The following is a 144,179-nucleotide window of genomic DNA, read 5'->3' as shown; positions in this document are numbered from 1 at the left end:
ACAACTCTATCATCCTCACAGATCTCACTGTGCCCTCACGCTCAGTGTTACAGCCACAACGCTATAAACCTCACTGATCTCACTGTGCCCTCACTCTCAGTGTTACACTCACAACTCTCATCCCCACTGATCTCACTGTGCCCTCACTCTCAGTGTTAGACCCACAATGCTATAATCCTCACTGATCTCACAGTGCTCTCACTCTCAGTGTAACAGCCACAACTCTATAATCCTCACTGATCTCACTGTGCTCTCACTCTCAGTGTAACAGCCACAACTCTATCATCCTCACAGATCTCACTGTGCCCTCACGCTCAGTGTTACCCCCACAACTCTATAATCCTCACTTTCTCACCGTGCCCTCACTCTCAGTGTTACAGCCACGACTACATAATCATCACTGTGCCCTCACTCTCAGTGTTATACGCAGAACTCTACAATCCACACTGCTCTCACTGTGCTCTCACTCTTAGCGGCACAACCACAACTCTATACTCCTCACTTATCTCACTGTGCCCTCACTCTCAGTGTTACACCGACAACTCTGTAATCCTCACTGATCTCACTGTGCTCTCACTCTCAGTGTTACACCCAGAACTCTATAATCCTCACTGATCTCACTGTGCCCTCACTCTCAGTGTTACACCTACAACTCTATGATCCTCACTGATCTCACTGTGCCCTCACTCTCAGTGTTACACCCACAACTCTATAATCCTCACTGACATCACTGTGCCCTCACTCTCAGTGTTACAGCCACAGCTCTATAATCCTCTCTGTGCTCTGACTCTCAGTGTTACAGCCACAGCTCTATAATCAACACAGATCACTGTGCTCTCACTCTCAGTGTTCCAGCCACCACTCTATAATCCTCACTGACCTCACTGTGCTCTCACTCCCAGTGTTACAGCCACAACTCTATAATCCTCACTGATATCACTGTGCTCTCACTCTCAGTGTTACACCCACAACTCTATAACCCTCACTGATCTCACTGTGCCCTCACTCTCAGTGTTACACCCACAACTCTATAATCCTCACTGATCTCACTGTTCCCTCACTCAGTGTTACAGCCACAACTCTATAATCCACACTGATCTTACTGTGCTCTCACTCTCAGTGTTACAGCCACAACTGTATAATCCTCACTGATCTCACTGTGCCCTCTCTCTCAGTGTTACAGCCACAACTCTATAATCCTCACTGATCTTACTGTGCTCTCACTCTCAGTGTTACACCCACATCTCTATAATCCTCACTGATCTCACTGTGCTCTCACTCTCAGTGTTGCACTCACAACTCTCATCCTCACTGATCTCATTTTCAGTGTTACAGCCACAACTCTATAATCCTCACTGATCTCACTGTGCTCTCACTCTCAGCGTTACGCCCACAACTCTATAATCCTCACTGATCTCACTGTGCCCTCTCTCTCAGTCTTACAGCCACAACTCTATAATCCTCACTGTTCTCACTGTGCTCTCACTCTCAGTGTTACAGCCACAGCTCTATAATCAACACTGATCTCACTGTGCTCTCACTCTCAGTGTTACAGCCACAACTCTATAATCCTCACTGATATCACTGTGCTCTCACTCTTAGTGTTACCCCCACAACAATAATAATCCTCACTGATCTCATTGTGCCCTCACTCTCAGTGTTACACCCACAACTCTATAATCCTCACTGATCTCGCTGTGCCCTCACTCTCAGTGTTACACCCACATCTCTATAATCCTCACTGATCTCACTGTGCTCTCACTCTCAGTGTTACAGCCACAACTCTATAATCCTCACTGATATCACTGTGCTCTCACTCTTAGTGTTACCCCCACAACAATAATAATCCTCACTGATCTCATTGTGCCCTCACTCTCAGTGTTACACCCACAACTCTATAATCCTCACTGATCTCGCTGTGCCCTCACTCTCAGTGTTACACCCACATCTCTATAATCCTCACTGATCTCACTGTGCTCTCACTCTCAGCGTTACGCCCTTCAACTCTATCATCCTCACAGATCTCACTGTGCCCTCACGCTCAGTGTTACAGCCACAACACTATAATCCTCACTGATCTCACTGCGCCCTCACTCTCAGTGTTACACTCACAACTCGCATCCTCACTGATCTCACTGTGCCCTCACTCTCAGTGTTAGACCCACAATGCTATAATCCTCACTGATCTCACTGTGCTCTCACTCTCAGTGTAACAGCCACAACTGCATCATCCTCACAGATCTGACTGTGCCCTCACGCTCAGTGTTACACCCACAACTCTATAATCCTCACTGTTCTCACTGTGCCCTCACTCTCAGTCTTACAGCCACAACTCTATAATCCACACTGGTCTCACTGTGCCCTCACTCTCAGTGTTACAGCCACGACTATATAATCCTCACTGTGCCCTCACTCTCAGTGTTATACCCAGAACTCTACAATCCACACTGCTCTCACTGTGCTCTCACTCTTAGCGTTACAACCACAACTCTATAAGCCTCACTGATCTCACTGTGCTCTCACTCTCAGCGTTACGCCCACAACTCTATCATCCTCACAGATCTCACTGTGCCCTCACGCTCAGTGTTACAGCAACAACGCTATAAACCTCACTGATCTCACTGTGCCCTCACTCTCAGTGTTACACTCACAACTCTCATCCTCACTGATCTCACTGTGCCCTCACTCTCAGTGTTAGACCCACAATGCTATAATCCTCACTGATCTCACAGTGCTCTCACTCTCAGTGTAACAGCCACAACTCTATCATCCTCACAGATCTCACTGTGCCCTCACGCTCAGTGTTACCCCCACAACTCTATAATCCTCACTTTCTCACCGTGCCCTCACTCTCAGTGTTACAGCCACGACTATATAATCATCACTGTGCCCTCACTCTCAGTGTTATACGCAGAACTCTACAATCCACACTGCTCTCACTGTGCTCTCACTCTTAGCGGCACAACCACAACTCTATACTCCTCACTTATCTCACTGTGCCCTCACTCTCAGTGTTACACCGACAACTCTGTAATCCTCACTGATCTCACTGTGCTCTCACTCTCAGTGTTACACCCAGAACTCTATAATCCTCACTGATCTCACTGTGCCCTCACTCTCAGTGTTACACCTACAACTCTATGATCCTCACTGATCTCACTGTGCCCTCACTCTCAGTGTTACCCCCACAACAATAATAATCCTCACTGATCTCATTGTGCCCTCACTCTCAGTGTTACACCCACAACTCTATAATCCTCACTGATCTCGCTGTGCCCTCACTCTCAGTGTTACAGCCACAACTCTATAATCCTCACTGATCACACTGTGCTCTCACTCTCAGTGTTACAGCCACAACTCTATAATCCTCACTGATCTCACTGTGCCCTCACTCTCAGGGTTACACTCACAACTCTCATCCTCACTGATCTCACTGTGCCCTCACTCTCAGTGTTACACCCAGAACTCTATAATCCTCACTGATCTCACTGTGCCCTCACTCTCAGTGTTACACCCACAACTCTATAATCCTCACTGACCTCACTGTGCCCTCACTCTCAGTGTTACAGCCGCAACTATATAATCCTCACTGTGTCCTCACTCTCAGTGTTATACCCAGAATTCTATAATCCACACTGCTCTCACTGTGCTCTCACTCTCAGTGTTACAGCCACAAATCTATAATCCTCACTGATCTCACCGTGCTCTCACTCTCAGTGTTACAACCACAACTCGATAATCCTCACTTATCTCACTGTGCACTCACTCTCAGTGTTACACCCAGAACTCTATAATCCTCACTGATCTCACTGTGCCCTCACTGTCAGTGTTACACCTAGAACTCTATAATCCTCACTGACCTCACTGTGCCCTCACTCTCAGTGTTACAGCCACAGCTCTATAATCCTCACTGTGCCCTCACTCTCAGTGTTACACCCAGAACTCTATAATCCTCACTGATCTCATGTGCCCTCACTCTCAGTGTTACAGCCACAACTCTATAATCCACTCTGATCTCACTGTGCCCTCATTCTCAGTCTTACAGCCACAACTCTATAATCCACACTGGTCTCATTGTGCCCTCACGCTCAGTGTTACAGCCACGACTATATAATCCTCACTGTGCCCTCACTCTCAGTGTTATACCCAGAACTCTACAATCCACACTGCTCTCACTGTGCTCTCACTCTTAGCGTTACAACCACAACTCTATACTCCTCACTTATCTCACTGTGCCCTCACTCTCAGTGTTACACCCAGAACTCTATAATCCTCACTGATCTCACTGTGCCCTCACTGTCAGTGTTACACCTAGAACTCTATGATCCTCACTGATCTCACTGTGCCCTCACTCTCAGTGTTACACCCACAATTCTATAATCCTCACTGATCTCACTGTGCCCTCACTCTCAGTGTTACAGCCACAGCTCTATAATCCTCACTGTGCCCTCACTCTCAGTGTTACACCCACAACTCTATAATCCTCACTGATCTCATGTGCCCTCACTCTCAGTGTTACAGCCACTACTCTATAATCCTCAGTGAGATCACAGTGCTCTCACTCTCAGTGTTACACCCAGAACTCTATAATCCTCACTGACCTCACTGTGCCCTCACTCTCAGTGTTACACCCACAACTCTATAATCCTGACTGATCTCACTGTGCCCTCGCTATCAGTGTTACAGCCACAGCTCTATAATCCTCACTCATCTCACTGTGCCCTCACTCTCAGTGCTGCACCCACAACTCTATAATCTTCACTGATCGCACTGTGCCCTCACTCTCAGTGTTACAGCCACAACTCTATAATCCTCACTGATCTCACTGTGCCCTCACACTCAGTGTTACAATTTCAACTCGATAATCCTCACTGATCTCACTGTACCCTCCCTCTCAGTGTTACAGCCGCAACTACATAATCCTCACTGTGCCCTCACTCTCAGTGTTATACCCAGAACTCTATAATCCACACTGCTCTCACTGTGCTCTCACTCTCAGTGTTACAGCCACAACTCTATAATCCTCACTGATCTCACTGTGCTCTCACTCTCAGTGTTACAACCACAACTCGATAATCCTCACATATCTCACTGTGCCCTCACTCTCAGTGTTACACCCAGAACTCTATAATCCTCACTGATCTCACTGTGCCCTCACTGTCAGTGTTACACCTAGAACTCTATAATCCTCACTGACCTCACTGTGCCCTCACTCTCAGTGTTACACCCACAACTCTATAATCCTCACTGACCTCACTGTGCCCTCACTCTCAGTGTTACAGCAACAGCTCTATAATCCTCACTGTGCCCTCACTCTCAGTGTTACACCCAGAACTCTATAATCCTCACTGATCTCATGTGCCCTCACTCTCAGTGTTACAGCCACAACTCTATAATCCACTCTGATCTCACTGTGCCCTCATTCTCAGTGTTACAGCCACAGCTCTATAATCCTCACTGATCTCACTGTGCTCTCACTCTCAGTGTTACACTCACAACTCTCATCCTCACTGATCTCACTGTGCCCACACTCTCAGTGTTACACCCAGAACTCTATAATCCACACTGATCTCACTGTGCCCTCACTCTCAATGTTACAGCCACAACTCTATAATCCTCACTGATATCACTGTGCTCTCACTCTTAGTGTTACCCCCACAACAATAATAATCCTCACTGATCTCATTGTGCCCTCACTCTCAGTGTTACACCCACAACTCTATAATCCTCACTGATCTCGCTGTGCCCTCACTCTCAGTGTTACAGCCACAGCTCTATAATCCTCACTGTGCCCTCACTCTCAGTGTTACAGCCACAACTCTATAATCCTCACTGATCTCACTGTGCCCTCACTCTCAGGGTTACACTCACAACTCTCATCCTCACTGATCTCACTGTGCCCTCACTCTCAGTGTTACACCCAGAACTCTATAATCCTCACTGATCTCACTGTGCTCTCACTCTCAGTGTTACACCCACAACTCTATAATCCTCACTGATCTCACTGTGCTCTCACTCTCAGTGTTACAGCCACAACTCTATAATCCTCACTGTGTCCTCACTCTCAGTGTTATACCCAGAATTCTATAATCCACACTGCTCTCACTGTGCTCTCACTCTCAGTGTTACAGCCACAAATCTATAATCCTCACTGATCTCACCGTGCTTTCACTCTCAGTGTTACACCCACATCTCTATAATCCTCACTGATCTCACTGTGCTCTCACTCTCAGTGTTACAGCCACAACTCTATAATCCTCACTGATCTCACTGTGCTCTCACTCTCAGCGTTACGCCCTTCAACTCTATCATCCTCACAGATCTCACTGTGCCCTCACGCTCAGTGTTACAGCCACAACACTATAATCCTCACTGATCTCACTGCGCCCTCACTCTCAGTGTTACACTCACAACTCTCATCCTCACTGATCTCACTGTGCACTCACTCTCAGTGTTAGACCCACAATGCTATAATCCTCACTGATCTCACTGTGCTCTCACTCTCAGTGTAACAGCCACAACTCCATCATCCTCACAGATCTCACTGTGCCCTCACGCTCAGTGTTACACCCACAACTCTATAATCCTCACTGTTCTCACTGTGCCCTCACTCTCAGTCTTACAGCCACAACTCTATAATCCACACTGGTCTCACTGTGCCCTCACTCTCAGTGTTACAGCCACGACTATATAATCCTCACTGTGGCCTCACTCTCAGTGTTATACCCACAACTCTATAATCCTCACTGACCTCACTGTGCCCTCACTCTCAGTGTTACAGCCACAGCTCTATAATCCTCACTGTGCCCTCACTCTCAGTGTTACACCCAGAACTCTATAATCCTCACTGATCTCATGTGCCCTCACTCTCAGTGTTACAGCCACAACTCTATAATCCACTCTGATCTCACTGTGCCCTCATTCTCAGTGTTACAGCCACAGCTCTATAATCCTCACTGATCTCACTGTGCTCTCACTCTCAGTGTTACAGCCACAACTCTATAATCCTCACTGATCTCACTGTGCTCTCACTCTCAGTGTTACAGCCACAACTCTATAATCAACACTGATATCACTGTGCTCTCACTCTTAGTGTTACCCCCACAACAATAATAATCCTCACTGATCTCATTGTGCCCTCACTCTCAGTGTTACACCCACAACTCTATAATCCACTCTGATCTCACTGTGCCCTCATTCTCAGTGTTACAGCCACAGCTCTATAATCCTCACTGATCTCACTGTGCTCTCACTCTCAGTGTAACAGCCACAACTCTATCATCCTCACAGATCTCACTGTGCCCTCACGCTCAGTGTTACCCCCACAACTCTACAATCCTCACTTTCTCACCGTGCCCTCACTCTCAGTGTTACAGCCACGACTATATAATCATCACTGTGCCCTCACTCTCAGTGTTATACGCAGAACTCTACAATCCACACTGCTCTCACTGTGCTCTCACTCTTAGCGGCACAACCACAACTCTATACTCCTCACTTATCTCACTGTGCCCTCACTCTCAGTGTTACACCGACAACTCTGTAATCCTCACTGATCTCACTGTGCTCTCACTCTCAGTGTTACACCCAGAACTCTATAATCCTCACTGATCTCACTGTGCCCTCACTCTCAGTGTTACACCTACAACTCTATGATCCTCACTGATCTCACTGTGCCCTCACTCTCAGTGTTACCCCCACAACAATAATAATCCTCACTGATCTCATTGTGCCCTCACTCTCAGTGTTACACCCACAACTCTATAATCCTCACTGATCTCGCTGTGCCCTCACTCTCAGTGTTACAGCCACAACTCTATAATCCTCACTGATCACACTGTGCTCTCACTCTCAGTGTTACAGCCACAACTCTATAATCCTCACTGATCTCACTGTGCCCTCACTCTCAGGGTTACACTCACAACTCTCATCCTCACTGATCTCACTGTGCCCTCACTCTCAGTGTTACACCCAGAACTCTATAATCCTCACTGATCTCACTGTGCCCTCACTCTCAGTGTTACACCCACAACTCTATAATCCTCACTGACCTCACTGTGCCCTCACTCTCAGTGTTACAGCCGCAACTATATAATCCTCACTGTGTCCTCACTCTCAGTGTTATACCCAGAATTCTATAATCCACACTGCTCTCACTGTGCTCTCACTCTCAGTGTTACAGCCACAAATCTATAATCCTCACTGATCTCACCGTGCTCTCACTCTCAGTGTTACAACCACAACTCGATAATCCTCACTTATCTCACTGTGCACTCACTCTCAGTGTTACACCCAGAACTCTATAATCCTCACTGATCTCACTGTGCCCTCACTGTCAGTGTTACACCTAGAACTCTATAATCCTCACTGACCTCACTGTGCCCTCACTCTCAGTGTTACAGCCACAGCTCTATAATCCTCACTGTGCCCTCACTCTCAGTGTTACACCCAGAACTCTATAATCCTCACTGATCTCATGTGCCCTCACTCTCAGTGTTACAGCCACAACTCTATAATCCACTCTGATCTCACTGTGCCCTCATTCTCAGTCTTACAGCCACAACTCTATAATCCACACTGGTCTCATTGTGCCCTCACGCTCAGTGTTACAGCCACGACTATATAATCCTCACTGTGCCCTCACTCTCAGTGTTATACCCAGAACTCTACAATCCACACTGCTCTCACTGTGCTCTCACTCTTAGCGTTACAACCACAACTCTATACTCCTCACTTATCTCACTGTGCCCTCACTCTCAGTGTTACACCCAGAACTCTATAATCCTCACTGATCTCACTGTGCCCTCACTGTCAGTGTTACACCTAGAACTCTATGATCCTCACTGATCTCACTGTGCCCTCACTCTCAGTGTTACACCCACAATTCTATAATCCTCACTGATCTCACTGTGCCCTCACTCTCAGTGTTACAGCCACAGCTCTATAATCCTCACTGTGCCCTCACTCTCAGTGTTACACCCACAACTCTATAATCCTCACTGATCTCATGTGCCCTCACTCTCAGTGTTACAGCCACTACTCTATAATCCTCAGTGAGATCACAGTGCTCTCACTCTCAGTGTTACACCCAGAACTCTATAATCCTCACTGACCTCACTGTGCCCTCACTCTCAGTGTTACACCCACAACTCTATAATCCTGACTGATCTCACTGTGCCCTCGCTATCAGTGTTACAGCCACAGCTCTATAATCCTCACTCATCTCACTGTGCCCTCACTCTCAGTGCTGCACCCACAACTCTATAATCTTCACTGATCGCACTGTGCCCTCACTCTCAGTGTTACAGCCACAACTCTATAATCCTCACTGATCTCACTGTGCCCTCACACTCAGTGTTACAATTTCAACTCGATAATCCTCACTGATCTCACTGTACCCTCCCTCTCAGTGTTACAGCCGCAACTACATAATCCTCACTGTGCCCTCACTCTCAGTGTTATACCCAGAACTCTATAATCCACACTGCTCTCACTGTGCTCTCACTCTCAGTGTTACAGCCACAACTCTATAATCCTCACTGATCTCACTGTGCTCTCACTCTCAGTGTTACAACCACAACTCGATAATCCTCACATATCTCACTGTGCCCTCACTCTCAGTGTTACACCCAGAACTCTATAATCCTCACTGATCTCACTGTGCCCTCACTGTCAGTGTTACACCTAGAACTCTATAATCCTCACTGACCTCACTGTGCCCTCACTCTCAGTGTTACACCCACAACTCTATAATCCTCACTGACCTCACTGTGCCCTCACTCTCAGTGTTACAGCAACAGCTCTATAATCCTCACTGTGCCCTCACTCTCAGTGTTACACCCAGAACTCTATAATCCTCACTGATCTCATGTGCCCTCACTCTCAGTGTTACAGCCACAACTCTATAATCCACTCTGATCTCACTGTGCCCTCATTCTCAGTGTTACAGCCACAGCTCTATAATCCTCACTGATCTCACTGTGCTCTCACTCTCAGTGTTACACTCACAACTCTCATCCTCACTGATCTCACTGTGCCCACACTCTCAGTGTTACACCCAGAACTCTATAATCCACACTGATCTCACTGTGCCCTCACTCTCAATGTTACAGCCACAACTCTATAATCCTCACTGATATCACTGTGCTCTCACTCTTAGTGTTACCCCCACAACAATAATAATCCTCACTGATCTCATTGTGCCCTCACTCTCAGTGTTACACCCACAACTCTATAATCCTCACTGATCTCGCTGTGCCCTCACTCTCAGTGTTACAGCCACAGCTCTATAATCCTCACTGTGCCCTCACTCTCAGTGTTACAGCCACAACTCTATAATCCTCACTGATCTCACTGTGCCCTCACTCTCAGGGTTACACTCACAACTCTCATCCTCACTGATCTCACTGTGCCCTCACTCTCAGTGTTACACCCAGAACTCTATAATCCTCACTGATCTCACTGTGCTCTCACTCTCAGTGTTACACACACAACTCTATAATCCTCACTGATCTCACTGTGCTCTCACTCTCAGTGTTACAGCCACAACTCTATAATCCTCACTGTGTCCTCACTCTCAGTGTTATACCCAGAATTCTATAATCCACACTGCTCTCACTGTGCTCTCACTCTCAGTGTTACAGCCACAAATCTATAATCCTCACTGATCTCACCGTGCTTTCACTCTCAGTGTTACACCCACATCTCTATAATCCTCACTGATCTCACTGTGCTCTCACTCTCAGTGTTACAGCCACAACTCTATAATCCTCACTGATCTCACTGTGCTCTCACTCTCAGCGTTACGCCCTTCAACTCTATCATCCTCACAGATCTCACTGTGCCCTCACGCTCAGTGTTACAGCCACAACACTATAATCCTCACTGATCTCACTGCGCCCTCACTCTCAGTGTTACACTCACAACTCTCATCCTCACTGATCTCACTGTGCACTCACTCTCAGTGTTAGACCCACAATGCTATAATCCTCACTGATCTCACTGTGCTCTCACTCTCAGTGTAACAGCCACAACTCCATCATCCTCACAGATCTCACTGTGCCCTCACGCTCAGTGTTACACCCACAACTCTATAATCCTCACTGTTCTCACTGTGCCCTCACTCTCAGTCTTACAGCCACAACTCTATAATCCACACTGGTCTCACTGTGCCCTCACTCTCAGTGTTACAGCCACGACTATATAATCCTCACTGTGGCCTCACTCTCAGTGTTATACCCACAACTCTATAATCCTCACTGACCTCACTGTGCCCTCACTCTCAGTGTTACAGCCACAGCTCTATAATCCTCACTGTGCCCTCACTCTCAGTGTTACACCCAGAACTCTATAATCCTCACTGATCTCATGTGCCCTCACTCTCAGTGTTACAGCCACAACTCTATAATCCACTCTGATCTCACTGTGCCCTCATTCTCAGTGTTACAGCCACAGCTCTATAATCCTCACTGATCTCACTGTGCTCTCACTCTCAGTGTTACAGCCACAACTCTATAATCCTCACTGATCTCACTGTGCTCTCACTCTCAGTGTTACAGCCACAACTCTATAATCAACACTGATATCACTGTGCTCTCACTCTTAGTGTTACCCCCACAACAATAATAATCCTCACTGATCTCATTGTGCCCTCACTCTCAGTGTTACACCCACAACTCTATAATCCTCACTGATCTCGCTGTGCCCTCACTCTCAGTGTTACAGCCACAGCTCTATAATCCTCACTGTGCCCTCACTCTCAGTGTTACACCCACAACTCTATAATCCTCACTGATCTCATGTGCCCTCACTCTCAGTGTTACAGCCACAACTCTATAATCCTCAGTGAGATCACAGTGCTCTCACTCTCAGTGTTACACCCAGAACTCTATAATCCTCACTGACCTCACTGTGCCCTCACTCTCAGTGTTACACCCACAACTCTATAATCCTGACTGATCTCACTGTGCCCTCGCTATCAGTGTTACAGCCACAGCTCTATAATCCTCACTCATCTCACTGTGCCCTCACTCTCAGTGCTGCACCCACAACTCTATAATCTTCACTGATCGCACTGTGCCCTCACTCTCAGTGTTACAGCCACAACTCTATAATCCTCACTGATCTCACTGTGCCCTCACACTCAGTGTTACAATTTCAACTCGATAATCCTCACTGATCTCACTGTACCCTCCCTCTCAGTGTTACAGCCGCAACTACATAATCCTCACTGTGCCCTCACTCTCAGTGTTATACCCAGAACTCTATAATCCACACTGCTCTCACTGTGCTCTCACTCTCAGTGTTACAGCCACAACTCTATAATCCTCACTGATCTCACTGTGCTCTCACTCTCAGTGTTACAACCACAACTCGATAATCCTCACATATCTCACTGTGCCCTCACTCTCAGTGTTACACCCAGAACTCTATAATCCTCACTGATCTCACTGTGCCCTCACTGTCAGTGTTACACCTAGAACTCTATAATCCTCACTGACCTCACTGTGCCCTCACTCTCAGTGTTACACCCACAACTCTATAATCCTCACTGACCTCACTGTGCCCTCACTCTCAGTGTTACAGCAACAGCTCTATAATCCTCACTGTGCCCTCACTCTCAGTGTTACACCCAGAACTCTATAATCCTCACTGATCTCATGTGCCCTCACTCTCAGTGTTACAGCCACAACTCTATAATCCACTCTGATCTCACTGTGCCCTCATTCTCAGTGTTACAGCCACAGCTCTATAATCCTCACTGATCTCACTGTGCTCTCACTCTCAGTGTTACACTCACAACTCTCATCCTCACTGATCTCACTGTGCCCACACTCTCAGTGTTACACCCAGAACTCTATAATCCACACTGATCTCACTGTGCCCTCACTCTCAATGTTACAGCCACAACTCTATAATCCTCACTGATATCACTGTGCTCTCACTCTTAGTGTTACCCCCACAACAATAATAATCCTCACTGATCTCATTGTGCCCTCACTCTCAGTGTTACACCCACAACTCTATAATCCTCACTGATCTCGCTGTGCCCTCACTCTCAGTGTTACAGCCACAGCTCTATAATCCTCACTGTGCCCTCACTCTCAGTGTTACAGCCACAACTCTATAATCCTCACTGATCTCACTGTGCCCTCACTCTCAGGGTTACACTCACAACTCTCATCCTCACTGATCTCACTGTGCCCTCACTCTCAGTGTTACACCCAGAACTCTATAATCCTCACTGATCTCACTGTGCTCTCACTCTCAGTGTTACACCCACAACTCTATAATCCTCACTGATCTCACTGTGCTCTCACTCTCAGTGTTACAGCCACAACTCTATAATCCTCACTGTGTCCTCACTCTCAGTGTTATACCCAGAATTCTATAATCCACACTGCTCTCACTGTGCTCTCACTCTCAGTGTTACAGCCACAAATCTATAATCTTCACTGATCTCACCGTGCTTTCACTCTCAGTGTTACACCCACATCTCTATAATCCTCACTGATCTCACTGTGCTCTCACTCTCAGTGTTACAGCCACAACTCTATAATCCTCACTGATCTCACTGTGCTCTCACTCTCAGCGTTACGCCCTTCAACTCTATCATCCTCACAGATCTCACTGTGCCCTCACGCTCAGTGTTACAGCCACAACACTATAATCCTCACTGATCTCACTGCGCCCTCACTCTCAGTGTTACACTCACAACTCTCATCCTCACTGATCTCACTGTGCACTCACTCTCAGTGTTAGACCCACAATGCTATAATCCTCACTGATCTCACTGTGCTCTCACTCTCAGTGTAACAGCCACAACTCCATCATCCTCACAGATCTCACTGTGCCCTCACGCTCAGTGTTACACCCACAACTCTATAATCCTCACTGTTCTCACTGTGCCCTCACTCTCAGTCTTACAGCCACAACTCTATAATCCACACTGGTCTCACTGTGCCCTCACTCTCAGTGTTACAGCCACGACTATATAATCCTCACTGTGGCCTCACTCTCAGTGTTATACCCACAACTCTATAATCCTCACTGACCTCACTGTGCCCTCACTCTCAGTGTTACAGCCACAGCTCTATAATCCTCACTGTGCCCTCACTCTCAGTGTTACACCCAGAACTCTATAATCCTCACTGATCTCATGTGCCCTCACTCTCAGTGTTACAGCCACAACTCTATAATCCACTCTGATCTCACTGTGCCCTCATTCTCAGTGTTACAGCCACAGCTCTATAATCCTCACTGATCTCACTGTGCTCTCACTCTCAGTGTTACAGCCACAACTCTATAATCCTCACTGATCTCACTGTGCTCTCACTCTCAGTGTTACAGCCACAACTCTATAATCAACACTGATATCACTGTGCTCTCACTCTTAGTGTTACCCCCACAACAATAATAATCCTCACTGATCTCATTGTGCCCTCACTCTCAGTGTTACACCCACAACTCTATAATCCTCACTGATCTCGCTGTGCCCTCACTCTCAGTGTTACAGCCACAACTCTATAATCCTCACTGATCACACTGTGCTCTCACTCTCAGTGTTACAGCCACAACTCTATAATCCTCACTGATCTCACTGTGCCCTCACTCTCAGGGTTACACTCACAACTCTCATCCTCACTGATCTCACTGTGCCCTCACTCTCAGTGTTACACCCAGAACTCTATAATCCTCACTGATCTCACTGTGCCCTCACTCTCAGTGTTACACCCACAACTCTATAATCCTCACTGACCTCACTGTGCCCTCACTCTCAGTGTTACAGCCGCAACTATATAATCCTCACTGTGTCCTCACTCTCAGTGTTATACCCAGAATTCTATAATCCACACTGCTCTCACTGTGCTCTCACTCTCAGTGTTACAGCCACAAATCTATAATCCTCACTGATCTCACCGTGCTCTCACTCTCAGTGTTACAACCACAACTCGATAATCCTCACTTATCTCACGGTGCACTCACTCTCAGTGTTACACCCAGAACTCTATAATCCTCACTGATCTCACTGTGCCCTCACTGTCAGTGTTACACCTAGAACTCTATAATCCTCACTGACCTCACTGTGCCCTCACTCTCGGTGTTACAGCCACAGCTCTATAATCCTCACTGTGCCCTCACTCTCAGTGTTACACCCAGAACTCTATAATCCTCACTGATCTCATGTGCCCTCACTCTCAGTGTTACAGCCACAACTCTATAATCCACTCTGATCTCACTGTGCCCTCATTCTCAGTCTTACAGCCACAACTCTATAATCCACACTGGTCTCACTGTGCCCTCACGCTCAGTGTTACAGCCACGACTATATAATCCTCAATGTGCCCTCACTCTCAGTGTTATACCCAGAACTCTACAATCCACACTGCTCTCACTGTGCTCTCACTCTTAGCGTTACAACCACAACTCTTTTCTCCTCACTTATCTCACTGTGCCCTCACTCTCAGTGTTACACCCAGAACTCTATAATCCTCACTGATCTCACTGTGCCCTCACTGTCAGTGTTACACCTAGAACTCTATGATCCTCACTGATCTCACTGTGCCCTCACTCTCAGTGTTACACCCACAATTCTATAATCCTCACTGATCTCACTGTGCCCTCACTCTCAGTGTTACAGCCACAGCTCTATAATCCTCACTGTGCCCTCACTCTCAGTGTTACACCCACAACTCTATAATCCTCACTGATCTCATGTGCCCTCACTCTCAGTGTTACAGCCACAACTCTATAATCCTCAGTGAGATCACAGTGCTCTCACTCTCAGTGTTACACCCAGAACTCTATAATCCTCACTGACCTCACTGTGCCCTCACTCTCAGTGTTACACCCACAACTCTATAATCCTGACTGATCTCACTGTGCCCTCGCTATCAGTGTTACAGCCACAGCTCTATAATCCTCACTCATCTCACTGTGCCCTCACTCTCAGTGCTGCACCCACAACTCTATAATCTTCACTGATCGCACTGTGCCCTCACTCTCAGTGTTACAGCCACAACTCTATAATCCTCACTGATCTCACTGTGCCCTCACACTCAGTGTTACAATTTCAACTCGATAATCCTCACTGATCTCACTGTACCCTCCCTCTCAGTGTTACAGCCGCAACTACATAATCCTCACTGTGCCCTCACTCTCAGTGTTATACCCAGAACTCTATAATCCACACTGCTCTCACTGTGCTCTCACTCTCAGTGTTACAGCCACAACTCTATAATCCTCACTGATCTCACTGTGCTCTCACTCTCAGTGTTACAACCACAACTCGATAATCCTCACATATCTCACTGTGCCCTCACTCTCAGTGTTACACCCAGAACTCTATAATCCTCACTGATCTCACTGTGCCCTCACTCTCAATGTTACACCTACAACTCTATGATCCTCACTGATCTCACTGTGGCCTCACTCTCAGTGTTACACCCACAACTCTATAATCCTCACTGACCTCACTGTGCCCTCACTCTCAGTGTTACAGCAACAGCTCTATAATCCTCACTGTGCCCTCACTCTCAGTGTTACACCCAGAACTCTATAATCCTCACTGATCTCATGTGCCCTCACTCTCAGTGTTACAGCCACAACTCTATAATCCACTCTGATCTCACTGTGCCCTCATTCTCAGTGTTACAGCCACAGCTCTATAATCCTCACTGATCTCACTGTGCTCTCACTCTCAGTGTTACACTCACAACTCTCATCCTCACTGATCTCACTGTGCCCACACTCTCAGTGTTACACCCAGAACTCTATAATCCACACTGATCTCACTGTGCCCTCACTCTCAATGTTACAGCCACAACTCTATAATCCACACTGATCTCACTGTGGCCTCACTCTCAGTGTTACACCCACAACTCTATAATCCTCACTGACCTCACTGTGCCCTCACTCTCAGTGTTACACCCACAACTCTATAATCCTCACTGACCTCACTGTGCCCTCACTCTCAGTGTTACAGCCACAGCTCTATAATCCTCACTGTGCCCTCACTCTCAGTGTTACACCCAGAACTCTATAATCCTCACTGATCTCACTGTGCTCTCACTCTCAGTGTTACAGCCACAACTCTATAATCCTCACTGATCTCACTGTGCTCTCACTCTCAGTGTTACAGCCACAACTCTATAATCCTAACTGATCTCACTGTGCTCTCACTCTCAGTGTTACAGCCACAGCTCTATAATCAACACTGATCTCACTGTGCTCTCACTCTCAGTGTTACAGCCACAACTCTATAATCCTCACTGATATCACTGTGCTCTCACTCTTAGTGTTACCCCCACAACAATAATAATCCTCACTGATCTCATTGTGCCCTCACTCTCAGTGTTACACCCACAACTCTATAATCCTCACTGATCTCGCTGTGCCCTCACTCTCAGTGTTACACCCACATCTCTATAATCCTCACTGATCTCACTGTGCTCTCACTCTCAGTGTTACAGCCACAACTCTATAATCCTCACTGATCTCACTGTGCTCTCACTCTCAGCGTTACGCCCTTCAACTCTATCATCCTCACAGATCTCACTGTGCCCTCACGCTCAGTGTTACAGCCACAACACTATAATCCTCACTGATCTCACTGCGCCCTCACTCTCAGTGTTACACTCACAACTCTCATCCTCACTGATCTCACTGTGCCCTCACTCTCAGTGTTAGACCCACAATGCTATAATCCTCACTGATCTCACTGTGCTCTCACTCTCAGTGTAACAGCCACAACTCCATCATCCTCACAGATCTCACTGTGCCCTCACGCTCAGTGTTACACCCACAACTCTATAATCCTCACTGTTCTCACTGTGCCCTCACTCTCAGTCTTACAGCCACAACTCTATAATCCACACTGGTCTCACTGTGCCCTCACTCTCAGTGTTACAGCCACGACTATATAATCCTCACTGTGCCCTCACTCTCAGTGTTATACCCAGAACTCTACAATCCACACTGCTCTCACTGTGCTCTCACTCTTAGCGTTACAACCACAACTCTATAAGCCTCACTGATCTCACTGTGCTCTCACTCTCAGCGTTACGCCCACAACTCTATCATCCTCACAGATCTCACTGTGCCCTCACGCTCAGTGTTACAGCCACAACGCTATAAACCTCACTGATCTCACTGTGCCCTCACTCTCAGTGTTACACTCACAACTCTCATCCTCACTGATCTCACAGTGCTCTCACTCTCAGTGTAACAGCCACAACTCTATCATCCTCACAGATCTCACTGTGCCCTCACGCTCAGTGTTACCCCCACAACTCTATAATCCTCACTTTCTCACCGTGCCCTCACTCTCAGTGTTACAGCCACGACTATATAATCATCACTGTGCCCTCACTCTCAGTGTTATACGCAGAACTCTACAATCCACACTGCTCTCACTGTGCTCTCACTCTTAGCGGTACAACCACAACTCTATACTCCTCACTTATCTCACTGTGCCCTCACTCTCAGTGTTACACCGACAACTCTGTAATCCTCACTGATCTCACTGTGCTCTCACTCTCAGTGTTACACCCAGAACTCTCTAATCCTCACTGATCTCACTGTGCCCTCACTCTCAGTGTTACACCTACAACTCTATGATCCTCACTGATCTCACTGTGCCCTCACTCTCAGTGTTACACCCACAACTCTATAATCCTCACTGACATCACTGTGCCCTCACTCTCAGTGTTACAGCCACAGCTCTATAATCCTCACTGTGCCCTCACTCTCAGTGTTACACCCACAACTCTATAACCCTCACTGATCTCATGTGTCCTCACTCTCAGTGTTACAGCCACAACTCTATAATCCACTCTGATCTCACTGTGCCCTCATTCTCAGTGTTACAGCCACAGCTCTATAATCCTCACTGATCTCACTGTGCTCTCACTCTCAGTGTTACAGCCACAACTCTATAATCCTCACTGATCTCACTGTGCTCTCACTCTCAGTGTTACAGCCACAACTCTATAATCCACACTGATCTCACTGTGCTCTCACTCTCAGTGTTCCAGCCACAACTGTATAATCCTCACTGATCTCACTGTGCCCTCTCTCTCAGTGTTACAGCCACAACTCTATAATTGTCACTGATCTCACTGTGCTCTCACTCTCAGTGTTCCAGCCACCACTCTATAATCCTCACTGACCTCACTGTGCTCTCACTCTCAGTGTTACAGCCACAACTCTATAATCCTCACTGATATCACTGTGCTCTCACTCTCAGTGTTACACCCACAACTCTATAACCCTCACTGATCTCACTGTGCCCTCACTCTCAGTGTTACACCCACAACTCTATAATCCTCACTGATCTCACTGTTCCCTCACTCAGTGTTACAGCCACAACTCTATAATCCACACTGATCTTACTGTGCTCTCACTCTCAGTGTTACAGCCACAACTGTATAATCCTCACTGATCTCACTGTGCCCTCTCTCTCAGTGTTACAGCCACAACTCTATAATCCTCACTGATCTTACTGTGCTCTCACTCTCAGTGTTACACCCACATCTCTATAATCCTTACTGATCTCACTGTGCTCTCACTCTCAGTGTTACAGCCACAACACTATAATCCTCACTGATCTCACTGTGCCCTCACTCTCAGTGTTGCACTCACAACTCTCATCCTCACTGATCTCATTTTCAGTGTTACAGCCACAACTCTATAATCCTCACTGATCTCACTGTGCTCTCACTCTCAGCGTTACGCCCACAACTCTATAATCCTCACTGATCTCACTGTGCCCTCTCTCTCAGTCTTACAGCCACAACTCTATAATCCTCACTGGTCTCACTGTGCCCTCACTCTCAGTCTTACAGCCACAACTCTATAATCGACACTGGTCTCACTGTGCCCTCACTCTCAGTGTTACAGCCACGACTATATAATCCTCACTGTGCCCTCACTCTCAGTGTTATACCCAGAACTCTACAATCCACACTGCTCTCACTGTGCTCTCACTCTTAGCGTTACAACCACAACTCTATACTCCTCACTTATCTCACTGTGCACTCACTCTCAGTGTTACACCGACAACTCTATAACCCTCACTGATCTCACTGTGCCCTCACTCTCAGTGTTACACCCAGAACTCGATAATCCTCACTTATCTCACCGTGCCCTCACTCTCAGTGTTACACCGACAACACTGTAATCCTCACTGACCTCACTGTGCCCTCGCTCTCAGTGTTACACCTACAACTCTGTAATCCTCACTGATCTCACTGTGCCCTCCCTCTCAGTGTTACAGCCGCAACTACTTAATCCTCACTGTGCCCTCACTCTCAGTGTTATACCCAGAACTCTATAATCCACACTGCTCTCACTGTGCTCTCACTCTCAGTGTTACAGCCACAACTTGATAATCCTCACTGATCTCACCGTGCTCTCACTCTCAGTGTTACAACCACAACTCGATAATCCTCACTTATCTCACTGTGCACTCACTCTCAGTGTTACACCCAGAACTCTATAATCCTCACTGATCTCACTGTGCCCTCACTGTCAGTGTTACACCTACAACTCTATGATCCTCACTGATCTCACTGTGCCCTCACTCTCAGTGTTACACCCACAATTCTATAATCCTCACTGATCTCACTGTGCCCTCACTCTCAGTGTTACAGCCACAGCTCTATAATCCTCACTGTGCCCTCACTCTCAGTGTTACACCCACAACTCTATAATCCTCACTGATCTTATGTGCCCTCACTCTCAGTGTTACAGCCACAACTCTATAATCCTCAGTGATATCACAGTGCTCTCACTCTCAGTGTTACACCCAGAACTCTATAATCCTCACTGATCTCACTGTGCCCTCACTCTCAGTGTTACACCCACAACTCTATAATCCTGACTGATCTCACTGTGCCCTCACTATCAGTGTTACAGCCACAGCTCTATAATCCTCACTGATCTCACTGTGCCCTCACTCTCAGTGCTACACCCACAACTCTATAATCCTCACTGATCGCACTGTGCCCTCACTCTCAGTGTTACAGCCACAACTCTATAATACTGACTGATCTCACTGTGCTCTCACTCTCAGTGTTACAGCCAGAACTCTATAATCCTCACTGATCTCACTGTGCTCTCACTCTCAGTGTTACACCCAGAACTCTATAATCCTCACTGATCTCACTGTGCCCTCACTCTCAGTGTTACACCCTCAACTCGATAATCCTCACTTATCTCACCGTGCCCTCACTCTCAGTGTGACACCGACAACTCTGTAATCCTCACTGACCTCACTGTGCCCTCACTCTCAGTGTTACACCTACAACTCTGTAATCCTCACTGATCTCACTGTGCCCTCCCTCTCAGTGTTACAGCCGCAACTACATAATCCTCACTGTGCCCTCGCTCTCAGTGTTATACCCAGAACTCTATAATCCACACTGCTCTCACTGTGCTCTCACTCTCAGTGTTACAGCCACAACTCTATAATCCTCACTGATCTCACTGTGCTCTCACTCTCAGTGTTACAACCACAACTCGATAATCCTCACATATCTCACTGTGCCCTCACTCTCAGTGTTACACCCAGAACTCTATAATCCTCACTGATCTCACTGTGCCCTCACTCTCAATGTTACACCTACAACTCTATGATCCTCACTGATCTCACTGTGGCCTCACTCTCAGTGTTACACCCACAACTCTATAATCCTCACTGACCTCACTGTGCCCTCACTCTTAGTGTTACACCCAGAACTCTATAATCCTCACTGATCTCATGTGCCCTCACTCTCACTGTTACAGCCACAACTCTATAATCCACTCTGATCTCACTGTGCTCTCACTCTCAGTGTTACAGCCACAGCTCTATAATCCTCACTGATCTCACTGTGCTCTCACTCTCAGTGTTACAGCCACCACTCTATAATCCTCACTGATCTCACTGTGCTCTCACTCTCAGTGTTACAGCCACAACTCTATAATCAACACTGATCTCACTGTGGTCTCACTCTCAGTGTTACAGCCACAACTCTATAATCCTCACTGATATCACTGTGCTCTCACTCTTAGTGTTACCCCCACAACAATAATAATCCTCACTGATCTCACTGTGCTCTCACTCTCAGTGTTACAGCCACAACTCTATAATCCTCACTGATCTCACTGTGCCTCACTCTCAGTGTTACACTCACAACTCTCATCCTCACTGATCTCACTGTGCCCTCACTCTCAGTGTTACACCCAGAACTCTATAATCCTCACTGATCTCACTGTGCCCTCACTCTCAATGTTACACCTACAACTCTATGATCCTCACTGATCTCACTGTGGCCTCACTCTCAGTGTTACACCCACAACTCTATAATCCTCACTGTGCCCTCACTCTCAGTGTTACAGCCACAGCTCTATAATCCTCACTGTGCCCTCACTCTCAGTGTTACACCCAGAACTCTATAATCCTCACTGATCTCATGTGCCCTCACTCTCAGTGTTACAGCCACAACTCTATAATCCACTCTGATCTCACTGTGCCCTCATTCTCAGTGTTACAGCCACAGCTCTATAATCCTCACTGATCTCACTGTGCTCTCACTCTCAGTGTTACAGCCACAACTCTATAATCCTCACTGATCTCACTGTGCTCTCACTCTCAGTGTTACAGCCACAACTCTATAATCAACACTGATCTCACTGTGCTCTCACTCTCAGTGTTACAGCCACAACTCTATAATCCTCACTGATATCACTGTGCTCTCACTCTTAGTGTTACCCCCACAACAATAATAATCCTCACTGATCTCATTGTGCTCTCACTCTCAGTGTTACACCCACAACTCTATAATCCTCACTGATCTCGCTGTGCCCTCACTCTCAGTGTTACACTCACAACTCTCATCCTCACTGATCTCACTGTGCCCTCACTTTCAGTGTTACAGCCACAACTCTATAATCCTCACTGATCTCACTGTGCTCTCACTCTCAGCGTTACGCCCTTCAACTCTATCATCCTCACAGATCTCACTGTGCCCTCACGCTCAGTATTACAGCCACAACACTATAATCCTCACTGATCTCACTGCGCCCTCACTCTCAGTGTTACACTCAGAACTCTCATCCTCACTGATCTCACTGTGCCCTCACTCTCAGTGTTAGACCCACAATGCTATAATCCTCACTGATCTCACTGTGCTCTCACTCTCAGTGTAACAGCCACAACTCCATCATCCTCACAGATCTCACTGTGCCCTCACGCTCAGTGTTACACCCACAACTCTCTAATCCTCACTGTTTTCACTGTGCCCTCACTCTCAGTCTTACAGCCACAACTCTATAATCCACACTGGTCTCACTGTGCCCTCACTCTCAGTGTTACAGCCACGACTATATAATCCTCACTGTGCCCTCACTCTCAGTGTTATACCCAGAACTCTCCAATCCACACTGCTCTCACTGTGCTCTCACTCTTAGCGTTACAACCACAACTCTATAATCCTCACTGATCTCATTGTGCCCTCACTCTCAGTGTTACACCCACAACTCTATAATCCTCACTGATCTCGCTGTGCCCTCACTCTCAGTGTTACAGCCACAACTCTATAATCCTCACTGATCACACTGTGCTCTCACTCTCAGTGTTACAGCCACAACTCTATAATCCTCACTGATCTCACTGTGCCCTCACTCTCAGGGTTACACTCACAACTCTCATCCTCACTGATCTCACTGTGCCCTCACTCTCAGTGTTACACCCAGAACTCTATAATCCTCACTGATCTCACTGTGCCCTCACTCTCAATGTTACACCTACAACTCTATGATCCTCACTGATCTCACTGTGGCCTCACTCTCAGTGTTACACCCACAACTCTATAATCCTCACTGACCTCACTGTGCCCTCACTCTCAGTGTTACAGCCACAGCTGTATAATCCTCACTGTGCCCTCACTCTCAGTGTTACACCCAGACCTCTAGAATCCTCACTGATCTCATGTGCCCTCACTCTCAGTGTTACAGCCACAACTCTATAATCCACTCTGATCTCACTGTGCCCTCATTCTCAGGGTTACAGCCACAGCTCTATAATCCTCACTGATCTCACTGTGCTCTCACTCTCAGTGTTACAGCCACGACTCTATAATCCTCACTGATCTCACTGTGCTCTCACTCTCAGTGTTACAGCCACAACTCTATAATCAACACTGATCTCACTGTGCTCTCACTCTCAGTGTTACAGCCACAACTCTATAATCCTCACTGATATCACTATGCTCTCACTCTTAGTGTTACCCCCACAACAATAATAATCCTCACTGATCTCATTGTGCCCTCACTCTCAGTGTTACACCCACAACTCTATAATCCTCACTGATCTTGCTGTGCCCTCACTCTCAGTGTTACACCCACATCTCTATAATCCTCACTGATCTCACTGTGCTCTCACTCTCAGTGTTACAGCCACAACTCTATAATCCTCACTGATCTCACTGTGCCCTCACTCTCAGTGTTACAGCCACAACTCTAGAATCCTCACTGATCTCACTGTGCTCTCACTCTCAGCGTTATGCCCTTCAACTCTATCATCCTCACAGATCTCACTGTGCCCTCACGCTCAGTGTTACAGCCACAACTCTATAATCCTCAGTGATATCACAGTGCTCTCACTCTCAGTGTTACACCCAGAACTCTATAATCCTCACTGATCTCACTGTGCCCTCACTCTCAGTGTTACACCCACAACTCTATAATCCTGACTGATCTCACTGTGCCCTCACTATCAGTGTTACAGCCACAGCTCTATAATCCTCACTGATCTCACTGTGCCCTCACTCTCAGTGCTACACCCACAACTCTATAATCCTCACTGATCGCACTGTGCCCTCACTCTCAGTGTTACAGCCACAACTCTATAATACTGACTGATCTCACTGTGCTCTCACTCTCAGTGTTACAGCCACAACTCTATAATCCTCACTGATCTCACTGTGCTCTCACTCTCAGTGTTACACCCAGAACTCTATAATCCTCACTGATCTCACTGTGCCCTCACTCTCAGTGTTACACCCTCAACTCGATAATCCTCACTTATCTCACCGTGCCCTCACTCTCAGTGTGACACCGACAACTCTGTAATCCTCACTGACCTCACTGTGCCCTCACTCTCAGTGTTACACCTACAACTCTGTAATCCTCACTGATCTCACTGTGCCCTCCCTCTCAGTGTTACAGCCGCAACTACATAATCCTCACTGTGCCCTCGCTCTCAGTGTTATACCCAGAACTCTATAATCCACACTGCTCTCACTGTGCTCTCACTCTCAGTGTTACAGCCACAACTCTATAATCCTCACTGATCTCACTGTGCTCTCACTCTCAGTGTTACAACCACAACTCGATAATCCTCACATATCTCACTGTGCCCTCACTCTCAGTGTTACACCCAGAACTCTATAATCCTCACTGATCTCACTGTGCCCTCACTCTCAATGTTACACCTACAACTCTATGATCCTCACTGATCTCACTGTGGCCTCACTCTCAGTGTTACACCCACAACTCTATAATCCTCACTGACCTCACTGTGCCCTCACTCTTAGTGTTACACCCAGAACTCTATAATCCTCACTGATCTCATGTGCCCTCACTCTCACTGTTACAGCCACAACTCTATAATCCACTCTGATCTCACTGTGCTCTCACTCTCAGTGTTACAGCCACAGCTCTATAATCCTCACTGATCTCACTGTGCTCTCACTCTCAGTGTTACAGCCACCACTCTATAATCCTCACTGATCTCACTGTGCTCTCACTCTCAGTGTTACAGCCACAACTCTATAATCCTCACTGATATCACTGTGCTCTCACTCTTAGTGTTACCCCCACAACAATAATAATCCTCACTGATCTCACTGTGCTCTCACTCTCAGTGTTACAGCCACAACTCTATAATCCTCACTGATCTCACTGTGCCTCACTCTCAGTGTTACACCCACAACTCTATAATCCTCACTGTGCCCTCACTCTCAGTGTTACAGCCACAGCTCTATAATCCTCACTGTGCCCTCACTCTCAGTGTTACACCCAGAACTCTATAATCCTCACTGATCTCATGTGCCCTCACTCTCAGTGTTACAGCCACAACTCTATAATCCACTCTGATCTCACTGTGCCCTCATTCTCAGTGTTACAGCCACAGCTCTATAATCCTCACTGATCTCACTGTGCTCTCACTCTCAGTGTTACAGCCACAACTCTATAATCCTCACTGATCTCACTGTGCTCTCACTCTCAGTGTTACAGCCACAACTCTATAATCAACACTGATCTCACTGTGCTCTCACTCTCAGTGTTACAGCCACAACTCTATAATCCTCACTGATATCACTGTGCTCTCACTCTTAGTGTTACCCCCACAACAATAATAATCCTCACTGATCTCATTGTGCTCTCACTCTCAGTGTTACACCCACAACTCTATAATCCTCACTGATCTCGCTGTGCCCTCACTCTCAGTGTTACACTCACAACTCTCATCCTCACTGATCTCACTGTGCCCTCACTTTCAGTGTTACAGCCACAACTCTATAATCCTCACTGATCTCACTGTGCTCTCACTCTCAGCGTTACGCCCTTCAACTCTATCATCCTCACAGATCTCACTGTGCCCTCACGCTCAGTATTACAGCCACAACACTATAATCCTCACTGATCTCACTGCGCCCTCACTCTCAGTGTTACACTCAGAACTCTCATCCTCACTGATCTCACTGTGCCCTCACTCTCAGTGTTAGACCCACAATGCTATAATCCTCACTGATCTCACTGTGCTCTCACTCTCAGTGTAACAGCCACAACTCCATCATCCTCACAGATCTCACTGTGCCCTCACGCTCAGTGTTACACCCACAACTCTCTAATCCTCACTGTTTTCACTGTGCCCTCACTCTCAGTCTTACAGCCACAACTCTATAATCCACACTGGTCTCACTGTGCCCTCACTCTCAGTGTTACAGCCACGACTATATAATCCTCACTGTGCCCTCACTCTCAGTGTTATACCCAGAACTCTCCAATCCACACTGCTCTCACTGTGCTCTCACTCTTAGCGTTACAACCACAACTCTATAATCCTCACTGATCTCATTGTGCCCTCACTCTCAGTGTTACACCCACAACTCTATAATCCTCACTGATCTCGCTGTGCCCTCACTCTCAGTGTTACAGCCACAACTCTATAATCCTCACTGATCACACTGTGCTCTCACTCTCAGTGTTACAGCCACAACTCTATAATCCTCACTGATCTCACTGTGCCCTCACTCTCAGGGTTACACTCACAACTCTCATCCTCACTGATCTCACTGTGCCCTCACTCTCAGTGTTACACCCAGAACTCTATAATCCTCACTGATCTCACTGTGCCCTCACTCTCAATGTTACACCTACAACTCTATGATCCTCACTGATCTCACTGTGGCCTCACTCTCAGTGTTACACCCACAACTCTATAATCCTCACTGACCTCACTGTGCCCTCACTCTCAGTGTTACAGCCACAGCTGTATAATCCTCACTGTGCCCTCACTCTCAGTGTTACACCCAGACCTCTAGAATCCTCACTGATCTCATGTGCCCTCACTCTCAGTGTTACAGCCACAACTCTATAATCCACTCTGATCTCACTGTGCCCTCATTCTCAGGGTTACAGCCACAGCTCTATAATCCTCACTGATCTCACTGTGCTCTCACTCTCAGTGTTACAGCCACGACTCTATAATCCTCACTGATCTCACTGTGCTCTCACTCTCAGTGTTACAGCCACAACTCTATAATCAACACTGATCTCACTGTGCTCTCACTCTCAGTGTTACAGCCACAACTCTATAATCCTCACTGATATCACTATGCTCTCACTCTTAGTGTTACCCCCACAACAATAATAATCCTCACTGATCTCATTGTGCCCTCACTCTCAGTGTTACACCCACAACTCTATAATCCTCACTGATCTCGCTGTGCCCTCACTCTCAGTGTTACACCCACATCTCTATAATCCTCACTGATCTCACTGTGCTCTCACTCTCAGTGTTACAGCCACAACTCTATAATCCTCACTGATCTCACTGTGCCCTCACTCTCAGTGTTACAGCCACAACTCTAGAATCCTCACTGATCTCACTGTGCTCTCACTCTCAGCGTTATGCCCTTCAACTCTATCATCCTCACAGATCTCACTGTGCCCTCACGCTCAGTGTTACAGCCACAACACTATAATCCTCACTGATCTCACTGCGCCCTCACTCACAGTGTTACACTCACAACTCTCATCCTCACTGATCTCACTGTGCACTCACTCTCAGTGTTAGACCCACAATGCGATAATCCTCACTGATCTCACTGTGCTCTCACTCTCAGTGTAACAGCCACAACTCCATCATCCTCACAGATCTCACTGTGCCCTCACGCTCAGTGTTACACCCACAACTCTATAATCCTCACTGTTCTCACTGTGCCCTCACTCTCAGTCTTACAGCCACAACTCTATAATCCACACTGGTCTCACTGTGCCCTCACTCTCACTGTTACAGCCACGACTATATAATCCTCACTGTGCCCTCACTCTCAGTGTTATACCCAGAACTCTACAATCCACACTGCTCTCACTGTGCTCTCACTCTTCGCGTTACAACCACAACTCTATAATCCTCACTGATCTCTCTGTGCTCTCACTCTCAGCGTTACGCCCACAACTCTATCATCCTCACAGATCTCACTGTGCCCTCACGCTCAGTGTTACAGCCACAACGCTATAGACCTCACTGATCTCACTGTGCCCTCACTCTCAGTGTTACACTCACAACTCTCATCCTCACTGATCTCACTGTGCCCTCACTCTCAGTGTTAGACCCACAATGCTATAATCCTCACTGATCTCACAGTGCTCTCACTCTCAGTGTAACAGCCACAACTCTATCATCCTCACAGATCTCACTGTGCCCTCACGCTCAGTGTTACACCCACAACTCTATAATCCTCACTGTTCTCACCGTGCCCTCACTCTCAGTGTTACAGCCACGACTATATAATCATCACTGTGCCCTCACTCTCAGTGTTATACCCAGAACTCTACAATCCACACTGCTCTCACTGTGCTCTCACTCTTAGCGTTACAACCACAACTCTATAATCCTCACTGATCTCTCTGTGCTCTCACTCTCAGCGTTACGCCCACAACTCTATCATCCTCACAGATCTCACTGTGCCCTCACGCTCAGTGTTACAGCCACAACGCTATAATCCTCACTGTTCTCACCGTGCCCTCACTCTCAGTGTTACACCGACAACTCTGTAATCCTCACTGATCTCACTGTGCTCTCACTCTCAGTGTTACACCCAGAACTCTATAATCCTCACTGACATCACTGTGCCCTCAATCTCAGTGTTACAGCCACAGCTCTATAATCCTCACTGTGCCCTCACTCTCAGTGTTACACCCACAACTCTATAACCCTCACTGATCTCATGTGTCCTCACTCTCAGTGTTACAGCCACAACTCTATAACCCACTCTGATCTCACTGTGCCCTCATTCTCAGTGTTACAGCCACAGCTCTATAATCCTCACTGATCTCACTGTGCTCTCACTCTCAGTGTTACAGCCACAACTCTATAATCCTCACTGATCTCACTGTGCTCTCACTCTCAGTGTTACAGCCACAACTCTATAATCCACACTGATCTCACTGTGCTCTCACTCTCAGTGTTACAGCCACAACTGTATAATCCTCACTGATCTCACTGTGCCCTCTCTCTCAGTGTTACAGCCACAACTCTATAATTGTCACTGGTCTCACTGTGCTCTCACTCTCAGTGTTACAGCCACCACTCTATAATCCTCACTGATCTCACTGTGCTCTCACTCTCAGTGTTACAGCCACAACTCTATAATCCTCACTGATATCACTGTGCTCTCACTCTCAGTGTTACACCCACAATTCTATAACCCTCACTGATCTCACTGTGCCCTCACTCTCAGTGTTACACCCACAACTCTATAATCCTCACTGATCTCACTGTTGCCTCACTCAGTGTTACAGCCACAACTCTATAATCCACACTGATCTTACTGTGCTCTCACTCTCAGTGTTACAGCCACAACTGTATAATCCTCACTGATCTCACTGTGCCCTCTCTCTCAGTGTTACAGCCACAACTCTATAATCCCCACTGATCTTACTGTGCTCTCACTCTCAGTGTTACACCCACAACTCTATAACCCTCACTGATCTCATGTGTCCTCACTCTCAGTGTTACAGCCACAACTCTATAACCCACTCTGATCTCACTGTGCCCTCATCCTCAGTGTTACAGCCACAGCTCTATAATCCTCACTGATCTCACTGTGCTCTCACTCTCAGTGTTACAGCCACAACTCTATAATCCTCACTGATCTCACTGTGCTCTCACTCTCAGTGTTACAGCCACAACTCTATAATCCACACTGATCTCACTGTGCTCTCACTCTCAGTGTTACAGCCACAACTGTATAATCCTCACTGATCTCACTGTGCCCTCTCTCTCAGTGTTACAGCCACAACTCTATAATTGTCACTGGTCTCACTGTGCTCTCACTCTCAGTGTTACAGCCACCACTCTATAATCCTCACTGATCTCACTGTGCTCTCACTCTCAGTGTTACAGCCACAACTCTATAATCCTCACTGATATCACTGTGCTCTCACTCTCAGTGTTACACCCACAATTCTATAACCCTCACTGATCTCACTGTGCCCTCACTCTCAGTGTTACACCCACAACTCTATAATCCTCACTGATCTCACTGTTGCCTCACTCAGTGTTACAGCCACAACTCTATAATCCACACTGATCTTACTGTGCTCTCACTCTCAGTGTTACAGCCACAACTGTATAATTCTCACTGATCTCACTGTGCCCTCTCTCTCAGTGTTACAGCCACAACTCTATAATCCTCACTGATCTTACTGTGCTCTCACTCTCAGTGTTACACCCACATCTCTATAATCCTCACTGATCTCACTGTGCTCTCACTCTCAGTGTTACAGCCACAACACTATAATCCTCACTGATCTCACTGTGCCCTCACTCTCTCTGTTACACTCACAACTCTCATCCTCACTGATCTCACTTTCAGTGTTACAGCCACAACTCTATAATCCTCACTGATCTCACTGTGCTCTCACTCTCAGCGTTACGCCCACAACTCTATAATCCTCACTGATCTCACTGTGCCCTCTCTCTCAGTCTTACAGCCACAACTCTATAATCCTCACTGTTCTCACTGTGCGCTCACTCTCAGTCTTACAGCCACAACTCTATAATCGACACTGGTCTCACTGTGCCCTCACTCTCAGTGTTACAGCCACGACTATATAATCCTCACTGTGCCCTCACTCTCAGTGTTATACCCAGAACTCTACAATCCACACTGCTCTCACTGTGCTCTCACTCTTAGCGTTACAACCACAACTCTATACTCCTCACTTATCTCACTGTGCCCTCACTCTCAGTGTTACACCGACAACTCTGTAATCCTCACTGATCTCACTGTGCTCTCACTCTCAGTGTTACACCCAGAACTCTATAATCCTCACTGATCTCACTGTGCCCTCACTCTCAGTGTTACACCTACAACTCTATGATCCTCACTGATCTCACTGTGCCCTCACTCTCAGTGTTTCACCCACAACTCTATAATCCCCACTGATCTCACTGTGCCCTCACTCTCAGTGTTACAGCCACAGCTCTATAATCCTCACTGATCTCACTGTGCCCTCACTCTCAGTGCTACACCCACAACTCTATAATCCTCACTGATCGCACTGTGCCCTCACTCTCAGTGTTACAGCCACAGCTCTATAATCCTCACTCATCTCACTGTGCTCTCACTCTCAGTGTTACAGCCACAACTCTATAATTCTCACTGATATCACTGTGCTCTCACTCTCAGTGTTACACCCACAACTCTATAACCCTCACTGATCTCATTGTGCCCTCACTCTCAGTGTTACACCGACAACACTGTGATTCTCACTGACCTCACTGTGCCCTCACTCTCAGTGTTACACCTACAACTCTGTAATACTCACTGATCTCACTGTGCCCTCCCTCTCAGTGTTACAGCCGCAACTATATAATCCTCACTGTGCCCTGACTCTCAGTGTTATACCCAGAACTCTATAACCCACACTGCTGTCACTGTGCTCTCACTCTCAGTGTTACAGCCACAACTCTATAATCCTCACTGATCTCACTATGCCCTCACTCTCACTGCTACACCCACAACTCTATAATCCTCACTGATCGCACTGTGCTCTCACTCTCAGTGTTACAGCCACAACTCTATAATCCTCACTGATATCACTGTGCTCTCACTCTCAGTGTTACACCCAGAACTCTATAATCCTCACTTATCTCACTGTGCCCTCACTCTCAGTGTTACACCGACAGCTCTGTAATCCTCACTGACCTCACTGTGCCCTCACTCTCCATGTTACACCTACAACTCTGTAATCCTCACTGATCTCACTGTGCCCTCCCTCTCAGTGTTACAGCCGCAACTATATAATCCTCACTGTGCCCTCACTCTCAGAGTTATACCCAGAACTCTATAATCCACACTGCTCTCACTGTGCTCTCACTCTCAGTGTTACAGCCACAACTCTATAATCCTCACTGATCTCACTGTGCTCTCACTCTCAGTGTTACAGCCACAACACTATAATCCTCACTGATCTCACTGTGCCCTCACTCTCAGTGTTACACTCACAACTCTCATCCTCACTGATCTCACTTTCAGTGTTACAGCCACAACTCTATAATCCTCACTGATCTCACTGTGCTCTCACTCTCAGCGTTACGTCCACAACTCTATAATCCTCACTGACCTCACTGTGCCCTCTCTCTCAGTCTTACAGCCACAACTCTATAATCCTCACTGTTCTCACTGTGCGCTCACTCTCAGTGTTACAGCCACAACTCTATAATCCTCACTGATCTCACTGTGCTCTCACTCTCAGTGCTACAACCACAACTCGATAATCCTCACTTATCTCACTGTGCCCTCACTCTCAGTGTTACACCCAGAACTCTATAATCCTCACTGATCTCACTGTGCCCTCACTCTCAGTGTTTCACCTACAACTCTATGATCCTCACTGATCTCACTGTGCCCTCACTCTCAGTGTTACGCCCACAACTCTATAATCCTCACTGATCTCACTGTGCCCTCACTCTCAGTGTTACAGCCACAGCTCTATAATCCTCACTGTGCCCTCACTCTCAGTGTTACATCCACAACTCTATAATCCTCACTGATCTCATGTGCCCTCACTCTCAGTGTTACAGCCACAACTCTATAATCCTCACTGATCTCACTGTGCCCTCACTGTCAGTGTTACACCCAGAACTCTATAATCCTCACTGATCTCACTGTGCCCTCACTCTCAGTGCTACACCCACAACTCTATAATCCTCACTGATCGCACTGTGCCCTCACTCTCAGTGTTACAGCCACAACTCTGTAATCCTCACTGATCTCACTGTGCTCTCACTCTCAGTTTTACAGCCACAACTCTATAATCCTCACTGATATCACTGTGCTCTCACTCTCAGTGTTACACCCACAACTCTATAACCCTCACTGATCTCACTGTGCCCTCACTCTCAGTGTTACACCCAGAACTCGATAATCCTCACTTATCTCACCGTGCCCTCACTCTCAGTGTTACACCGACAACTCTGTAATTCTCACTGACCTCACTGTGCCCTCAATCTCAGTGTTACACCTACAACTCTGTAATCCTCACTGATCTCACTGTGCCCTCCCTCTCAGTGTTACAGCCGCAACTACATAATCCTCACTGTGCCCTCACTCTCAGTGTTATACCCAGAACTCTATAATCCACACTGCTCTCACTGTGCTCTCACTCTCAGTGTTACAGCCACAACTGTATAATCCTCACTGATCTCACTGTGCTCTCACTCTCAGTGTTACAACCACAACTCGATAATCCTCACATATCTCACTGTGCCCTCACTCTCAGTGTTACACCCAGAACTCTAAAATCCTCACTGATCTCACTGTGCCCTCACTCTCAATGTTACACCTACAACTCTATGATCCTCACTGATCTCACTGTGGCCTCCCTCACAGTGTTACAGCCACAGCTCTATAATCCTCACTGTGCCCTCACTCTCAGTGTTACATCCAGAACTCTATAATCCTCACTGATCTCATGTGCCCTCACTCTCAGTGTTACAGCCACAACTCTATAATCCACTCTGATCTCACTGTGCCCTCATTCTCAGTGTTACAGCCACAGCTCTATAATCCTCACTGATCTCACTGTGCTCTCACTCTCAGTGTTACAGCCACAACTCTATAATCCTCACTGATCTCACTGTGCTCTCACTCTCAGTGTTACAGCCACAACTCTGTAATCAACACTGATCTCACTGTGCTCTCACTCTCATTGTTACAGCCACAACTCTATAATCCTCACTGATATCACTGTGCTCTCACTCTTAGTGTTACCCCCACAACAATAATAATCCTCACTGATCTCATTGAGCCCTCACTCTCAGTGTTACACCCACAACTCTATAATCCTCACTGATCTCGCTGTGCCCTCACTCTCAGTGTTACAGCCACAACTCTATAATCCTCACTGATCTCACTGTGCTCTCACTCTCAGTGTTACAGCCACAACTCTATAATCCTCACTGATCTCACTGTGCCCTCACTCTCAGTGTTACACTCACAACTCTCATCCTCACTGATCTCACTGTGCCCTCACTCTCAGTGTTACACCCAGAACTCTATAATCCTCACTGATCTCAGTGTGCCCTCACTCTCAATGTTACACCTACAACTCTCTGATCCTCACTGATCTCACTGTGGCCTCACTCTCAGTGTTACAGCCACAACTCTATAATCCTCACTGAACTCACTGTGCCCTCACTCTCAGTGTTACAGCCACAACTCTATAATCCTCACTGACCTCACTGTGCCCTCACTCTCAGTGTTACAGCCACAACTCTATACTCCTCACTGATCTCATGTGCCCTCACTCTCAGTGTTACAGCCACAACTCTATAATCCACTCTGATCTCACTGTGCCCTCATTCTCAGTGTTATAGCCACAGCTCTATAATCCTCACTGATCTCACTGTGCTCTCACTCTCAGTGTTACAGCCACAACTCTATAATCCTCACTGATCTCACTGTGCTCTCACTCTTAGTGTTACCCCCACAACAATAATAATCCTCACTGATCTCATTGTGCCCTCACTCTCAGTGTTACACCCACAACTCTATAATCCTCACTGATCTCGTTGTGCCCTCACTCTCAGTGTTACACCCACATCTCTATAATCCTCACTGATCTCACTGTGCTCTCACTCTCAGTGTTACAGCCACAACTCTATAATCCTCCCTGATCTCACTGTGCCCTCACTCTCAGTGTTACACTCACAACTCTCATCCTCACTGATCTCACTGTGCCCTCACTTTCAGTGTTACAGCCACTACTCTATAATCCTCACTGATCTCACTGTGCTCTCACTCTCAGCGTTACGCCCTTCAACTCTATCATCCTCACAGATCTCACTGTGCCCTCACGCTCAGTCTTACAGCCACAACACTATAATCCTCACTGATCTCACTGCGCCCTCACTCTCAGTGTTACACTCACAACTCTCATCCTCACTGATCTCACTGTGCCCTCACTCTCAGTGTTAGACCCACAATGCTATAATCCTCACTGATCTCACTGTGCTCTCACTCTCAGTGTAACAGCCACAACTCCATCATCCTCACAGATCTCACTGTGCCCTCACGCTCAGTGTTACACCCACAACTCTATAATCCTCACTGTTCTCACTGTGCCCTCACTCTCAGTCTTACAGCCACAACTCTATAATCCACACTGGTCTCACTGTGCCCTCACTCTCAGTGTTACAGCCACGACTATATAATCCTCACTGTGCCCTCACTCTCAGTGTTATACCCAGAACTCTACAATCCACACTGCTCTCACTGTGCTCTCACTCTTTGCGTTACAACCACAACTCTATAATCCTCACTGATCTCACTGTGCTCTCACTCTCAGCGTTACGCCCACAACTCTATCATCCTCACAGATCTCACTGTGCCCACACGCTCAGTGTTACAGCCACAACGCTATAAACCTCACTGATCTCACTGTGCCCTCACTCTCAGTGTTACACTCACAACTCTCATCCTCACTGATCTCACTGTGCCCTCACTCTCAGTGTTAGACCCACAATGCTATAATCCTCACTGATCTCACAGTGCTCTCACTCTCAGTGTTACACCCACAACTCTATAACCCTCACTGATCTCATGTGCCCTCACTCTCAGTGTTACAGCCACAACTCTATAATCCTCAGTGATATCACAGTGCTCTCACTCTCAGTGTTACACCCAGAACTCTATAATCCTCACTGATCTCACTGTGCCCTCACTCTCAGTGTTACACCTACAACTCTCTGATCCTCACTGATCTCACTGTGCTCTCACTCACAGTGTTACAGCCACAACGCTATAAACCTCACTGATCTCACTGTGCCCTCACTCTCAGTGTTAGACCCACAATGCTATAATCCTCACTGATCTCACAGTGCTCTCACTCTCAGTGTAACAGCCACAACTCTATCATCCTCACAGATCTCACTGTGCCCTCACGCTCAGTGTTACACCCACAACTCTATAATCCTCACTGTTCTCACCGTGCCCTCACTCTCAGTGTTACAGCCACGACTATATAATCATCACTGTGCCCTCACTCTCAGTGTTATACCCAGAACTCTACAATCCACACTGCTCTCACTGTGCTCTCACTCTTAGCGTTACAACCACAACTCTATACTCCTCACTTATCTCACTGTGCCCTCACTCTCAGTGTTACACCGACAACTCTGTAATCCTCACTGATCTCACTGTGCTCTCACTCTCAGTGTTACACCCAGAACTCTATAATCCTCACTGATCTCACTGTGCCCTCACTCTCAGTGTTACACCTACAACTCTATGATCCTCACTGATCTCACTGTGCCCTCACTCTCAGTGTTACACCCACAACTCTATAATCCTCACTGATCTCACTGTGCCCTCACTCTCAGTGGTACAGCCACAGCTCTATAATCCTCACTGATCTCACTGTGCCCTCACTCTCAGTGCAACACCCACAACTCTATAATCCTCACTGATCGCACTGTCCCCTCACTCTCAGTGTTACAGCCACAACTCTATAATCCTCACTGATCTCACTGTGCTCTCACTCTCAGTGTTACACCCACAACTCTATAACCCTCACTGATCTCATTGTGCCCTCACTCTCAGTGTTACACCGACAACTCTGTAATTCTCACTGACCTCACTGTGCCCTCACTCTCAGTGTTACACCTACAACTCTTTAATCTCACTGATCTCACTGTGCCCTCCCCCTCAGTGTTACAGCCGCAACTATATAATCCTCACTGTGCCCTCACTCTCAGTGTTACACCCAGAACTCTATAATCCTCACTGATCTCACTGTGCCCTCACTCTCATTGTTACACCTACAACTCTATGATCCTCACTGATCTCACTGTGCCCTCACTCTCAGTGTTACAGCCACAGCTCTATAATCCTCACTGTGCCCTCACTCTCAGTGTTACACCCACAACTCTATAATCCTCACTGATCTCATGTGCCTTCACTCTCAGTATTACAGCCACAACTCTATAATCCTCAGTGATATCACAGTGCTCTCACTCTCAGTGTTACACCCAGAACTCTATAATCCTCACTGATCTCACTGTGCCCTCACTCTCAGTGTTACAGCCACAGCTCTATAATCCTCACTGTGCCCTCACTCTCAGTGTTACACCCACAACTCTATAACCCTCACTGATCTCATGTGCCCTCACTCTCAGTGTTACAGCCACAACTCTATAATCCTCAGTGATATCACAGTGCTCTCACTCTCAGTGTTACAGCCACAACTCTATAATCTTCACTGATCTCACTGTGCTCTCACTCTCAGTGTTACAGCCACAACTCTATAATCCTCACTGATATCACTGTGCTCTCACTCTCAGTGTTACACCCAGAACTCTATAATCCTCACTGATCTCACTGTGCCCTCACTCTCAGTGTTACACTCACAACTCTCATCCTCACTGATCTCACTGTGCCCTCACTTTCAGTGTTACAGCCACTACACCATAATCCTCACTGATCTCACTGTGCTCTCACTCTCAGCGTTACGCCCTTCAACTCTATCATCCTCACAGATCTCACTGTGCCCTCACGCTCAGTGTTACAGCCACAACACTATAATCCTCACTGATCTCACTGCGCCCTCACTCTCAGTGTTACACTCACAACTCTCATCCTCACTGATCTCACTGTGCCCTCACTCTCAGTGTTAGACTGACAATGCTATAATCCTCACTGATCTCACTGTGCTCTCACTCTCAGTGTAACAGCCACAACTCCATCATCCTCACAGATCTCACTGTGCCCTCACGCTCAGTGTTACACCCACAACTCTATAATCCTCACTGTTCTCACTGTGCCCTCACTCTCAGTCTTACAGCCACAACTCTATAATCCACACTGGTCTCACTGTGCCCTCACTCTCAGTGTTACAGCCACGACTATATAATCCTCACTGTGCCCTCACTCTCAGTGTTATACCCAGAACTCTACAATCCACACTGCTCTCACTGTGCTCTCACTCTTAGCGTTACAACCACAACTCTATAATCCTCACTGATCTCACTGTGCTCTCACTCTCAGCGTTACGCCCACAACTCTATCATCCTCACAGATCTCACTGTGCCCTCACGCTCAGTGTTACAGCCACAACGCTATAAACCTCACTGATCTCACTGTGCCCTCACTCTCAGTGTTACACTCACAACTCTCATCCTCACTGATCTCACTGTGCCCTCACTCTCAGTGTAACAGCCACAACTCTATCATCCTCACAGATCTCACTGTGCCCTCACGCTCAGTGTTACACCCACAACTCTATAATCCTCACTGATCTCACTGTGCCCTCACTCTCAGTGGTACAGCCACAGCTCTATAATCCTCACTGATCTCACTGTGCCCTCACTCTCAGTGCTACACCCACAACTCTATAATCCTCACTGATCGCACTGTCCCCTCACTCTCAGTGTTACAGCCACAACTCTATAATCCTCACTGATCTCACTGTGCTCTCACTCTCAGTGTTACACCCACAACTCTATAACCCTCACTGATCTCATTGTGCCCTCACTCTCAGTGTTACACCGACAACTCTGTAATTCTCACTGCCCTCACTGTGCCCTCACTCTCAGTGTTACACCTACAACTCTATAATCCTCACTGATCTCACTGTGCTCTCACTCTCAGTGTTACAGCCACAACTCTATAATCCTCACTGATCTCACTGTGCCCTCACTCTCAGTGTTACACTCACAACTCTCATCCTCACTGATCTCACTGTGCCCTCACTCTCAGTGTTACACCCAGAACTCTATAATCCTCACTGATCTCAGTGTGCCCTCACTCTCAATGTTACACCTACAACTCTCTGATCCTCACTGATCTCACTGTGGCCTCACTCTCAGTGTTACAGCCACAACTCTATAATCCTCACTGAACTCACTGTGCCCTCACTCTCAGTGTTACAGCCACAACTCTATAATCCTCACTGACCTCACTGTGCCCTCACTCTCAGTGTTACAGCCACAACTCTATACTCCTCACTGATCTCATGTGCCCTCACTCTCAGTGTTACAGCCACAACTCTATAATCCACTCTGATCTCACTGTGCCCTCATTCTCAGTGTTATAGCCACAGCTCTATAATCCTCACTGATCTCACTGTGCTCTCACTCTCAGTGTTACAGCCACAACTCTATAATCCTCACTGATCTCACTGTGCTCTCACTCTTAGTGTTACCCCCACAACAATAATAATCCTCACTGATCTCATTGTGCCCTCACTCTCAGTGTTACACCCACAACTCTATAATCCTCACTGATCTCGTTGTGCCCTCACTCTCAGTGTTACACCCACATCTCTATAATCCTCCCTGATCTCACTGTGCCCTCACTCTCAGTGTTACACTCACAACTCTCATCCTCACTGATCTCACTGTGCCCTCACTTTCAGTGTTACAGCCACTACTCTATAATCCTCACTGATCTCACTGTGCTCTCACTCTCAGCGTTACGCCCTTAACTCTATCATCCTCACAGATCTCACTGTGCCCTCACGCTCAGTCTTACAGCCACAACACTATAATCCTCACTGATCTCACTGCGCCCTCACTCTCAGTGTTACACTCACAACTCTCATCCTCACTGATCTCACTGTGCCCTCACTCTCAGTGTTAGACCCACAATGCTATAATCCTCACTGATCTCACTGTGCTCTCACTCTCAGTGTAACAGCCACAACTCCATCATCCTCACAGATCTCACTGTGCCCTCACGCTCAGTGTTACACCCACAACTCTATAATCCTCACTGTTCTCACTGTGCCCTCACTCTCAGTCTTACAGCCACAACTCTATAATCCACACTGGTCTCACTGTGCCCTCACTCTCAGTGTTACAGCCACGACTATATAATCCTCACTGTGCCCTCACTCTCAGTGTTATACCCAGAACTCTACAATCCACACTGCTCTCACTGTGCTCTCACTCTTTGCGTTACAACCACAACTCTATAATCCTCACTGATCTCACTGTGCTCTCACTCTCAGCGTTACGCCCACAACTCTATCATCCTCACAGATCTCACTGTGCGCACACTCTCAGTGTTACAGCCACAACGCTATAAACCTCACTGATCTCACTGTGCCCTCACTCTCAGTGTTACACTCACAACTCTCATCCTCACTGATCTCACTGTGCCCTCACTCTCAGTGTTAGACCCACAATGCTATAATCCTCACTGATCTCACAGTGCTCTCACTCTCAGTGTAACAGCCACAACTCTATGATCCTCACAGATCTCACTGTGCCCTCACGCTCAGTGTTACACCCACAACTCTATAATCCTCACTGTTCTCACCGTGCCCTCACTCTCAGTGTTACAGCCACGATTATATAATCATCACTGTGCCCTCACTCTCAGTGTTATACCCAGAACTCTACAATCCACACTGCTCTCACTGTGCTCTCACTATTAGCGTTACAACCACAACTCTATACTCCTCACTTATCTCACTGTGCCCTCACTCTCAGTGTTACACCGACAACTCTGTAATCCTCACTGATCTCACTGTGCTCTCACTCTCAGTGTTACACCCAGAACTCTATAATCCTCACTGATCTCACTGTGCCCTCACTCTGTGTTCCACCTACAACTCTATGATCCTCACTGATCTCACTGTGCCCTCACTCTCAGTGTTACACCCACAACTCTATAATCCTCACTGATCTGACTGTGCCCTCACTCTCAGTGGTACAGCCACAGCTCTATAATCCTCACTGATCTCACTGTGCCCTCACTCTCAGTGCTACACCCACAACTCTATAATCCTCACTGATCGCACTGTCCCCTCACTCTCAGTGTTACAGCCACAACTCTATAATCCTCACTGATCTCACTGTGCTCTCACTCTCAGTGTTACACCCACAACTCTATAACCCTCACTGATCTCATTGTGCCCTCACTCTCAGTGTTACACCGACAACTCTGTAATTCTCACTGACCTCACTGTGCCCTCACTCTCAGTGTTATACCTACAACTCTTTAATCTCACTGATCTCACTGTGCCCTCCCTCTCAGTGTTACAGCCGCAACTATATAATCCTCACTGTGCCCTCACTCTCAGTGTTACACCCAGAACTCTATAATCCTCACTGATCTCACTGTGCCCTCACTCTCATTGTTACACCTACAACTCTATGATCCTCACTGATCTCACTGTGCCCTCACTCTCAGTGTTACAGCCACAGCTCTATAATCCTCACTGTGCCCTCACTCTCAGTGTTACACCCACAACTCTATAATCCTCACTGATCTCATGTGCCTTCACTCTCAGTATTACAGCCACAACTCTATAATCCTCAGTGATATCACAGTGCTCTCACTCTCAGTGTTACACCCAGAACTCTATAATCCTCACTGATCTCACTGTGCCCTCACTCTCAGTGTTACAGCCACAGCTCTATAATCCTCACTGTGCCCTCACTCTCAGTGTTACACCCACAACTCTATAACCCTCACTGACCTCATGTGCCCTCACTCTCAGTGTTACAGCCACAACTCTATAATCCTCAGTGATATCACAGTGCTCTCACTCTCAGTGTTACACCCAGAACTCTATAATCCTCACTGATCTCACTGTGCCCTCACTCTCAGTGTTACACCTACAACTCTCTGATCCTCACTGATCTCACTGTGCTCTCACTCACAGTGTTACAGCCACAACGCTATAAACCTCACTGATCTCACTGTGCCCTCACTCTCAGTGTTAGACCCACAATGCTATAATCCTCACTGATCTCACAGTGCTCTCACTCTCAGTGTAACAGCCACAACTCTATCATCCTCACAGATCTCATTGTGCCCTCACTCTCAGTGTTACACCGACAACTCTGTAATTCTCACTGCCCTCACTGTGCCCTCACTCTCAGTGTTACACCTACAACTCTATAATCCTCACTGATCTCACTGTGCTCTCACTCTCAGTGTTACAGCCACAACTCTATAATCCTCACTGATCTCACTGTGCCCTCACTCTCAGTGTTACACTCACAACTCTCATCCTCACTGATCTCACTGTGCCCTCACTCTCAGTGTTACACCCAGAACTCTATAATCCTCACTGATCTCAGTGTGCCCTCACTCTCAATGTTACACCTACAACTCTCTGATCCTCACTGATCTCACTGTGGCCTCACTCTCAGTGTTACAGCCACAACTCTATAATCCTCACTGAACTCACTGTGCCCTCACTCTCAGTGTTACAGCCACAACTCTATAATCCTCACTGACCTCACTGTGCCCTCACTCTCAGTGTTACAGCCACAACTCTATACTCCTCACTGATCTCATGTGCCCTCACTCTCAGTGTTACAGCCACAACTCTATAATCCACTCTGATCTCACTGTGCCCTCATTCTCAGTGTTATAGCCACAGCTCTATAATCCTCACTGATCTCACTGTGCTCTCACTCTCAGTGTTACAGCCACAACTCTATAATCCTCACTGATCTCACTGTGCTCTCACTCTTAGTGTTACCCCCACAACAATAATAATCCTCACTGATCTCATTGTGCCCTCACTCTCAGTGTTACACCCACAACTCTATAATCCTCACTGATCTCGTTGTGCCCTCACTCTCAGTGTTACACCCACATCTCTATAATCCTCCCTGATCTCACTGTGCCCTCACTCTCAGTGTTACACTCACAACTCTCATCCTCACTGATCTCACTGTGCCCTCACTTTCAGTGTTACAGCCACTACTCTATAATCCTCACTGATCTCACTGTGCTCTCACTCTCAGCGTTACGCCCTTAACTCTATCATCCTCACAGATCTCACTGTGCCCTCACGCTCAGTCTTACAGCCACAACACTATAATCCTCACTGATCTCACTGCGCCCTCACTCTCAGTGTTACACTCACAACTCTCATCCTCACTGATCTCACTGTGCCCTCACTCTCAGTGTTAGACCCACAATGCTATAATCCTCACTGATCTCACTGTGCTCTCACTCTCAGTGTAACAGCCACAACTCCATCATCCTCACAGATCTCACTGTGCCCTCACGCTCAGTGTTACACCCACAACTCTATAATCCTCACTGTTCTCACTGTGCCCTCACTCTCAGTCTTACAGCCACAACTCTATAATCCACACTGGTCTCACTGTGCCCTCACTCTCAGTGTTACAGCCACGACTATATAATCCTCACTGTGCCCTCACTCTCAGTGTTATACCCAGAACTCTACAATCCACACTGCTCTCACTGTGCTCTCACTCTTTGCGTTACAACCACAACTCTATAATCCTCACTGATCTCACTGTGCTCTCACTCTCAGCGTTACGCCCACAACTCTATCATCCTCACAGATCTCACTGTGCGCACACTCTCAGTGTTACAGCCACAACGCTATAAACCTCACTGATCTCACTGTGCCCTCACTCTCAGTGTTACACTCACAACTCTCATCCTCACTGATCTCACTGTGCCCTCACTCTCAGTGTTAGACCCACAATGCTATAATCCTCACTGATCTCACAGTGCTCTCACTCTCAGTGTAACAGCCACAACTCTATGATCCTCACAGATCTCACTGTGCCCTCACGCTCAGTGTTACACCCACAACTCTATAATCCTCACTGTTCTCACCGTGCCCTCACTCTCAGTGTTACAGCCACGATTATATAATCATCACTGTGCCCTCACTCTCAGTGTTATACCCAGAACTCTACAATCCACACTGCTCTCACTGTGCTCTCACTATTAGCGTTACAACCACAACTCTATACTCCTCACTTATCTCACTGTGCCCTCACTCTCAGTGTTACACCGACAACTCTGTAATCCTCACTGATCTCACTGTGCTCTCACTCTCAGTGTTACACCCAGAACTCTATAATCCTCACTGATCTCACTGTGCCCTCACTCTGTGTTCCACCTACAACTCTATGATCCTCACTGATCTCACTGTGCCCTCACTCTCAGTGTTACACCCACAACTCTATAATCCTCACTGATCTGACTGTGCCCTCACTCTCAGTGGTACAGCCACAGCTCTATAATCCTCACTGATCTCACTGTGCCCTCACTCTCAGTGCTACACCCACAACTCTATAATCCTCACTGATCGCACTGTCCCCTCACTCTCAGTGTTACAGCCACAACTCTATAATCCTCACTGATCTCACTGTGCTCTCACTCTCAGTGTTACACCCACAACTCTATAACCCTCACTGATCTCATTGTGCCCTCACTCTCAGTGTTACACCGACAACTCTGTAATTCTCACTGACCTCACTGTGCCCTCACTCTCAGTGTTATACCTACAACTCTTTAATCTCACTGATCTCACTGTGCCCTCCCTCTCAGTGTTACAGCCGCAACTATATAATCCTCACTGTGCCCTCACTCTCAGTGTTACACCCAGAACTCTATAATCCTCACTGATCTCACTGTGCCCTCACTCTCATTGTTACACCTACAACTCTATGATCCTCACTGATCTCACTGTGCCCTCACTCTCAGTGTTACAGCCACAGCTCTATAATCCTCACTGTGCCCTCACTCTCAGTGTTACACCCACAACTCTATAATCCTCACTGATCTCATGTGCCTTCACTCTCAGTATTACAGCCACAACTCTATAATCCTCAGTGATATCACAGTGCTCTCACTCTCAGTGTTACACCCAGAACTCTATAATCCTCACTGATCTCACTGTGCCCTCACTCTCAGTGTTACAGCCACAGCTCTATAATCCTCACTGTGCCCTCACTCTCAGTGTTACACCCACAACTCTATAACCCTCACTGACCTCATGTGCCCTCACTCTCAGTGTTACAGCCACAACTCTATAATCCTCAGTGATATCACAGTGCTCTCACTCTCAGTGTTACACCCAGAACTCTATAATCCTCACTGATCTCACTGTGCCCTCACTCTCAGTGTTACACCTACAACTCTCTGATCCTCACTGATCTCACTGTGCTCTCACTCACAGTGTTACAGCCACAACGCTATAAACCTCACTGATCTCACTGTGCCCTCACTCTCAGTGTTAGACCCACAATGCTATAATCCTCACTGATCTCACAGTGCTCTCACTCTCAGTGTAACAGCCACAACTCTATCATCCTCACAGATCTCACTGTGCCCTCACGCTCAGTGTTACACCCACAACTCTATAATCCTCACTGTTCTCACCGTGCCCTCACTCTCAGTGTTACAGCCACGACTATATAATCATCACTGTGCCCTCACTCTCAGTGTTATACCCAGAACTCTACAATCCACACTGCTCTCACTGTGCTCTCACTCTTAGCGTTACAACCACAACTCTATACTCCTCACTTATCTCACTGTGCCCTCACTCTCAGTGTTACACCGACAACTCTGTAATCCTCACTGATCTCACTGTGCTCTCACTCTCAGTGTTACACCCAGAACTCTATAATCCTCACTGATCTCACTGTGCCCTCACTCTCAGTGTTACACCTACAACTCTATGATCCTCACTGATCTCACTGTGCCCTCACTCTCAGTGTTACACCCACAACTCTATAATCCTCACTGATCTCACTGTGCCCTCACTCTCAGTGGTACAGCCACAGCTCTATAATCCTCACTGATCTCACTGTGCCCTCACTCTCAGTGCTACACCCACAACTCTATAATCCTCACTGATCGCACTGTCCCCTCACTCTCAGTGTTACAGCCACAACTCTATAATCCTCACTGATCTCACTGTGCTCTCACTCTCAGTGTTACACCCACAACTCTATAACCCTCACTGATCTCATTGTGCCCTCACTCTCAGTGTTACACCGACAACTCTGTAATTCTCACTGACCTCACTGTGCCCTCACTCTCAGTGTTACACCTACAACTCTTTAATCTCACTGATCTCACTGTGCCCTCCCCCTCAGTGTTACAGCCGCAACTATATAATCCTCACTGTGCCCTCACTCTCAGTGTTACACCCAGAACTCTATAATCCTCACTGATCTCACTGTGCCCTCACTCTCATTGTTACACCTACAACTCTATGATCCTCACTGATCTCACTGTGCCCTCACTCTCAGTGTTACAGCCACAGCTCTATAATCCTCACTGTGCCCTCACTCTCAGTGTTACACCCACAACTCTATAATCCTCACTGATCTCATGTGCCTTCACTCTCAGTATTACAGCCACAACTCTATAATCCTCAGTGATATCACAGTGCTCTCACTCTCAGTGTTACACCCAGAACTCTATAATCCTCACTGATCTCACTGTGCCCTCACTCTCAGTGTTACAGCCACAGCTCTATAATCCTCACTGTGCCCTCACTCTCAGTGTTACACCCACAACTCTATAACCCTCACTGATCTCATGTGCCCTCACTCTCAGTGTTACAGCCACAACTCTATAATCCTCAGTGATATCACAGTGCTCTCACTCTCAGTGTTACAGCCACAACTCTATAATCTTCACTGATCTCACTGTGCTCTCACTCTCAGTGTTACAGCCACAACTCTATAATCCTCACTGATATCACTGTGCTCTCACTCTCAGTGTTACACCCAGAACTCTATAATCCTCACTGATCTCACTGTGCCCTCACTCTCAGTGTTACACTCACAACTCTCATCCTCACTGATCTCACTGTGCCCTCACTTTCAGTGTTACAGCCACTACACCATAATCCTCACTGATCTCACTGTGCTCTCACTCTCAGCGTTACGCCCTTCAACTCTATCATCCTCACAGATCTCACTGTGCCCTCACGCTCAGTGTTACAGCCACAACACTATAATCCTCACTGATCTCACTGCGCCCTCACTCTCAGTGTTACACTCACAACTCTCATCCTCACTGATCTCACTGTGCCCTCACTCTCAGTGTTAGACTGACAATGCTATAATCCTCACTGATCTCACTGTGCTCTCACTCTCAGTGTAACAGCCACAACTCCATCATCCTCACAGATCTCACTGTGCCCTCACGCTCAGTGTTACACCCACAACTCTATAATCCTCACTGTTCTCACTGTGCCCTCACTCTCAGTCTTACAGCCACAACTCTATAATCCACACTGGTCTCACTGTGCCCTCACTCTCAGTGTTACAGCCACGACTATATAATCCTCACTGTGCCCTCACTCTCAGTGTTATACCCAGAACTCTACAATCCACACTGCTCTCACTGTGCTCTCACTCTTAGCGTTACAACCACAACTCTATAATCCTCACTGATCTCACTGTGCTCTCACTCTCAGCGTTACGCCCACAACTCTATCATCCTCACAGATCTCACTGTGCCCTCACGCTCAGTGTTACAGCCACAACGCTATAAACCTCACTGATCTCACTGTGCCCTCACTCTCAGTGTTACACTCACAACTCTCATCCTCACTGATCTCACTGTGCCCTCACTCTCAGTGTAACAGCCACAACTCTATCATCCTCACAGATCTCACTGTGCCCTCACGCTCAGTGTTACACCCACAACTCTATAATCCTCACTGATCTCACTGTGCCCTCACTCTCAGTGGTACAGCCACAGCTCTATAATCCTCACTGATCTCACTGTGCCCTCACTCTCAGTGCTACACCCACAACTCTATAATCCTCACTGATCGCACTGTCCCCTCACTCTCAGTGTTACAGCCACAACTCTATAATCCTCACTGATCTCACTGTGCTCTCACTCTCAGTGTTACACCCACAACTCTATAACCCTCACTGATCTCATTGTGCCCTCACTCTCAGTGTTACACCGACAACTCTGTAATTCTTACTGACCTCACTGTGCCCTCACTCTCAGTGTTACACCAACAACTCTTTAATCTCACTGATCTCACTGTGCCCTCCCTCTCAGTGTTACAGCCGCAACTATATAATCCTCACTGTGCCCTCACTCTCAGTGTTACACCCAGAACTCTATAATCCTCACTGATCTCACTGTGCCCTCACTCTCATTGTTACACCTACAACTCTATGATACTCACTGATCTCACTGTGCCCTCACTCTCAGTGTTACAGCCACAGCTCTATAATCCTCACTGTGCCCTCACTCTCAGTGTTACACCCACAACTCTATAATCCTCACTGATCTCATGTGCCTTCACTCTCAGTATTACAGCCACAACTCTATAATCCTCAGTGATATCACAGTGCTCTCACTCTCAGTGTTACACCCAGAACTCTATAATCCTCACTGATCTCACTGTGCCCTCACTCTCAGTGTTACAGCCACAGCTCTATAATCCTCACTGTGCCCTCACTCTCAGTGTTACACCCACAACTCTATAACCCTCACTGATCTCATGTGCCCTCACTCTCAGTGTTACAGCCACAACTCTATAATCCTCAGTGATATCACAGTGCTCTCACTCTCAGTGTTACAGCCACAACTCTATAATCTTCACTGATCTCACTGTGCTCTCACTCTCAGTGTTACAGCCACAACTCTATAATCCTCACTGATATCACTGTGCTCTCACTCTCAGTGTTACACCCAGAACTCTATAATCCTCACTGATCTCACTGTGCCCTCACTCTCAGTGTTACACTCACAACTCTCATCCTCACTGATCTCACTGTGCCCTCACTTTCAGTGTTACAGCCACTACTCCATAATCCTCACTGATCTCACTGTGCTCTCACTCTCAGCGTTACGCCCTTCAACTCTATCATCCTCACAGATCTCACTGTGCCCTCACGCTCAGTGTTACAGCCACAACACTATAATCCTCACTGATCTCACTGCGCCCTCACTCTCAGTGTTACACTCACAACTCTCATCCTCACTGATCTCACTGTGCCCTCACTCTCAGTGTTAGACTGACAATGCTATAATCCTCACTGATCTCACTGTGCTCTCACTCTCAGTGTAACAGCCACAACTCCATCATCCTCACAGATCTCACTGTGCCCTCACGCTCAGTGTTACACCCACAACTCTATAATCCTCACTGTTCTCACTGTGCCCTCACTCTCAGTCTTACAGCCACAACTCTATAATCCACACTGGTCTCACTGTGCCCTCACTCTCAGTGTTACAGCCACGACTATATAATCCTCACTGTGCCCTCACTCTCAGTGTTATACCCAGAACTCTACAATCCACACTGCTCTCACTGTGCTCTCACTCTTAGCGTTACAACCACAACTCTATAATCCTCACTGATCTCACTGTGCTCTCACTCTCAGCGTTACGCCCACAACTCTATCATCCTCACAGATCTCACTGTGCCCTCACGCTCAGTGTTACAGCCACAACGCTATAAACCTCACTGATCTCACTGTGCCCTCACTCTCAGTGTTACACTCACAACTCTCATCCTCACTGATCTCACTGTGCCCTCACTCTCAGTGTAACAGCCACAACTCTATCATCCTCACAGATCTCACTGTGCCCTCACGCTCAGTGTTACACCCACAACTCTATAATCCTCACTGTTCTCACCGTGCCCTCACTCTCAGTGTTACAGCCACGACTATATAATCATCACTGTTTCCTCACTCTCAGTGTTATACCCAGAACTCTACAATCCACACTGCTCTCACTGTGCTCTCACTCTTAGCGTTACAACCACAACTCTATACTCCTCACTGATCTCACTGTGCCCTCACTCTCAGTGTTACACCTACAACTCTATAATCCTCACTGATCTCACTGTGCCTTCACTCTCAGTGTTACACCTACAACTCTATGATCCTCACTGATCTCACTGTGCCCTCACTCTCAGTGTTACACCCACAACTCTATAATCCTCACTGATCTCACTGTGCCTTCACTCTCAGTGGTACAGCCACAGCTCTATAATCCTCACTGATCAAATTGTGCCCTCACTCTCAGTGCTCCAGCCACAACTCTATAATCCTCACTGATCTCACTGTGCTCTCACTCTCAGTGTTACAGCCACAACTCTATAATTCTCACTGATATCACTGTGCTCTCACTCTCAGTGTTACACCCACAACTCTATAACCCTCAATGATCTCATTGTGCCCTCACTCTCAGTGTTACACCGACAACTCTGTAATTCTCACTGACCTCACTGTGCCCTCACTCTCAGTGTTACACCTACAACTCTGTAATCTCACTGATCTCACTGTGCCCTCCCTCTCAGTGTTACAGCCGCAACTATATAATCCTCACTGTGCCCTCACTCTCAGTGTTACACCCAGAACTCTATAATCCTCACTGATCTCACTGTGCCCTCACTCTCATTGTTACACCTACAACTCTATGATCCTCACTGATCTCACTGTGCCCTCACTCTCAGTGTTACAGCCACAGCTCTATAATCCTCACTGTGCCCTCACTCTCAGTGTTACACCCACAACTCTATAATCCTCACTGATCTCATGTGCCTTCACTCTCAGTATTACAGCCACAACTCTATAATCCTCAGTGATATCACAGTGCTCTCACTCTCAGTGTTACACCCAGAACTCTATAATCCTCACTGATCTCACTGTGCCCTCACTCTCAGTGTTACAGCCACAGCTCTATAATCCTCACTGTGCCCTCACTCTCAGTGTTACACCCACAACTCTATAACCCTCACTGATCTCATGTGCCCTCACTCTCAGTGTTACAGCCACAACTCTATAATCCTCAGTGATATCACAGTGCTCTCACTCTCAGTGTTACAGCCACAACTCTATAATCTTCACTGATCTCACTGTGCTCTCACTCTCAGTGTTACAGCCACAACTCTATAATCCTCACTGATATCACTGTGCTCTCACTCTCAGTGTTACACCCAGAACTCTATAATCCTCACTGATCTCACTGTGCCCTCACTCTCAGTGTTACACCTACAACTCTATGATCCTCACTGATCTCACTGTGCCCTCACTCTCAGTGTTACACCCACAACTCTATAATCCTCACTGACCTCACTGTGCCCTCACTCTCAGTGTTACAGCCACAGCTCTATAATCCTCACTGTGCCCTCACTCTCAGTGTTACACCCACAACTCTATAATCCTCACTGATCTAATGTGCCCTCACTCTCCGTGTTACAGCAACAACTCTATAATCCTCTCTGATCTCACTGTGCCCTCATTCTCAGTGTTACAGCCACAGCTCTATAATCCTCACTGATCACACTGTGCTCTCACTCTCAGTGTTACAGCCACAACTCTATAATCCTCACTGATCTCACTGTGCTCTCACTCTCAGTGTTACAGCCACAACTCTATAATCCACACTGATCTCACTGTGCTCTCAATCTCAGTGTTACAGCCACAACTCTATAATCCTCACTGATATCACTGTGCTCTCACTCTTAGTGTTACACCCACAACAATAATAATCCTCACTGATCTCATTGTGCCCTCACTCTCAGTGTTACACCCACAACTCTATAATCCTCACTGATCTCGCTGTGCCCTCACTCTCAGTGTTACACCCACATCTCTATAATCCTCACTGATCTCACTGTGCTCTCCCTCTCAGTGTTACAGCCACAACACTATAATCCTCACTTATCTCACTGTGCTCTCACTCTCAGTGTAACAGCCACAACTCCATCATCCTCACAGATCTCACTGTGCCCTCACGCTCAGTGTTACACCCACAACTCTATAATCCTCACTGTTCTCACTGTGCCCTCACTCTCAGTCTTACAGCCACAACTCTATAATCCACACTGGTCTCACTGTGCCCTCACTCTCAGTGTTACAGCCACGACTATATAATCCTCACTGTGCCCTCACTCTCAGTGTTATACCCAGAACTCTACAATCCACACTGCTCTCACTGTGCTCTCACTCTTAGCGTTACAACCACAACTCTATAATCCTCACTGATCTCACTGTGCTCTCACTCTCAGCGTTACGCCCACAACTCTATCATCCTCACAGATCTCACTGTGCCCTCACGCTCAGTGTTACAGCCACAACGCTATAAACCTCACTGATCTCACTGTGCCCTCACTCTCAGTGTTACACTCACAACTCTCATCCTCACTGATCTCACTGTGCCCTCACTCTCAGTGTTAGACCCACAATGCTATAATCCTCACTGATCTCACAGTGCTCTCACTCTCAGTGTAACAGCCACAACTCTATCATCCTCACAGATCTCACTGTGCCCTCACGCTCAGTGTTACACCCACAACTCTATAATCCTCTCTGATCTCACTGTGCCCTCATTCTCAGTGTTACAGCCACAGCTCTATAATCCTCACTGATCACACTGTGCTCTCACTCTCAGTGTTACAGCCACAACTCTATAATCCTCACTGATCTCACTGTGCTCTCACTCTCAGTGTTACAGCCACAACTCTATAATCCTCACTGATATCACTGTGCTCTCACTCTTAGTGTTACACCCACAACAATAATAATCCTCACTGATCTCATTGTGCCCTCACTCTCAGTGTTACACCCACAACTCTATAATCCTCACTGATCTCGCTGTGCCCTCACTCTCAGTGTTACACCCACATCTCTATAATCCTCACTGATCTCACTGTGCTCTCCCTCTCAGTGTTACAGCCACAACACTATAATCCTCACTTATCTCACTGTGCTCTCACTCTCAGTGTAACAGCCACAACTCCATCATCCTCACTGATCTCACTGTGCCCTCACTCTCAGTGTTACAGCCACAGCTCTATAATCCTCACTGTGCCCTCACTCTCAGTGTTACACCCACAACTCTATAACCCTCACTGATCTCATGTGCCCTCACTCTCAGTGTTACAGCCACAACTCTATAATCCTCAGTGATATCACAGTGCTCTCACTCTCAGTGTTACACCCAGAACTCTATAATCCTCACTGATCTCACTGTGCCCTCACTCTCAGTGTTACACCTACAACTCTCTGATCCTCACTGATCTCACTGTGCTCTCACTCACAGTGTTACAGCCACAACGCTATAAACCTCACTGATCTCACTGTGCCCTCACTCTCAGTGTTAGACCCACAATGCTATAATCCTCACTGATCTCACAGTGCTCTCACTCTCAGTGTAACAGCCACAACTCTATCATCCTCACAGATCTCACTGTGCCCTCACGCTCAGTGTTACACCCACAACTCTATAATCCTCACTGTTCTCACCGTGCCCTCACTCTCAGTGTTACAGCCACGACTATATAATCATCACTGTGCCCTCACTCTCAGTGTTATACCCAGAACTCTACAATCCACACTGCTCTCACTGTGCTCTCACTCTTAGCGTTACAACCACAACTCTATACTCCTCACTTATCTCACTGTGCCCTCACTCTCAGTGTTACACCGACAACTCTGTAATCCTCACTGATCTCACTGTGCTCTCACTCTCAGTGTTACACCCAGAACTCTATAATCCTCACTGATCTCACTGTGCCCTCACTCTCAGTGTTACACCTACAACTCTATGATCCTCACTGATCTCACTGTGCCCTCACTCTCAGTGTTACACCCACAACTCTATAATCCTCACTGATCTCACTGTGCCCTCACTCTCAGTGGTACAGCCACAGCTCTATAATCCTCACTGATCTCACTGTGCCCTCACTCTCAGTGCTACACCCACAACTCTATAATCCTCACTGATCGCACTGTCCCCTCACTCTCAGTGTTACAGCCACAACTCTATAATCCTCACTGATCTCACTGTGCTCTCACTCTCAGTGTTACACCCACAACTCTATAACCCTCACTGATCTCATTGTGCCCTCACTCTCAGTGTTACACCGACAACTCTGTAATTCTCACTGACCTCACTGTGCCCTCACTCTCAGTGTTACACCTACAACTCTTTAATCTCACTGATCTCACTGTGCCCTCCCCCTCAGTGTTACAGCCGCAACTATATAATCCTCACTGTGCCCTCACTCTCAGTGTTACACCCAGAACTCTATAATCCTCACTGATCTCACTGTGCCCTCACTCTCATTGTTACACCTACAACTCTATGATCCTCACTGATCTCACTGTGCCCTCACTCTCAGTGTTACAGCCACAGCTCTATAATCCTCACTGTGCCCTCACTCTCAGTGTTACACCCACAACTCTATAATCCTCACTGATCTCATGTGCCTTCACTCTCAGTATTACAGCCACAACTCTATAATCCTCAGTGATATCACAGTGCTCTCACTCTCAGTGTTACACCCAGAACTCTATAATCCTCACTGATCTCACTGTGCCCTCACTCTCAGTGTTACAGCCACAGCTCTATAATCCTCACTGTGCCCTCACTCTCAGTGTTACACCCACAACTCTATAACCCTCACTGATCTCATGTGCCCTCACTCTCAGTGTTACAGCCACAACTCTATAATCCTCAGTGATATCACAGTGCTCTCACTCTCAGTGTTACAGCCACAACTCTATAATCTTCACTGATCTCACTGTGCTCTCACTCTCAGTGTTACAGCCACAACTCTATAATCCTCACTGATATCACTGTGCTCTCACTCTCAGTGTTACACCCAGAACTCTATAATCCTCACTGATCTCACTGTGCCCTCACTCTCAGTGTTACACTCACAACTCTCATCCTCACTGATCTCACTGTGCCCTCACTTTCAGTGTTACAGCCACTACACCATAATCCTCACTGATCTCACTGTGCTCTCACTCTCAGCGTTACGCCCTTCAACTCTATCATCCTCACAGATCTCACTGTGCCCTCACGCTCAGTGTTACAGCCACAACACTATAATCCTCACTGATCTCACTGCGCCCTCACTCTCAGTGTTACACTCACAACTCTCATCCTCACTGATCTCACTGTGCCCTCACTCTCAGTGTTAGACTGACAATGCTATAATCCTCACTGATCTCACTGTGCTCTCACTCTCAGTGTAACAGCCACAACTCCATCATCCTCACAGATCTCACTGTGCCCTCACGCTCAGTGTTACACCCACAACTCTATAATCCTCACTGTTCTCACTGTGCCCTCACTCTCAGTCTTACAGCCACAACTCTATAATCCACACTGGTCTCACTGTGCCCTCACTCTCAGTGTTACAGCCACGACTATATAATCCTCACTGTGCCCTCACTCTCAGTGTTATACCCAGAACTCTACAATCCACACTGCTCTCACTGTGCTCTCACTCTTAGCGTTACAACCACAACTCTATAATCCTCACTGATCTCACTGTGCTCTCACTCTCAGCGTTACGCCCACAACTCTATCATCCTCACAGATCTCACTGTGCCCTCACGCTCAGTGTTACAGCCACAACGCTATAAACCTCACTGATCTCACTGTGCCCTCACTCTCAGTGTTACACTCACAACTCTCATCCTCACTGATCTCACTGTGCCCTCACTCTCAGTGTAACAGCCACAACTCTATCATCCTCACAGATCTCACTGTGCCCTCACGCTCAGTGTTACACCCACAACTCTATAATCCTCACTGATCTCACTGTGCCCTCACTCTCAGTGGTACAGCCACAGCTCTATAATCCTCACTGATCTCACTGTGCCCTCACTCTCAGTGCTACACCCACAACTCTATAATCCTCACTGATCGCACTGTCCCCTCACTCTCAGTGTTACAGCCACAACTCTATAATCCTCACTGATCTCACTGTGCTCTCACTCTCAGTGTTACACCCACAACTCTATAACCCTCACTGATCTCATTGTGCCCTCACTCTCAGTGTTACACCGACAACTCTGTAATTCTCACTGCCCTCACTGTGCCCTCACTCTCAGTGTTACACCTCCAACTCTATAATCCTCACTGATCTCACTGTGCTCTCACTCTCAGTGTTACAGCCACAACTCTATAATCCTCACTGATCTCACTGTGCCCTCACTCTCAGTGTTACACTCACAACTCTCATCCTCACTGATCTCACTGTGCCCTCACTCTCAGTGTTACACCCAGAACTCTATAATCCTCACTGATCTCAGTGTGCCCTCACTCTCAATGTTACACCTACAACTCTCTGATCCTCACTGATCTCACTGTGGCCTCACTCTCAGTGTTACAGCCACAACTCTATAATTCTCACTGATATCACTGTGCTCTCACTCTCAGTGTTACAGCCACAACTCTATAATCCTCACTGACCTCACTGTGCCCTCACTCTCAGTGTTACACCGACAACTCTGTAATTCTCACTGACCTCACTGTGCCCTCACTCTCAGTGTTACACCTACAACTCTGTAATCTCACTGATCTCACTGTGCCCTCCCTCTCAGTGTTACAGCCGCAACTATATAATCCTCACTGTGCCCTCACTCTCAGTGTTACACCCAGAACTCTATAATCCTCACTGATCTCACTGTGCCCTCACTCTCATTGTTACACCTACAACTCTATGATCCTCACTGATCTCACTGTGCCCTCACTCTCAGTGTTACAGCCACAGCTCTATAATCCTCACTGTGCCCTCACTCTCAGTGTTACACCCACAACTCTATAATCCTCACTGATCTCATGTGCCTTCACTCTCAGTATTACAGCCACAACTCTATAATCCTCAGTGATATCACAGTGCTCTCACTCTCAGTGTTACACCCAGAACTCTATAATCCTCACTGATCTCACTGTGCCCTCACTCTCAGTGTTACAGCCACAGCTCTATAATCCTCACTGTGCCCTCACTCTCAGTGTTACACCCACAACTCTATAACCCTCACTGATCTCATGTGCCCTCACTCTCAGTGTTACAGCCACAACTCTATAATCCTCAGTGATATCACAGTGCTCTCACTCTCAGTGTTACAGCCACAACTCTATAATCTTCACTGATCTCACTGTGCTCTCACTCTCAGTGTTACAGCCACAACTCTATAATCCTCACTGATATCACTGTGCTCTCACTCTCAGTGTTACACCCAGAACTCTATAATCCTCACTGATCTCACTGTGCCCTCACTCTCAGTGTTACACCTACAACTCTATGATCCTCACTGATCTCACTGTGCCCTCACTCTCAGTGTTACACCCACAACTCTATAATCCTCACTGACCTCACTGTGCCCTCACTCTCAGTGTTACAGCCACAGCTCTATAATCCTCACTGTGCCCTCACTCTCAGTGTTACACCCACAACTCTATAATCCTCACTGATCTAATGTGCCCTCACTCTCCGTGTTACAGCAACAACTCTATAATCCTCTCTGATCTCACTGTGCCCTCATTCTCAGTGTTACAGCCACAGCTCTATAATCCTCACTGATCACACTGTGCTCTCACTCTCAGTGTTACAGCCACAACTCTATAATCCTCACTGATCTCACTGTGCTCTCACTCTCAGTGTTACAGCCACAACTCTATAATCCACACTGATCTCACTGTGCTCTCAATCTCAGTGTTACAGCCACAACTCTATAATCCTCACTGATATCACTGTGCTCTCACTCTTAGTGTTACACCCACAACAATAATAATCCTCACTGATCTCATTGTGCCCTCACTCTCAGTGTTACACCCACAACTCTATAATCCTCACTGATCTCGCTGTGCCCTCACTCTCAGTGTTACACCCACATCTCTATAATCCTCACTGATCTCACTGTGCTCTCCCTCTCAGTGTTACAGCCACAACACTATAATCCTCACTTATCTCACTGTGCTCTCACTCTCAGTGTAACAGCCACAACTCCATCATCCTCACAGATCTCACTGTGCCCTCACGCTCAGTGTTACACCCACAACTCTATAATCCTCACTGTTCTCACTGTGCCCTCACTCTCAGTCTTACAGCCACAACTCTATAATCCACACTGGTCTCACTGTGCCCTCACTCTCAGTGTTACAGCCACGACTATATAATCCTCACTGTGCCCTCACTCTCAGTGTTATACCCAGAACTCTACAATCCACACTGCTCTCACTGTGCTCTCACTCTTAGCGTTACAACCACAACTCTATAATCCTCACTGATCTCACTGTGCTCTCACTCTCAGCGTTACGCCCACAACTCTATCATCCTCACAGATCTCACTGTGCCCTCACGCTCAGTGTTACAGCCACAACGCTATAAACCTCACTGATCTCACTGTGCCCTCACTCTCAGTGTTACACTCACAACTCTCATCCTCACTGATCTCACTGTGCCCTCACTCTCAGTGTTAGACCCACAATGCTATAATCCTCACTGATCTCACAGTGCTCTCACTCTCAGTGTAACAGCCACAACTCTATCATCCTCACAGATCTCACTGTGCCCTCACGCTCAGTGTTACACCCACAACTCTATAATCCTCTCTGATCTCACTGTGCCCTCATTCTCAGTGTTACAGCCACAGCTCTATAATCCTCACTGATCACACTGTGCTCTCACTCTCAGTGTTACAGCCACAACTCTATAATCCTCACTGATCTCACTGTGCTCTCACTCTCAGTGTTACAGCCACAACTCTATAATCCACACTGATCTCACTGTGCTCTCAATCTCAGTGTTACAGCCACAACTCTATAATCCTCACTGATATCACTGTGCTCTCACTCTTAGTGTTACACCCACAACAATAATAATCCTCACTGATCTCATTGTGCCCTCACTCTCAGTGTTACACCCACAACTCTATAATCCTCACTGATCTCGCTGTGCCCTCACTCTCAGTGTTACACCCACATCTCTATAATCCTCACTGATCTCACTGTGCTCTCCCTCTCAGTGTTACAGCCACAACACTATAATCCTCACTTATCTCACTGTGCTCTCACTCTCAGTGTAACAGCCACAACTCCATCATCCTCACAGATCTCACTGTGCCCTCACGCTCAGTGTTACACCCACAACTCTATAATCCTCACTGTTCTCACTGTGCCCTCACTCTCAGTCTTACAGCCACAACTCTATAATCCACACTGGTCTCACTGTGCCCTCACTCTCAGTGTTACAGCCACGACTATATAATCCTCACTGTGCCCTCACTCTCAGTGTTATACCCAGAACTCTACAATCCACACTGCTCTCACTGTGCTCTCACTCTTAGCGTTACAACCACAACTCTATAATCCTCACTGATCTCACTGTGCTCTCACTCTCAGCGTTACGCCCACAACTCTATCATCCTCACAGATCTCACTGTGCCCTCACGCTCAGTGTTACAGCCACAACGCTATAAACCTCACTGATCTCACTGTGCCCTCACTCTCAGTGTTACACTCACAACTCTCATCCTCACTGATCTCACTGTGCCCTCACTCTCAGTGTTAGACCCACAATGCTATAATCCTCACTGATCTCACAGTGCTCTCACTCTCAGTGTAACAGCCACAACTCTATCATCCTCACAGATCTCACTGTGCCCTCACGCTCAGTGTTACACCCACAACTCTATAATCCTCACTGTTCTCACCGTGCCCTCACTCTCAGTGTTACAGCCACGACTATATAATCATCACTGTGCCCTCACTCTCAGTGTTATACCCAGAACTCTACAATCCACACTGCTCTCACTGTGCTCTCACTCTTAGCGTTACAACCACAACTCTATACTCCTCACTTATCTCACTGTGCCCTCACTCTCAGTGTTACACCGACAACTCTGTAATCCTCACTGATCTCACTGTGCTCTCACTCTCAGTGTTACACCCAGAACTCTATAATCCTCACTGATCTCACTGTGCCCTCACTCTCAGTGTTACACCTACAACTCTATGATCCTCACTGATCTCACTGTGCCCTCACTCTCAGTGTTACACCCACAACTCTATAATCCTCACTGATCTCACTGTGCCCTCACTCTCAGTGGTACAGCCACAGCTCTATAATCCTCACTGATCTCACTGTGCCCTCACTCTCAGTGCTACACCCACAACTCTATAATCCTCACTGATCGCACTGTGCCCTCACTCTCAGTGTTACAGCCACAACTCTATAATCCTCACTGATCTCACTGTGCTCTCACTCTCAGTGTTACAGCCACAACTCTATAATTCTCACTGATATCACTGTGCTCTCACTCTCAGTGTTACACCCACAACTCTATAACCCTCACTGATCTCATTGTGCCCTCACTCTCAGTGTTACAACGACAACTCTGTAATTCTCACTGACCTCACTGTGCCCTCACTCTCAGTGTTACACCTACAACTCTGTAATCTCACTGATCTCACTGTGCCCTCCCTCTCAGTGTTACAGCCGCAACTGTATAATCCTCACTGTGCCCTCACTCTCAGTGTTACACCCAGAACTCTATAATCCTCACTGATCTCACTGTGCCCTCACTCTCATTGTTACACCTACAACTCTATGATCCTCACTGATCTCACTGTGCCCTCACTCTCAGTGTTACAGCCACAGCTCTATAATCCTCACTGTGCCCTCACTCTCAGTGTTACACCCACAACTCTATAACCCTCACTGATCTCATGTGCCCTCACTCTCAGTGTTACAGCCACAACTCTATAATCCTCAGTGATATCACAGTGCTCTCACTCTCAGTGTGACAGCCACAACTCTATAATCTTCACTGATCTCACTGTGCTCTCACTCTCAGTGTTACAGCCACAACTCTATAATCCTCACTGATATCACTGTGCTCTCACTCTCAGTGTTACACCCAGAACTCTATAATCCTCACTGATCTCACTGTGCCCTCACTCTCAGTGTTACACCTACAACTCTATGATCCTCACTGATCTCACTGTGCCCTGACTCTCAGTGTTACACCCACAACTCTATAATCCTCACTGACCTCACTGTGCCCTCACTCTCAGTGTTACAGCCACAGCTCTATAATCCTCACTGTGCCCTCACTCTCAGTGTTACACCCACAACTCTATAATCCTCACTGATCTCATGTGCCCTCACTCTCCGTGTTACAGCAACAACTCTATAATCCACTCTGATCTCACTGTGCCCTCATTCTCAGTGTTACAGCCACAGCTCTATAATCCTCACTGATCACACTGTGCTCTCACTCTCAGTGTTACAGCCACAACTCTATTATCCTCACTGATCTCACTGTGCTCTCACTCTCAGTGTTACAGCCACAACTCTATAATCCACACTGATCTCACTGTGCTCTCACTCTCAGTGTTACAGCCACAACTCTATAATCCTCAGTGATCTCACTGTGCTCTCACTCTCAGTGTTACAGCCACAACTCTATAATCCACACTGATCTCACTGTGCTCTCACTCTTAATGTTACACCCACAACAATAATAATCCTCACTGATCTCATTGTGCCCTCACTCTCAGTGTTACACCCACAACTCTATAATCCTCACTGATCTCGCTGTGCCCTCACTCTCAGTGTTACACCCACATCTCTATAATCCTCACTGATCTCACTGTGCTCTCCCTCTCAGTGTTACAGCCACAACACTATAATCCTCACTGATCTCAATGTGCCCTCACTCTCAGTGTTACAGCCACAACTCTATAATCCTCAGTGATATCACAGTGCTCTCACTCTCAGTGTTACAGCCACAACTCTATAATCTTCACTGATCTCACTGTGCTCTCACTCTCAGTGTTACAGCCACAACTCTATAATCCTCACTGATATCACTGAGCTCTCACTCTCAGTGTTACACCCAGAACTCTATAATCCTCACTGATCTCACTGTGCCCTCACTCTCAGTGTTACACCTACAACTCTATGATCCTCACTGATCTCACTGTGCTCTCACTCTCAGTGTTACAGCCACAACTCTATAATCCTCACTGATCTCACTGTGCCCTCACTCTCAGTGTTACACTCACAACTCTCATCCTCACTGATCTCACTGTGCCCTCACTTTCAGTGTTACAGCCACTACTCCATAATCCTCACTGATCTCACTGTGCTCTCACTCTCAGCGTTACGCCCTTCAACTCTATCATCCTCACAGATCTCACTGTGCCCTCACGCTCAGTGTTACAGCCACAACACTATAATCCTCACTGATCTCACTGCGCCCTCACTCTCAGTGTTACACTCACAACTCTATAATCCTCACTGTTCTCACCGTGCCCTCACTCTCAGTGTTACAGCCACGACTATATAATCATCACTGTGCCCTCACTCTCAGTGTTATACCCAGAACTCTACAATCCACACTGCTCTCACTGTGCTCTCACTCTTAGCGTTACAACCACAACTCTATGCTCCTCACTTATCTCACTGTGCCCTCACTCTCAGTGTTACACCGACAACTCTGTAATCCTCACTGATCTCACTGTGCTCTCACTCTCAGTGTTACACCCAGAACTCTATAATCCTCACTGATCTCACTGTGCCCTCACTCTCAGTGTTACACCTACAACTCTATGATCCTCACTGATCTCACTGTGCCCTCACTCTCAGTGTTACACCCACAACTCTATAATCCTCACTGATCTCACTGTGCCCTCACTCTCAGTGGTACAGCCACAGCTCTATAATCCTCACTGATCTCACTGTGCCCTCACTCTCAGTGCTACACCCACAACTCTATAATCCTCACTGATCGCACTGTGCCCTCACTCTCAGTGTTACAGCCACAACTCTATAATCCTCACTGATCTCACTGTGCTCTCACTCTCAGTGTTACAGCCACAACTCTATAATTCTCACTGATATCACTGTGCTCTCACTCTCAGTGTTACACCCACAACTCTATAACCCTCACTGATCTCATTGTGCCCTCACTCTCAGTGTTACACCGACAACTCTGTAATTCTCACTGACCTCACTGTGCCCTCACTCTCAGTGTTACACCTACAACTCTGTAATCTCACTGATCTCACTGTGCCCTCCCTCTCAGTGTTACAGCCGCAACTATATAATCCTCACTGTGCCCTCACTCTCAGTGTTACACCCAGAACTCTATAACCCTCACTGATATCACTGTGCTCTCACTCTTAGTGTTACACCCACAACAATAATAATCCTCACTGATCTCATTGTGCCCTCACTCTCAGTGTTACACCCACAACTCTATAATCCTCACTGATCTCGCTGTGCCCTCACTCTCAGTGTTACACCCACATCTCTATAATCCTCACTGATCTCACTGTGCTCTCCCTCTCAGTGTTACAGCCACAACACTATAATCCTCACTGATCTTAATGTGCCCTCACTCTCAGTGTTACACTCACAACTCTCATCCTCACTGATCTCACTGTGCCCTCACTTTCAGTGTTACAGCCACAGCTCTATAATCCTCACTGATCTCATTGTGCTCTCACTCTCAGTGTTACAGCCACAACTCTATTATCCTCACTGATCTCACTGTGCTCTCACTCTCAGTGTTACAGCCACAACTCTATAATCCACACTGATCTCACTGTGCTCTCACTCTCAGTGTTACAGCCACAACTCTATAATCCTCAGTGATCTCACTGTGCTCTCACTCTCAGTGTTACAGCCACAACTCTATAATCCACACTGATCTCACTGTGCTCTCACTCTTAGTGTTACACCCACAACAATAATAATCCTCACTGATCTCATTGTGCCCTCACTCTCAGTGTTACACCCACAACTCTATAATCCTCACTGATCTCGCTGTGCCCTCACTCTCAGTGTTACACCCACATCTCTATAATCCTCACTGATCTCACTGTGCTCTCCCTCTCAGTGTTACAGCCACAACACTATAATCCTCACTGATCTCAATGTGCCCTCACTCTCAGTGTTACAGCCACAACTCTATAATCCTCAGTGATATCACAGTGCTCTCACTCTCAGTGTTACAGCCACAACTCTATAATCTTCACTGATCTCACTGTGCTCTCACTCTCAGTGTTACAGCCACAACTCTATAATCCTCACTGATATCACTGAGCTCTCACTCTCAGTGTTACACCCAGAACTCTATAATCCTCACTGATCTCACTGTGCCCTCACTCTCAGTGTTACACCTACAACTCTATGATCCTCACTGATCTCACTGTGCTCTCACTCTCAGTGTTACAGCCACAACTCTATAATCCTCACTGATCTCACTGTGCCCTCACTCTCAGTGTTACACTCACAACTCTCATCCTCACTGATCTCACTGTGCCCTCACTTTCAGTGTTACAGCCACTACTCCATAATCCTCACTGATCTCACTGTGCTCTCACTCTCAGCGTTACGCCCTTCAACTCTATCATCCTCACAGATCTCACTGTGCCCTCACGCTCAGTGTTACAGCCACAACACTATAATCCTCACTGATCTCACTGCGCCCTCACTCTCAGTGTTACACTCACAACTCTCATCCTCACTGATCTCACTGTGCCCTCACTCTCAGTGTTAGACCGACAATGCTATAATCCTCACTGATCTCACTGTGCTCTCACTCTCAGTGTAACAGCCACAACTCCATCATCCTCACAGATCTCACTGTGCCCTCACGCTCAGTGTTACACCCACAACTCTATAATCCTCACTGTTCTCACTGTGCCCTCACTCTCAGTCTTACAGCCACAACTCTATAATCCACACTGGTCTCACTGTGCCCTCACTCTCAGTGTTACAGCCATGACTATATAATCCTCACTGTGCCCTCACTCTCAGTGTTATACCCAGAACTCTACAATCCACACTGCTCTCACTGTGCTCTCACTCTTAGCGTTACAACCACAACTCTATAATCCTCACTGATCTCACTGTGCTCTCACTCTCAGCGTTACGCCCACAACGCTATCATCCTCACAGATCTCACTGTGCCCTCACGCTCAGTGTTACAGCCACAACGCTATAAACCTCACTGATCTCACTGTGCCCTCACTCTCAGTGTTACACTCACAACTCTCATCCTCACTGATCTCACTGTGCCCTCACGCTCAGTGTTACACCCACAACTCTATAATCCTCACTGTTCTCACCGTGCCCTCACTCTCAGTGTTACAGCCACGACTATATAATCATCACTGTGCCCTCACTCTCAGTGTTATACCCAGAACTCTACAATCCACACTGCTCTCACTGTGCTCTCACTCTTAGCGTTACAACCACAACTCTATGCTCCTCACTTATCTCACTGTGCCCTCACTCTCAGTGTTACACCGACAACTCTGTAATCCTCACTGATCTCACTGTGCTCTCACTCTCAGTGTTACACCCAGAACTCTATAATCCTCACTGATCTCACTGTGCCCTCACTCTCAGTGTTACACCTACAACTCTATGATCCTCACTTATCTCACTGTGCCCTCACTCTCAGTGTTACACCCACAACTCTATAATCCTCACTGATCTCACTGTGCCCTCACTCTCAGTGGTACAGCCACAGCTCTATAATCCTCACTGATCTCACTGTGCCCTCACTCTCAGTGCTACACCCACAACTCTATAATCCTCACTGATCGCACTGTGCCCTCACTCTCAGTGTTACAGCCACAACTCTATAATCCTCACTGATCTCACTGTGCTCTCACTCTCAGTGTTACAGCCACAACTCTATAATTCTCACTGATATCACTGTGCTCTCACTCTCAGTGTTACACCCACAACTCTATAACCCTCACTGATCTCATTGTGCCCTCACTCTCAGTGTTACACCGACAACTCTGTAATTCTCACTGACCTCACTGTGCCCTCACTCTCAGTGTTACACCTACAACTCTGCAATCTCACTGATCTCACTGTGCCCTCCCTCTCAGTGTTACAGCCGCAACTATATAATCCTCACTGTGCCCTCACTCTCAGTGTTACACCCAGAACTCTATAACCCTCACTGATATCACTGTGCTCTCACTCTTAGTGTTACACCCACAACAATAATAATCCTCACTGATCTCATTGTGCCCTCACTCTCAGTGTTACACCCACAACTCTATAATCCTCACTGATCTCGCTGTGCCCTCACTCTCAGTGTTACACCCACATCTCTATAATCCTCACTGATCTCACTGTGCTCTCCCTCTCAGTGTTACAGCCACAACACTATAATCCTCACTGATCTTAATGTGCCCTCACTCTCAGTGTTACACTCACAACTCTCATCCTCACTGATCTCACTGTGCCCTCACTTTCAGTGTTACAGCCACAACTCTATAATCTCACTGATCTCATTGTGCCCTCACTCTCAGTGTTACACCGACAACTCTGTAATTCTCACTGACCTCACTGTGCCCTCACTCTCAGTGTTACACCTACAACTCTGTAATCTCACTGATCTCACTGTGCCCTCCCTCTCAGTGTTACAGCCGCAACTATATAATCCTCACTGTGCCCTCACTCTCGGTGTTACACCCAGAACTCTATAATCCTCACTGATCTCACTGTGCCCTCACTCTCATTGTTACACCTACAACTCTATGATCCTCACTGATCTCACTGTGCCCTCACTCTCAGTGTTACAGCCACAGCTCTATAATCCTCACTGTGCCCTCACTCTCAGTGTTACACCCACAACTCTATAATCCTCACTGATCTCATGTGCCTTCACTCTCAGTATTACAGCCACAACTCTATAATCCTCAGTGATATCACAGTGCTCTCACTCTCAGTGTTACACCCAGAACTCTATAATCCTCACTGATCTCACTGTGCCCTCACTCTCAGTGTTACAGCCACAGCTCTATAATCCTCACTGTGCCCTCACTCTCAGTGTTACACCCACAACTCTATAACCCTCACTGATCTCATGTGCCCTCACTCTCAGTGTTACAGCCACAACGCTATAATCCTCAGTGATATCACAGTGCTCTCACTCTCAGTGTGACAGCCACAACTCTATAATCTTCACTGATCTCACTGTGCTCTCACTCTCAGTGTTACAGCCACAACTCTATAATCCTCACTGATATCACTGTGCTCTCACTCTCAGTGTTACACCCAGAACTCTATAATCCTCACTGATCTCACTGTGCCCTCACTCTCAGTGTTACACCTACAACTCTATGATCCTCACTGATCTCACTGTGCCCTCACTCTCAGTGTTACACCCACAACTCTATAATCCTCACTGACCTCACTGTGCCCTCACTCTCAGTGTTACAGCCACAGCTCTATAATCCTCACTGTGCCCTCACTCTCAGTGTTACACCCACAACTCTATAATCCTCACTGATCTCATGTGCCCTCACTCTCCGTGTTACAGCAACAACTCTATAATCCACTCTGATCTCACTGTGCCCTCATTCTCAGTGTTACAGCCACAGCTCTATAATCCTCACTGATCACACTGTGCTCTCACTCTCAGTGTTACAGCCACAACTCTATAATCCTCACTGATCTCACTGTGCTCTCACTCTCAGTGTTACAGCCACAACTCTATAATCCACACTGATCTCACTGTGCTCTCACTCTCAGTGTCACAGCCACAACTCTATAATCCTCACTGATATCACTGTGCTCTCACTCTTAGTGTTACACCCACAACAATAATAATCCTCACTGATCTCATTGTGCCCTCACTCTCAGTGTTACACCCACAACTCTATAATCCTCACTGATCTCGCTGTGCCCTCACTCTCAGTGTTACACCCACATCTCTATAATCCTCACTGATCTCACTGTGCTCTCCCTCTCAGTGTTACAGCCACAACACTATAATCCTCACTGATCTTAATGTGCCCTCACTCTCAGTGTTACACTCACAACTCTCATCCTCACTGATCTCACTGTGCCCTCACTTTCAGTGTTACAGCCACAACTCTATAATCCTCACTGATCTCACTGTGCTCTCACTCTCAGCGTTACGCCCACAACTCTATCATCCTCACAGATCTCACTGTGCCCTCACGCTCAGTGTTACAGCCACAACACTATAATCCTCACTGATCTCACTGTGCCCTCAATCTCAGTCTTACAGCCACAACTCTATAATCCAGACTGGTCTCACTGTGCCCTCACTCTCAGTGTTACAGCCACGACTATATAATCCTCACTGTGCCCTCACTCTCAGTGTTATACCCAGAAGTCTACAATCCACACTGCTCTCACTGTGCTCTCACTCTTAGCGTTACAACCACAACTCCATACTCCTCACTTATCTCACTGTGCCCTCACTCTCAGTGTTACACCGAGAACTCTGTAATCCTCACTGATCTCACTGTGCTCTCACTCTCAGTGTTACACCCAGAACTCTATAATCCTCACTGATCTCACTGTGCCCTCACTCTCAGTGTTACACCTACAACTCTATGATCCTCACTGATCTCACTGTGCCCTCACACTCAGTGTTACACTCACAACTCTCATCCTCACTGATCTCACTGTGCCCTCACTTTCAGTGTTACTGCCACAACTCTATAATCCTCACTAATCTCACTGTGCTCTCACTCTCAGCGTTACGCCCACAACTCTATCATCCTCACAGATCTCACTGTGCCCTCACGCTCAGTGTTACAGCCACAACACTATAATCCTCACTGATCTCACTGTGCCCTCACTCTCAGTGTTATACTCACAACTCATCCTCACTGATCTCACTGTGCCCTCACTCTCAGTGTTCGACCCACAATGCTATAATCCTCACTGATCTCACTGTGCTCTCAGTCTCAGTGTAACAGCCACAACTCTATCATCCTCACAGATCTCCCTGTGCCCTCACGCTCAGTGTTACACCCACAACTCTCTAATCCTCACTGTTCTCACTGTGCCCTCACTCTCAGTCTTACAGCCACAACTCTATAATCCACACTGCTCTCACTGTGCCCTCACTCTCAGTGTTACAGCCACGACTATATAATCCTCACTGTGCCCTCACTCTCAGTGTTATACCCAGAACTCTATAATCCTCACTGATCTCATGTGCCCTCACTCTCAGTATTACAGCCACAAGTCTATAATCCTCAGTGATATCACAGTGCTCTCACTCTCAGTGTTACACCCAGAACTCTATAATCCTCACTGATCTCACTGTGCCCTCACTCTCAGTGTTACAGCCACAGCTCTATAATCCTCACTGTGCCCTCACTCTCAGTGTTACACCCACAACTCTATAACCCTCACTGATCTCATGTGCCCTCACTCTCAGTGTTACAGCCACAACTCTATAATCCTCAGTGATATCACAGTGCTCTCACTCTCAGTGTTACACCCAGAACTCTATAATCCTCACTGATCTCACTGTGCCCTCACTCTCAGTGTTACACCCACAACTCTATAATCCTCACTGATCTCACTGTGCCCTCACTATTAGTGTTACAGCCACAACACTATAATCCTCACTGATCTCACTGTGCCCTCACTCTCAGTGTTACACTCACGACTCTCATCCTCACTGATCTCACTGTGCCCTCACTTTCAGTGTTACAGCCACAACTCTATAATCCTCACTGATCTCACTGTGCTCTCACTCTCAGCGTTACGCCCAGAACTCTATCATCCTCACAGATCTCACTGTGCCCTCACGCTCAGTGTTACACCCACAACTCTATAATCCTCACTGTTCTCACTGTGCCCTCACTCTCAGTCTTACAGCCACAACTCTATAATCCACACTGATCTCACTGTGCCCTCACTCTCAGTGTTACAGCCACGACTATATAATCCTCACTGTGCCCTCACTCTCAGTGTTATACCCAGAACTCTACAATCCACACTGCTGTCACTGTGCTCTCACTCTTAGCGTTACAACCACAACTCTATACTCCTCACTTATCTCACTGTGCCCTCACTCTCAGTGTTACACCGACAACTCTGTAATCCTCACTGATCTCACTGTGCTCTCACTCTCAGTGTTACACCCAGAACTCTATAATCCTCACTGATCTCACTGTGCCCTCACTCTCAGTGTTACACCTACAACTCTATGATCCTCACTGATCTCACTGTGCCCTCACTCTCAGTGTTACACTCACAACTCTCATCCTCACTGATCTCACTGTGCCCTCACTTTCAGTGTTACAGCCACAACTCTATAATCCTCACTGATCTCACTGTGCTCTCACTCTCAGCGTTACGCCCACAACTCTATCATCCTCACAGATCTCACTGTGCCCTCACGCTCAGTGTTACAGCCACAACACTATAATCCTCACTGATCTCACTGTGCCCTCACTCTCAGTGTTACACTCACAACTCTCATCCTCACTGATCTCACTGTGCCCTCACTCTCAGTGTTAGACTCACAATGCTATAATCCTCACTGATCTCACTGTGCTCGCAGTCTCAGTGGAACAGCCACAACTCTATAATCCTCACTGATCTCACTGTGCCCTCACTCTCAGTGTTACACCCACAACTCTATAATCCTCACTGATCTCACTGTGCCCTCACTATCAGTGTTACAGCCACAGCTCTATAATCCTCACTGATCTCACTGTGCCCTCACTCTCAGTGCTACACCCTCAACCCTATAATTCTCACTGATCGCACTGTGCCCTCACTCACAGTGTTACAGCCACAACTCTATAATCCTCACTGATCTCACTGTGCTCTCACTCTCAGTGTTACAGCCACAACTCTATAATCCTCACTGATATCACTGTGCTCTCACTCTCAGTGTTACACCCAAAACTCTATAATCCTCACTGCTCTCACTGTGCCCTCACTCTCAGTGTTACACCCACAACTCGATAATCCTCACTTATCTCACTGTGCCCTCACTCTCAGTGTTACACCGACAACTCTGTAATCCTCACTGACCTCACTGTGCCCTCACTCTCAGTGTTAAACCTACAACTCTGTAATCCTCACTGATCTCACTGTGCCCTCCCTCTCAGTGTTACAGCCGCAACTACATAATCCTCACTGTGCCCTGACTCTCACTGTTATACCCAGAAGTCTATAATCCACACTGCTCTCACTGTGCTCTCACTCTCAGTGTTACAGCCACAACTCTATAATCCTCACTGATCTCACTCTGCTCTCACTCTCAGTATTACAACCACAACTCGATAATCCTCACGTATCTCACTGTGCCCTCCCTCTCAGTGTTACACCCAGAACTCTATAATCCTCACTGATCTCACTGCGCCCTCACTCTCAGTGTTACACCGAGAACTCTGTAATCCTCACTGATCTCACTGTGCTCTCACTCTCAGTGTTACACCCAGAACTCTATAATCCTCACTGATCTCACTGTGCCCTCACTCTCAGTGTTACACCTACAACTCTATGATCCTCACTGATCTCACTGTGCCCTCACACTCAGTGTTACACTCACAACTCTCATCCTCACTGATCTCACTGTGCCCTCACTTTCAGTGTTACAGCCACAACTCTATAATCCTCACTAATCTCACTGTGCTCTCACTCTTATCGTTACGCCCACAACTCTATCATCCTCACAGATCTCACTGTGCCCTCACGCTCAGTGTTACAGCCACAACACTATAATCCTCACTGATCTCACTGTGCCCTCACTCTCAGTGTTATACTCACAACTCATCCTCACTGATCTCACTGTGCCCTCACTCTCAGTGTTAGACCCACAATGCTATAATCCTCACTGATCTCACTGTGCTCTCAGTCTCAGTGTAACAGCCACAACTCTATCATCCTCACAGATCTCCCTGTGCCCTCACGCTCAGTGTTACACCCACAACTCTCTAATCCTCACTGTTCTCACTGTGCCCTCACTCTCAGTCTTACAGCCTCAACTCTATAATCCACACTGCTCTCACTGTGCCCTCACTCTCAGTGTTACAGCCACGACTATATAATCCTCACTGTGCCCTCACTCTCAGTGTTATACCCAGAACTCTATAATCCTCACTGATCTCATGTGCCCTCACTCTCAGTATTACAGCCACAAGTCTATAATCCTCAGTGATATCACAGTGCTCTCACTCTCAGTGTTACACCCAGAACTCTATAATCCTCACTGATCTCACTGTGCCCTCACTCTCAGTGTTACAGCCACAGCTCTATAATCCTCACTGTGCCCTCACTCTCAGTGTTACACCCACAACTCTATAACCCTCACTGATCTCATGTGCCCTCTCTCTCAGTGTTACAGCCACAACTCTATAATCCTCAGTGATATCACAGTGCTCTCACTCTCAGTGTTACACCCAGAACTCTATAATCCTCACTGATCTCACTGTGCCCTCACTCTCAGTGTTACACCCACAACTCTATAATCCTCACTGATCTCACTGTGCCCTCACTATTAGTGTTACAGCCACAACACTATAATCCTCACTGATCTCACTGTGCCCTCACTCTCAGTGTTACACTCACGACTCTCATCCTCACTGATCTCACTGTGCCCTCACTTTCAGTGTTACAGCCACAACTCTATAATCCTCACTGATCTCACTGTGCTCTCACTCTCAGCGTTACGCCCAGAACTCTATCATCCTCACAGATCTCACTGTGCCCTCACGCTCAGTGTTACAGCCACAACACTATAATCCTCACTGATCTCACTGTGCCCTCACTCTCAGTGTTACACTCACAACTCTCATCCTCACTGATCTCACTGTGCCCACACTCTCAGTGTTAGACTCACAATGCTATAATCCTCACTGATCTCACTGTGCTCGCAGTCTCAGTGGAACAGCCACAACTCTATAATCCTCACTGATCTCACTGTGCCCTCACTCTCAGTGTTACACCCACAACTCTATAATCCTCACTGATCTCACTGTGCCCTCACTATCAGTGTTACAGCCACAGCTCTATAATCCTCACTGATCTCACTGTGCCCTCACTCTCAGTGCTACACCCTCAACCCTATAATTCTCACTGATCGCACTGTGCCCTCACTCACAGTGTTACAGCCACAACTCTATAATCCTCACTGATCTCACTGTGCTCTCACTCTCAGTGTTACAGCCACAACTCTATAATCCTCACTGATATCACTGTGCTCTCACTCTCAGTGTTACACCCAAAACTCTATAATCCTCACTGCTCTCACTGTGCCCTCACTCTCAGTGTTACACCCACAACTCGATAATCCTCACTTATCTCACTGTGCCCTCACTCTCAGTGTTACACCGACAACTCTGTAATCCTCACTGACCTCACTGTGCCCTCACTCTCAGTGTTAAACCTACAACTCTGTAATCCTCACTGATCTCACTGTGCCCTCCCTCTCAGTGTTACAGCCGCAACTACATAATCCTCACTGTGCCCTGACTCTCACTGTTATACCCAGAACTCTATAATCCACACTGCTCTCACTGTGCTCTCACTCTCAGTGTTACAGCCACAACTCTATAATCCTCACTGATCTCACTCTGCTCTCACTCTCAGTATTACAACCACAACTCGATAATCCTCACGTATCTCACTGTGCCCTCCCTCTCAGTGTTACACCCAGAACTCTATAATCCTCACTGATCTCACTGTGCCCTCACTCTCAGTGTTACACCGAGAACTCTGTAATCCTCACTGATCTCACTGTGCTCTCACTCTCAGTGTTACACCCAGAACTCTATAATCCTCACTGATCTCACTGTGCCCTCACTCTCAGTGTTACACCTACAACTCTATGATCCTCACTGATCTCACTGTGCCCTCACATTCAGTGTTACACTCACAACTCTCATCCTCACTGATCTCACTGTGCCCTCACTTTCAGTGTTACAGCCACAACTCTATAATCCTCACTAATCTCACTGTGCTCTCACTCTCAGCGTTACGCCCACAACTCTATCATCCTCACAGATCTCACTGTGCCCTCACGCTCAGTGTTACAGCCACAACACTATAATCCTCACTGATCTCACTGTGCCCTCACTCTCAGTGTTATACTCACAACTCATCCTCACTGATCTCACTGTGCCCTCACTCTCAGTGTTAGACCCACAATGCTATAATCCTCACTGATCTCACTGTGCTCTCAGTCTCAGTGTAACAGCCACAACTCTATCATCCTCACAGATCTCCCTGTGCCCTCACGCTCAGTGTTACACCCACAACTCTCTAATCCTCACTGTTCTCACTGTGCCCTCACTCTCAGTCTTACAGCCACAACTCTATAATCCACACTGCTCTCACTGTGCCCTCACTCTCAGTGTTACAGCCACGACTATATAATCCTCACTGTGCCCTCACTCTCAGTGTTATACCCAGAACTCTATAATCCTCACTGATCTCATGTGCCCTCACTCTCAGTATTACAGCCACAAGTCTATAATCCTCAGTGATATCACAGTGCTCTCACTCTCAGTGTTACACCCAGAACTCTATAATCCTCACTGATCTCACTGTTCCCTCACTCTCAGTGTTACAGCCACAGCTCTATAATCCTCACTGTGCCCTCACTCTCAGTGTTACACCCACAACTCTATAACCCTCACTGATCTCATGTGCCCTCACTCTCAGTGTTACAGCCACAACTCTATAATCCTCAGTGATATCACAGTGCTCTCACTCTCAGTGTTACACCCAGAACTCTATAATCCTCACTGATCTCACTGTGCCCTCACTCTCAGTGTTACACCCACAACTCTATAATCCTCACTGATCTCACTGTGCCCTCACTATTAGTGTTACAGCCACAACACTATAATCCTCACTGATCTCACTGTGCCCTCACTCTCAGTGTTACACTCACGACTCTCATCCTCACTGATCTCACTGTGCCCTCACTTTCAGTGTTACAGCCACAACTCTATAATCCTCACTGATCTCACTGTGCTCTCACTCTCAGCGTTACGCCCAGAACTCTATCATCCTCACAGATCTCACTGTGCCCTCACGCTCAGTGTTACACCCACAACTCTATAATCCTCACTGTTCTCACTGTGCCCTCACTCTCAGTCTTACAGCCACAACTCTATAATCCACACTGGTCTCACTGTGCCCTCACTCTCAGTGTTACAGCCACGACTATATAATCCTCACTCTCAGTGTTATACCCAGAACTCTACAATCCACACTGCTGTCACTGTGCTCTCACTCTTAGCGTTACAACCACAACTCTATACTCCTCACTTATCTCACTGTGCCCTCACTCTCAGTGTTACTCCGACAACTCTGTAATCCTCACTGATCTCACTGTGCTCTCACTCTCAGTGTTACACCCAGAACTCTATAATCCTCACTGATCTCACTGTGCCCTCACTCTCAGTGTTACACCTACAACTCTATGATCCTCACTGATCTCACTGTGCCCTCACTCTCAGTGTTACACTCACAACTCTCATCCTCACTGATCTCACTGTGCCCTCACTTTCAGTGTTACAGCCACAACTCTATAATCCTCACTGATCTCACTGTGCTCTCACTCTCAGCGTTACGCCCACAACTCTATCATCCTCACAGATCTCACTGTGCCCTCACGCTCAGTGTTACAGCCACAACACTATAATCCTCACTGATCTCACTGTGCCCTCACTCTCAGTGTTACACTCACAACTCTCATCCTCACTGATCTCACTGTGCCCTCACTCTCAGTGTTAGACTCACAATGCTATAATCCTCACTGATCTCACTGTGCTCGCAGTCTCAGTGGAACAGCCACAACTCTATAATCCTCACTGATCTCACTGTGCCCTCACTCTCAGTGTTACACCCACAACTCTATAATCCTCACTGATCTCACTGTGCCCTCACTATCAGTGTTACAGCCACAGCTCTATAATCCTCACTGATCTCACTGTGCCCTCACTCTCAGTGCTACACCCTCAACCCTATAATTCTCACTGATCGCACTGTGCCCTCACTCACAGTGTTACAGCCACAACTCTATAATCCTCACTGCTCTCACTGTGCCCTCACTCTCAGTGTTACACCCACAACTCGATAATCCTCACTTATCTCACTGTGCCCTCACTCTCAGTGTTACACCGACAACTCTGTAATCCTCACTGACCTCACTGTGCCCTCACTCTCAGTGTTAAACCTACAACTCTGTAATCCTCACTGATCTCACTGTGCCCTCCCTCTCAGTGTTACAGCCGCAACTACATAATCCTCACTGTGCCCTGACTCTCACTGTTATACCCAGAAGTCTATAATCCACACTGCTCTCACTGTGCTCTCACTCTCAGTGTTACAGCCACAACTCTATAATCCTCACTGATCTCACTCTGCTCTCACTCTCAGTATTACAACCACAACTCGATAATCCTCACGTATCTCACTGTGCCCTCCCTCTCAGTGTTACACCCAGAACTCTATAATCCTCACTGATCTCACTGTGCCCTCACTCTCAGTGTTACACCTACAACTCTATGATCCTCACTGATCTCACTGTGCCCTCACTCTCAGTGTTACACCCACAACTCTATAATCCTCACTGACCTCACTGTGCCCTCACTCTCAGTGTTACAGCCACAGCTCTATTATCCTCACTTTGCCCTCACTCTCAGTGTTACACCCACAACTCTATAATCCTCACTGATCTCACTGTGCCCTCACTCTCAGTGTTACAGCCACAGCTCTATAATCCTCACTGTGACCTCACTCTCAGTGTTACACCCAGAACTCTATAATCCTCACTGATCTCATGTGCCCTCACTCTCAGTGTTACAGCCACAACTCTATAATCCACTCAGATCCCACTGTGCCCTCATTCTCAGTGTTACAGCCACAGCTCTATAATCCTGACTGATCTCACTGTGCTCTCACACTCAGTGTTACAGCCACGACTATATAATCCTCACTGTGCCCTCACTCTCAGTGTTATACCCAGAAGTCTACAATCCACACTGCTCTCACTGTGCTCTCACTCTCAGTGTTACACCGACAACTCTGTAATCCTCACTGATCTCACTGTGCTCTCACTCTCAGTGTTACACCCAGAACTCTATAATCCTCACTGGTCTCACTGTGCCCTCACTCTCAGTGTTACACCTACAACTCTATGATCCTCACTGATCTCACTGTGCCCTCACTCTCAGTGTTACACTCACAACTCTCATCCTCACTGATCTCACTGTGCCCTCACTTTCAGTGTTACAGCCACAACTCTATAATCCTCACTGATCTCACTGTGCTCTCACTCTCAGCGTTACGCCCACAACTCTATCATCCTCACAGATCTCACTGTGCCCTCACGCTCAGTGTTACAGCCACAACACTATAATCCTCACTGATCTCACTGTGCCCTCACTCTCAGTGTTATACTCACAACTCATCCTCACTGATCTCACTGTGCCCTCACTCTCAGTGTTACACCCACAACAATAATAATCCTCACTGTGCCCTCACTCTCAGTGTTACAGCCACAACTCTGTAATCCTCACTGATCTCACTGTGCTCTCACTCTCAGTGTTACGCCCACAACTCTATAATCCTCGCTGATCTCACTGTGCCCTCACTCTCAGTGTTAGACCCACAACGCTATAATCCACACTGATCTCACTGTGCTCTCACTCTCAGTGTAACAGCCACAACTCTATCATCCTCACAGATCTCCCTGTGCCCTCACGCTCTGTGTTACACCCACAACTCTCTAATCCTCACTGTTCTCACTGTGCCCTCACTCTCAGTCTTACAGCCACAACTCTATAATCCACACTGCTCTCACTGTGCCCTCACTCTCATTGTTACAGCCACGACTATATAATCCTCACTGTGCCCTCACTCTCAGTGTTATACCCAGAACTTTACAATCCACAGTGCTCTCACTGTGCTCTCACTCTTAGCGTTACAACCACAACTCTAAACTCCTCACTTATCTCACTGTGCCCTCACTCTCAGTGTTACACCGACAACTCTGTAATCCTCACTGATCTCACTGTGCTCTCACTCTCAGTGTTACAGCCAGAACTCTATAATCCTCACTGATCTCACTGTGCCCTCACTCTCAGTGTTACACCTACAACTCTATGATCCTCACTGATCTCACTGTGCCCTCACTCTCAGTGTTACAGCCACAGCTCTATAATCCTCACTGATCTCACTGTGCCCTCACTCTCAGTGCTACACCCACAACTCTATAATCCTTACTGATCGCACTGTGCCCTCACTCTCAGTGTTACACCCACAACTCTATAACCCTCACTGATCTCATGTGCCCTCACTCTCAGTGTTACAGCCACAACTCTATAATCCACTCTGATCTCACTGTGCCCTCATTCTCAGTGTTACAGCCACAGCTCTATAATCCACACTGATCTCACTGTGCTCTCACGCTCAGTGTTACAGCCACAACACTATAATCCTCACTGATCTCACTGTGCCCTCACTCTCAGTGTTACACTCACAACTCTCATCCTCACTGATCTCACTGTGCCCTCACTTTCAGTGTTACAGCCACAACTCTATAATCCTCACTGATCTCACTGTGCTCTCACTCTCAGCGTTACGCCCACAACAGTATAATCCTCACTGATCTCACTGTGCCCTCACTCTCAGTGTTACACTCACAACTCTCATCCTCACTGATCTCACTGTGCCCTCACTCTGGGTGTTACACCGACAAGTCTGTAATCCTCACTGATCTCACTGTGCTCTCACTCTCAGTGTTACAGCCAGAACTCTATAATCCTCACTGATCTCACTGTGCCCTCACTCTCAGTGTTACACCTATAACTCTATGATCCTCACTGATCTCACTGTGCCCTCACTCTCAGTGTTACAGCCACAGCTCTATAATCCTCACTGTGACCTCACTCTCAGTGTTACACCCAGAACTCTATAATCCTCACTGATCTCATGTGCCCTCACTCTCAGTGTTACAGCCACAACTCTATAATCCACTCAGATCCCACTGTGCCCTCATTCTCAGTGTTACAGCCACAGCTCTATAATCCTGACTGATCTCACTGTGCTCTCACACTCAGTGTTACAGCCACGACTATATAATCCTCACTGTGCCCTCACTCTCAGTGTTATACCCAGAAGTCTACAATCCACACTGCTCTCACTGTGCTCTCACTCTCAGTGTTACACCGACAACTCTGTAATCCTCACTGATCTCACTGTGCTCTCACTCTCAGTGTTACACCCAGAACTCTATAATCCTCACTGATCTCACTGTGCCCTCACTCTCAGTGTTACACCTACAACTCTATGATCCTCACTGATCTCACTGTGCCCTCACTCTCAGTGTTACACTCACAACTCTCATCCTCACTGATCTCGCTGTGCCCTCACTTTCAGTGTTACAGCCACAACTCTATAATCCTCACTGATCTCACTGTGCTCTCACTCTCAGCGTTACGCCCACAACTCTATCATCCTCACAGATCTCACTGTGCCCTCACGCTCAGTGTTACAGCCACAACACTATAATCCTCACTGATCTCACTGTGCCCTCACTCTCAGTGTTATACTCACAACTCATCCTCACTGATCTCACTGTGCCCTCACTCTCAGTGTTACACCCACAACAATAATAATCCTCACTGTGCCCTCACTCTCAGTGTTACAGCCACAACTCTGTAATCCTCACTGATCTCACTGTGCTCTCACTCTCAGTGTTACGCCCACAACTCTATAATCCTCGCTGATCTCACTGTGCCCTCACTCTCAGTGTTAGACCCACAACGCTATAATCCACACTGATCTCACTGTGCTCTCACTCTCAGTGTAACAGCCACAACTCTATCATCCTCACAGATCTCCCTGTGCCCTCACGCTCAGTGTTACACCCACAACTCTCTAATCCTCACTGTTCTCACTGTGCCCTCACTCTCAGTCTTACAGCCACAACTCTATAATCCACACTGCTCTCACTGTGCCCTCACTCTCAGTGTTACAGCCACGACTATATAATCCTCACTGTGCCCTCACTCTCAGTGTTATACCCAGAACTTTACAATCCACAGTGCTCTCACTGTGCTCTCACTCTTAGCGTTACAACCACAACTCTATACTCCTCACTTATCTCACTGTGCCCTCACTCTCAGTGTTACACCGACAACTCTGTAATCCTCACTGATCTCACTGTGCTCTCACTCTCAGTGTTACAGCCAGAAGTCTATAATCCTCACTGATCTCACTGTGCCCTCACTCTCAGTGTTACACCTACAACTCTATGATCCTCACTGATCTCACTGTGCCCTCACTCTCAGTGTTACAGCCACAGCTCTATAATCCTCACTGATCTCACTGTGCCCTCACTCTCAGTGCTACACCCACAACTCTATAATCCTTACTGATCGCACTGTGCCCTCACTCTCAGTGTTACACCCACAACTCTATAACCCTCACTGATCTCATGTGCCCTCACTCTCAGTGTTACAGCCACAACTCTATAATCCACTCTGATCTCACTGTGCCCTCATTCTCAGTGTTACAGCCACAGCTCTATAATCCTCACTGATCTCACTGTGCTCTCACTCTCAGTGTTACAGCCACAACTCTATAATCCTCACTGATCTCACTGTGCTCTCACTCTCAGTGTTACAGCCACAACTCTATAATCCACACTGATCTCACTGTGCTCTCACTCTCAGTGTTACAGCCACAACACTATAATCCTCACTGATCTCACTGTGCCCTCACTCTCAGTGTTACACTCACAACTCTCATCCTCACTGATCTCACTGTGCCCTCACTTTCAGTGTTACAGCCACAACTCTATAATCCTCACTGATCTCACTGTGCTCTCACTCTCAGCATTACGCCCACAACAGTATAATCCTCACTGATCTCACTGTGCCCTCACTCTCAGTGTTACACTCACAACTCTCATCCTCACTGATCTCACTGTGCCCTCACTCTGAGTGTTACACCGACAACTCTGTAATCCTCACTGATCTCACTGTGCTCTCACTCTCAGTGTTACAGCCAGAACTCTATAATCCTCACTGATCTCACTGTGCCCTCACTCTCAGTGTTACACCTACAACTCTATGATCCTCACTGATCTCACTGTGCCCTCACTCTCAGTGTTACAGCCACAGCTCTATAATCCTCACTGATCTCACTGTGCCCTCATTCTCAGTGTTACAGCCACAGCTCTATAATCCTCACTGATCTCACTGTGCTCTCACTCTCAGTGTTACAGCCACAACTCTATAATCCTCACTGATCTCACTGTGCTCTCACTCTCAGTGTTACAGCCACAACTCTATAATCCACACTGATCTCACTGTGCTCTCACTCTCAGTGTTACAGCCACAACACTATAATCCTCACTGATCTCACTGTGCCCTCACTCTCAGTGTTACACTCACAACTCTCATCCTCACTGATCTCACTGTGCCCTCACTTTCAGTGTTACAGCCACAACTCTATAATCCTCACTGATCTCACTGTGCTCTCACTCTCAGCGTTACGCCCACAACACTATAATCCTCACTGATCTCACTGTGCCCTCACTCTCAGTGTTACACTCACAACTCTCATCCTCACTGATCTCACTGTGCCCTCACTCTCAGTGTTACACCGACAACTCTGTAATCCTCACTGATCTCACTGTGCTCTCACTCTCAGTGTTACAGCCAGAACTCTATAATCCTCACTGATCTCACTGTGCCCTCACTCTCAGTGTTACACTCACGACTCTCATCCTCACTGATCTCACTGTGCCCTCACTTTCAGTGTTACAGCCACAACTCTATAATCCTCACTGATCTCACTGTGCTCTCACTCTCAGCGTTACGCCCAGAACTCTATCATCCTCACAGATCTCACTGTGCCCTCACGCTCAGTGTTACACCCACAACTCTATAATCCTCACTGTTCTCACTGTGCCCTCACTCTCAGTCTTACAGCCACAACTCTATAATCCACACTGATCTCACTGTGCCCTCACTCTCAGTGTTACAGCCACGACTATATAATCCTCACTGTGCCCTCACTCTCAGTGTTATACCCAGAACTCTACAATCCACACTGCTGTCACTGTGCTCTCACTCTTAGCGTTACAACCACAACTCTATACTCCTCACTTATCTCACTGTGCCCTCACTCTCAGTGTTACACCGACAACTCTGTAATCCTCACTGATCTCACTGTGCTCTCACTCTCAGTGTTACACCCAGAACTCTATAATCCTCACTGATCTCACTGTGCCCTCACTCTCAGTGTTACACCTACAACTCTATGATCCTCACTGATCTCACTGTGCCCTCACTCTCAGTGTTACACTCACAACTCTCATCCTCACTGATCTCACTGTGCCCTCACTTTCAGTGTTACAGCCACAACTCTATAATCCTCACTGATCTCACTGTGCTCTCACTCTCAGCGTTACGCCCACAACTCTATCATCCTCACAGATCTCACTGTGCCCTCACGCTCAGTGTTACAGCCACAACACTATAATCCTCACTGATCTCACTGTGCCCTCACTCTCAGTGTTACACTCACAACTCTCATCCTCACTGATCTCACTGTGCCCTCACTCTCAGTGTTAGACTCACAATGCTATAATCCTCACTGATCTCACTGTGCTCGCAGTCTCAGTGGAACAGCCACAACTCTATAATCCTCACTGATCTCACTGTGCCCTCACTCTCAGTGTTACACCCACAACTCTATAATCCTCACTGATCTCACTGTGCCCTCACTATCAGTGTTACAGCCACAGCTCTATAATCCTCACTGATCTCACTGTGCCCTCACTCTCAGTGCTACACCCTCAACCCTATAATTCTCACTGATCGCACTGTGCCCTCACTCACAGTGTTACAGCCACAACTCTATAATCCTCACTGATCTCACTGTGCTCTCACTCTCAGTGTTACAGCCACAACTCTATAATCCTCACTGATATCACTGTGCTCTCACTCTCAGTGTTACACCCAAAACTCTATAATCCTCACTGCTCTCACTGTGCCCTCACTCTCAGTGTTACACCCACAACTCGATAATCCTCACTTATCTCACTGTGCCCTCACTCTCAGTGTTACACCGACAACTCTGTAATCCTCACTGACCTCACTGTGCCCTCACTCTCAGTGTTAAACCTACAACTCTGTAATCCTCACTGATCTCACTGTGCCCTCCCTCTCAGTGTTACAGCCGCAACTACATAATCCTCACTGTGCCCTGACTCTCACTGTTATACCCAGAAGTCTATAATCCACACTGCTCTCACTGTGCTCTCACTCTCAGTGTTACAGCCACAACTCTATAATCCTCACTGATCTCACTCTGCTCTCACTCTCAGTATTACAACCACAACTCGATAATCCTCACGTATCTCACTGTGCCCTCCCTCTCAGTGTTACACCCAGAACTCTATAATCCTCACTGATCTCACTGCGCCCTCACTCTCAGTGTTACACCGAGAACTCTGTAATCCTCACTGATCTCACTGTGCTCTCACTCTCAGTGTTACACCCAGAACTCTATAATCCTCACTGATCTCACTGTGCCCTCACTCTCAGTGTTACACCTACAACTCTATGATCCTCACTGATCTCACTGTGCCCTCACACTCAGTGTTACACTCACAACTCTCATCCTCACTGATCTCACTGTGCCCTCACTTTCAGTGTTACAGCCACAACTCTATAATCCTCACTAATCTCACTGTGCTCTCACTCTTATCGTTACGCCCACAACTCTATCATCCTCACAGATCTCACTGTGCCCTCACGCTCAGTGTTACAGCCACAACACTATAATCCTCACTGATCTCACTGTGCCCTCACTCTCAGTGTTATACTCACAACTCATCCTCACTGATCTCACTGTGCCCTCACTCTCAGTGTTAGACCCACAATGCTATAATCCTCACTGATCTCACTGTGCTCTCAGTCTCAGTGTAACAGCCACAACTCTATCATCCTCACAGATCTCCCTGTGCCCTCACGCTCAGTGTTACACCCACAACTCTCTAATCCTCACTGTTCTCACTGTGCCCTCACTCTCAGTCTTACAGCCTCAACTCTATAATCCACACTGCTCTCACTGTGCCCTCACTCTCAGTGTTACAGCCACGACTATATAATCCTCACTGTGCCCTCACTCTCAGTGTTATACCCAGAACTCTATAATCCTCACTGATCTCATGTGCCCTCACTCTCAGTATTACAGCCACAAGTCTATAATCCTCAGTGATATCACAGTGCTCTCACTCTCAGTGTTACACCCAGAACTCTATAATCCTCACTGATCTCACTGTGCCCTCACTCTCAGTGTTACAGCCACAGCTCTATAATCCTCACTGTGCCCTCACTCTCAGTGTTACACCCACAACTCTATAACCCTCACTGATCTCATGTGCCCTCTCTCTCAGTGTTACAGCCACAACTCTATAATCCTCAGTGATATCACAGTGCTCTCACTCTCAGTGTTACACCCAGAACTCTATAATCCTCACTGATCTCACTGTGCCCTCACTCTCAGTGTTACACCCACAACTCTATAATCCTCACTGATCTCACTGTGCCCTCACTATTAGTGTTACAGCCACAACACTATAATCCTCACTGATCTCACTGTGCCCTCACTCTCAGTGTTACACTCACGACTCTCATCCTCACTGATCTCACTGTGCCCTCACTTTCAGTGTTACAGCCACAACTCTATAATCCTCACTGATCTCACTGTGCTCTCACTCTCAGCGTTACGCCCAGAACTCTATCATCCTCACAGATCTCACTGTGCCCTCACGCTCAGTGTTACAGCCACAACACTATAATCCTCACTGATCTCACTGTGCCCTCACTCTCAGTGTTACACTCACAACTCTCATCCTCACTGATCTCACTGTGCCCACACTCTCAGTGTTAGACTCACAATGCTATAATCCTCACTGATCTCACTGTGCTCGCAGTCTCAGTGGAACAGCCACAACTCTATAATCCTCACTGATCTCACTGTGCCCTCACTCTCAGTGTTACACCCACAACTCTATAATCCTCACTGATCTCACTGTGCCCTCACTATCAGTGTTACAGCCACAGCTCTATAATCCTCACTGATCTCACTGTGCCCTCACTCTCAGTGCTACACCCTCAACCCTATAATTCTCACTGATCGCACTGTGCCCTCACTCACAGTGTTACAGCCACAACTCTATAATCCTCACTGATCTCACTGTGCTCTCACTCTCAGTGTTACAGCCACAACTCTATAATCCTCACTGATATCACTGTGCTCTCACTCTCAGTGTTACACCCAAAACTCTATAATCCTCACTGCTCTCACTGTGCCCTCACTCTCAGTGTTACACCCACAACTCGATAATCCTCACTTATCTCACTGTGCCCTCACTCTCAGTGTTACACCGACAACTCTGTAATCCTCACTGACCTCACTGTGCCCTCACTCTCAGTGTTAAACCTACAACTCTGTAATCCTCACTGATCTCACTGTGCCCTCCCTCTCAGTGTTACAGCCGCAACTACATAATCCTCACTGTGCCCTGACTCTCACTGTTATACCCAGAACTCTATAATCCACACTGCTCTCACTGTGCTCTCACTCTCAGTGTTACAGCCACAACTCTATAATCCTCACTGATCTCACTCTGCTCTCACTCTCAGTATTACAACCACAACTCGATAATCCTCACGTATCTCACTGTGCCCTCCCTCTCAGTGTTACACCCAGAACTCTATAATCCTCACTGATCTCACTGTGCCCTCACTCTCAGTGTTACACCGAGAACTCTGTAATCCTCACTGATCTCACTGTGCTCTCACTCTCAGTGTTACACCCAGAACTCTATAATCCTCACTGATCTCACTGTGCCCTCACTCTCAGTGTTACACCTACAACTCTATGATCCTCACTGATCTCACTGTGCCCTCACATTCAGTGTTACACTCACAACTCTCATCCTCACTGATCTCACTGTGCCCTCACTTTCAGTGTTACAGCCACAACTCTATAATCCTCACTAATCTCACTGTGCTCTCACTCTCAGCGTTACGCCCACAACTCTATCATCCTCACAGATCTCACTGTGCCCTCACGCTCAGTGTTACAGCCACAACACTATAATCCTCACTGATCTCACTGTGCCCTCACTCTCAGTGTTATACTCACAACTCATCCTCACTGATCTCACTGTGCCCTCACTCTCAGTGTTAGACCCACAATGCTATAATCCTCACTGATCTCACTGTGCTCTCAGTCTCAGTGTAACAGCCACAACTCTATCATCCTCACAGATCTCCCTGTGCCCTCACGCTCAGTGTTACACCCACAACTCTCTAATCCTCACTGTTCTCACTGTGCCCTCACTCTCAGTCTTACAGCCACAACTCTATAATCCACACTGCTCTCACTGTGCCCTCACTCTCAGTGTTACAGCCACGACTATATAATCCTCACTGTGCCCTCACTCTCAGTGTTATACCCAGAACTCTATAATCCTCACTGATCTCATGTGCCCTCACTCTCAGTATTACAGCCACAAGTCTATAATCCTCAGTGATATCACAGTGCTCTCACTCTCAGTGTTACACCCAGAACTCTATAATCCTCACTGATCTCACTGTGCCCTCACTCTCAGTGTTACAGCCACAGCTCTATAATCCTCACTGTGCCCTCACTCTCAGTGTTACACCCACAACTCTATAACCCTCACTGATCTCATGTGCCCTCACTCTCAGTGTTACAGCCACAACTCTATAATCCTCAGTGATATCACAGTGCTCTCACTCTCAGTGTTACACCCAGAACTCTATAATCCTCACTGATCTCACTGTGCCCTCACTCTCAGTGTTACACCCACAACTCTATAATCCTCACTGATCTCACTGTGCCCTCACTATTAGTGTTACAGCCACAACACTATAATCCTCACTGATCTCACTGTGCCCTCACTCTCAGTGTTACACTCACGACTCTCATCCTCACTGATCTCACTGTGCCCTCACTTTCAGTGTTACAGCCACAACTCTATAATCCTCACTGATCTCACTGTGCTCTCACTCTCAGCGTTACGCCCAGAACTCTATCATCCTCACAGATCTCACTGTGCCCTCACGCTCAGTGTTACACCCACAACTCTATAATCCTCACTGTTCTCACTGTGCCCTCACTCTCAGTCTTACAGCCACAACTCTATAATCCACACTGGTCTCACTGTGCCCTCACTCTCAGTGTTACAGCCACGACTATATAATCCTCACTCTCAGTGTTATACCCAGAACTCTACAATCCACACTGCTGTCACTGTGCTCTCACTCTTAGCGTTACAACCACAACTCTATACTCCTCACTTATCTCACTGTGCCCTCACTCTCAGTGTTACTCCGACAACTCTGTAATCCTCACTGATCTCACTGTGCTCTCACTCTCAGTGTTACACCCAGAACTCTATAATCCTCACTGATCTCACTGTGCCCTCACTCTCAGTGTTACACCTACAACTCTATGATCCTCACTGATCTCACTGTGCCCTCACTCTCAGTGTTACACTCACAACTCTCATCCTCACTGATCTCACTGTGCCCTCACTTTCAGTGTTACAGCCACAACTCTATAATCCTCACTGATCTCACTGTGCTCTCACTCTCAGCGTTACGCCCACAACTCTATCATCCTCACAGATCTCACTGTGCCCTCACGCTCAGTGTTACAGCCACAACACTATAATCCTCACTGATCTCACTGTGCCCTCACTCTCAGTGTTACACTCACAACTCTCATCCTCACTGATCTCACTGTGCCCTCACTCTCAGTGTTAGACTCACAATGCTATAATCCTCACTGATCTCACTGTGCTCGCAGTCTCAGTGGAACAGCCACAACTCTATAATCCTCACTGATCTCACTGTGCCCTCACTCTCAGTGTTACACCCACAACTCTATAATCCTCACTGATCTCACTGTGCCCTCACTATCAGTGTTACAGCCACAGCTCTATAATCCTCACTGATCTCACTGTGCCCTCACTCTCAGTGCTACACCCTCAACCCTATAATTCTCACTGATCGCACTGTGCCCTCACTCACAGTGTTACAGCCACAACTCTATAATCCTCACTGCTCTCACTGTGCCCTCACTCTCAGTGTTACACCCACAACTCGATAATCCTCACTTATCTCACTGTGCCCTCACTCTCAGTGTTACACCGACAACTCTGTAATCCTCACTGACCTCACTGTGCCCTCACTCTCAGTGTTAAACCTACAACTCTGTAATCCTCACTGATCTCACTGTGCCCTCCCTCTCAGTGTTACAGCCGCAACTACATAATCCTCACTGTGCCCTGACTCTCACTGTTATACCCAGAAGTCTATAATCCACACTGCTCTCACTGTGCTCTCACTCTCAGTGTTACAGCCACAACTCTATAATCCTCACTGATCTCACTCTGCTCTCACTCTCAGTATTACAACCACAACTCGATAATCCTCACGTATCTCACTGTGCCCTCCCTCTCAGTGTTACACCCAGAACTCTATAATCCTCACTGATCTCACTGTGCCCTCACTCTCAGTGTTACACCTACAACTCTATGATCCTCACTGATCTCACTGTGCCCTCACTCTCAGTGTTACACCCACAACTCTATAATCCTCACTGACCTCACTGTGCCCTCACTCTCAGTGTTACAGCCACAGCTCTATTATCCTCACTTTGCCCTCACTCTCAGTGTTACACCCACAACTCTATAATCCTCACTGATCTCACTGTGCCCTCACTCTCAGTGTTACAGCCACAGCTCTATAATCCTCACTGTGACCTCACTCTCAGTGTTACACCCAGAACTCTATAATCCTCACTGATCTCATGTGCCCTCACTCTCAGTGTTACAGCCACAACTCTATAATCCACTCAGATCCCACTGTGCCCTCATTCTCAGTGTTACAGCCACAGCTCTATAATCCTGACTGATCTCACTGTGCTCTCACACTCAGTGTTACAGCCACGACTATATAATCCTCACTGTGCCCTCACTCTCAGTGTTATACCCAGAAGTCTACAATCCACACTGCTCTCACTGTGCTCTCACTCTCAGTGTTACACCGACAACTCTGTAATCCTCACTGATCTCACTGTGCTCTCACTCTCAGTGTTACACCCAGAACTCTATAATCCTCACTGGTCTCACTGTGCCCTCACTCTCAGTGTTACACCTACAACTCTATGATCCTCACTGATCTCACTGTGCCCTCACTCTCAGTGTTACACTCACAACTCTCATCCTCACTGATCTCACTGTGCCCTCACTTTCAGTGTTACAGCCACAACTCTATAATCCTCACTGATCTCACTGTGCTCTCACTCTCAGCGTTACGCCCACAACTCTATCATCCTCACAGATCTCACTGTGCCCTCACGCTCAGTGTTACAGCCACAACACTATAATCCTCACTGATCTCACTGTGCCCTCACTCTCAGTGTTATACTCACAACTCATCCTCACTGATCTCACTGTGCCCTCACTCTCAGTGTTACACCCACAACAATAATAATCCTCACTGTGCCCTCACTCTCAGTGTTACAGCCACAACTCTGTAATCCTCACTGATCTCACTGTGCTCTCACTCTCAGTGTTACGCCCACAACTCTATAATCCTCGCTGATCTCACTGTGCCCTCACTCTCAGTGTTAGACCCACAACGCTATAATCCACACTGATCTCACTGTGCTCTCACTCTCAGTGTAACAGCCACAACTCTATCATCCTCACAGATCTCCCTGTGCCCTCACGCTCTGTGTTACACCCACAACTCTCTAATCCTCACTGTTCTCACTGTGCCCTCACTCTCAGTCTTACAGCCACAACTCTATAATCCACACTGCTCTCACTGTGCCCTCACTCTCATTGTTACAGCCACGACTATATAATCCTCACTGTGCCCTCACTCTCAGTGTTATACCCAGAACTTTACAATCCACAGTGCTCTCACTGTGCTCTCACTCTTAGCGTTACAACCACAACTCTAAACTCCTCACTTATCTCACTGTGCCCTCACTCTCAGTGTTACACCGACAACTCTGTAATCCTCACTGATCTCACTGTGCTCTCACTCTCAGTGTTACAGCCAGAACTCTATAATCCTCACTGATCTCACTGTGCCCTCACTCTCAGTGTTACACCTACAACTCTATGATCCTCACTGATCTCACTGTGCCCTCACTCTCAGTGTTACAGCCACAGCTCTATAATCCTCACTGATCTCACTGTGCCCTCACTCTCAGTGCTACACCCACAACTCTATAATCCTTACTGATCGCACTGTGCCCTCACTCTCAGTGTTACACCCACAACTCTATAACCCTCACTGATCTCATGTGCCCTCACTCTCAGTGTTACAGCCACAACTCTATAATCCACTCTGATCTCACTGTGCCCTCATTCTCAGTGTTACAGCCACAGCTCTATAATCCACACTGATCTCACTGTGCTCTCACGCTCAGTGTTACAGCCACAACACTATAATCCTCACTGATCTCACTGTGCCCTCACTCTCAGTGTTACACTCACAACTCTCATCCTCACTGATCTCACTGTGCCCTCACTTTCAGTGTTACAGCCACAACTCTATAATCCTCACTGATCTCACTGTGCTCTCACTCTCAGCGTTACGCCCACAACAGTATAATCCTCACTGATCTCACTGTGCCCTCACTCTCAGTGTTACACTCACAACTCTCATCCTCACTGATCTCACTGTGCCCTCACTCTGGGTGTTACACCGACAAGTCTGTAATCCTCACTGATCTCACTGTGCTCTCACTCTCAGTGTTACAGCCAGAACTCTATAATCCTCACTGATCTCACTGTGCCCTCACTCTCAGTGTTACACCTATAACTCTATGATCCTCACTGATCTCACTGTGCCCTCACTCTCAGTGTTACAGCCACAGCTCTATAATCCTCACTGTGACCTCACTCTCAGTGTTACACCCAGAACTCTATAATCCTCACTGATCTCATGTGCCCTCACTCTCAGTGTTACAGCCACAACTCTATAATCCACTCAGATCCCACTGTGCCCTCATTCTCAGTGTTACAGCCACAGCTCTATAATCCTGACTGATCTCACTGTGCTCTCACACTCAGTGTTACAGCCACGACTATATAATCCTCACTGTGCCCTCACTCTCAGTGTTATACCCAGAAGTCTACAATCCACACTGCTCTCACTGTGCTCTCACTCTCAGTGTTACACCGACAACTCTGTAATCCTCACTGATCTCACTGTGCTCTCACTCTCAGTGTTACACCCAGAACTCTATAATCCTCACTGATCTCACTGTGCCCTCACTCTCAGTGTTACACCTACAACTCTATGATCCTCACTGATCTCACTGTGCCCTCACTCTCAGTGTTACACTCACAACTCTCATCCTCACTGATCTCGCTGTGCCCTCACTTTCAGTGTTACAGCCACAACTCTATAATCCTCACTGATCTCACTGTGCTCTCACTCTCAGCGTTACGCCCACAACTCTATCATCCTCACAGATCTCACTGTGCCCTCACGCTCAGTGTTACAGCCACAACACTATAATCCTCACTGATCTCACTGTGCCCTCACTCTCAGTGTTATACTCACAACTCATCCTCACTGATCTCACTGTGCCCTCACTCTCAGTGTTACACCCACAACAATAATAATCCTCACTGTGCCCTCACTCTCAGTGTTACAGCCACAACTCTGTAATCCTCACTGATCTCACTGTGCTCTCACTCTCAGTGTTACGCCCACAACTCTATAATCCTCGCTGATCTCACTGTGCCCTCACTCTCAGTGTTAGACCCACAACGCTATAATCCACACTGATCTCACTGTGCTCTCACTCTCAGTGTAACAGCCACAACTCTATCATCCTCACAGATCTCCCTGTGCCCTCACGCTCAGTGTTACACCCACAACTCTCTAATCCTCACTGTTCTCACTGTGCCCTCACTCTCAGTCTTACAGCCACAACTCTATAATCCACACTGCTCTCACTGTGCCCTCACTCTCAGTGTTACAGCCACGACTATATAATCCTCACTGTGCCCTCACTCTCAGTGTTATACCCAGAACTTTACAATCCACAGTGCTCTCACTGTGCTCTCACTCTTAGCGTTACAACCACAACTCTATACTCCTCACTTATCTCACTGTGCCCTCACTCTCAGTGTTACACCGACAACTCTGTAATCCTCACTGATCTCACTGTGCTCTCACTCTCAGTGTTACAGCCAGAAGTCTATAATCCTCACTGATCTCACTGTGCCCTCACTCTCAGTGTTACACCTACAACTCTATGATCCTCACTGATCTCACTGTGCCCTCACTCTCAGTGTTACAGCCACAGCTCTATAATCCTCACTGATCTCACTGTGCCCTCACTCTCAGTGCTACACCCACAACTCTATAATCCTTACTGATCGCACTGTGCCCTCACTCTCAGTGTTACACCCACAACTCTATAACCCTCACTGATCTCATGTGCCCTCACTCTCAGTGTTACAGCCACAACTCTATAATCCACTCTGATCTCACTGTGCCCTCATTCTCAGTGTTACAGCCACAGCTCTATAATCCTCACTGATCTCACTGTGCTCTCACTCTCAGTGTTACAGCCACAACTCTATAATCCTCACTGATCTCACTGTGCTCTCACTCTCAGTGTTACAGCCACAACTCTATAATCCACACTGATCTCACTGTGCTCTCACTCTCAGTGTTACAGCCACAACACTATAATCCTCACTGATCTCACTGTGCCCTCACTCTCAGTGTTACACTCACAACTCTCATCCTCACTGATCTCACTGTGCCCTCACTTTCAGTGTTACAGCCACAACTCTATAATCCTCACTGATCTCACTGTGCTCTCACTCTCAGCATTACGCCCACAACAGTATAATCCTCACTGATCTCACTGTGCCCTCACTCTCAGTGTTACACTCACAACTCTCATCCTCACTGATCTCACTGTGCCCTCACTCTGAGTGTTACACCGACAACTCTGTAATCCTCACTGATCTCACTGTGCTCTCACTCTCAGTGTTACAGCCAGAACTCTATAATCCTCACTGATCTCACTGTGCCCTCACTCTCAGTGTTACACCTACAACTCTATGATCCTCACTGATCTCACTGTGCCCTCACTCTCAGTGTTACAGCCACAGCTCTATAATCCTCACTGATCTCACTGTGCCCTCATTCTCAGTGTTACAGCCACAGCTCTATAATCCTCACTGATCTCACTGTGCTCTCACTCTCAGTGTTACAGCCACAACTCTATAATCCTCACTGATCTCACTGTGCTCTCACTCTCAGTGTTACAGCCACAACTCTATAATCCACACTGATCTCACTGTGCTCTCACTCTCAGTGTTACAGCCACAACACTATAATCCTCACTGATCTCACTGTGCCCTCACTCTCAGTGTTACACTCACAACTCTCATCCTCACTGATCTCACTGTGCCCTCACTTTCAGTGTTACAGCCACAACTCTATAATCCTCACTGATCTCACTGTGCTCTCACTCTCAGCGTTACGCCCACAACACTATAATCCTCACTGATCTCACTGTGCCCTCACTCTCAGTGTTACACTCACAACTCTCATCCTCACTGATCTCACTGTGCCCTCACTCTCAGTGTTACACCGACAACTCTGTAATCCTCACTGATCTCACTGTGCTCTCACTCTCAGTGTTACAGCCAGAACTCTATAATCCTCACTGATCTCACTGTGCCCTCACTCTCAGTGTTACACCTACAACTCTATGATCCTCACTGATCTCACTGTGCCCTCACTCTCAGTGTTACAGCCACAGCTCTATAATCCTCACTGATCTCACTGTGCCCTCACTCTCAGTGCTGCACCCACAACTCTATAATCCTCACTGATAGCACTGTGCCCTCACTCTCAGTGTTACACCCACAACTCTATAACCCTCACTGATCTCATGTGCCCTCACTCTCAGTGTTGCAGCCACAACTCTATAATCCACTCTGATCTCACTGTGCCCTCATTCTCAGTGTTACAGCCACAGCTCTATAATCCTCACTGATCTCACTGTGCTCTCACTCTCAGTGTTACAGCCACAACTCTATAATCCTCACTGATATCACTGTGCTCTCACTCTTAGTGTTACACCCACAACAATAATAATCCTCACTGATCTCATTGTGACCGCACTCTCAGTGTTACACCCACAACTCTATAATCCTCACTGATCTCGCTGTGCCCTCACTCTCAGTGTTACACCCACATCTCTATAATCCCCACTGATCTCTCTGTGCTCTCCCTCTCAGTGTTACAGCCACAACACTATAATCCTCACTGATCTCACTGTACCCTCACTCTCAGTGTTACACTCACAACTCTCATCCTCACTGATCTCACTGTGCCCTCACTTTCAGTGTTACAGCCACAACTCTATAATCCTCACTGATCTCACTGTGCTCTCACTCTCAGCGTTACGCCCACAACACTATAATCCTCACTGATCTCACTGTGCCCTCACTCTCAGTGTTAGACCCACAATGCTATAATCCTCACTGATCTCACTGTGCTCTCACTCTCAGTGTTACACCCAGAACTCTATAATCCTCACTGATCTCACTGTGCCCTCACTCTCAGTGTTACACCCACAACTCTATAATCCTCACTGATCTCACTGTGCCCTCACTATTAGTGTTACAGCCACAACACTATAATCCTCACTGATCTCACTGTGCCCTCACTCTCAGTGTTACACTCACGACTCTCATCCTCACTGATCTCACTGTGCCCTCACTTTCAGTGTTACAGCCACAACTCTATAATCCTCACTGATCTCACTGTGCTCTCACTCTCAGCGTTACGCCCAGAACTCTATCATCCTCACAGATCTCACTGTGCCCTCACGCTCAGTGTTACACCCACAACTCTATAATCCTCACTGTTCTCACTGTGCCCTCACTCTCAGTCTTACAGCCACAACTCTATAATCCACACTGGTCTCACTGTGCTCTCACTCTCAGTGTTACAGCCACGACTATATAATCCTCACTGTGCCCTCACTCTCAGTGTTATACCCAGAACTCTACAATCCACACTGCTGTCACTGTGCTCTCACTCTTAGCGTTACAACCACAACTCTATACTCCTCACTTATCTCACTGTGCCCTCACTCTCAGTGTTACACCGACAACTCTGTAATCCTCACTGATCTCACTGTGCTCTCACTCTCAGTGTTACACCCAGAACTCTATAATCCTCACTGATCTCACTGTGCCCTCACTCTCAGTGTTACACCTACAACTCTATGATCCTCACTGATCTCACTGTGCCCTCACTCTCAGTGTTACACTCACAACTCTCATCCTCACTGATCTCACTGTGCCCTCACTTTCAGTGTTACAGCCACAACTCTATAATCCTCACTGATCTCACTGTGCTCTCACTCTCAGCGTTACGCCCACAACTCTATCATCCTCACAGATCTCACTGTGCCCTCACGCTCAGTGTTACAGCCACAACACTATAATCCTCACTGATCTCACTGTGCCCTCACTCTCAGTGTTACACTCACAACTCTCATCCTCACTGATCTCACTGTGCCCTCACTCTCAGTGTTAGACTCACAATGCTATAATCCTCACTGATCTCACTGTGCTCGCAGTCTCAGTGGAACAGCCACAACTCTATAATCCTCACTGATCTCACTGTGCCCTCACTCTCAGTGTTACAGCCACAACTCTATAATCCTCACTGATCTCACTCTGCTCTCACTCTCAGTATTACAACCACAACTCGATAATCCTCACGTATCTCACTGTGCCCTCCCTCTCAGTGTTACACCCAGAACTCTATAATCCTCACTGATCTCACTGTGCCCTCACTCTCAGTGTTACACCTACAACTCTATGATCCTCACTGATCTCACTGTGCCCTCACTCTCAGTGTTACACCCACAACTCTATAATCCTCACTGACCTCACTGTGCCCTCACTCTCAGTGTTACAGCCACAGCTCTATTATCCTCACTTTGCCCTCACTCTCAGTGTTACACCCACAACTCTATAATCCTCACTGATCTCACTGTGCCCTCACTCTCAGTGTTACAGCCACAGCTCTATAATCCTCACTGTGACCTCACTCTCAGTGTTACAGCCAGAACTCTATAATCCTCACTGATCTCATGTGCCCTCACTCTCAGTGTTACAGCCACAACTCTATAATCCACTCAGATCCCACTGTGCCCTCATTCTCAGTGTTACAGCCACAGCTCTATAATCCTGACTGATCTCACTGTGCTCTCACACTCAGTGTTACAGCCACGACTATATAATCCTCACTGTGCCCTCACTCTCAGTGTTATACCCAGAAGTCTACAATCCACACTGCTCTCACTGTGCTCTCACTCTCAGTGTTACACCGACAACTCTGTAATCCTCACTGATCTCACTGTGCTCTCACTCTCAGTGTTACACCCAGAACTCTATAATCCTCACTGGTCTCACTGTGCCCTCACTCTCAGTGTTACACCTACAACTCTATGATCCTCACTGATCTCACTGTGCCCTCACTCTCAGTGTTACACTCACAACTCTCATCCTCACTGATCTCACTGTGCCCTCACTTTCAGTGTTACAGCCACAACTCTATAATCCTCACTGATCTCACTGTGCTCTCACTCTCAGCGTTACGCCCACAACTCTATCATCCTCACAGATCTCACTGTGCCCTCACGCTCAGTGTTACAGCCACAACACTATAATCCTCACTGATCTCACTGTGCCCTCACTCTCAGTGTTATACTCACAACTCATCCTCACTGATCTCACTGTGCCCTCACTCTCAGTGTTACACCCACAACAATAATAATCCTCACTGTGCCCTCACTCTCAGTGTTACAGCCACAACTCTATAATCCTCACTGATCTCACTGTGCTCTCACTCTCAGTGTTACGCCCACAACTCTATAATCCTCGCTGATCTCACTGTGCCCTCACTCTCAGTGTTAGACCCACAACGCTATAATCCACACTGATCTCACTGTGCTCTCACTCTCAGTGTAACAGCCACAACTCTATCATCCTCACAGATCTCCCTGTGCCCTCACGCTCTGTGTTACACCCACAACTCTCTAATCCTCACTGTTCTCACTGTGCCCTCACTCTCAGTCTTACAGCCACAACTCTATAATCCACACTGCTCTCACTGTGCCCTCACTCTCATTGTTACAGCCACGACTATATAATCCTCACTGTGCCCTCACTCTCAGTGTTATACCCAGAACTTTACAATCCACAGTGCTCTCACTGTGCTCTCACTCTTAGCGTTACAACCACAACTCTATACTCCTCACTTATCTCACTGTGCCCTCACTCTCAGTGTTACACCGACAACTCTGTAATCCTCACTGATCTCACTGTGCTCTCACTCTCAGTGTTACAGCCAGAACTCTATAATCCTCACTGATCTCACTGTGCCCTCACTCTCAGTGTTACACCTACAACTCTATGATCCTCACTGATCTCACTGTGCCCTCACTCTCAGTGTTACAGCCACAGCTCTATAATCCTCACTGATCTCACTGTGCCCTCACTCTCAGTGCTACACCCACAACTCTATAATCCTTACTGATCGCACTGTGCCCTCACTCTCAGTGTTACACCCACAACTCTATAACCCTCACTGATCTCATGTGCCCTCACTCTCAGTGTTACAGCCACAACTCTATAATCCACTCTGATCTCACTGTGCCCTCATTCTCAGTGTTACAGCCACAGCTCTATAATCCTCACTGATCTCACTGTGCTCTCACTCTCAGTGTTACAGCCACAACTCTATAATCCTCACTGATCTCACTGTGCTCTCACTCTCAGTGTTACAGCCACAACTCTATAATCCACACTGATCTCACTGTGCTCTCACGCTCAGTGTTACAGCCACAACACTATAATCCTCACTGATCTCACTGTGCCCTCACTCTCAGTGTTACACTCACAACTCTCATCCTCACTGATCTCACTGTGCCCTCACTTTCAGTGTTACAGCCACAACTCTATAATCCTCACTGATCTCACTGTGCTCTCACTCTCAGCGTTACGCCCACAACAGTATAATCCTCACTGATCTCACTGTGCCCTCACTCTCAGTGTTACACTCACAACTCTCATCCTCACTGATCTCACTGTGCCCTCACTCTGAGTGTTACACCGACAACTCTGTAATCCTCACTGATCTCACTGTGCTCTCACTCTCAGTGTTACAGCCAGAACTCTATAATCCTCACTGATCTCACTGTGCCCTCACTCTCAGTGTTACACCTACAACTCTATGATCCTCACTGATCTCACTGTGCCCTCACTCTCAGTGTTACAGCCACAGCTCTATAATCCTCACTGTGACCTCACTCTCAGTGTTACACCCAGAACTCTATAATCCTCACTGATCTCATGTGCCCTCACTCTCAGTGTTACAGCCACAACTCTATAATCCACTCAGATCCCACTGTGCCCTCATTCTCAGTGTTACAGCCACAGCTCTATAATCCTGACTGATCTCACTGTGCTCTCACACTCAGTGTTACAGCCACGACTATATAATCCTCACTGTGCCCTCACTCTCAGTGTTATACCCAGAAGTCTACAATCCACACTGCTCTCACTGTGCTCTCACTCTCAGTGTTACACCGACAACTCTGTAATCCTCACTGATCTCACTGTGCTCTCACTCTCAGTGTTACACCCAGAACTCTATAATCCTCACTGATCTCACTGTGCCCTCACTCTCAGTGTTACACCTACAACTCTATGATCCTCACTGATCTCACTGTGCCCTCACTCTCAGTGTTACACTCACAACTCTCATCCTCACTGATCTCACTGTGCCCTCACTTTCAGTGTTACAGCCACAACTCTATAATCCTCACTGATCTCACTGTGCTCTCACTCTCAGCGTTACGCCCACAACTCTATCATCCTCACAGATCTCACTGTGCCCTCACGCTCAGTGTTACAGCCACAACACTATAATCCTCACTGATCTCACTGTGCCCTCACTCTCAGTGTTATACTCACAACTCATCCTCACTGATCTCACTGTGCCCTCACTCTCAGTGTTACACCCACAACAATAATAATCCTCACTGTGCCCTCACTCTCAGTGTTACAGCCACAACTCTATAATCCTCACTGATCTCACTGTGCTCTCACTCTCAGTGTTACGCCCACAACTCTATAATCCTCGCTGATCTCACTGTGCCCTCACTCTCAGTGTTAGACCCACAACGCTATAATCCACACTGATCTCACTGTGCTCTCACTCTCAGTGTAACAGCCACAACTCTATCATCCTCACAGATCTCCCTGTGCCCTCACGCTCAGTGTTACACCCACAACTCTCTAATCCTCACTGTTCTCACTGTGCCCTCACTCTCAGTCTTACAGCCACAACTCTATAATCCACACTGCTCTCACTGTGCCCTCACTCTCAGTGTTACAGCCACGACTATATAATCCTCACTGTGCCCTCACTCTCAGTGTTATACCCAGAACTTTACAATCCACAGTGCTCTCACTGTGCTCTCACTCTTAGCGTTACAACCACAACTCTATACTCCTCACTTATCTCACTGTGCCCTCACTCTCAGTGTTACACCGACAACTCTGTAATCCTCACTGATCTCACTGTGCTCTCACTCTCAGTGTTACAGCCAGAAGTCTATAATCCTCACTGATCTCACTGTGCCCTCACTCTCAGTGTTACACCTACAACTCTATGATCCTCACTGATCTCACTGTGCCCTCACTCTCAGTGTTACAGCCACAGCTCTATAATCCTCACTGATCTCACTGTGCCCTCACTCTCAGTGCTACACCCACAACTCTATAATCCTTACTGATCGCACTGTGCCCTCACTCTCAGTGTTACACCCACAACTCTATAACCCTCACTGATCTCATGTGCCCTCACTCTCAGTGTTACAGCCACAACTCTATAATCCACTCTGATCTCACTGTGCCCTCATTCTCAGTGTTACAGCCACAGCTCTATAATCCTCACTGATCTCACTGTGCTCTCACTCTCAGTGTTACAGCCACAACTCTATAATCCTCACTGATCTCACTGTGCTCTCACTCTCAGTGTTACAGCCACAACTCTATAATCCACACTGATCTCACTGTGCTCTCACTCTCAGTGTTACAGCCACAACACTATAATCCTCACTGATCTCACTGTGCCCTCACTCTCAGTGTTACACTCACAACTCTCATCCTCACTGATCTCACTGTGCCCTCACTTTCAGTGTTACAGCCACAACTCTATAATCCTCACTGATCTCACTGTGCTCTCACTCTCAGCATTACGCCCACAACAGTATAATCCTCACTGATCTCACTGTGCCCTCACTCTCAGTGTTACACTCACAACTCTCATCCTCACTGATCTCACTGTGCCCTCACTCTGAGTGTTACACCGACAACTCTGTAATCCTCACTGATCTCACTGTGCTCTCACTCTCAGTGTTACAGCCAGAACTCTATAATCCTCACTGATCTCACTGTGCCCTCACTCTCAGTGTTACACCTACAACTCTATGATCCTCACTGATCTCACTGTGCCCTCACTCTCAGTGTTACAGCCACAGCTCTATAATCCTCACTGATCTCACTGTGCCCTCATTCTCAGTGTTACAGCCACAGCTCTATAATCCTCACTGATCTCACTGTGCTCTCACTCTCAGTGTTACAGCCACAACTCTATAATCCTCACTGATCTCACTGTGCTCTCACTCTCAGTGTTACAGCCACAACTCTATAATCCACACTGATCTCACTGTGCTCTCACTCTCAGTGTTACAGCCACAACACTATAATCCTCACTGATCTCACTGTGCCCTCACTCTCAGTGTTACACTCACAACTCTCATCCTCACTGATCTCACTGTGCCCTCACTTTCAGTGTTACAGCCACAACTCTATAATCCTCACTGATCTCACTGTGCTCTCACTCTCAGCGTTACGCCCACAACACTATAATCCTCATGATCTCACTGTGCCCTCACTCTCAGTGTTACACTCACAACTCTCATCCTCACTGATCTCACTGTGCCCTCACTCTCAGTGTTACACCGACAACTCTGTAATCCTCACTGATCTCACTGTGCTCTCACTCTCAGTGTTACAGCCAGAACTCTATAATCCTCACTGATCTCACTGTGCCCTCACTCTCAGTGTTACACCTACAACTCTATGATCCTCACTGATCTCACTGTGCCCTCACTCTCAGTGTTACAGCCACAGCTCTATAATCCTCACTGATCTCACTGTGCCCTCATTCTCAGTGTTACAGCCACAGCTCTATAATCCTCACTGATCTCACTGTGCTCTCACTCTCAGTGTTACAGCCACAACTCTATAATCCTCACTGATATCACTGTGCTCTCACTCTTAGTGTTACACCCACAACAATAATAATCCTCACTGATCTCATTGTGACCGCACTCTCAGTGTTACACCCACAACTCTATAATCCTCACTGATCTCGCTGTGCCCTCACTCTCAGTGTTACACCCACATCTCTATAATCCCCACTGATCTCACTGTGCTCTCCCTCTCAGTGTTACAGCCACAACACTATAATCCTCACTGATCTCACTGTGCCCTCACTCTCAGTGTTACACTCACAACTCTCATCCTCACTGATCTCACTGTGCCCTCACTTTCAGTGTTACAGCCACAACTCTATAATCCTCACTGATCTCACTGTGCTCTCACTCTCAGCGTTACGCCCACAACACTATAATCCTCACTGATCTCACTGTGCCCTCACTCTCAGTATTAGACCCACAATGCTATAATCCTCACTGATCTCACTGTGCTCTCACTCTCAGTGTCACAGCCACAACTCTATCATCCTCACAGATCTCACTGTGCCCTCACGCTCAGTGTTACACCCACAACTCTATAATCCTCACTGTTCTCACTGTGCCCTCAATCTCAGTCTTACAGCCACAACTCTATAATCCAGACTGGTCTCACTGTGCCCTCACTCTCAGTGTTACAGCCACGACTATATAATCCTCACTGTGCCCTCACTCTCAGTGTTATACCCAGAACTCTACAATCCACACTGCTCTCACTGTGCTCTCACTCTTAGTGTTACAACCACAACTCCATACTCCTCACTGATCTCACTGTGCCCTCACTCTCAGTGTTACACCGAGAACTCTGTAATCCTCACTGATCTCACTCTTCTCTCACTCTCAGTGTTACACCCAGAACTCTATAATCCTCACTGATCTCACTGTGCCCTCACTCTCAGTGTTACACCTACAACTCTATGATCCTCACTGATCTCACTGTGCCCTCACTCTCAGTGTTACACCCACAGCTCTATAGTCCTCACTGTGCCCTCACTCTCAGTGTTACACTCACAACTCTCATCCTCACTGATCTCACTGTGCCCTCATTTTCAGCGTTACGCCCACAACTCTACCATCCTCACAGATCTCACTGTGCCCTCACTCTCAGTGTTGTACTCACAACTCATCCTCACTGATCTCACTGTGCCCTCACTCTCAGTGTTAGACCCACAATGCTATTATCCTCACTGATCACACTGTGCTCTCAGTCTCAGTGTAACAGCCACAACTCTATCATCCTCACAGATCTCCCTGTGCCCTCACGCTCAGTGTTACACCTACAACTCTCTAATCCTCACTGATCTCACTGTGCTCTCACTCTCAGTGTTACAGCCAGAACTCTATAATCCTCACTGATTCTACTGTGCCATCACTCTCAGTGTTACACCCACAACTCTATTACCCTCACTGATCTCATTGTGCCCTCACTCTCAGTGTTACAACGACAACTCTGTAATTCTCACGGACCTCACTGTGCCCTCACTCTCAGTGTTACACCTACAACTCTGTAATACTCACTGACCTCACTGTGCCCTCCCTCTCAGTGTTACAGCCGCAACTTTATAATCCTCACTGTGCCCTCACTCTCAGTGTTATACCCAGAATTCTATAACCCACACTGCTGTCACTGTGCTCTCACTCTCAGTGTTACAGCCACAACTCTATAATCCTCACTGATCTCACTGTGCCCTCACTCTCAGTGCTACACCCACAACTCTATAACCCTCACTGATCGCACTGTGCCCTCACTCTCAGTGTTACAGCCACAACTCTATAATCCTCACTGATATCACTGTGCTCTCACTCTCAGTGTTACACCCACAACTCTATAACCCTCACTGATGTCACTGTGCCCTCACTCTCAGTGTTACACCCACAACTCTATGATCCTCACTGATCTCACTGTGCCCTCACTCTCAGTGTTACACCCACAACTCTATAGTCCTCACTGATCTCACTGTGCCATCACTCTCAGTGTTACACCCACAACTCTATAATCCTCACTTATCTCACTGTGCCCTCACTCTCAGTGTTACACCCAGAACTCTATAATCCTCACTGATCTCATTGTGCCCTCACTCTCAGTGTTACACCCAGAACTCTATAATCCTCACTGATCTCACTGTGCCCTCACTCTCAGTGTTACAGCCACAACTCTATAATCCACTCTGATCTCACTGTGCCCTCATTCCCAGTGTTACAGCCACAGCTCTATAATCCTCACTGATCTCACTGTGCTCTCACTCTCAGTGTTACAGCCACAACTCTATAATCCTCACTGATCTCACTGTGCTCTCACTCTCAGTGTTACAGCCACAACTCTATAATCCACACTGATCTCACTGTGCTCTCACTCTCAGTGTTACAGCCACAACACTATAATCCTCACTGATCTCACTGTGCCCTCACTCTCAGTGTTACACTCACAACTCTCATCCTCACTGATCTCACTGTGCCCTCACTTTCAGTGTTACAGCCACAACTCTATAATCCTCACTGATCTCACTGTGCTCTCACTCTCAGCGTTACGCCCACAACACTATAATCCTCACTGATCTCACTGTGCCCTCACTCTCAGTGTTACACCGACAACTCTGTAATCCTCACTGATCTCACTGTGCTCTCACTCTCAGTGTTACAGCCAGAACTCTATAATCCTCACTGATCTCACTGTGCCCTCACTCTCAGTGTTACACCTACAACTCTATGATCCTCACTGATCTCACTGTGCCCTCACTCTCAGTGTTACAGCCACAGCTCTATAATCCTCACTGATCTCACTGTGCCCTCACTCTCAGTGCTGCACCCACAACTCTATAATCCTCACTGATAGCACTGTGCCCTCACTCTCAGTGTTACACCCACAACTCTATAACCCTCACTGATCTCATGTGCCCTCACTCTCAGTGTTGCAGCCACAACTCTATAATCCACTCTGATCTCACTGTGCCCTCATTCTCAGTGTTACAGCCACAGCTCTATAATCCTCACTGATCTCACTGTGCTCTCACTCTCAGTGTTACAGCCACAACTCTATAATCCTCACTGATCTCACTGTGCTCTCACTCTCAGTGTTACAGCCACAACTCTATAATCCACACTGATCTCACTGTGCTCTCACTCTCAGTGTTACAGCCACAACTCTATAATCCTCACTGATATCACTGTGCTCTCACTCTTAGTGTTACACCCACAACAATAATAATCCTCACTGATCTCATTGTGACCGCACTCTCAGTGTTACACCCACAACTCTATAATCCTCACTGATCTCGCTGTGCCCTCACTCTCAGTGTTACACCCACATCTCTATAATCCCCACTGATCTCACTGTGCTCTCCCTCTCAGTGTTACAGCCACAACACTATAATCCTCACTGATCTCACTGTGCCCTCACTCTCAGTGTTACACTCACAACTCTCATCCTCACTGATCTCACTGTGCCCTCACTTTCAGTGTTACAGCCACAACTCTATAATCCTCACTGATCTCACTGTGCTCTCACTCTCAGCGTTACGCCCACAACACTATAATCCTCACTGATCTCACTGTGCCCTCACTCTCAGTGTTACACTCACAACTCTCATCCTCACTGATCTCACTGTGCCCTCACTCTCAGTGTTAGACCCACAATGGTATAATCCTCACTGATCTCACTGTGATCTCACTCTCAGTGTAACAGCCACAACTCTATCATCCTCACAGATCTCACTGTGCCCTCACGCTCAGTGTTACACCCACAACTCTATAATCCTCACTGTTCTCACTGTGCCCTCAATCTCAGTCTTACAGCCACAACTCTATAATCCAGACTGGTCTCACTGTGCCCTCACTCTCAGTGTTACAGCCACGACTATATAATCCTCACTGTGCCCTCACTCTCAGTGTTATACCCAGAACTCTACAATCCACACTGCTCTCACTGTGCTCTCACTCTTAGCGTTACAACCACAACTCCATACTCCTCACTGATCTCACTGTGCCCTCACTCTCAGTGTCACACCGAGAACTCTGTAATCCTCACTGATCTCACTCTTCTCTCACTCTCAGTGTTACACCCAGAACTCTATAATCCTCACTGATCTCACTGTGCCCTCACTCTCAGTGTTACACCTACAACTCTATGATCCTCACTGATCTCACTGTGCCCTCACTCTCAGTGTTACACCCACAGCTCTATAGTCCTCACTGTGCCCTCACTCTCAGTGTTACACTCACAACTCTCATCCTCACAGATCTCACTGTGCCCTCATTTTCAGTGTTACAGCCACATCTCTATAATCCTCACTGATCTCACTGTGCTCTAACTCTCAGCGTTACGCCCACAACTCTACCATCCTCACAGATCTCACTGTGCCCTCACTCTCAGTGTTGTACTCACAACTCATCCTCACTGATCTCACTGTGCCCTCACTCTCAGTGTTAGACCCACAATGCTATAATCCTCACTGATCTCACTGTGCTCTCACTCTCAGTGTCACAGCCACAACTCTATCATCCTCACAGATCTCACTGTGCCCTCATGCTCAGTGTTACACCCACAACTCTATAATCCTCACTGTTCTCACTGTGCCCTCAATCTCAGTCTTACAGCCACAACTCTATAATCCAGACTGGTCTCACTGTGCCCTCACTCTCAGTGTTACAGCCACGACTATATAATCCTCACTGTGCCCTCACTCTCAGTGTTATACCCAGAACTCTACAATCCACACTGCTCTCACTGTGCTCTCACTCTTAGCGTTACAACCACAACTCCATACTCCTCACTGATCTCACTGTGCGCTCACTCTCAGTGTTACACCGAGAACTCTGTAATCCTCACTGATCTCACTCTTCTCTCACTCTCAGTGTTACACCCAGAACTCTATAATCCTCACTGATCTCACTGTGCCCTCACTCTCAGTGTTACACCTACAACTCTATGATCCTCACTGATCTCACTGTGCCCTCACTCTCAGTGTTACACCCACAGCTCTATAGTCCTCACTGTGCCCTCACTCTCAGTGTTACACTCACAACTCTCATCCTCACTGATCTCACTGTGCCCTCATTTTCAGTGTTACAGCCACAACTCTATAATCCTCACTGATCTCACTGTGCTCTAACTCTCAGCGTTACGCCCACAACTCTACCATCCTCACAGATCTCACTGTGCCCTCACTCTCAGTGTTGTACTCACAACTCATCCTCACTGATCTCACTGTGCCCTCACTCTCAGTGTTAGACCCACAATGCTATTATCCTCACTGATCACACTGTGCTCTCAGTCTCAGTGTAACAGCCACAACTCTATCATCCTCACAGATCTCCCTGTGCCCTCACGCTCAGTGTTACACCTACAACTCTCTAATCCTCACTGATCTCACTGTGCTCTCACTCTCAGTGTTACAGCCAGAACTCTATAATCCTCACTGATTCTACTGTGCCATCACTCTCAGTGTTACACCCACAACTCTATTACCCTCACTGATCTCATTGTGCCCTCACTCTCAGTGTTACAACGACAACTCTGTAATTCTCACGGACCTCACTGTGCCCTCACTCTCAGTGTTACACCTACAACTCTGTAATACTCACTGACCTCACTGTGCCCTCCCTCTCAGTGTTACAGCCGCAACTTTATAATCCTCACTGTGCCCTCACTCTCAGTGTTATACCCAGAATTCTATAACCCACACTGCTGTCACTGTGCTCTCACTCTCAGTGTTACAGCCACAACTCTATAATCCTCACTGATCTCACTGTGCCCTCACTCTCAGTGCTACACCCACAACTCTATAACCCTCACTGATCGCACTGTGCCCTCACTCTCAGTGTTACAGCCACAACTCTATAATCCTCACTGATATCACTGTGCTCTCACTCTCAGTGTTACACCCACAACTCTATAACCCTCACTGATGTCACTGTGCCCTCACTCTCAGTGTTACACCCACAACTCTATGATCCTCACTGATCTCACTGTGCCCTCACTCTCAGTGTTACACCTACAACTCTATGATCCTCACTGATCTCACTGTGCCCTCACTCTCAGTGTTACAGCCACAGCTCTATAATCCTCACTGATCTCACTGTGCCCTCACTCTCAGTGCTACACCCACAACTCTATAATCCTTACTGATCGCACTGTGCCCTCACTCTCAGTGTTACACCCACAACTCTATAGTCCTCACTGATCTCACTGTGCCATCACTCTCAGTGTTACACCCACAACTCTATAATCCTCACTTATCTCACTGTGCCCTCACTCTCAGTGTTACACCCAGAACTCTATAATCCTCACTGATCTCACTGTGCCCTCACTCTCAGTGTTACACCCAGAACTCTATAATCCTCACTGATCTCACTGTGCCCTCACTCTCAGTGTTACACCTACAACTCTATGATCCTCACTGATCTCACTGTGCCCTCACTCTCAGTGTTACAGCCACAGCTCTATAATCCTCACTAATCTCACTGTGCCCTCACTCTCAGTGCTACACCCACAACTCTATAATCCTTACTGATCGCACTGTGCCCTCACTCTCAGTGTTACACCCACAACTCTATAACCCTCACTGATCTCATGTGCCCTCACTCTCAGTGTTACACCCAGAACTCTATAATCCTCACTGATCTCACTGTGCCCTCACTCTCAGTGTTACACCTACAACTCTATGATCCTCACTGATCTCACTGTGCCCTCACTCTCAGTGTTACAGCCACAGCTCTATAATCCTCACTGATCTCACTGTGCCCTCACTCTCAGTGCTACACCCACAACTCTATAATCCTTACTGATCGCGCTGTGCCCTCACTCTCAGTGTTACACCCACAACTCTATAACCCTCACTGATCTCATGTGCCCTCACTCTCAGTGTTACAGCCACAACTCTATAATCCACTCTGATCTCACTGTGCCCTCATTCTCAGTGTTACAGCCACAGCTCTATAATCCTCACTGATCTCACTGTGCTCTCACTCTCAGTGTTACAGCCACAACTCTATAATCCTCACTGATCTCACTGTGCTCTCACTCTCAGTGTTACAGCCACAACACTATAATCCTCACTGATCTCACTGTGCCCTCACTCTCAGTGTTACACTCACAACTCTCATCCTCACTGATCTCACTGTGCCCTCACTTTCAGTGTTACAGCCACAACTCTATAATCCTCACTGATCTCACTGTGCTCTCACTCTCAGCGTTACGCCCACAACACTATAATCCTCACTGATCTCACTGTGCCCTCACTCTCAGTGTTACACTCACAACTCTCATCCTCACTGATCTCACTGTGCCCTCACTCTCAGTGTTACACCGACAACTCTGTAATCCTCACTGATCTCACTGTGCTCTCACTCTCAGTGTTACAGCCAGAACTCTATAATCCTCACTGATCTCACTGTGCCCTCACTCTCAGTGTTACACCTACAACTCTATGATCCTCACTGATCTCACTGTGCCCTCACTCTCAGTGTTACAGCCACAGCTCTATAATCCTCACTGATCTCACTGTGCCCTCACTCTCAGTGCTGCACCCACAACTCTATAATCCTCACTGATAGCACTGTGCCCTCACTCTCAGTGTTACACCCTCAACTCTATAACCCTCACTGATCTCATGTGCCCTCACTCTCAGTGTTGCAGCCACAACTCTATAATCCACTCTGATCTCACTGTGCCCTCATTCTCAGTGTTACAGCCACAGCTCTATAATCCTCACTGATCTCACTGTGCTCTCACTCTCAGTGTTACAGCCACAACTCTATAATCCTCACTGATCTCACTGTGCTCTCACTCTCAGTGTTACAGCCACAACTCTATAATCCACACTGATCTCACTGTGCTCTCACTCTCAGTGTTACAGCCACAACTCTATAATCCTCACTGATATCACTGTGCTCTCACTCTTAGTGTTACACCCACAACAATAATAATCCTCACTGATCTCATTGTGACCGCACTCTCAGTGTTACACCCACAACTCTATAATCCTCACTGATCTCGCTGTGCCCTCACTCTCAGTGTTACACCCACATCTCTATAATCCCCACTGATCTCACTGTGCTCTCCCTCTCAGTGTTACAGCCACAACACTATAATCCTCACTGATCTCACTGTGCCCTCACTCTCAGTGTTACACTCACAACTCTCATCCTCACTGATCTCACTGTGCCCTCACTTTCAGTGTTACAGCCACAACTCTATAATCCTCACTGATCTCACTGTGCTCTCACTCTCAGCGTTACGCCCACAACACTATAATCCTCACTGATCTCACTGTGCCCTCACTCTCAGTGATACACTCACAACTCTCATCCTCACTGATCTCACTGTGCCCTCACTCTCAGTGTAACAGCCACAACTCTATCATCCTCACAGATCTCACTGTGCCCTCACGCTCAGTGTTACACCCACAACTCTATAATCCTCACTGTTCTCACTGTGCCCTCAATCTCAGTCTTACAGCCACAACTCTATAATCCAGACTGGTCTCACTGTGCCCTCACTCTCAGTGTTACAGCCACGACTATATAATCCTCACTGTGCCCTCACTCTCAGTGTTATACCCAGAACTCTACAATCCACACTGCTCTCACTGTGCTCTCACTCTTAGCGTTACAACCACAACTCCATACTCCTCACTGATCTCACTGTGCCCTCACTCTCAGTTTTACAGCGAGAACTCTGTAATCCTCACTGATCTCACTCTTCTCTCACTCTCAGTGTTACACCCAGAACTGTATAATCCTCACTGATCTCACTGTGCCCTCACTCTCAGTGTTACACCTACAACTCTATGATCCTCACTGATCTCACTGTGCCCTCACTCTCAGTTTTACAGCGAGAACTCTGTAATCCTCACTGATCTCACTGTGCCCTCATTTTCAGTGTTACAGCCACATCTCTATAATCCTCACTGATCTCACTGTGCTCTAACTCTCAGCGTTACGCCCACAACTCTACCATCCTCACAGATCTCACTGTGCCCTCACTCTCAGTGTTGTACTCACAACTCATCCTCACTGATCTCACTGTGCCCTCACTCTCAGTGTTAGACCCACAATGCTATTATCCTCACTGATCACACTGTGCTCTCAGTCTCAGTGTAACAGCCACAACTCTATCATCCTCACAGATCTCCCTGTGCCCTCACGCTCAGTGTTACACCTACAACTCTCTAATCCTCACTGATCTCACTGTGCTCTCACTCTCAGTGTTACAGCCAGAACTCTATAATCCTCACTGATTCTACTGTGCCATCACTCTCAGTGTTACACCCACAACTCTATTACCCTCACTGATCTCATTGTGCCCTCACTCTCAGTGTTACAACGACAACTCTGTAATTCTCACGGACCTCACTGTGCCCTCACTCTCAGTGTTACACCTACAACTCTGTAATACTCACTGACCTCACTGTGCCCTCCCTCTCAGTGTTACAGCCGCAACTTTATAATCCTCACTGTGCCCTCACTCTCAGTGTTATACCCAGAATTCTATAACCCACACTGCTGTCACTGTGCTCTCACTCTCAGTGTTACAGCCACAACTCTATATTCCTCACTGATCTCACTGTGCCCTCACTCTCAGTGCTACACCCACAACTCTATAACCCTCACTGATCGCACTGTGCCCTCACTCTCAGTGTTACGCCACAACTCTATAATCCTCACTGATATCACTGTGCCCTCACTCTCAGTGTTACACCCACAACTCTATAATCCTCACTTATCTCACTGTGCCCTCACTCTCAGTGTTACACCCAGAACTCTATAATCCTCACTGATCTCACTGTGCCCTCACTCTCAGTGTTACACCCAGAACTCTATAATCCTCACTTATCTCACTGTGCCCTCACTCTCAGTGTTACACCGACAACTCTGTAATCCTCACTGACCTCACTGTGCCCTCACTCTCAGTGTTACACCTACAACTCTGTAATCCTCACTGATCTCACTGTGCCCTCCCTCTCAGTGTTACAGCCGCAACTATATAATCCTCACTGTGCCCTCACTCTCAATGTTAAACCCAGAACTCTATAATCCACACTGCTCTCACTGTGCTCTCACTCTCAGTGTTACAACCACAACTCGATAATCCTCACTTATCTCACTGTGCCCTCACTCTCAGTGTTACACCCAGAAGTCTATAAACCTCACTGATCTCACTGTGCCCTCACTCTCAGTGTTACACCTACAACTCTATGATCCTCACTGATCTCACTGTGCCCTCACTCTCAGTGTTACAGCCACAGCTCTATAATCCTCACTGTGCCCTCACTCTCAGTGTTACACCCACAACTCTATAATCCTCACTGATCTCATGTGCTCTCAGTCTCAGTGTAACAGCCACAACTCTATCATCCTCACAGATCTCCCTGTGCCCTCACGCTCAGTGTTACACCTACAACTCTCTAATCCTCACTGATCTCACTGTGCTCTCACTCTCAGTGTTACAGCCAGAACTCTATAATCCTCACTGATTCTACTGTGCCATCACTCTCAGTGTTACACCCACAACTCTATTACCCTCACTGATCTCATTGTGCCCTCACTCTCAGTGTTACAACGACAACTCTGTAATTCTCACGGACCTCACTGTGCCCTCACTCTCAGTGTTACACCTACAACTCTGTAATACTCACTGACCTCACTGTGCCCTCCCTCTCAGTGTTACAGCCGCAACTTTATAATCCTCACTGTGCCCTCACTCTCAGTGTTATACCCAGAATTCTATAACCCACACTGCTGTCACTGTGCTCTCACTCTCAGTGTTACAGCCACAACTCTATAATCCTCACTGATCTCACTGTGCCCTCACTCTCAGTGCTACACCCACAACTCTATAACCCTCACTGATCGCACTGTGCCCTCACTCTCAGTGTTATGCCACAACTCTATAATCCTCACTGATATCACTGTGCTCTCACTCTCAGTGTTACACCCACAACTCTATAACCCTCACTGATCTCACTGTGCCCTCACTCTCAGTGTTACACCCACAACTCTATGATCCTCACTGATCTCACTGTGCCCTCACTCTCAGTGTTACACCCACAACTCTATAGTCCTCACTGATCTCACTGTGCCATCACTCTCAGTGTTACACCCACAACTCTATAATCCTCACTTATCTCACTGTGCCCTCACTCTCAGTGTTACACCCAGAACTCTATAATCCTCACTGATCTCACTGTGCCCTCACTCTCAGTGTTACACCCAGAACTCTATAATCCTCACTTATCTCACTGTGCCCTCACTCTCAGTGTTACACCGACAACTCTGTAATCCTCACTGACCTCACTGTGCCCTCACTCTCAGTGTTACACCTACAACTCTGTAATCCTCACTGATCTCACTGTGCCCTCCCTCTCAGTGTTACAGCCGCAACTATATAATCCTCACTGTGCCCTCACTCTCAATGTTAAACCCAGAACTCTATAATCCACACTGCTCTCACTGTGCTCTCACTCTCAGTGTTACAACCACAACTCGATAATCCTCACTTATCTCACTGTGCCCTCACTCTCAGTGTTACACCCAGAAGTCTATAAACCTCACTGATCTCACTGTGCCCTCACTCTCAGTGTTACACCTACAACTCTATGATCCTCACTGATCTCACTGTGCCCTCACTCTCAGTGTTACAGCCACAGCTCTATAATCCTCACTGTGCCCTCACTCTCAGTGTTACACCCACAACTCTATAATCCTCACTGATCTCATGTGCCCTCACTCTCAGTATTACAGCCACAACTCTATAATCCTCAGTGATATCACAGTGCTCTCACTCTCAGTGTTACACCCAGAACTCTATAATCCTCACTGATCTCACTGTGCCCTCACTCTCAGTGTTACAGCCACAGCTCTATAATCCTCACTGTGCCCTCACACTCAGTGTTACACCCACAACTCTATAACCCTCACTGATCTCATGTGCCCTCACTCTCAGTGTTACAGCCATAACTCTATAATCCTCAGTGATATCACAGTGCTCTCACTCTCAGTGTTACACCCAGAACTCTATAATCCTCACTGATCTCACTGTGCCCTCACTCTCAGTGTTACACCCACAACTCTATAATCCTCACTGATCTCACTGTGCCCTCACTATCAGTGTTACAGCCACAACACTATAATCCTCACTGATCTCACTGTGCCCTCACTCTCAGTGTTACACTCACGACTCTCATCCTCACTGATCTCACTGTGCCCTCACTTTCAGTGTTACAGCCACAACTCTATAATCCTCACTGATCTCACTGTGCTCTCACTCTCAGTGTTACGCCCACAACTCTATCATCCTCACAGATCTCACTGTGCCCTCACGCTCAGTGCTACAGCCACAACACTATAATCCTCACTGATCTCACTGTGCCCTCACTCTCAGTGTTACACCTACAACTCTATGATCCTCACTGATCTCACTGTGCCCTCACTCTCAGAGTTACAGCCACAGGTCTATAATCCTCACTGTGCCCTCACTCTCAGTGTTACACCCACAACTCTATAATCCTCACTGATCTCATGTGCCCTCACTCTCAGTATTACAGCCACAACTCTATAATCCTCAGTGATATCACAGTGCTCTCACTCTCAGTGTTACACCCAGAAGTCTACAATCCTCACTGATCTCACTGTGCCCTCACTCTCAGTGTTACAGCCACAGCTCTATAATCCTCACTGTGCCCTCACCCTCAGTGTTACACCCACAACTCTATAACCCTCACTGATCTCATGTGCCCTCACTCTCAGTGTTACAGCCACAACTCTATAATCCTCAGTGATATCACAGTGCTCTCACTCTCAGTGTTACACCCAGAACTCTATAATGCTCACTGATCTCACTGTGCCCTCACTCTCAGTGTTACACCCACAACTCTATAATCCTCACTGATCTCACTGTGCCCTCACTATCAGTGTTACAGCCACAACACTATAATCCTCACTGATCTCACTGTGCCCTCACTCTCAGTGTTACACTCATGACTCTCATCCTCACTGATCTCACTGTGCCCTCACTTTCAGTGTTACAGCCACAACTCTATAATCCTCACTGATCTCACTGTGCTCTCACTCTCAGTGTTACAGCCACAACACTATAATCCTCACTGATCTCACTGTGCCCTCACTCTCAGTGTTACACTCACAACTCTCATCCTCACTGATCTCACTGTGCCCTCACTTTCAGTGTTACAGCCACAACTCTATAATCCTCACTGATCTCACTGTGCTCTCACTCTCAGCGTTACGCCCACAACACTATAATCCTCACTGATCTCACTGTGCCCTCACTCTCAGTGATACACTCACAACTCTCATCCTCACTGATCTCACTGTGCCCTCACTCTCAGTGTAACAGCCACAACTCTATCATCCTCACAGATCTCACTGTGCCCTCACGCTCAGTGTTACACCCACAACTCTATAATCCTCACTGTTCTCACTGTGCCCTCAATCTCAGTCTTACAGCCACAACTCTATAATCCAGACTGGTCTCACTGTGCCCTCACTCTCAGTGTTACAGCCACGACTATATAATCCTCACTGTGCCCTCACTCTCAGTGTTATACCCAGAACTCTACAATCCACACTGCTCTCACTGTGCTCTCACTCTTAGCGTTACAACCACAACTCCATACTCCTCACTGATCTCACTGTGCCCTCACTCTCAGTTTTACAGCGAGAACTCTGTAATCCTCACTGATCTCACTCTTCTCTCACTCTCAGTGTTACACCCAGAACTGTATAATCCTCACTGATCTCACTGTGCCCTCACTCTCAGTGTTACACCTACAACTCTATGATCCTCACTGATCTCACTGTGCCCTCACTCTCAGTGTTACACCCACAGCTCTATAGTCCTCACTGTGCCCTCACTCTCAGTGTTACACTCACAACTCTCATCCTCACTGATCTCACTGTGCCCTCATTTTCAGTGTTACAGCCACATCTCTATAATCCTCACTGATCTCACTGTGCTCTAACTCTCAGCGTTACGCCCACAACTCTACCATCCTCACAGATCTCACTGTGCCCTCACTCTCAGTGTTGTACTCACAACTCATCCTCACTGATCTCACTGTGCCCTCACTCTCAGTGTTAGACCCACAATGCTATTATCCTCACTGATCACACTGTGCTCTCAGTCTCAGTGTAACAGCCACAACTCTATCATCCTCACAGATCTCCCTGTGCCCTCACGCTCAGTGTTACACCTACAACTCTCTAATCCTCACTGATCTCACTGTGCTCTCACTCTCAGTGTTACAGCCAGAACTCTATAATCCTCACTGATTCTACTGTGCCATCACTCTCAGTGTTACACCCACAACTCTATTACCCTCACTGATCTCATTGTGCCCTCACTCTCAGTGTTACAACGACAACTCTGTAATTCTCACGGACCTCACTGTGCCCTCACTCTCAGTGTTACACCTACAACTCTGTAATACTCACTGACCTCACTGTGCCCTCCCTCTCAGTGTTACAGCCGCAACTTTATAATCCTCACTGTGCCCTCACTCTCAGTGTTATACCCAGAATTCTATAACCCACACTGCTGTCACTGTGCTCTCACTCTCAGTGTTACAGCCACAACTCTATATTCCTCACTGATCTCACTGTGCCCTCACTCTCAGTGCTACACCCACAACTCTATAACCCTCACTGATCGCACTGTGCCCTCACTCTCAGTGTTACGCCACAACTCTATAATCCTCACTGATATCACTGTGCCCTCACTCTCAGTGTTACACCCACAACTCTATAATCCTCACTTATCTCACTGTGCCCTCACTCTCAGTGTTACACCCAGAACTCTATAATCCTCACTGATCTCACTGTGCCCTCACTCTCAGTGTTACACCCAGAACTCTATAATCCTCACTTATCTCACTGTGCCCTCACTCTCAGTGTTACACCGACAACTCTGTAATCCTCACTGACCTCACTGTGCCCTCACTCTCAGTGTTACACCTACAACTCTGTAATCCACACTGATCTCACTGTGCCCTCCCTCTCAGTGTTACAGCCGCAACTATATAATCCTCACTGTGCCCTCACTCTCAATGTTAAACCCAGAACTCTATAATCCACACTGCTCTCACTGTGCTCTCACTCTCAGTGTTACAACCACAACTCGATAATCCTCACTTATCTCACTGTGCCCTCACTCTCAGTGTTACACCCAGAAGTCTATAAACCTCACTGATCTCACTGTGCCCTCACTCTCAGTGTTACACCTACAACTCTATGATCCTCACTGATCTCACTGTGCCCTCACTCTCAGTGTTACAGCCACAGCTCTATAATCCTCACTGTGCCCTCACTCTCAGTGTTACACCCACAACTCTATAATCCTCACTGATCTCATGTGCTCTCAGTCTCAGTGTAACAGCCACAACTCTATCATCCTCACAGATCTCCCTGTGCCCTCACGCTCAGTGTTACACCTACAACTCTCTAATCCTCACTGATCTCACTGTGCTCTCACTCTCAGTGTTACAGCCAGAACTCTATAATCCTCACTGATTCTACTGTGCCATCACTCTCAGTGTTACACCCACAACTCTATTACCCTCACTGATCTCATTGTGCCCTCACTCTCAGTGTTACAACGACAACTCTGTAATTCTCACGGACCTCACTGTGCCCTCACTCTCAGTGTTACACCTACAACTCTGTAATACTCACTGACCTCACTGTGCCCTCCCTCTCAGTGTTACAGCCGCAACTTTATAATCCTCACTGTGCCCTCACTCTCAGTGTTATACCCAGAATTCTATAACCCACACTGCTGTCACTGTGCTCTCACTCTCAGTGTTACAGCCACAACTCTATAATCCTCACTGATCTCACTGTGCCCTCACTCTCAGTGCTACACCCACAACTCTATAACCCTCACTGATCGCACTGTGCCCTCACTCTCAGTGTTACGCCACAACTCTATAATCCTCACTGATATCACTGTGCTCTCACTCTCAGTGTTACACCCACAACTCTATAACCCTCACTGATCTCACTGTGCCCTCACTCTCAGTGTTACACCCACAACTCTATGATCCTCACTGATCTCACTGTGCCCTCACTCTCAGTGTTACACCCACAACTCTATAGTCCTCACTGATCTCACTGTGCCATCACTCTCAGTGTTACACCCACAACTCTATAATCCTCACTTATCTCACTGTGCCCTCACTCTCAGTGTTACACCCAGAACTCTATAATCCTCACTGATCTCACTGTGCCCTCACTCTCAGTGTTACACCCAGAACTCTATAATCCTCACTTATCTCACTGTGCCCTCACTCTCAGTGTTACACCGACAACTCTGTAATCCTCACTGACCTCACTGTGCCCTCACTCTCAGTGTTACAGCTACAACTCTGTAATCCTCACTGATCTCACTGTGCCCTCCCTCTCAGTGTTACAGCCGCAACTATATAATCCTCACTGTGCCCTCACTCTCAATGTTAAACCCAGAACTCTATAATCCACACTGCTCTCACTGTGCTCTCACTCTCAGTGTTACAACCACAACTCGATAATCCTCACTTATCTCACTGTGCCCTCACTCTCAGTGTTACACCCAGAAGTCTATAAACCTCACTGATCTCACTGTGCCCTCACTCTCAGTGTTACACCTACAACTCTATGATCCTCACTGATCTCACTGTGCCCTCACTTTCAGTGTTACAGCCACAGCTCTATAATCCTCACTGTGCCCTCACTCTCAGTGTTACACCCACAACTCTATAATCCTCACTGATCTCATGTGCCCTCACTCTCAGTATTACAGCCACAACTCTATAATCCTCAGTGATATCACAGTGCTCTCACTCTCAGTGTTACACCCAGAACTCTATAATCCTCACTGATCTCACTGTGCCCTCACTCTCAGTGTTACAGCCACAGCTCTATAATCCTCACTGTGCCCTCACACTCAGTGTTACACCCACAACTCTATAACCCTCACTGATCTCATGTGCCCTCACTCTCAGTGTTACAGCCATAACTCTATAATCCTCAGTGATATCACAGTGCTCTCACTCTCAGTGTTACACCCAGAACTCTATAATCCTCACTGATCTCACTGTGCCCTCACTCTCAGTGTTACACCCACAACTCTATAATCCTCACTGATCTCACTGTGCCCTCACTATCAGTGTTACAGCCACAACACTATAATCCTCACTGATCTCACTGTGCCCTCACTCTCAGTGTTACACTCACGACTCTCATCCTCACTGATCTCACTGTGCCCTCACTTTCAGTGTTACAGCCACAACTCTATAATCCTCACTGATCTCACTGTGCTCTCACTCTCAGTGTTACGCCCACAACTCTATCATCCTCACAGATCTCACTGTGCCCTCACGCTCAGTGCTACAGCCACAACACTATAATCCTCACTGATCTCACTGTGCCCTCACTCTCAGTGTTACACCTACAACTCTATGATCCTCACTGATCTCACTGTGCCCTCACTCTCAGAGTTACAGCCACAGGTCTATAATCCTCACTGTGCCCTCACTCTCAGTGTTACACCCACAACTCTATAATCCTCACTGATCTCATGTGCCCTCACTCTCAGTATTACAGCCACAACTCTATAATCCTCAGTGATATCACAGTGCTCTCACTCTCAGTGTTACACCCAGAAGTCTACAATCCTCACTGATCTCACTGTGCCCTCACTCTCAGTGTTACAGCCACAGCTCTATAATCCTCACTGTGCCCTCACCCTCAGTGTTACACCCACAACTCTATAACCCTCACTGATCTCATGTGCCCTCACTCTCAGTGTTACAGCCACAACTCTATAATCCTCAGTGATATCACAGTGCTCTCACTCTCAGTGTTACACCCAGAACTCTATAATGCTCACTGATCTCACTGTGCCCTCACTCTCAGTGTTACACCCACAACTCTATAATCCTCACTGATCTCACTGTGCCCTCACTATCAGTGTTACAGCCACAACACTATAATCCTCACTGATCTCACTGTGCCCTCACTCTCAGTGTTACACTCATGACTCTCATCCTCACTGATCTCACTGTGCCCTCACTTTCAGTGTTACAGCCACAACTCTATAATCCTCACTGATCTCACTGTGCTCTCACTCTCAGTGTTACGCCCACAACTCTATCATCCTCACAGATCTCACTGTGCCCTCACGCTCAGTGCTACAGCCACAACACTATAATCCTCACTGATCTCACTGTGCCCTCACTCTCAGTGTTACACTCACAACTCTCATCCTCACTGATCTCACTGTGCCCTCACTCTCAGTGTTAGACCCACAATGCTATAATCCTCACTGATCTCACTGTGCTCTCACTCTCAGTGTAACAGCCACAACTCTATCATCCTCACAGATCTCACTGTGACCTCACGCTCAGTGTTACACGCACAACTCTATAATCCTCACTGTTCTCACTGTGCCCTCACTCTCAATCTTACAGCCACAACTCTATAATCCTCACTGACCTCACTGTGCCCTCACTCTCAGTGTTACACCTACAAATCTGTAATCCTCACTGATCTCACTGTGCCCTCCCTCTCAGTGTTACAGCCGCAACTATATAATCCTCACTGTGCCCTCAATCTCAATGTTAAACCCAGAACTCTATAATCCACACAGCTCTCACTGTGCTCTCACTCTCAGTGTTACAACCACAACTCGATAATCCTCACTTATCTTACTGTGCCCTCACTCTCAGTGTTACACCCAGAACTCTATAAACCTCACTGATCTCACTGTGCCCTCACTCTCAGTGTTACACCTACAACTCTGTAATCCTCACTGATCTCACTGTGCCCTCCCTCTCAGTGTTACAGCCGCAACTATATAATCCTCACTGTGCCCTCAATGTCAATGTTAAACCCAGAACTCTATAATCCACACAGCTCTCACTGTGCTCTCACTCTCAGTGTTACAGCCACAACTCTATAATCCTCAGTGATATCACAGTGCTCTCACTCTCAGTGTTACACCCAGAAGTCTATAAACCTCACTGATCTCACTGTGCCCTCACTCTCAGTGTTACACCTACAACTCTATGATCCTCACTGATCTCACTGTGCCCTCACTCTCAGTGTTACAGCCACAGCTCTATAATCCTCACTGTGCCCTCACTCTCAGTGTTACACCCACAACTCTATAATCCTCACTGATCTCATGTGCCCTCACTCTCAGTATTACAGCCACAACTCTATAATCCTCAGTGATATCACAGTGCTCTCACTCTCAGTGTTACACCCAGAACTCTATAATCCTCACTGATCTCACTGTGCCCTCACTCTCAGTGTTACAGCCACAGCTCTATAATCCTCACTGTGCCCTCACACTCAGTGTTACACCCACAACTCTATAACCCTCACTGATCTCATGTGCCCTCACTCTCAGTGTTACAGCCATAACTCTATAATCCTCAGTGATATCACAGTGCTCTCACTCTCAGTGTTACACCCAGAACTCTATAATCCTCACTGATCTCACTGTGCCCTCACTCTCAGTGTTACACCCACAACTCTATAATCCTCACTGATCTCACTGTGCCCTCACTATCAGTGTTACAGCCACAACACTATAATCCTCACTGATCTCACTGTGCCCTCACTCTCAGTGTTACACTCACGACTCTCATCCTCACTGATCTCACTGTGCCCTCACTTTCAGTGTTACAGCCACAACTCTATAATCCTCACTGATCTCACTGTGCTCTCACTCTCAGTGTTACGCCCACAACTCTATCATCCTCACAGATCTCACTGTGCCCTCACGCTCAGTGCTACAGCCACAACACTATAATCCTCACTGATCTCACTGTGCCCTCACTCTCAGTGTTACACCTACAACTCTATGATCCTCACTGATCTCACTGTGCCCTCACTCTCAGAGTTACAGCCACAGGTCTATAATCCTCACTGTGCCCTCACTCTCAGTGTTACACCCACAACTCTATAATCCTCACTGATCTCATGTGCCCTCACTCTCAGTATTACAGCCACAACTCTATAATCCTCAGTGATATCACAGTGCTCTCACTCTCAGTGTTACACCCAGAAGTCTACAATCCTCACTGATCTCACTGTGCCCTCACTCTCAGTGTTACAGCCACAGCTCTATAATCCTCACTGTGCCCTCACCCTCAGTGTTACACCCACAACTCTATAACCCTCACTGATCTCATGTGCCCTCACTCTCAGTGTTACAGCCACAACTCTATAATCCTCAGTGATATCACAGTGCTCTCACTCTCAGTGTTACACCCAGAACTCTATAATGCTCACTGATCTCACTGTGCCCTCACTCTCAGTGTTACACCCACAACTCTATAATCCTCACTGATCTCACTGTGCCCTCACTATCAGTGTTACAGCCACAACACTATAATCCTCACTGATCTCACTGTGCCCTCACTCTCAGTGTTACACTCATGACTCTCATCCTCACTGATCTCACTGTGCCCTCACTTTCAGTGTTACAGCCACAACTCTATAATCCTCACTGATCTCACTGTGCTCTCACTCTCAGTGTTACGCCCACAACTCTATCATCCTCACAGATCTCACTGTGCCCTCACGCTCAGTGCTACAGCCACAACACTATAATCCTCACTGATCTCACTGTGCCCTCACTCTCAGTGTTACACTCACAACTCTCATCCTCACTGATCTCACTGTGCCCTCACTCTCAGTGTTAGACCCACAATGCTATAATCCTCACTGATCTCACTGTGCTCTCACTCTCAGTGTAACAGCCACAACTCTATCATCCTCACAGATCTCACTGTGACCTCACGCTCAGTGTTACACGCACAACTCTATAATCCTCACTGTTCTCACTGTGCCCTCACTCTCAATCTTACAGCCACAACTCTATAATCCTCACTGACCTCACTGTGCCCTCACTCTCAGTGTTACACCTACAAATCTGTAATCCTCACTGATCTCACTGTGCCCTCCCTCTCAGTGTTACAGCCGCAACTATATAATCCTCACTGTGCCCTCAATCTCAATGTTAAACCCAGAACTCTATAATCCACACAGCTCTCACTGTGCTCTCACTCTCAGTGTTACAACCACAACTCGATAATCCTCACTTATCTTACTGTGCCCTCACTCTCAGTGTTACACCCAGAACTCTATAAACCTCACTGATCTCACTGTGCCCTCACTCTCAGTGTTACACCTACAACTCTGTAATCCTCACTGATCTCACTGTGCCCTCCCTCTCAGTGTTACAGCCGCAACTATATAATCCTCACTGTGCCCTCAATGTCAATGTTAAACCCAGAACTCTATAATCCACACAGCTCTCACTGTGCTCTCACTCTCAGTGTTACAGCCACAACTCTATAATCCTCAGTGATATCACAGTGCTCTCACTCTCAGTGTTACAGCCACAACACTATAATCCTCACTGATCTCACTGTGCCCTCACTCTCAGTGTTATACTCACGACTCTCATCCTCACTGATCTTGCTGTGCCCTCACTTTCAGTGTTACAGCCACAACTCGACAATCCTCACTGATCTCACTGTGCTCTCACTCTCAGCGTTACGCCCACAACTCTATCATCCTCACAGATCTCACTGTGCCCTCACGCTCAGTGCTACAGCCACAACACTATAATCCTCACTGATCTCACTGTGCTTCACTCTCAGTGTTACACTCACAACTCTCATCCTCACTGATCTCACTGTGCCCTCACTCTGAGTGTTAGACCCACAATGCTATAATCCTCACTGTTCTCACTGTGCCCTCACTCTCAGTCTTACAGCCACAACTCTATAATCCACACTGGTCTCACTGTGCCCTCACTCTCAGTGTTACAGCCACGACTATATAATCCTCACTGTGCCCTCACTCTCAGTGTTATACCCAGAACTCTACAATCCACACTGCTGTCACTGTGCTCTCACTCTTAGCGTTACAGCCACAACTCTATACTCCTCACTTATCTCACTGTGCCCTCACTCTCAGTGTTACACCGACAACTCTGTAATCCTCACTGATCTCACTGTGCTCTCACTCTCAGTGTTACACCCAGAACCCTATAATCCTCACTGATCTCACTGTGCCCTCACTCTCAGTGTTACACCTACAACTCTATGATCCTCACTGATCTCACTGTGCCCTCACTCTCAGTGTTACACTCACAACTCTCATCCTCACTGATCTCACTGTGCCCTCACTTTCAGTGTTACAGCCACAACTCTATAATCCTCACTGATCTCACTGTGCTCTCACTCTCAGCGTTACACCCACAACTCTTATCATCCTCACAGATCTCACTGTGCCCTCACGCTCAGTGTTACAGCCACAACACTATAATCCTCACTGATCTCACTGTGCCCTCACTCTCAGTGTTACACTCACAACTCTCATCCTCACTGATCTCACTGTGCCCTCACTCTCAGTGTTAGACTCACAATGCTATAATCCTCACTGATCTCACTGTGCTCTCAGTCTCAGTGTAACAGCCACAACTCTATAATCCACACTGCTCTCACTGTGCCCTCACTCTCAGTGTTACAGCCACGACTATATAATCCTCACTGTGCCCTCACTCTCAGTGTTATACCCAGAACTCTGCAATCCACACTGCTCTCACTGTGCTCTCACTCTTAGCGTTACAACCACAACTCTATACTCCTCACTTATCTCACTGTGCCCTCACTCTCAGTGTTACTCCGACAACTCTGTAATCTTCACTGATCTCACTGTGCTCTCACTCTCAGTGTTACACCTACAACTCTATGATCCTCACTGATCTCACTGTGCCCTCACTCTCAGTGTTACAGCCACAGCTCTATAATCCTCACTGATCTCACTGTGCCCTCACTCTCAGTGCTACACCCACAACTCTATAATCCTCACTGATCGCACTGTGCCCTCACTCTCAGTGTTACACCCACAACTCTATAACCCTCACTGATCTCATTGTGCCCTCACTCTCAGTGTTACACCAACAACTCAGTAATTCTCACTGACCTCACTGTGCCCTCACTCTCAGTGTTACACTACAACTCTGTAATACTCACTGATCTCACTGTGCCCTCCCTCTCAGTGTTACAGCCGCAACTTTATAATCCTCACTGTGCCCTCACTCTCAGTGTTATACCCAGAACTCTATAACCCACACTGCTGTCACTGTCCTCTCACTCTCAGTGTTACAGCCACAACTCTATAATCCTCACTGATCTCACTGTGCCCTCACTCTCAGTGCTACACCCACAACTCTATAACCCTCACTGATCGCACTGTGCCCTCACTTTCAGTGTTACAGCCACAACTCTATAATCCTCACTGATCTCACTGTGCTCTCACTCTCAAGTGTTACAGCCACAACTCTATAATCCTCACTGATATCACTGTGCTCTCACTCTCAGTGTTACACCCACAACTCTATAACCCTCACTGATCTCACTGTGCCATCACTCTCAGTGTTACACCCACAACTCTATAATCCTCACTTATCTCACTGTGCCCTCACTCTCAGTGTTACACCCAGAACTCTATAATCCTCACTGATCTCACTGTGCCCTCACTCTCAGTGTTACACCCAGAACTCTATAATCCTCACTTATCTCACTGTGCCCTCACTCTCAGTGTTACACCGACAACTCTGTAATCCTCACTGACCTCACTGTGCCCTCACTCTCAGTGTTACACCTGCAACTCTGTAATCCTCACTGATCTCACTGTGCCCTCCCTCTCAGTGTTACAGCCGCAACTATATAATCCTCACTGTGCCCTCACTCTCAATGTTAAACCCAGAACTCTATAATCCACACTGCTCTCACTGTGCTCTCACTCTCAGTGTTACAACCACAACTCGATAATCCTCACTTATCTCACTGTGCCCTCACTCTCAGTGTTACACCAAGAACTCTATAATCCTTACTGATCTCACTGTGCCCTCACTCTCAGTGTTACACCTACAACTCTATGATCCTCACTGATCTCACTGTGCCCTCACTCTCAGTGTTACAGCCACAGCTCTATAATCCTCACTGTGCCCTCACTCTCAGTGTTACACCCACAACTCTATAATCCTCACTGATCTCATGTGCCCTCACTCTCAGTATTACAGCCACAACTCTATAATCCTCAGTGATATCACAGTGCTCTCACTCTCAGTGTTACACCCAGAACTCTATAATCCTCACTGATCTCACTGTGCCCACACTCTCAGTGTTACAGCCACAGCTCTATAATCCTCACTGTGCCCTCACTCTCAGTGTTACACCCACAACTCTATAACCCTCACTGATCTCATGTGCCCTCACTCTCAGTGTTACAGCCACAACTCTATAATCCTCAGTGATATCACAGTGCTCTCACTCTCAGTGTTACACTCAGAACTCTATAATCCTCACTGATCTCACTGTGCCCTCACTCTCAGTGTTACACCCACAACTCTATAATCCTCACTGATCTCACTGTGCCCTCACTATCAGTGTTACAGCCACAGCTCTATAATCCTCACTGATCTCACTGTGCCCTCACTCTCAGTGCTACACCCACAACCCTATAATTCTCACTGATCGCACTGTGCCCTCACTCTCAGTGTCACAGCCACAACTCTATAATCCTCACTGATCTCACTGTGCTCTCACTATCAGTGTTACAGCCACAACTCTATAATCCTCACTGATATCACTGTGCTCTCACTCTCAGTGTTACACCCAGAACTCTATAATCCTCACTGCTCTCACTGTGCCCTCACTCTCAGTGTTACACCCACAACTCGATAATCCACACTTATCTCACTGTGCCCTCACTCTCAGTGTTACACCGACAACTCTGTAATCCTCACTGACCTCACTGTGCCCTCACTCTCAGTGTTAAACCTACAACTCTGTAATCCTCACTGATCTCACTGTGCCCTCCCTCTCAGTGTTACAGCCGCAACTACATAATCCTCACTGTGCCCTGACTCTCACTGTTATACCCAGAACTCTATAATCCACACTGCTCTCACTGTGCTCTCACTCTCAGTGTTACAGCCACAACTCTATAATCCTCACTGATCTCACTCTGCTCTCACTCTCAGTGTTACAACCACAACTCGATAATCCTCACGTATCTCACTGTGCCCTCCCTCTCAGTGTTACACCCAGAACTCTATAATCCTCAGTGATCTCACTGTGCCCTCACTCTCAGTGTTACACCTACAACTCTATGATGCTCACTGATCTCACTGTGCCCTCACTCTCAGTGTTACACCCACAACTCTATAATCCTCACTGACCTCACTGTGCCCTCACTCTCAGTGTTACAGCCACAGCTCTATAATCCTCACTTTGCCCTCACTCTCAGTGTTACACCCACAACTCTATAATCCTCACTGATCTCACTGTGCCCTCACTCTCAGTGTTACAGCCACAGCTCTATAATCCTCACTGTGAGCTCACTCTCAGTGTTACACCCAGAACTCTATAATCCACTCAGATCTCATGTGCCCTCACTCTCAGTGTTACAGCCACAGCTCTATAATCCTCACTGTGACCTCACTCTCAGTGTTACAGCCACAACTCTATAATCCACTCAGATCTCATGTGCCCTCACTCTCAGTGTTACAGCCACAGCTCTATAATCCTCACTTTGCCCTCACTCTCAGTGTTACACCCACAACTCTATAATCCTCACTGATCTCACTGTGCTCTCACTCTCAGTGTTACAGCCACAACTGTATAATCCTCACGTATCTCACTGTGCCCTCTCTCTCAGTGTTACAGCCACAACTCTATAATCGTCACTGATCTCACTGTGCTCTCACTCTCAGTGTTACAGCCACCACTCTATAATCCTCACTGTTCTCACTGTGCTCTCACTCTCAGTGTTACAGCCACAACTCTATAATCCTCACTGATATCACTGTGCTCTCACTCTCAGTGTTACACCCACAACTCTATAACCCTCACTGATCACACTGTGCCCTCACTCTCAGTGTTACACCCACAACAATAATAATCCTCACTGATCTCATTGTGCCCTCACTCTCAGTGTTACACCCACAACTCTATAATCCTCACTGATCTCACTGTGCCCTCACTCTCAGTGTTACAGCCACAACTCTATAATCCTCACTGATCTCACTGTGCCCTCTCTCTCAGTGTTACAGCCACAACTGTATAATCCTCACTGATCTCACTGTGCCCTCTCTCTCAGTGTTACACCCACATCTCTATAATCCTCACTGATCTCACTGTGCCCTCACTCTCAGTGTTACACCTACAACTCTGTAATCCTCACTGATCTCACTGTGCCCTCCGCCTCAGTGTTCCAGCCGCAACTATATAATCCTCACTGTGCCCTCACTCTCAGTGTTATACCCAGAACTCTATAATCCACACTGCTCTCACTGTGCTCTAACTCTCAGTGTTACAACCACAAGTCGATAATCCTCACTTATCTCACTGTGCCCTCACTCTCAGTGTTACACCCAGAACTCTATAATCCTCACTGATCTCACTGTGCCCTCACTCTCAGTGTTACAGCCACAGCTCCATAATCCTCACTGTGCCCTAACTCTCAGTGTTACACCCACAACTCTATAATCCTCACTGATCTCATGTGCCCTCACTCTCAGTATTACAGCCACAACTCTGTAATTCTCACTGACCTCACTGTGCCCTCATTCTCAGTATTACACCTACAACTCTGTAATACTCACTGATCTCACTGTGCCCTCCCTCTCAGTGTTACACCGCAACTATATAATCCTCACTGTGCCCTCACTCTCAGTGTTATACCCAGAACTCTATAACCCACACTGCTGTCACTGTGCTCTCACTCTCAGTGTTACAGCCACAACTCTATAATCCTCACTGATGTCACTGTGCCCTCACTCTCAGTGCTACACCCACAACTCTATAACCCTCACTGATCGCACTGTGCCCTCACTCTCAGTGTTACAGCCACAACTCTATAATCCTCACTGATCTCACTGTGCTCTCACTCTCAGTGTTACAGCCACAACTCTATAATCCTCACTGATATCACTGTGCTCTCACTCTCAGTGTTACACCCACAACTCTATAACCCTCACTGACCTCACTGTGCCCTCACTCTCAGTGTTACACCTACAACTCTATGATCCTCACTGATCTCACTGTGCCCTTACTCTCAGTGTTACACCCACAACTCTATAATCCTCACTTATCTCACTGTGCCCTCACTCTCAGTGTTACACCCAGAACTCTATAATCCTCACTGATCTCACTGTGCCCTCACTCTCAGTGTTACACCCAGAACTCTATAATCCTCACTTATCTCACTGTGCCCTCACTCTCAGTGTTACACCGACAACCCTGTAATCCTCACTGACCTCACTGTGCCCTCATTCTCAGTGTTACACCTACAACTCTGTAATCCTCACTGATCTCACTGTGCCCTCCCCCTCAGTGTTACAGCCGCAACTATATAATCCTCACTGTGCCCTCACTCTCAGTGTTATACCCAGAACTCTATAATCCACACTGCTCTCACTGTGCTCTAACTCTCAGTGTTACACCCAGAACTCTATAATCCTCACTTATCTCACTGTGCCCTCACTCTCAGTGTTACACCGACAACTCTGTAATCCTCACTGACCTCACTGTGCCCTCACTCTCAGTGTTACACCTACAACTCTGTAATCCTCACTGATCTCACTGTGCCCTCCGTCTCAGTGTTACAGCCGCAACTATATAATCCTCACTGTGCCCTCACTCTCAGTGTTATACCCAGAACTCTATAATCCACACTGCTCTCACTGTGCTCTAACTCTCAGTGTTACAACCACAAGTCGATAATCCTCACTTATCTCACTGTGCCCTCACTCTCAGTGTTACACCCAGAACTCTATAATCCTCACTGATCTCACTGTGCCCTCACTCTCAGTGTTACAGCCACAGCTCTATAATCCTCACTGTGCCCTCACTCTCAGTGTTACACCCACAACTCTATAATCCTCACTGATCTCATGTGCCCTCACTCTCAGTATTACAGCCACAACTCTATAATCCTCAGTGATATCACAGTGCTCTCACTCTCAGTGTTACACCCAGGACGCTATAATCCTCACTGATCTCACTGTGCCCTCACTCTCAGTGTTACAGCCATAGCTCTATAATCCTCACTGTGCCCTCACTCTCAGTGTTACACCCACAACTCTATAACCCTCACTGATCTCACTGTGCTCTCACTCTCAGTGTTACACCCAGAATTCTATAATCCTCACTGATCTCACTGTGCCCTCACTCTCAGTGTTACACCCACAACTCTATAATCCTCACTGATCTCACTGTGCCCTCACTATCAGTGTTACAGCCACAGCTCTATAATCCTCACTGATGTCACTGTGCCCTCACTCTCAGTGCTACACCCACAACCCTATAATCCTCACTGATCGCACTGTGCCCTCACTCTCAGTGTTACAGCCACAACTCTATAATCCACACTGGTCTCACTGTGCCCTCACTCTCAGTGTTACACCCAGAACTCTATAATCCTCACTGATCTCACTGTGCCCTCACTATCAGTGTTACAGCCACAGCTCTATAATCCTCACTGATCTCACTGTACTCTCACTCCCAGTGTAACAGCCACAACTCTATCATCCTCACAGATCTCACTGTGCCCTCACGCTCAGTGTTACACCCACAACTCTATAATCCTCACTGTTCTCACTGTGCCCTCACTCTCAGTCTTACAGTCACAACTCTATAATCCACACTGGTCTCACTGTGCCCTCACTCTCAGTGTTACAGCCACGACTATATAATCCTCACTGTGCCCTCACTCTCAGTGTTATACCCAGAACTCTACAATCCACACTGCTCTCACTGTGCTCTCACTCTTAGTGTTACAACCACAACTCTGTACTCCTCACTTATCTCACTGTGCCCTCACTCTCAGTGTTACACCGACAACTCTGTAATCCTCACTGATCTCACTGTGCTCTCACTCTCAGTGTTACACACACAACTATCTAATCCTCACTGATCTCACTGTGCTCTCACTCTCAGTGTTACAGCCAGAACTCTATAATTCTCACTGATATCACTGTGCTCTCACTCTCAGTGTTACACCCACAACTCTATAACCCTCACTGATCTCATTGTGCCCTCACTCTCAGTGTTACACCGACAACTCTGTAATTCTCACTGACCTCACTGTGCCCTCATTCTCAGTGTTACACCTACAACTCTGTAATACTCACTGATCTCACTGTGCCCTCCCTCTCAGTGTTACAGCCGCAACTATAGAATCCTCACTGTGCCCTCACTCTCAGTGTTATACCCAGAACTCTATTACCCACACTGCTGTCACTGTGCTCTCACTCTCAGTGTTACAGCCACAACTCTATAATCCTCACTGATCTCACTGTGCCCTCACTCTCAGTGCTACACCCACAACTCTATAACCCTCACTGATCGCACTGTGCCCTCACTCTCAGTGTTACACCCACAACTCTATAATCCTCACTGATCTCACTGTGCTCTCACTCTCAGTGTTACAGCCACAACTCTATAATCCTCACTGATATCACTGTGCTCTCACTCTCAGTGTTACACCCACAACTCTATAACCCTCACTGATCTCACTGTGCCCTCACTCTCAGTGTTACACCCACAACTCTATGATCCTCACTGATCTCACTGTGCCCTCACTCTCAGTGTTACACCCACAACTCTATAATCCTCACTTATCTCACTGTGCCCTCACTCTCAGTGTTACACCAAGAACTCTATAATCCTCACTGATCTCACTGTGCCCTCACTCTCAGTGTTATACCCAGAACTCTATAATCCTCACTTATCTCACTGTGCCCTCACTCTCAGTGTTACACCGACAACTCTGTAATCATCACTGACCTCACTGTGCCCTCACTCTCAGTGTTACACCTACAACTCTATAATCCTCACTGATCTCACTGTGCCCTCACTCTCAGTGCTACACCCACAACTCTATAACCCTCACTGATCGCACTGTGCCCTCACTCTCAGTGTTACACCCACAACTCTATAATCCTCACTGATCTCACTGTGCTCTCACTCTCAGTGTTACAGCCACAACTCTATAATCCTCACTGATATCACTGTGCTCTCACTCTCAGTGTTACACCCACAACTCTATAACCCTCACTGATCTCACTGTGCCCTCACTCTCAGTGTTACACCCACAACTCTATGATCCTCACTGATCTCACTGTGCCCTCACTCTCAGTGTTACACCCACAACTCTATAATCCTCACTTATCTCACTGTGCCCTCACTCTCAGTGTTACACCAAGAACTCTATAATCCTCACTGATCTCACTGTGCCCTCACTCTCAGTGTTATACCCAGAACTCTATAATCCTCACTTATCTCACTGTGCCCTCACTCTCAGTGTTACACCGACAACTCTGTAATCATCACTGACCTCACTGTGCCCTCACTCTCAGTGTTACACCTACAACTCTGTAAACCTCACTGATCTCACTGTACCCTCCCTCTCAGTGTTACAGCCGCAACTATATAATCCTCACTGTGCCCTCACTCTCAGTGTTATACCCAGAACTCTATAATCCACACTGCTCTCACTGTGCTCTAACTCTCAGTGTTACAACCACAACTCGATAATCCTCACTTATCTCACTGTGCCCTCACTCTCAGTGTTACACCCAGAACTCTATAATCCTCACTGATCTCACTGTGCCCTCACTCTCAGTGTTGCAGCCACAGCTCTATAATCCTCACTGTGCCCTCACTCTCAGTGTTACACCCACAACTCTATAACCCTCACTGATCTCATGTGCCCTCACTCTCAGTGTTACAGCCACAACTCTATAATCCTCAGTGATATCACAGTGCTCTCACTCTCAGTGTTACACCCAGAATTCTATAATCCTCACTGATCTCACTGTGCCCTCACTCTCAGTGTTACACCCACAACTCTATAATCCTCACTGATCTCACTGTGCCCTCACTATCAGTGTTACAGCCACAGCTCTATAATCCTCACTGATGTCACTGTGCCCTCACTCTCAGTGCTGCACCCACAACCCTATAATCCTCACTGATCGCACTGTGCCCTCACTCTAAGTGTTACAGCCACAACTCTATAATCCTCACCGATCTCACTGTACTCTCACTCTCAGTGTTACAGCCACAACTCTATAATCCTCACTGATATCACTGTGCTCTCACTCTCAGTGTTACACCCAGAACTCTATAATCCTCACTGATCACACTGTGCCCTCACTCTCAGTGTTACACCCACAACTCGATAATCCTCACTTATCTCACCGTGCCCTCACTCTCATTGTTACACCGACAACTCTGTAATCCTCACTGACCTCACTGTGCCCTCACTCTCAGTGTTACACCTACAACTCTGTAATCCTCACTGATCTCACTGTGCCCTCCCTCTCAGTGTTACAGCCGCAACTACATAATCCTCACTGTGCCCTCACTCTCAGTGTTATACGCAGAACTCTATAATCCACACTGCTCTCACTGTGCTCTCACTCTCAGTGTTACAGCCACAACTCTATAATCCTCACTGACCTCACTGTGCTCTCACTCTCAGTGTTACAACCACAACTCGATAATCCTGACTTATCTCACTGTGCCCTCACTCTCAGTGTTACACCTACAACTCTATGATCCTCACTGAACTCACTGTGCCCTCACTCTCAGTGTTACAGCCACAGCTCTGTAATCCTCACTGTGCCCTCATTCTCAGTGTTACACCCACAACTCTATAATCCACTCAGATCTCATGTGCCCTCACTCTCAGTGTTACAGCCACAGCTCTATAATCCTCACTTTGCCCTCACTCTCAGTGTTACACCCACAACTCTATAATCCTCACTGATCTCACTGTGCTCTCACTCTCAGTGTTACAGCCACAACTGTATAATCCTCACGTATCTCACTGTGCCCTCTCTCTCAGTGTTACAGCCACAACTCTATTATCGTCACTGATCTCACTGTGCTCTCACTCTCAGTGTTACAGCCACCACTCTATAATCCTCACTGTTCTCACTGTGCTCTCACTCTCAGTGTTACAGCCACAACTCTATAATCCTCACTGATATCACTGTGCTCTCACTCTCAGTGTTACACCCACAACTCTATAACCCTCACTGATCACACTGTGCCCTCACTCTCAGTGTTACACCCACAACAATAATAATCCTCACTGATCTCATTGTGCCCTCACTCTCAGTGTTACACCCACAACTCTATAATCCTCACTGATCTCACTGTGCCCTCACTCTCAGTGTTACAGCCACAACTCTATAATCCTCACTGATCTCACTGTGCCCTCTCTCTCAGTGTTACAGCCACAACTGTATAATCCTCACTGATCTCACTGTGCCCTCTCTCTCAGTGTTACACCCACATCTCTATAATCCTCACTGATCTCACTGTGCCCTCACTCTCAGTGTTACACCTACAACTCTGTAATCCTCACTGATCTCACTGTGCCCTCCGCCTCAGTGTTCCAGCCGCAACTATATAATCCTCACTGTGCCCTCACTCTCAGTGTTATACCCAGAACTCTATAATCCACACTGCTCTCACTGTGCTCTAACTCTCAGTGTTACAACCACAAGTCGATAATCCTCACTTATCTCACTGTGCCCTCACTCTCAGTGTTACACCCAGAACTCTATAATCCTCACTGATCTCACTGTGCCCTCACTCTCAGTGTTACAGCCACAGCTCCATAATCCTCACTGTGCCCTCACTCTCAGTGTTACACCCACAACTCTATAATCCTCACTGATCTCATGTGCCCTCACTCTCAGTATTACAGCCACAACTCTGTAATTCTCACTGACCTCACTGTGCCCTCATTCTCAGTATTACACCTACAACTCTGTAATACTCACTGATCTCACTGTGCCCTCCCTCTCAGTGTTACACCGCAACTATATAATCCTCACTGTGCCCTCACTCTCAGTGTTATACCCAGAACTCTATAACCCACACTGCTGTCACTGTGCTCTCACTCTCAGTGTTACAGCCACAACTCTATAATCCTCACTGATGTCACTGTGCCCTCACTCTCAGTGCTACACCCACAACTCTATAACCCTCACTGATCGCACTGTGCCCTCACTCTCAGTGTTACAGCCACAACTCTATAATCCTCACTGATCTCACTGTGCTCTCACTCTCAGTGTTACAGCCACAACTCTATAATCCTCACTGATATCACTGTGCTCTCACTCTCAGTGTTACACCCACAACTCTATAACCCTCACTGACCTCACTGTGCCCTCACTCTCAGTGTTACACCTACAACTCTATGATCCTCACTGATCTCACTGTGCCCTTACTCTCAGTGTTACACCCACAACTCTATAATCCTCACTTATCTCACTGTGCCCTCACTCTCAGTGTTACACCCAGAACTCTATAATCCTCACTGATCTCACTGTGCCCTCACTCTCAGTGTTACACCCAGAACTCTATAATCCTCACTTATCTCACTGTGCCCTCACTCTCAGTGTTACACCGACAACCCTGTAATCCTCACTGACCTCACTGTGCCCTCATTCTCAGTGTTACACCTACAACTCTGTAATCCTCACTGATCTCACTGTGCCCTCCCCCTCAGTGTTACAGCCGCAACTATATAATCCTCACTGTGCCCTCACTCTCAGTGTTATACCCAGAACTCTATAATCCACACTGCTCTCACTGTGCTCTAACTCTCAGTGTTACACCCAGAACTCTATAATCCTCACTTATCTCACTGTGCCCTCACTCTCAGTGTTACACCGACAACTCTGTAATCCTCACTGACCTCACTGTGCCCTCACTCTCAGTGTTACACCTACAACTCTGTAATCCTCACTGATCTCACTGTGCCCTCCGTCTCAGTGTTACAGCCGCAACTATATAATCCTCACTGTGCCCTCACTCTCAGTGTTATACCCAGAACTCTATAATCCACACTGCTCTCACTGTGCTCTAACTCTCAGTGTTACAACCACAAGTCGATAATCCTCACTTATCTCACTGTGCCCTCACTCTCAGTGTTACACCCAGAACTCTATAATCCTCACTGATCTCACTGTGCCCTCACTCTCAGTGTTACAGCCACAGCTCTATAATCCTCACTGTGCCCTCACTCTCAGTGTTACACCCACAACTCCATAATCCTCACTGATCTCATGTGCCCTCACTCTCAGTATTACAGCCACAACTCTATAATCCTCAGTGATATCACAGTGCTCTCACTCTCAGTGTTACACCCAGGACGCTATAATCCTCACTGATCTCACTGTGCCCTCACTCTCAGTGTTACAGCCATAGCTCTATAATCCTCACTGTGCCCTCACTCTCAGTGTTACACCCACAACTCTATAACCCTCACTGATCTCACTGTGCTCTCACTCTCAGTGTTACACCCAGAATTCTATAATCCTCACTGATCTCACTGTGCCCTCACTCTCAGTGTTACACCCACAACTCTATAATCCTCACTGATCTCACTGTGCCCTCACTATCAGTGTTACAGCCACAGCTCTATAATCCTCACTGATGTCACTGTGCCCTCACTCTCAGTGCTACACCCACAACCCTATAATCCTCACTGATCGCACTGTGCCCTCACTCTCAGTGTTACAGCCACAACTCTATAATCCACACTGGTCTCACTGTGCCCTCACTCTCAGTGTTACACCCAGAACTCTATAATCCTCACTGATCTCACTGTGCCCTCACTATCAGTGTTACAGCCACAGCTCTATAATCCTCACTGATCTCACTGTACTCTCACTCCCAGTGTAACAGCCACAACTCTATCATCCTCACAGATCTCACTGTGCCCTCACGCTCAGTGTTACACCCACAACTCTATAATCCTCACTGTTCTCACTGTGCCCTCACTCTCAGTCTTACAGTCACAACTCTATAATCCACACTGGTCTCACTGTGCCCTCACTCTCAGTGTTACAGCCACGACTATATAATCCTCACTGTGCCCTCACTCTCAGTGTTATACCCAGAACTCTACAATCCACACTGCTCTCACTGTGCTCTCACTCTTAGTGTTACAACCACAACTCTGTACTCCTCACTTATCTCACTGTGCCCTCACTCTCAGTGTTACACCGACAACTCTGTAATCCTCACTGATCTCACTGTGCTCTCACTCTCAGTGTTACACACACAACTATCTAATCCTCACTGATCTCACTGTGCTCTCACTCTCTGTGTTACAGCCAGAACTCTATAATTCTCACTGATATCACTGTGCTCTCACTCTCAGTGTTACACCCACAACTCTATAACCCTCACTGATCTCATTGTGCCCTCACTCTCAGTGTTACACCGACAACTCTGTAATTCTCACTGACCTCACTGTGCCCTCATTCTCAGTGTTACACCTACAACTCTGTAATACTCACTGATCTCACTGTGCCCTCCCTCTCAGTGTTACAGCCGCAACTATAGAATCCTCACTGTGCCCTCACTCTCAGTGTTATACCCAGAACTCTATTACCCACACTGCTGTCACTGTGCTCTCACTCTCAGTGTTACAGCCACAACTCTATAATCCTCACTGATCTCACTGTGCCCTCACTCTCAGTGCTACACCCACAACTCTATAACCCTCACTGATCGCACTGTGCCCTCACTCTCAGTGTTACACCCACAACTCTATAATCCTCACTGATCTCACTGTGCTCTCACTCTCAGTGTTACAGCCACAACTCTATAATCCTCACTGATATCACTATGCTCTCACTCTCAGTGTTACACCCACAACTCTATAACCCTCACTGATCTCACTGTGCCCTCACTCTCAGTGTTACACCCACAACTCTATGATCCTCACTGATCTCACTGTGCCCTCACTCTCAGTGTTACACCCACAACTCTATAATCCTCACTTATCTCACTGTGCCCTCACTCTCAGTGTTACACCAAGAACTCTATAATCCTCACTGATCTCACTGTGCCCTCACTCTCAGTGTTATACCCAGAACTCTATAATCCTCACTTATCTCACTGTGCCCTCACTCTCAGTGTTACACCGACAACTCTGTAATCATCACTGACCTCACTGTGCCCTCACTCTCAGTGTTACACCTACAACTCTATAATCCTCACTGATCTCACTGTGCCCTCACTCTCAGTGCTACACCCACAACTCTATAACCCTCACTGATCGCACTGTGCCCTCACTCTCAGTGTTACACCCACAACTCTATAATCCTCAATGATCTCACTGTGCTCTCACTCTCAGTGTTACAGCCACAACTCTATAATCCTCACTGATATCACTGTGCTCTCACTCTCAGTGTTACACCCACAACTCTATAACCCTCACTGATCTCACTGTGCCCTCACTCTCAGTGTTACACCCACAACTCTATGATCCTCACTGATCTCACTGTGCCCTCACTCTCAGTGTTACACCCACAACTCTATAATCCTCACTTATCTCACTGTGCCCTCACTCTCAGTGTTACACCAAGAACTCTATAATCCTCACTGATCTCACTGTGCCCTCACTCTCAGTGTTATACCCAGAACTCTATAATCCTCACTTATCTCACTGTGCCCTCACTCTCAGTGTTACACCGACAACTCTGTAATCATCACTGACCTCACTGTGCCCTCACTCTCAGTGTTACACCTACAACTCTGTAAACCTCACTGATCTCACTGTACCCTCCCTCTCAGTGTTACAGCCGCAACTATATAATCCTCACTGTGCCCTCACTCTCAGTGTTATACCCAGAACTCTATAATCCACACTGCTCTCACTGTGCTCTAACTCTCAGTGTTACAACCACAACTCGATAATCCTCACTTATCTCACTGTGCCCTCACTCTCAGTGTTACACCCAGAACTCTATAATCCTCACTGATCTCACTGTGCCCTCACTCTCAGTGTTGCAGCCACAGCTCTATAATCCTCACTGTGCCCTCACTCTCAGTGTTACACCCACAACTCTATAACCCTCACTGATCTCATGTGCCCTCACTCTCAGTGTTACAGCCACAACTCTATAATCCTCAGTGATATCACAGTGCTCTCACTCTCAGTGTTACACCCAGAATTCTATAATCCTCACTGATCTCACTGTGCCCTCACTCTCAGTGTTACACCCACAACTCTATAATCCTCACTGATCTCACTGTGCCCTCACTATCAGTGTTACAGCCACAGCTCTATAATCCTCACTGATGTCACTGTGCCCTCACTCTCAGTGCTGCACCCACAACCCTATAATCCTCACTGATCGCACTGTGCCCTCACTCTAAGTGTTACAGCCACAACTCTATAATCCTCACCGATCTCACTGTACTCTCACTCTCAGTGTTACAGCCACAACTCTATAATCCTCACTGATATCACTGTGCTCTCACTCTCAGTGTTACACCCAGAACTCTATAATCCTCACTGATCACACTGTGCCCTCACTCTCAGTGTTACACCCACAACTCGATAATCCTCACTTATCTCACCGTGCCCTCACTCTCATTGTTACACCGACAACTCTGTAATCCTCACTGACCTCACTGTGCCCTCACTCTCAGTGTTACACCTACAACTCTGTAATCCTCACTGATCTCACTGTGCCCTCCCTCTCAGTGTTACAGCCGCAACTACATAATCCTCACTGTGCCCTCACTCTCAGTGTTATACGCAGAACTCTATAATCCACACTGCTCTCACTGTGCTCTCACTCTCAGTGTTACAGCCACAACTCTATAATCCTCACTGACCTCACTGTGCTCTCACTCTCAGTGTTACAACCACAACTCGATAATCCTGACTTATCTCACTGTGCCCTCACTCTCAGTGTTACACCTACAACTCTATGATCCTCACTGAACTCACTGTGCCCTCACTCTCAGTGTTACAGCCACAGCTCTGTAATCCTCACTGTGCCCTCACTCTCAGTGTTACACCCACAACTCTATAATCCTCACTGATCTCACTGTGCCCTCACTCTCAGTGTTACAGCCACAACTCTATAATCCTCACTGATATCACTGTGCTCTCACTCTCAGTGTTACACCCACAACTCTATAACCCTCACTGATCACACTGTGCCCTCACTCTCAGTGTTACACCCACAACAATAATAATCCTCACTGATCTCATTGTGCCCTCACTCTCAGTGTTACACCCACAACTCTATAATCCTCACTGATCTCCCTGTGCCCTCTCTCAGTGTTAAAGCCACTACTCTATAATCCACACTGATCTTACTGTGCTCTCACTCTCAGTGTTACAGCCACAACTCTATAATCCTCACTGATCTCACTGTGCTCTCACTCTCAGTGTTACAGCCACAACTCTATAATCCTCACTGATATCACTGTGCTCTCACTCTCAGTGTTACACCCACAACAATAATAATCCTCACTGATCTCATTGTGCCCTCACTCTCAGTGTTACACCTACAACTCTATGATCCTCACTGATCTCACTGTGCCCTCACTCTCAGTGTTACACCCACAACTCTATAATCCTCACTGATCTCACTGTGCCCTCACTCTCAGTGTTACAGCCACAGCTCTATAATCCTCACTGTGCCCTCACTCTCAGTGTTACACCCACAACTCTATAATCCTCACTGATCTCATGTGCCCTCACTCTCTGTGTTGCAGCCACAACTCTATAATCCACACTGATCTCACTGTGCCCTCATTCTCAGTGTTACAGCCACAGCTCTATAATCCTCACAGATGTCACTGTGCTCTCACTCTCAGTGTTACAGCCACAACTCTATAATCCACACTGATCTCACTGTGCTCTCACTCTCAGTGTTACAGCCACAACTCTATAATCCTCACTGATATCACTGTGCTCTCACTCTCAGTGTTACACCCAGAACTCTATAATCCTCACTGATCACACTGTGCCCTCACTCTCAGTGTTACACCCACAACTCGATAATCCTCACTTATCTCACCGTGCCCTCACTCTCAGTGTTACACCGACAACTCTGTAATCCTCACTGACCTCACTGTGCCCTCACTCTCAGTGTTACACCTACAACTCTGTAATCCTCACTGATCTCACTGTGCCCTCCCTCTCAGTGTTCCAGCCGCAACTACATAATCCTCACTGTGCCCTCACTCTCAGTGTTATACGCAGAACTCTATAATCCACACTGCTCTCACTGTGCTCTCACTCTCTGTGTTACAGCCACAACTCTATAATCCTCACTGATCTCACTGTGCTCTCACTCTCAGTGTTACAACCACAACTCGATAATCCTCACTTATCTCACTGTGCCCTCACTCTCAGTGTTACACCCAGAACTCTATAATCCCCACTGATCTCACTGTGCCCTCACTCTCAGTGTTACACCTACAACTCTATGATCCTCACTGAACTCACTGTGCCCTCACTCTCAGTGTTACACCCACAACTCTATAATCCTCACTGACCTCACTGTGCCCTCACTCTCAGTGTTACAGCCACAGCGCTGTAATCCTCACTGTGCCCTCACTCTCAGTGTTACACCCACAACTCTATAATCCTCACTGATCTCACTGTGCCCTCACTCTCAGTGTTACAGCCACAACTCTATAATCCTCACTGATATCACTGTGCTCTCACTCTCAGTGTTACACCCACAACTCTATAACCCTCACTTATCACACTGTGCCCTCACTCTCAGTGTTACACCCACAACAATAATAATCCTCACTGATCTCATTGTGCCCTCACTCTCAGTGTTACACCCACAACTCTATAATCCTCACTGATCTCACTGTGCCCTCTCTCAGTGTTAAAGCCACTACTCTATAATCCACACTGATCTTACTGTGCTCTCACTCTCAGTGTTACAGCCACAACTCTATAATCCTCACTGATATCACTGTGCTCTCACTCTCAGTGTTACACCCACAACAATAATAATCCTCACTGATCTCATTGTGCCCTCACTCTCAGTGTTACACCTACAACTCTATGATCCTCACTGATCTCACTGTGCCCTCACTCTCAGTGTTACACCCACAACTCTATAATCCTCACTGATCTCACTGTGCCCTCACTCTCAGTGTTACAGCCACAGCTCTATAATCCTCACTGTGCCCTCACTCTCAGTGTTACACCCACAACTCTATAATCCTCACTGATCTCATGTGCCCTCACTCTCTGTGTTGTAGCCACAACTCTATAATCCACACTGATCTCACTGTGCCCTCATTCTCAGTGTTACAGCCACAGCTCTATAATCCTCACTGATCTCACTGTGCTCTCACTCTCAGTGTTACAGCCACAGCTCTATAATCCACACTGATCTCACTGTGCTCTCACTCTCAGTGTTACAGCCACAACTGTATAATCCTCACTGATCTCACTGTGCCCTCTCTCTCCGTGTTACAGCCACCACTCTATAATCCTCACTGATCTCACTGTGCTCTCACTCTCAGTGTTCCAGCCACAACTCTATAATCCTCACTGATATCACTGTGCTCTCACTCTCAGTGTTACACCCACAACTCTATAACCCTCACTGATCTCACTGTGCCCTCACTCTCAGTGTTACAGCCACAACTCTATAATCCTCACTGATCTTACTGTGCTCTCACTCTCAGTGTTACAGCCACAGCTCTATAATCCTCACTGATCTCACTGTGCCCTCACTCTCAGTGTTACACCCACAACTATATAATCCTCACTGATCTCACTGCACCCTCACTCTCAGTGTTACACCCACAGCTCTTTTATCCTCACTAATCTCACTGTGCCCTCACTCTCAGTGTTACAGCCACAACTCTATAATCCACACTGATCTCACTGTGCTCTCATTCTCAGTGTTACAGCCACAGCTCTATAATCCTCACTGATCTCACTGTGCTCTCACTCTCAGTCTTACAGCCACAACTCTATAACTCTCACTGATCTCACTGTGCCCTCACTCTCAGTGTTACACCCACAACTCTATAACGCTCACTGATCTCACTGTGCCCTCACTCTCAGTGTTACACCCACAACAATAATAATCCTCACTGATCTCATTGTGCCCTCACTCTCAGTGTTACACCCACAACAATAATAATCCTCACTGATCTCATTGTGCCCTCACTCTTAGTGTTACACCCAGAACTCTATAATCCTCACTGATCTCACTGTGCCCTCACTCTCAGTGTTACACCCACAACTCTATAATCCTCACTGATCTCACTGTGCCCTCACTCTCAGTGTTACAGCCACAGCTCTATAATCCTCACTGTGCCCTCACTCTCAGTGTTACACCCACAACTCTATAATCCTCACTGATCTAATGTGCCCTCACTCTCTGTGTTACAGCCACAACTCTATAATCCACACTGATCTCACTGTGCCCTCATTCTCAGTGTTACAGCCACAGCTCTATAATCCTCACTGATCTCACTGTGCTCTCACTCTCAGTGTTACAGCCACAACTCTATAATCCACACTGATCTCACTGTGCTCTCACTCTCAGTGTTACAGCCACAACTGTATAATCCTCACTGATCTCACTGTGCCCTCTCTCTCAGTGTTACAGCCACAACTCTATAATCGTCACTGATCTCACTGTGCTCTCACTCTCAGTGTTACAGCCACCACTCTATAATCCTCACTGATCTCACTGTGCTCTCACTCTCAGTGTTCCAGCCACAACTCTATAATCCTCACTGATATCACTGTGCTCTCACTCTCAGTGTTACACCCACAACTCTATAACCCTCACTGATCTCACTGTGCCCTCACTCCCAGTGTTACAGCCACAACTCTATAATCTTCACTGATCTCACTGTGCTCTCACTCTCAGTGTTACAGCCACAGCTCTATAATCCTCACTGATCTCACTGTGCCCTCACTCCCAGTGTTACTCCCACAACTCTATAATCCTCACTTATCTCAATGTGCCCTCACTCCCAGTGTTACACGCACAACTATATAATCCTCACTGATCTCACTGCACCCTCACTCTCAGTGTTACACCCACAGCTCTTTTATCCTCACTGATCTCACTGTGCCCTCACTCTCAGTGTTACAGCCACAACTCTATAATCCAAACTGATCTCACTGTGCTCTCATTCTCAGTGTTACAGCCACAGCTCTATAATCCTCACTGATCTCACTGTGCTCTCGCTCTCAGTGTTACAGCCACAACTCTATAACCCTCACTGATCTCACTGTGCCCTCACTCTCAGTGTTACACCCACAACAATAATAATCCTCACTGATCTCATTGTGCCCTCACTCTTAGTGTTACACCCACAACTCTATAACCCTCACTGATCTCACTGTGCCCTCACTCTCAGTGTTACACCCACAACAATAATAATCCTCACTGATCTCATTGTGCCCTCACTCTTAGTGTTACACCCAGAACTCTATAATCCTCACTGATCTCACTGTGCCCTCACTCTCAGTGTTACACCTGCAAGTCTATGATCCTCACTGATCTCACTGTGCCCTCACTCTCAGTGTTACACCCACAACTCTATAATCCTCACTGTGCCCTCACTCTCAGTGTTACACCCACAACTCTATAATCCTCACTGATCTCATGTGCCCTCACTCTCTGTGTTACAGCCACAACTCTATAATCCACACTGATC

This window comes from Scyliorhinus torazame, chromosome 1 (genome assembly GCF_047496885.1).
Source record: "Scyliorhinus torazame isolate Kashiwa2021f chromosome 1, sScyTor2.1, whole genome shotgun sequence".
NCBI lineage: Eukaryota > Metazoa > Chordata > Chondrichthyes > Carcharhiniformes > Scyliorhinidae > Scyliorhinus > Scyliorhinus torazame.
This window is presented reverse-complemented; position numbering follows the sequence as displayed.